The following is a 123,323-nucleotide window of genomic DNA, read 5'->3' as shown; positions in this document are numbered from 1 at the left end:
TATAAATCAGATTCATTAATCAATAAAACTTGCGGAATTACATAAGTGTAGAGTATCTAATAGTTGTAAAAAACAAAACAACAACAACAAAAAACAGTGCTGAAGCCTGAGTAACATGGAGGTATCTTGCATGATCTGCCTGCATGGCTAGAGTTCTGGAAGCAGCACCAGTGATTTACAGTGTTTTCTGGAAAAGGCAACCTATGGATTCCATGTGTGATCTGGGGACATTCCATCTCTGAGGCCTGAGCATCCCCATTTTCATTGGCCTTCATGCCATGTTTTGTGAACTGCTCAGCACTTTATAATTACCAGCATTAATACATCTTTAATGTGCAATAAAATGTTTTTCAAAATCAATAGCACGAATCTCTCATCTTTAGATGCAGTAAAATGTGCTATAGATTAATGTTTTAATAGCAAGAAAGATACCTAATATATATCAAAAAAATGCACAAAGATATAGTCTGCTTTATGTCATGTGCCTAAGTGTTTTACTATTGCAGATTATTGGATATTATCTTAAAGGAACAGGGTAATACAAGTGATAAAAATTCTTGAAAATCATAGTTAATTTCTGCTTCTGTTCTGTAAAACAAAACCCGTGAAATAAAGTAATCTTTTCAGGAAGTGATCAATCACATCCAGGAAAGAGAATCCGGGCATTTCTTTGTTTCCATTACAATAAGAAACTGATCTATAAATGAAGAAAAGTATAGCACTCAGAAAAGAAAAAGAATTGGAGAGAGCGTGTGTTGTTTTTTTCCCCAGTGCAATTAATGTTATTCTAAAATATATTAAAAGAAAATCAAATACAGGAAGATAGGAATCACCATGCCAAACCAGATCCAAGATTCTTTGTCTAAGACAAAAAAATGTGGCATTGAAAGCAAAATAATTCTGCACTAGGAGAGTAGGAAGCGATCTTTCCATTCCCTCCTGTCCTGATTCTTTTTTGTAAACCAGAACAGTTGGTTTGAATCTCATCATGTATGGAGGTCATCTGGGTTTTCTTTGCCAAAGGGCATTACTTTGCACATCTGTCCCAACTGACCTTCGCTTCTGTTCACAGTCCCCTGTTCCTCTTGATGCTTAAGACTCCATATTCATCAAGAAATTATAAGTGCTTTCTTAGCTGTAAGTACTCATTAATAGTCTTCTTGGAAATTTGCTACACCTGGGTTGCCAACACTATGAAATATGTCTCCAACAGCCTCTTAATTTAGGTGTGCTCTCAAGAAAAGCATGTTGCAACAGCTTTCACTCTCTACAGTTCCTGCCTGCCTGCCTTAATGATATGAATCAGTGCTCCTGTTAACACGTTTCCCCATTAGCCTTGCTTCTGTTAAAAATGTTTAACTTATATATTTATTTATATACTTATTTATTTTTGCATAGAGTTGCAACTATTAAGATTTAATGGATGCTCCTGAATATCAGGAGAGAAAAAGAACTCAGACAGCTAGAACAAGGTATGATTCTGTTTCATGATAAAGCGTATGCTAATAAAGACTGCTAATTGGAAAGTAAAAGGACCATCTTTGTATCAGAAATTAAATCTAGCTTCAGTGCTTCTGGAGACAGAAACGCTGAGGTTTTTCTAGTCTGACATTCTGTGCAACAAGCCACAGAACATCTAGTAACATCTCAAGCTTGTTTTTGCGCTCTAGACCGCGTTCAGCATTCAAAAACAACAAAGATGCAGAATTAAAAACAAATCCCAAGATAAGCTCTTCTGAAGTTTAACTAGTCTTGCTGAAGTTCTTCTGAATTATTTTCACTTATTTTCAAAATGGATTTGGACATAAGTGTGGGCATCAACTGCTACTTTCTGAGCTACCTAAATCTTCTATATACTGTGTGTTTCTCCAGAGATTCCTGGTTTTCAACATCAGTCCTGGATTTTGATTCCATTAACTGAAGTGAAATGGACATGCAAATTTAATAGATAGCTCTGAAAGTCCTAATTCCTATTCTGTGCTCATTCTGCCAAACTACTGCAGCATCTGAGGTAGGAGATGGGAAATGTATGAGATGGGAGAGGGAACTATTTTGCTTGATTTCAAAGGTGATTTAATTTCTTTCAAGAAATCAGACTCTTGTTTCTCTTGAAACTGTACCGAAAAAGGAAAGTACAGGAGCAAAAATATTTATTCTAGATATAGTATTGTGCATGCTTCTTTGAGACAACTGATCTAATGAACAGTGTGATCTGACACACACTTAAGTCAGCACGATTTTCTCAGCACTGACAGCACTTCCGTGTTGCTCCAAACTCACTCACTCGGGTACTAAGCACTATAGCTGCTCTGTCTTTGCAGTCTGCCCCGACAAATCTGTCCTGCCTCTCAGCCAGGCTAATTAATTCTGATGAGAGTGCTGGAATAACATTGCTAGGCTGCATCTGATTTGTGGCTCCGAGCTCACCGGCTCAGCATTGGTTGAGGAGCTCCAATGCTGTGCTCGTCTGTATGAAGCCTTCAGATAGCAGCACTGCAGTGAACATACATCATATATAGACTCTTGCTAACATTCAAGCTTTTGACAGGTTCGCCCTAGTTATACGGGGGATAAAAAGGAACTGCAAACTGATGTGGACTCATAATTTTCATTTTCCTCTTGAAGAGTTAATTTCAGGTATGTCTAGGAAGCTGTGAAAGGTTTGGCTCCCAGCACCGTGTTCTCCTCATCCAAGGCAACAAAGATTAAATAAGACTTCATTTATGCAGAAAAAAAAAAAAAAGAAAAAAAAAAAAAAAAAGTAGTAATAAAATCCTATTTGCTATATCAATAAGGTTGGGTTAGTTTTTGTTTGAGGTGTGAATATTGGTGACATTTGGTGCTCACAAAAGTGGGAGATTAATCCAGGTCAGAGCAAAATCTGGTGCAAAAGGACCCTGTGTAAACTCCCACACATCTCCATCAATGCATCTCAGTCAGGAGGGGCAGTGAAACGTGGCTGCTGTCCCAGCACCGGACCTCTTCCGAGGGGAGTGCCAAATCTGCTGAAAAGCCCCAACGGTTTGCTTGATTGCAAATGAGTTTCAAGCCCATCAGAACAGCACATTTAATTATACCTCTCTGTTGCTTAACGCTGAAATTCTAACAGGTACTTGTTTGTCCTCCAGCTATGCTCCTGTAATTGCCCCTATCCAAGAATAAACCAGGAGGTAGCAAAAATTGTATCTGTGATGACGGTTGGTTGGTTGGTTGGTTTTAACTAGATGTTGATTTTTAATATGCTCGACTGAAACTTGATGTAAAAGAAGCCACTTCTAAGGGCAAATTCATGTTGCCTCTTGCTTTGATCTTTTACACACAGACACACATACAAAAACCTTATGCAAAGGAAGAGAGGATTTGAAAAAGAAACAGGTGTTAGACTCTGAAAAACACTATAACCAGGTCAATAGGAATTTCCCACTTGCTGTTCAAATTCTGTGCCTGTTTGCCAAGGAATCAAGGCTAACCACATACAGTTTCCCAGCTATATACTGCTGGCAGGGATCTTATCACTGAGCCAAATTAGCAGGAAGGCATATTCTTAGATTGTTGTTGGCTAGGGGCCAATTCAACAGTGGGCTCCAGGTAAAACTTGAAACAGATTATTTGTGCCTTTTTTTTCTTAAAGAAGCAGAATGTGAAAGTTAAAACTACAAGTTTTACATACCCTGTGTTGTTCTTCACTTACAGGGCAACAGAATCCAAAAACTGAATTGTTTCAAGGCACAGTAGTGTGCCAAATGCACATTTTTATGTAGATAACCTCTGTTTTCCCTTGCTTTGGGGAGAGAAGAAAGAGCTTATTACAGGAGGGAAACTTTCTGCATAGAGGCAATATTTGTGAATGTCAGTATCTCCGGTACAGAAGGGCAAAAATATATATATTGAATGTAGCCTATTCATACTTGCTTCTCTTATTTAAACCCCAACATACAACACAGCAACATCACTGGGAAAAATCCCACTAATTTTCATTGATACAGGACAGAGTCCTGGCTTGGAAGAATGGTGTGATCATATTGACGTCACTGGACACTTTCAAGCAATGTTGCAAAATCAGTTCACCCATGGAATTGCTTCCCCCATGCTCATAATGTGCTTTGTGGAGCAAAAGCCCACACTGGGAAAAATGAGGGAAGGCTGTAACTCAGGGAATTGCTTACGCATTATCCTATTGGGTCAAATTTTTATTTATTTATTTTTTTCTAGAGAATGTGAGATGCATTGGGCTTAAAAAGCTCTCAGCTTATGTAAGAGACGCCAAAGGGCAGACTATTCATTAGCCAAGACATAAAAGTAAAAAGGCTGCTTCAGGGCCTTGAGGCAGCACAGTTTCTTGAGCTGTGCTTCATAACAGCTGCCCTCCACAGTCTGGTTAACGTCATCAGAAGTGCTCTTTAACAGAGGACTAAGACCGTGTCCTTACTGGCACAGAATCCCCACTCTGGGCAGTCCCTACATGAAAAAAAAATAAAATAAAAAATAAAAATTAAAAAATCCTCAGTTTCTAGATCTCTCTTTCTATCTGAACCCTGACACACTGGGGCTCTTCCTTTACCTCAAAGTAATCGCCATAGGAATTTTTGCTCTTTTCTTCTTTAATATTACTTTCCACTCTTCTTAGTCTTTGATAAACAATGGCTGCTCAGATATTTGTTACAACATGTACTGCTGGCCCTGCACATTAGTCCTCTCTGCGGAAACTGACTTGATCATTTGACATTTGATTTTTCGAGGTCCCTTCCAATTGCTAACATTTTGTGATTCCGTGACCATCACAGAGCAGCCTTACAGAGTGTGTGTGCTTTGGATTTACAGGAAAGCAGGGAACCAGTACCAGAAAGCAATGGGAGTGAACAAGTTCCTTCCTACCACGTGATTGTGTTACTTTTTGCTGTAGACATGATTAGTGTCTAGCAAGTGGTGTGATTAGCATTTTTTTCCCTTAAATGCTGCTATAAAATGATATAATTGGCTAAAAATTCTTTGCGCTAAATCTGGTACGCCTTTTTCCCATGTAGAAGTCCAGCAGAACAGCCGGACACCTGCATCTATTTCTTGCATACAGCCCACTTCCCTAATGTGGAGATATATCCTGTTCTAGCTTCTGGGCTGGGTTACTCTTGCTACCTTCTAGCAGCACTTTATATGTGAGCGCTGGCTGTGAATCACTTCAGAGGAGCCATCAGCACACAGTTGTAGCTGTTCAGAGCAGTTACCATCACAGGGTCACTCGTTTGTGTTTGTGATGTCTCTCAGCCAAGAGTGTCAGGTTGCAGGGGAATGTGTTGGCTGGGACGTCTACTGTAGCTCAAGCTCTTGCCAAGGAAACCTGAATAAACCTTATAAAAATATTCTCCCCCTTCCTATTTATCTTAGATTTTTGAAGTTATAACTATTTAATTTATCAGACTTGATTTATTGAAGTATTTACCTTGGATGCTGTTGTACTTGATGGTTTTGAGCAAAGAAATGACTAATTCATAATGACAGTTGGGATGAAAAAAATCGCAGCACCAGGAATTAAACTAAACAAACTCTTGATTTATTTATATTTTTAGCTACAAGCAAAAGCTTGAAGCTGAGTAATAGAGTGCTAGCTGCAATTTAAAAAAAAAAAAAAAAAAAAAAAAAAAAAAAAAAAAAAGCAATACAGAAAGGAACCAAAGCAAGAGAAAATTCCATAAATATAAGGAAAAACATACCCATCTGCTCTATCCAAAAGCTTTGGAGGAGAAAAGGGAGAAGAGATTGAAATGGCTATTGAATAACACTCATTTGATGACTCCTGAGTATTTCTTTACATAAAAAGCATGCAAGTGTGAGGCCATCTCAGTTCAAGCTTCCTTACTCCTTCTCCAACAGTGCCTCCTGCTAGAAGCCTCCTGCCATGCAGCAAGCACCGCTGCTGGCTGCGTGCCTGTACTGCTTTAACTTAGTGAAGCTTCTTGCTATGAAAAGAAGCCTACTGGAAGGCTATGGAGAGAGACCAGAAAAGGAGATGTGGGGATTGTTAATACATTTCTGTGTAGCAGTGTAAAACCCATGACTTCAAGGACTACTGAGCTGGAAAGTCAAAAATAGCACTCTTGAAACTGTGACTCTCACAAAACACCATCAGAAAACTATTCCTGCTAGATGGAAAAGTTGAGAACAAAATATCTAGTTTGCGGCTATTTCTTTCGTACCTGTTCTAAGATGAACTTCCACAATAAAATCTCAGCTGGTATTCACTTGGGATGCAGAGGTGCAGATGTAGCACACAGAGTAGAAATGGGTCTTGAATGAAAATATATGAACCTCCTATCTGTAAGTACACGAATTCAGCTAACTTGTTTTTCTCACATCTCTATATGCTTAACTTTAAATTCTACATAGATAGTCATAAACTTTATATCAATAAAGATTCAAGTTTTAGTGTAAATAGTCGTTCAGCACTTAGCCAGCATTATTGGTTTTACAGGGCTCAGTGGTTGTCCTAACAGCTAAAAATGAAAGATCTAAAATTTCGGCAATCTTCAGAAATGCTAAAGCAGAGCCCGTGGAATCCTGCACCATGATATGACAGCTGTGCTGACATCTCCTACCTTAGCAATTGCAGGTTGGTATCAGAGGCTGAGCCACAGACCCCAACAAATGGCATGCTACGACGAGTAATCAACCTCTGTAACATCTAGCCAAGTGGCATATGAACTTCATACAGTCAGTGATTCCAAAGCAGCATAAGACCTTTAGAAGAGATGTAACATAAACTTTTTTCTTGACACAAGCCAGGAAGCCTGTGGCATTAAGGTAAGGAGCGCTGCCTAGACTTGCTGTGCCTTAAGGGCTGCCTGTACCTGGCCACGCTCGTGGCTGATCCTGACTCACCCTCGTCTCCTTGGCCTCACAGCTGCTTCATTGCTTTGCACTTGCATGGCGAGCAGTGGTCCACTGTGTGATGCTGGTTGGTGTCACCAGCCCTGCCCTGCTCACTGTGCCCTCGATGCAATCCCTTCCCTGTCTGCTTTGCTTCACCCTTGATCCAGGCTCTGCTTCCCTAGCAGGGCAGCCAGCTCTTGATGCTCCCTGGCACCTTGCACTGATGACATCCATGCCAGAAAGGAGCAGGGAGGACAGAGATGTGGATGGAGATGGAAGTGGAGAGGCTGCGGCAGAAAACAGATGTCTCTTCAAGTCAATGAAATATTTGATATAACAAAGAATGAGAAAAACTATACATTTGATATTCAGGTATTCAGGTATGAAGAGGCCACCATTCAGTAACTCAAGCAAGAGCTACCAAAGGAAAAGGCAGAGACTGACTAATTGGACTGAGGAGGCAAGAATGGGGCTGTCTGCTGGAAAGGGGGCTGCAAACTTTGCCTGCCTGCCATGTCCACAGAAAAAGTATTTCCATTGTGGTTGGAGCAGGGGCAAGGCATGATTTGGTAGTGGAAATTGCTTGCTCTCTTGGGAAGCAGACAGAACTTATGGAATAATTTTTAATGCCATTTAAGAAATTGAATTTCTGTTCTGTGGGAATTTTATTTATGCTAAATCAATACATAAAGTCAGAATTTCATTTTACTGATGAATAGGAATTATATTGAAAATCGGCATAGACAAAGGAAACACTTTTAAAGATGCTGAACTGTTGTAGTCCTGAAGTGGTTTCAACGACAAAATGACATAACATTAAAATATGACATTTATATATTTCATAAAAGACAAATAATTCAGTACCAAAATTATAACAAGATACGGTTGTTCTCAAAATGACATTAACATAAGTAAAATAGGCTGAAAAATGATTCATTTCTTTCTTTTTTTTTAAACTTCAAAACTAACACTTGCCAAATTTCTGCATTTGGCAAGAACTTCATTTTTGAGTGAAAACTTACTATTGTCCTTTTTTTTTTTTTTAACATATTTCTCTGAAGTTGAAAAGTATGAGTGATGACTTCTATTTCAACAAGAGAGCTGACAAATGATTTCTTGGTAGACTGTGATGCTACCACTGATTTATTCTGTATGTATGCAGTCTGCTGTACCTCACATGTAGTTTATTTTTTGCAGTCATTTCTGAGAACCACTATTATAAAGTCTATCAGCCCCACAATCCAATATTGACTCCATGCTGTATTGCCTTACAAAAAAGTTAGCACAGGCACACTACTTTATTCCATTTTTTCTTTTCTTTGTCAGCCCAAGAAGCTTCTGAAAAAAAAACATCAGTTTAAAGTTGGGAATGTTATCTCACTGATACAGCAATGAATTATGTTCACAACCAAATTATCGAGGCTAAGCATGGAGGGTTCGGTTACAACATGCACTCCAAACCAGAGCTTTGTCTTACACAGACACAATCTATGCATTTGTATAAACAAATGCTATCTTCGTTACCTCAAATGGCTCCATGCTACTGCGATGGAGCAAGCTGAACGCAGCGCAGAGCTCTGAACAGAGGTGTTTGAAGAATTTCAGCACAGCCTGGCGGGTAAACTGAGAAAATGCAGCAGGGCCACTAAGGGACTGTAGGGAGCACTGCTGTGGGCACACTCTACGTGGCCAGGATCTCAGCTAACTGTCAGGCAAGGTCAAGCTAGCATGAGGTTTGCCCTCCAAAACCAAAACTGTGATACTGAGTTCTAAAATTGGTCCAAAGTAAATTTCCTGTTTCTGCTTTGCCTCTGTGTTGTACAGTCACACTTTTGGATTCAAAACACAACCTGGCTGTAAATAGTTATATGCCTGTTCCTTTGAAAAAGGTTTATTATTTTAATTTCACAAATTCAGTAATGTTATGTATTTCTGATGCTGACAATACTGAGTCTGAGGACTTAGCTATTTGATAACCACCCTTTTCATTAAGGTTGAACAAGACTTTAAGATTTATTTACAGTAACTTTCTGTATTACTGCAGAATTTCTTTCTGTCCCTAGCAAGGAGATATTTTAAATTAAATTTCTTTAATAATGTTGCAGTTGTCATCTTCCTTTCATTTGCATTGAAAAGAAAGATCAGCTAATAAAACTTTTGTATAAAACTTTTCATTTATACCTTGCTGTACGTTTATGATGTACTGGGTTCCATTCTTCCTCTGAAGCCTTACATTTTTCTGACCACCACAGCCTGGACCAGTCCCAGGCTCAGTGGGCTGGACATTTTTATGTCGTATAACATTCATCTCAAGAATCACGATATGGCTGATATTCATAACATACTCTCTCTGCAAAAGATATTAATATTACTACCTTGTTCATTACAGAGTGCAAGAAAGTTATGAAAATATAAACAAAAGAGAAAAAACACAAGGTTCATCCCCAGCTGTAGTTACCTGACCAAGAAAGACCTTGTGAAGGCTCTGAGACCCTTCCTCTCTCCACGTCTTCCTACACCTGGCTCCACTAACACATCATCATTCTTCCACTTTTCTACTGGTTTCTATCCAGTAAATTGTGGCAGAAATCCAATCCCTTTGATCACATTAAACCTTGATTAACTGAAGTGGTCTCCCAGATTACCTGTTGCTTAACTCACCCATTGCTTAGCTATTTCCATCCTGGATTTCAGATTATAAAATACCTGTGAACAACAGCTAACTCTTAGCTTGAGGCTGTGGTTACCTGTCATTTTTCAGTTTAACTCTACTTGAGAAAGTCAACAAAGTTTTGTATCTTACTTTGCATGTTAGTTTCTCAGTTTCTAGGCTATGCCAGGTATCCAGCCTGCTTACAATGTTGTTCTTGCCTTAACAAAACGGTTTCTTAGCAGATTATTAGCTTGGGCTTTGTGCGTCACCTGTGATGTGCTTCGCTGTGTTCCTGGGAGACATAAAAATACAACCACAGATCACCCACATGAATACAGAGCATCCCAGCATAATGGCACTCTTCTACAGATTCTGTCACCACCTTTTGGATTTTTGAAACTCAAATGGCAATAAAAAAGGAAAAAAATAAAAGGCACCCTGATGTATACATAGAAAGTTCCTAGAAGTAATCAGAAATTCTAAAACTTATTAAGGCAGACTCCATCAATTGTCACATTGGGATTGTATGAAGTGTTATTTTATATATATATATATATATATACGCACACACATATACACATGTGAATGTTTGCTGCCACTGCACCTTGATAAGACTACCAAGCTGCAGCACCTAACTGATAATTGTGCATTAATTATTTGATCTCAATTAGCTGCAAAATTAAATTAATGTTTTAACTGTGACCATGTATGTTTTTTACATAGCTCTCAAGTATTTTCAATTATTTTTATTTTTTTTGTAAGGAGAAATTAGGAGCATGCAGTGATAAGTGGAGGGGCACTAAGTCTGTTGAGTTTCTTTAATGACTTCAAGCAAGAGAAAAATGGTTTTGTTCACCTGTAACGAGAGAATCACAACACTTACCTGGATTCATACACAGTATTATAAGAATTTCCTACTGAAATTTGTATTTTTATCCATATATTGGATGGCACAAGATTTTGTGCATTTAGAAGAAATGACCAGTTTACAGACTGTTAGAACAATTTCCACCATGTTAACTATTAATTAATATTTTTATTTGTCTTAAAAACAGTAGGCTAAAATTCAGCAAGAAACAGTAGAAGTATCACAACTATAACATACAAAATCTCTTAAAAAAAAAAAAATGTTGTACTAGTTGAAATATACATGGTTTGGAGAAAAGCATCTACTCTGAAAACAGGTCATATGCATTCATGGAAGTAATCTCTTTAAATTACAGGATATAAGCATACAAAATAAATGTGCAAGCACACAATATTTCAAGCTCTAAGAGTAAACAGAACGTGTTTTCTGTCAGAACTGTAATCATTCAAATCTCCAAACTTTCTGCTTTGAATCTAATATTGAAATCTCAGATGAATTTATATGGAGCAACAAGGACATCTTGAGGCAAGTTAGAAAAATGCAAAACTTCTACTCCACGTTGATTTGGGAGGATTTACTAAAAATCTGACCCTTGGAATTAGCACACAATGTAAACAATAAGCTCTTGAAGTTGTTTGGCAAAGTCCCATAAATTCCACTTATTTAAACAGTGCTTGGTCAGCACTCCTGAAGTGATAGAACATATGCTTACCAATTAGAGTACTTGCTAATAGTTTTGAAGACAGGCCTGTTTTAGTAATACACTACTCTTGCTGTGTTGAGTTGTTTTCCTCCTTGTTACAGATGTTAAAAAAAACAAACAAAACAAAACAAACAAACAAAAAAAAACACTTCCCACTGCGCAATATAAGAACATTGTATTACACTGTACATATTTTTAAAATGAAAAGCACAAAAGCAGTGAAAAGTTTTTGAAGAATTAAATTCAAATCTACACAAAAAATGAACTTACACAGTTCTTTGTCACTCTCTATGAGTTTCAAGTATTCCGTTAAATTTGTAACTTTGAAAATCTGATATAAAAATAGATGTCTTCCAAAAAGGTATGAAGAGGGAAAAAAAATCATATACTTCCTATTTTGGTTAAGATTTTTTGCACATGAAAATGTACTGTTTATTTTTTTAGCAAAAAAAATTAAGTTAAAACTGGAGTTGTGGGGCCATTTGTTGAGCTTTCTGTTCCCTTAGTAGTATCTGCAGCCTTAGAATCCTCCCAGACTTCAGGAGCCTCATTTTCCTCTGGTATTGATGTGGTAAGATCAATAGTGATCAAATCAGTTTCCTGATCTTTTTTTTCTACTTCATTGCAAAACTCAACTTTATCTTCCTGCTGGCTGTTCTTCTTTATTTGTCCATTCTGTGCAGGGTAGATACTGGCAATGGTGTCATACAGAAATTGGTAATGTTCCTTAAATATAAAGAGAAGAGGTTAGTATGAATGAAACACACAGAGCCCACAAATAAGCCCATTCATTCTTTCTTTTCTTAAATTTTAGAAACATAGTACACAATTGAACATGCAGAACCACATGTGAAGCAGCTTGCACAGTTTTTGGCGTACAGGATAGTGGTTCTATGGTTTATTCTGATTTCATGTGTATATAATATCTCTGTAGCTGCTTCTATCAGATGCTCCAAGTTGAGTCACTCAGTACCCTCTTGGTTCACAAGGCAAAGTCCCCAGATATGTTTTTCAGAGTACCTAAATTGTAAACAACATTTATGTCTGGGAGAGTTATATCTTATCTTAAACTAAACCTGGTTTGTTTTTTCAGTAAATAAAAAGTGTATGCTACGGAGACGCAAATTCTCTGGAGTGACTTAAAAAAAAGTCGATGGCTCACAACCTGTGAAATGAATTTCGCCTCCTAACCCAGGGTGCTGTGCACACGTCTCTAAACCAACTATAGAAATACCAATTTATGCAATTTGTAATTGTATAATGTGCAGCCTTCCACTAGGTGTTATAGCATTACATCGCTGGATATCTCACAGACTTCTTTATTCTTAACAGCAATGCCAATTTCCAAGTAATGATTAGTGGTTGTGCATGTCTTGATTATAATTAGTATTCCCTATGCAGAAACGATGCATAACATGATAAGGATATTTGTAACTGTGATAAGCAATCTTGTGATTTGTCCTGTTAAGTCACAGGATTTACTTACAAAGGTGGAGACCACTCCCAGCCTGGTGCGACGAAGAGCTTTTACTACTTGGAAAACATCTATTACTTCTTCTGTTTCTGCACTTTCCAAGAGGGTCATTAAAGCACAAAATACACCAGTCTGCTGCGATCCATCACTAGAAGAAAACACGCCTTTTTAAAATGTATAATCAGCAAGACTTCTCACTAAACAATAGCTTAATTCAAAGTCTATATAATGAATTACATTTTTAAAACATTTTTTACTGGACAGAAATTATTACAATTAAGAATATCTGTAGGACACACACAAGACAGTTTATCTAGATTCCATCTGGAACTCATTTGAACACTTAACAGATAAGAGAGAAATTAGAAGTTTTAGTCTTAAAATCTCAGCAATCATTATCAGGATTATCTTCTCTTTAAAACAGTATGCGAGGAAATTCCTGGAAATGATCCTAACTTATGCACTGGGTTGAACTAACAGCTCTGCTGGGTCCTCATTAGTAGTACATTACAAGAACACTCTGAGCTAGCATTTCTTCTCAAAATACATGTACCAGGCAAAAGCACACAGCTCTACCCACCTACTCCACACCCATGCCGGCTGAAGAGAAGTGCACTCACCTTTCAGCACTATAATAAAAAAGCTCAGTTCTGAGCATTTTAAGGAATTTTATACAAAGAGCTGAGTGTCTCCCACAAGCCATATCAAGCAAGGCTTGTGGGAAAAGGTGGGTATCACAAAATTGTGGTTATTAAGTATATCCAGAACTTAGAGCCAGGTTACAGAGCGTGCTGCATTCATACCCACCGGCAGTGGACGACAAGTGGTACACTGCGGTTGTTCCTGTTGTCCTCAGAGGCTGGTCTGGTTGGGATTTTTTGTTTAAGGTTTAGAATCATGCTGACTAAATCTTTAGGATCTTCTGGAACATCCAAGCCATTCCACCTGTGATACTGATACTGATACACCTTCTGTGTTTCTTTCCTCTGCAAAACAGCAGTGGAAATAGCGTAGTTAATGTTAAGGCTAAAATTAAAGATACATGTAGAACACCCATTGCAACCATTTTACAAAAGAAATCTTTTATTCCTGGGGAACTATATTGTGATATGAGTTCTGCCTTTGTGCAAATATGAGCTAGGCAGAGGTCTAAGCACTGCTTAAAGTACAAAAGAGAGCTGACCTCCTGAGACTCCACTACTACCATCTCAGCAACTCACTAAGTGGTAAATTTTAGCCAATTTGTAACATTTATCATGATTAACTGCTGGTCTTGAAGAGAAATACTTCAGTTTCTTAGCGCAGGGGGTACGTGTGTTTGGAACTGTCCCTGCCCCCTTTCTTTGTGCTAGGCTTATAATTAGAAGAACTAGTGTAAAACTTCCTTTCATAATTTGCAAAGAAACTTTTACCTTCAGATGTGTAACATCAAATGCTCGTATAGTATAGCTAGGACAACAGTTGACATCCGTCATTTGAACTTCTATGCCATCATATGTTTGTTTGCCTTCTCCCCAGTACTGTGCACAGAGTTCCTAAAATAGATAAAAGTACAAGTCAGCACTTACCATTCAAACTTCCTTTTAGTTTATCTTCCACATGCACTTACAGAATGTGTTCACTTCAAAGTAGTAGGAGTTTCTCTGTATTTTAAAATATAGCATCAAACAACACTTTCCCTCAAAAAATTAATTAGAGGTCAAATTAAGGAGGTAAACAATAGAAAAAATTATATTGGAAATACAAATTCCTCATCCCATAAAACACACTTAAGTGGAGAAAGAGAATAAGAGAATGAAATTCAGTGTTTTCCTTGTATATAGAGGACCCTTAATACACCAGTGTGAAAATGATGCCCTCACCTGATCTCCTTCTTTTAGCTCTGTCAGCATAACAATGACTTTGACTTTTCTTTGGAATACCATCTGCCAGAAGTCAGAGATAGTTTCCTGAAGTGGTCCCTGTGTTGCAATCATGGCTTTTGGACCCCAGTAACCCTATAAAAGAGATTTTAAGTTTTTTTTCTTTCCTTAAATTCATTTGAAATGTGATTGTCATGCAGCAGAACTTGTTATATAATGTAAAGTGATTATCCATTTGTTCATAGGGAAAATATGCCTATCACAATAGGCAATGAATGATCTTACAGCAATTATAACAGCCAAATGACATTAAACTCCCAATATCACTTCCAAAGTATTACTTCCAGACTGACAACAAGATACACTCATGCTATGGTGAGACCTGCTATTATCTACAAAGCATATTTTTTCAGAACTAAAACAAATATTTAATTCTACACAGTTGTTTAATTACACCAATGAGAAGTTTAAACACTACACTAGACTTAGTGCACCAGTCAGCTGACACTGAGCTATCCAAAAGCAAAAAGAATCTAGATAAATCTAATTTACCTAATAATTCCATAGCATATGTTATCCAATTAGCAACTGATAACTGCTCTCCTTGGAGGTAAATATGACACCAAAAAATTGATGGCCCAAATTTTTACTAGTACAGTTTTGTGTATGTGAATAACTGTACTCACATTTCACTCCCAGAGAAAATATTAATACGGATTGTCTTGTAGTAGTGAAATGTAGAAAGTTTTGATTATTAAAATTCTAAATGGATTTGCCAATCAACGATCAGATCTTCCTCCTCTGTTCAGGTAAACTTATTCTATTTGTGAAGCCAATAAGAGAATGAGTTCAAGCTAGTATATAGTTATCATAGGCAAGCTTTATCTGAAAGCTTGTGAGATGCTTAAAATGGACCCTCTATATACATACAGTTATGAAGGAAGCATTGATGTATTTGCTTGATTCTTCACAGTCACTTTCTTCATCTGAAGAATCATCTGAATCTTGTTCACCCTCCTTAGTTTGCTCCTCTTCGTTCCTGATTGGCACTCGGTTGAAGTCATCTGCATGAGACAGTGTCACAGTTATGCCACTGCTGCTCATACACAGCATTAGAGGAGGGTTGTTTCCACATCACCATTCTGCTTCCTCCAGGGAATCCCAGCTACTGTTTTTTATTGCTGGATGAAGATGGCCACACACGTGGTGGCCTGGCTTCCCCTGTGGCTTGGTTGCTTTGCTCTGGGAGAAGAGCAAAGATGAGTTTTTCCAATGACCCTGAACTGTAGCAAGTTTCTGAACTTGGTGTTGTGCTACTAAATGTGTTTGTGCCTTCCTAAGCAGTAGAAGGGAGTCAGGGAACTGGTGGCTGATTTTGCAAAACCCTGGCAATACATGCTAAAACCAGTTCCCAGGCAGTTGCGTCTTTACTAGGGAAAGGCCAGAGGCATCAGGAAAAAAGGATTTGACAGAAGAGAGCCAAGGGCTCCTCCACCTTGGGTAATGTCAAAAGCCAATCCTCCTGGTTCCCACCCATCAGGCTTCTTCCTTCTCTCTCCTAATGCAATTTTTAAGTGAGCCACAGACATTTGGGGATGTGTTGCATCCAAGTACTGAGCAAAGTTTTACCCTATACATAAGACAGTGACCTGCTCTTTGAAACCTAGCCCCTGTGATCCTTCACTAGCTTGTCAGTCACCAAGTTCTAGTTCTTCATTTTCACCAAAGAAAAAGGCAGTTGGTTTCTGATGTTTTAATGGAGTCTGTAAGCAGAAAAGTCCAGTTGTTCAATAACAGACTGCAGAATAAAGGCCACTTTATTTGAAATAAACTTAAACACTCATGAGAATTCACAGTTTTTTAAAAAAATCTTCTTTAAAACACTAAGAGAAGTTTCTAATTTTACAACATTGAGAAAATTAATTAATCAAATACATCTCAGTAAGGTAATTTACTGTCCTCGTTTGTTCTAAATATATAGGTTTCCATAAAGAAGATACTAGATAAAATAACAAAATGTTCATAGAAAATACTTACATGGAATTGTATTGGCATTCCTATTTTTGCTTTTATTTTCTTCTCGATTTCCAGTGTTCTGTGTCCGCCAGCCTTTATAGGAAGGCAGTCTCTAAAGAAAGAAATGTGGCATTATGCTTGGAATAAAAACAGTTTCTAGGATCATTGTCCCCTCTGGACACCCATATCCTGTCTTCATCTCCCAGCGCATCACTTCTTACTATAATTCTATAAATTTTGGTCACATCTGGACTACATTGTACTACATGTACAATGGCATGGACAATATGCACATAGACACAAGTAATCATTTTACGCCCCTAATCTTTATTAAAAATAGCAAGAATAGAAATCAAAAGCAAGAATCAAATTTAATTCATTTTACAGGATGGTTTTCTTTCATGAAGGTAAAGAAATTGTTTCTGTGCCAGAGAAAGAAAATAGCACAGAAGTGATCTATTTTATATGGTACCTCTTTTTCATGGCTATATGTTAATGTTCTATGTTAATGTTAATGGGAGTGACAGGTTAGTGCACTTGAAGGCAATGCTTATTTACCTGAAATTCTGCCTCCAGCAGAGATGGATCACTTGGAGGATCTTTTCTTTTCAGATTGTTAAGATAGGAATGCAGTTCTGAGAGACTGATCTCTGTTTCTCCATATTGATTGTATTCCACTAGTGCTTGATGGATAAGGATGTACTGTGACTGGTATTTCCCATTTGAAGGATTTAAAAATGAAGTTATTGATGAGTAAAAAAATCATAGCACTTTTTAAAACAATTATGAAAAACAACTACTTATATGATGTTATTAGTGGTAATAACATTAAACATTAACTTTATATAGGCATTAAATTAAACTATTAAAAATCATAGGGACTTCCAAATTAAATATTTTGGAGCATAGCGTGTTGGATGAACAGTGTTCTGTAAATAAACATCATATCTTTCAAAAAGCATGCAATTGAGATTTGAAAAATTTGATCTTAAAAATGTCTAAATAAGTTAAAAACATACATTCCACCAGTCCATGACATATATTGTACTCTCAACTCAACTGAAAATCCCAGGAGACAGAGATTTTTGAATATGAACATTAAGTTTGATTATGTAAATTCACCTTTGTTCCTTTGTATTTATGAAGTGTATGCCAGAAGCTGGATTATCAAATCCAAAATGTTACTGTCTTTTTTCTCTAATATATAAACTTAAAAAGCTAAAGTTTCTAAAACTTAAAAATTGTAGTGGAAGTTTTTCTCTCTCTTAATATTTTTAAAGCTATATTTTCTATGAAAAACTTCACCTGAATTGTAGGAGTACCCAAGACTGAGCAGAGCACTTCTGAGAAAAACTGATGAAGAACTTAGAGAAGGAGAGTTCCAAGTGAAAGGAATGTTAGCAAGATACCTCTACTTGAACCATGAGGCACCGCTGCCGACGCAGCTTCACAACATAGCCATAAACATCCACTCTGCCTTCTGCATCCAGCCCCTCCAGCATTGCATCAATTCCAATATAGGTTCCAGTGCGCCCAACACCAGCACTGAAAAGCAAAAAGGGATTTGATTATCGAAGGGGAATGGCATCTTCCAGTCCCTCCCTGAGAGAGGAAAAGTCAGTGAGACAGAGAAAGTGAAAACACATGAGAAGTGGATAGAAAGGAAATGAAAACTGTTCTTGTAGTGAATTAATTGGCAACACTAGAAATTATAAGTTTGGATTTTAAGCATCTTTTAATGAAAATAAGGCCGATATTGTCAAACATGGTGTTTATAGCCAGAATAGCATGGCATTTACCTGGCTGCTTTTCAAAAGTCTATGTATTCTCAAGTTTAGTTGACTTGAATCAGGGCTTCAGACTTGACTTCAGGGACTTCAGAAAACAGGCTTTTCAGCGCCTCTCTAGCTATTTCACTCCCAAGTAATCAAATCACAAAATTTGGGATCAAAAAAAGTATCAAAACTACTGAGCTTTCCTAGCTCCCTTTTATGAACAGTTTCACTTCATGTTCATTTAACATATTTACATATATAAGATTTACCTGCAATGAACCACTATTGGGCCACTAAAAAAGTTGCTTAGAGCATTAACTCTGCGGCGGAGTTTAAGAAGGAGATGAGGATCCTCAGGAACTCCGTGGTCTGGCCAACTTGTGAACTGAATGTGAGTGACTTCTCTTCCAGCTGTCCTTTCTCTTCCCTAGACAAAAATAAGTATGTTTTTTTGTTTGGTTGGTTGTGTGTTTTTTTTAACATATCTATATATGCAAAGCTAAAATCAAGTGCAGATACACAAAGCAAAAGAAAAATAAGGACAACAGTCATCAAATGTTGAAACAGAAATTTCAAATAGTGTGCTGTCATGTGGTGCTCAATGGTCTCTCAGGTTACAACATCTTTCATATTCCATTTAAATTAAAAAAGTAGCAGTGAAGAGAGCTGTGAACCATGAATTCACAATAACTTATACAGTGAACAAGCAGGAGGTTCAAAATGTTGTTACAAGTACTTTGTTCTCAGGCTAGCTTATGATCCAGAGTATGTCTCCCCATTCTATTCATGAATAACTTGGCTAGTTTATAGTTCTGCTTGCTTCAAGGGATACCGGCTAGTAATTCTCATGTCTCCTAGAAGTACTTTGCTGAATGTACCACATATTAAAAATAAAATTAAATTAAACTAACTTAGAATAGAAAAACGTACAGGAGAACCTATGATTTTCAATGATACTAACTCTCTTTTTTAAGTCACTTGATTAAGGCTTAAACCATGTCTAGGGTTGCGTCTTATTTTCATATGTTGCTGCTAGATTCAAAGAGAAGACACACATTTTGATAATCATTATAAAACAAAATGACAAAGACTTCCTAAGGCTTTTTTACTGGCCAAGATTCATTGTGGCTACATGGGTATCTTTCCAGTAATTAATCCCCAAATTCTTGCTCAGATTTGAAGTATCCAGCTGTGACACAGCTGTTCATACAGTTATTCACCACTCTTTCAGGAATTATACATCACTATTGCGCCAGAAATGTAGAAGTCTCCAATTTCTTGCCAGGGACGACTTAAATTCCACAACCATATTCAGTTTTATCTATATTATTATGACGTCAGCCAAACAGAGAACAGACAGCTCTAAAAATATTAGTTGTCAGCCTGCAGCAATCTTTCCCTTCTACTATTAGATTGTTCTAGTCACAGAGCAGTGTCTTCAACAGTTAATCATCATATTCTCTCTGTCTTCACATAAAGTTGCAATTTTGGCATTACTGACATGCAATGAGACAGCAGAGTAGGAATTCCCAGCTGTAATCATGGATCAAGATGGGTGGAGTCTGTTGCTTGAGTATTTTGCTGAAGAGCTGTGATTTGTATTCCACTTCCCCATACTGGAATATATTTGCAGAGTGTGAGCGGAACATTTAGCCTTAGATGGCAAATTTTCTTCTCAATTACAAATACAGCAACTAATATGATTTCCGACGTATAAAAAAGACTGGTTAACCAGCCTTAGCGACTCTTCACATAGCCAAATGGTAATTTTAAAATGCTTATGTTTATAAATGTACTTGAGATTACCAGAATTTGTACACTGTACAACTGCACAACTATTATGAGTGTAGATAATGTTGGTCTGTGAGTCACATTAATTTTACTCATAAAAGACAATGCTGAGATACATAAAAACCATGTAAATTTCTGGATTAAAAACAAGCTAAATATCTAATGAAAACACATGATATTAGGTTTTCCATACTTAGTATATTAAATGTCCTCTTAAATGTAGATTCCAGAGTATTAGGGAAAATACAGTTTTAAGTAGGGAAATGCATGTCTAACTCATATTTTCTGTAATGAATGACACCTACATGTGGCAAGTTTTTATTTAAACCAGCTATTGCTTGGGGAAAAACAGCAGGCATCTTCCAATGACAGCTGACTCTTCTCATGCTTTAAAAGAATTTTTTAACAAAACCTACAGACTCCAAATACACATTCCAACTCCAGCCAGTCTTATACTCCTGAGTCAACTTACCTTTGTGATATGTAGTTTCTGAATTATATAGTCTGGACACATTTTACTTTCATTGATCTTCACAATAATGTCCCCGTATGTCGCAGAACCATTCTCCATTGATGGCCAGTACTGGGCACATTTGTTCTACAAAGATATGAAGTTAACTGGTGAGCAAGCATAACAGCAAACTGGCAGACAGTAGAGAGCTAAAAGTCTGATTTTAAATAGACAGCAACTTAGTATAGTTTTCCAGTTTCTAATAGGTCTTGTCCTCTCCTGAAAAGGTGGTCACTACTTAGGACATCACTGCCAAATAATTCCAAATATCCATGGAATTTAACTTGTAACATAAAGTGACAATACTGTACAATAGGTGCACAGCAACACGTTCTGTTTTCAGAAATAAAAGGATGGATGGATGGATGGACGGACGGATGGGCGGACGGGTATTTCTCACCCTGTTTCCTTCCTCACAGCGGGTAACCATGACAATAATTGTTGCCTTCTGCTCCCAGATCATTCTCCAGAAATCATCCGTGGTTTCATCCTTGGGGCCTGGCAGGAGATATATTAAGGGATTTTTTCAAAGAGTCCAGCTACTAAAAAGCGCCTTGTTGATATGTTTAGCCACACAGTCTGAAAAACTAACCAGAGATCACGCAAATAACAGCCATAGTTTTGCTTTCTTTATGACTGCAGCCATCAGGCTAAAATATTTTAAAAGTTGTATATATATGTCTGTGTATAAAGATGTATATATATGTCTGTGAAATCTGTATATATATCTGTGAATATCTGTACATATATATATCTGTGAAATATGAAAATCCCTTGCATAAAACTACACCTCATAACAAACCAGACTGTGAAGTACAATTTGTTCATCTTCACAAAATTCCCAAAGTCAAATCTCATTGGCAATTTTTTTCACATTTAATTTCAAAATGTGAGCTTTTCCATTTTTCTTTAAATTCACTAATACTTTGTGACTACTTCCTAAGTGGTTGAATGAAGAAAACAGATTCTTTTAAGTTTAGAAATTACCTTGTGCAGCAATATATTTTCTTGGTTCCTTGAAGCCCTGTAAAAACGTACAACGTTATTCAACTTTTAAAAAGAAAACAAGAACATTTTAAAAAGATTTGCAAATTTAGAAATCAATTAAATATGCAACACTCCAATAATATCAAATACATTAAAAAGACTGAAAAAAATCAAATGGAAATCCTCAGAGTGTCTGATACATGAAATGTGCAGACCACAGGGTTTCTTCAATAGCGTCTAAGAGGTTTTATAAATAGAAATCACTCACATCAATATGACTTGCATTGATATAGTCTGATCCTGGATCTCCTGGTATCTCAGAGAGCTCAACACGGTTATGGTCATCTGTTTAAAGTATTTAAACAAAATAATTATATTGTCTCAAAGCACTGAGAAAACAAATATTTATAGAAAATTTATGCAAAAACTGTAATACTCACATGGAAGGATATCAATGTAACGGTTTTTGTTCTGATTATGGCTTTTTTTGGCCTCCCTTATTGAAAATTTAGTGAAAATTCTAGGAATACTCTGTAAAATACAATGTTTATTTAATTAGTAATCATGTACTTAACTTACAATCAAATACATATGAAAGAAATTTGCTGCTAAGAATCTGGAAGATAACTTTCATACAATACTATTTCATGTATGTCTTCTATTTAAAATAAATGAAAAGTATTCTCCCTTAATTATATATCTTCACAATTCTATATTATTTATATCGCCATGTCTAATTAGTGAAAGAGACTGTAGAAAGTTAATCTCATAAAGTACTTTTGAACCCCTCCAGAAAGATAAATAAAAAATATATGTTTTCATCAGATCATTCCTTATGATTCCTTATGTACTTGGTAGCAAAATTAGCTGAAGCCATATTTGACCTCAGATGAGAATTCACTCAATTTTCTAGGTTCTTTGTTATTTATTTATAACTAGTGCATATACTTTAGACATGCTCCTCAACAGAATTTTTCCAACCACCTGGCTACAAATCTGTGGTATATTTTGAGCCAATGACAAACCTGAAATTCATCCAAGAAAAGTCTTCCTTCATCAGCAATCTTCCTCTTATACGTCTCCAACAATTTCTCAGAAGGTATTGGCTCTATGTTCAGAAGCTGTCTTTCATCATCCTTAACTGTGTAAATATGTTGAACATTTATTTTTACTGTCTTTTAAAATGTAAACTACATATCAGTAATGTAACGTGCTTCTCAAATTGTCAGTTAAATTAACAAAAAGATGAACCCAGTTATTTCAACTGAGTATATTTATTTTTCAAAAACTCGTTCCCCAGACAATCTACAAGCAAACAGATCCTGGGAATAACAGGTCTTGTTCAACTGTGGATGCATCGGAAGGAGGCCACAAGCAGGGACTTTGCATGAACAGCACTTTTGTACAAAGTGGCCGTTGTCATACTTGGGTCACAGCAACAGACAGCCCAAACACCCACAATAATGATGGGGGTGTACTTTAGTTCTAATCATTTCCTGGCAATGTTTAAATGGATTACTATACAAACAACCTGCTTAACATTTCTTTTGAAATATAACAATAAATGTTGCCTACTTTTCCTAATTTTCTCCAACTTATTCTGAGTTGTTATAATCTGTACTATCTTTTATAATAATGATTGAACAAGGCTTAACATCTCTAACTATTCATCTGTTGATTTTTCAGTTCCATTTAAAAGATTGTTTAAACAATTAAGTGTATCCGAGCAAGTGGATTTGGGTACCAATACAGTATTACTCCCAATTTAATGTAATTAATTTTTGTGGGCTTGAATGTAATAAAAGATGTTTTCCTGAAGCTTTCTGGTATTGACTTAATCAGTTTTTCTTCATAAGCTTTGAAATCCTGTACAAAAACCTACACGTTATGTTTAGTTTCAGTCTTTGAAATTCTAAAGCCTTCAAAATTTATAGCGATAAAGTACTGCTTTATGTTAAAATTCTTGATTTTAAGAAGGTATAGGGAAACGGGAAATCTGGGGTAACTTTTTTTTTAATGAAATAATACCAGTTTTTCAAACTGGTAAACTTTCAGTTCATTTAAGTATAAATACTTCTGGAATATATTTGAAGTTCAATATTTTAACACGTAGAGAAATACTGAATGTGTGTTTTGTTTGTTTGTTTGTTTTTCTCTAAAATAGGTTTTATTACGTCAGCATCTGTAATCTACATATAAAACCTAGAATGTAAACAATCCAAAAGTGGCAGTAAGACGTGACTAATTTTACTTCCACCTGCTAAATATATAAAGATACTCACCTCCTACGAGGCTGATGTCTTCAGAAGAATTGCTGTAGAAAAGCAAAAGCATCTGTAAAAGCTTTGTCTAGTAAGACATATCTGATGAGTTAAATAAATACAGTTTCATATATGAACACCCACCAAGACTGTTCAGTAAACAGACAGCATTACAAGCTCTTAGTGAAATAAAAGTGACACAGCTAGGACTTTCAGATCCTGTACAGAGATACTTCGGATCCCTGTCCTACAATGAGCGCTATCACAGGGGAGAAGCAAGGGAGCTGCATCAGAGTCTTGCATAATTTTCATGGAATCATATCATAGAATGGCTTGGGTCAGAAGGGACCTTAAAGACCACCTAGTTCCAAACCCTCTGCCATGGGCGGGGATGCCACCCACTAGTTCTGGTTGCCTCGTCCAACCTGGCTTTGAACACTTTGCTGTGGATGAGGCATCCACAACTTCTCTGGGAAGCCTGTTCCAGTGCCTCACTGGAGTGAGAATATCCTCCTAACATCTAATCTAAATCTTTTAGTTTAAAACCATTCCCCTTTGTCCCATCATTACCTGCCCAAGCAAAATTTGCTCTCCATCTTTTTTAGAAGTCTCCTTTAAGTATCGAAAAGCTGCAAAGAGTTCTCCCTAGAGCTTTCTCTTCAGGCTGAACAGCCCCAGCTCTCTCAGCCTTTCTTCATAGGAGAAGTGCTCCAGGCCTCTGATCATCTTTGTGGCCCTCATCTGGACCTGCTCTAACAGCCCCACGTCCTTCTTGTGCTGGGGGTCCCAGACCTGGATGCAGCACTGCAAATGGGACCTCACAAGGGTAGAGTGGAGGGAGACAATCACCTTCCTACACCTGCTGGCCACTTTGTTTTGCATGTATTATTTTTAATACTTTTGACTTACTTTATGAAGGAAAGGTTTTGCAGATACTTGCGAATATTTTTTCACAAAAGTAGTAACAAAGCATATTGTTCTGGCAGATTAATTCTTCTGTGGCCTGAAAAAAGGTACGCTAGAGAGATTTTAAATCTTGTTCGTTGTATTTGCATTGCCAGACAAACCACCAAGAGAGATTTTGAGTTTTGTTGTTTTTGTTTTTGTTTTTTTTTTTAAAGGATGAAAAGATGAAAGGATGTCTTTTCCATGTATTAGTGAAATATGAAACTTCTAACACTTTTGCACTACCTGTTGTGAAATATCTTTGAAAAATAAAAAATAACATTTTTATAAGGAAGGGAGAGAAATATGAAGCTTACCTAAGCTTTTTTTGGTGAAGGTCATAGATTTTATACAGAACCAATAGCAAAGCAATTGATGTCACAACGATCAAGAACACCAAGAATATGATCAGGGCCCTAGAGTTATCTAGGAACAGGAAAAGAAAAAAATATATTATTTTTCAAATAAATAATTAAGAGCATAAAAACTTTAATTTTTTTCTCTCTTTGTTTTTAAAAAATCTGTATACAGAACCAGCCTCTTTTTTTTTTTTTTTTTTTTTTTTTTTTTTTTTTAATGAAAAGAACTAAGTAATTATTTTTAAATATTGAACTTAGGTTTGTTATTTCAAAGTTTAAAAATGGCAAGCTCACTGACAAGGAGAGAACTTTTTCATTAAGAAAACTTTCACTTAAGGTCTTTATGCCCACCTGTCGAGATGCTACATCTCACTCACTGGCCTGGCATTGACATGGGCTGCGTGAGCTGTACATGTGAGCAGGGGAGCTGCCAGCTGCTCCTGGTTTTCAAGGCTGTTACACTGTTTGACAGAGGGAATGTGGTGCCTCATCCCCCAGCTGCAGGACTGAATTATCCTGTGATCAGTTACTCATTATGTGAAGGATCTGTTCCTAAATTAATTTCTTAATTTACCTCTTTTTAATCTTTTTTTTTTTTTTTCCTGTCAGCTCTTGCCAGTGCTACAAGGACATTTCAGTAACATATTCTTCAAATAAAAACGTCTTTTATCCAATTTATTTTCTGATTTTGAATTGAGTTCAAAACAGGCCTTCTCATTTGGGAGCATCAATGACAGGTTCCCTGTGACCCTTACTGTTGATTAGACTCCAACAGCAAATATGAAGGTAAAGTGCCCAAAAAGATTCAATGGAAAAAGCCTTCCAGGTGTATAAGTTACTTGAGATAAGTAATAAATAAAATTCTTATTTATTTATTTCTCTTGTCTATAATATTTCCCATGTCTACAATGCTTGGACTTTCTCATAATTTTTGGCATTGGACACATAAACTCCATGGGAGTGGGGAATCCACAACAACTCACACATGTTCAGCTCCTGAAACACAGTATCTGAACACAGGAAAATAATTCTAAAGTGAATAATATAAGTCAGAAGAATGAATTTCTAATCACATTGGAACGTTTCCTGAAGAAGCCACAGCTATGTAGTTATTCTGAGTCATGTTTGGTGACTTGTCAACGTCATTCATTACCTTAACGCTGAAGGAGGATATTCTTTTTTTTTTTTTTTGAATGCAGAATAATTATTAACTATAAAAATAGGCAGATTGATTTTTTATTTAGAAACAATTGTAATAGAATTCACAATTTACATTATTACTCTATACTATGCTAAAGACAAAAAGTAAAAATGCCATATTTATTTACTTACATCTGGTTTTTATACTTCCTTTTACTGGGTTGCTTTTCTTTTCGCCATTAAACACAAGGATCTGCATGCAGCAGGTGAGAATAATAACAATGTTAAGATATAGCAAGTAAAAATGCCTGCATAATTTGTTTCCAAAAGCAAAGAACTATGGGTCTTTGAAACGCATCCATCTATTTTCAAAGAATAAACCTCATTGACAGCATGATCTATTGTCAATCTTTATACAGCCCTTTACAGCCCATCTCAGATCTCCACTTATGTTACAGCAAGATCTAGATCCAGAAATGTGTGTATGACTGAATAAAAATGTTAGTGTAAGAGGAGAGACAGTTTACAAAGTCAAAATCAGATGCATCTCAACAGCAACAAAATCCAGTCTATCCCAAAGCAAATCTCTCAGCTCTGAAAAGTAACCAAGTGATATGTAATAGAACATCATTTTATTTGCCTCAACAGTAAATATCTAAATAGTTAACTGAATTGGATATTTTTAACCCAAGTTCCTGTACCGGAAATAATTCATTTAAGGTTAAATTATAAATGCCAAAGAATACTTTTAAATAAGCTGCTTTTTTGCAACATCATCTTTTGGGTACTTTAACTGATATTAAAATACTGGCTTTGTTTAGACGTGTTCATATTTTGTATGCTATTTTACATTTAGCCATTATTTTTCATTTTCTTAATAGAAAGTCTGATTAGATCTAATAGGCAGCTGGATCTTTGTGCATCAAAGATTTTACACTTGCTTGTGAAGAAAAATGAATCTTATGATTAAATGTAAAGATTTAGTACTGAACAGGGGAGAGTACTAGCAGGATTAAATAATTGTGATTTTAAAGCAGTCTCCTGAAGCAAATGAGTAGGAAGGGGAGGAGAAGGATTGGTGAATCCATTGAATTATTCGCTTCAGGCTGAGCTCTCTCTGAGCCTATCCCATCCCTGGAGAGAAATCTGGAAGGACCTTGCCTTCCACCTCTGTTCTACAAGGCTGATGTGTCCTGGGGGCTGGTGGTTGCTGAGTTCTGCGGCTGGGAAGAAAAACATTTTCTGAGCAGTGAGTAAGTGGCAGCACCCAGAGGAGTAGCTGGGGCAGCAGGGAAATCAAGCAAGAAGCTTCTCCAACTGCAAAAGCCAGAAACCCATTGCAGCAGTCAGTCAAAACCTCACTAAACCAAAAAGTGTTGTGGGTACCCTTCTGTTTATTCCCTGAATGATTCAGAAAGTAGGCAGAAGGAAATTGTGACATCTGCCAGCTTTCACAGGATATCTGTTTTTCTTGAGCCTCTTGACCCAGAATCTTTTCACTACTGTCTAAGGCCATAAGGCTTTCCCTGGTTTCTCCAGTAAGAATTGGGCAAAATATGTTCAAAGCACAAGCTAGTGTTTTGACACAACTGGAAGCCAACTTCTTGTCAGACAAGCTGCTCACTGCAAGTTGTGGAGAAGGGCCTACAGGAACGTAAGTATTTTTGCTCCTATTGGAGATCATCTTCATTTTCCAAATACATAGCTTTCTGATCATAATCTGTAGGAGAAATATTGACAAAGGCTCAGAACAAAGTCTAGACTACAAAAGCTCTCTGACAATGCATTCCTCAGGAAGACATGAAGGGGGGAAAAAGTTTTTTAAAAAGGGGGAAAATGAGTGAAACTGGTTCCTAAGAGTAATAAACTCTGTCATTCCTACTGGTTACTTCTAACCTAATGTTTCCTGAGAGAAGCTATCAGGACAAAAAGAAATACTCCAGCTGTCCACATTAAGGGATGGACACAAGGCCATTGGCTTCACAAACAAAAGCCAAAAGGATGAAATGCCTAAAAGATGACAACACAGTAGGAAGCCTCCAGGAAAGTGAAGCCTGTAAATAGGGAAATCAGAGGATGATATATTTTAGATGGATACATGGGCAGGTTTGTGAAAGGCTGATGTAAAAACACGTCACAAAAAGAATCCAAACTGCTTTATGATAACTAGTCCCTAAAGCATTAGGGACAGCTGAAGAACAGTGTACAATGAAAAATTTTGAACAATTAATTTCAGAGCAATTATCTCAAGACTTAAGTTTCATATTTATTCTCTTTGATAGAAATGACAACCAGATATTCATTAAATGTGTAATTATTGTAATTGTAATATCAGATACATTTAAGACACACAAATTTCTCTCTGTCCCATGCTATTCAGCTTGTACTTTTCATGCTGTCAGAACTTATATGGAATAGCACATAAGGAATGTGCTACAGATGGACCATATTTGCCTTTTTCTCAAAGATCAAATATAATACACCTAAACAATGAAAATATATTTTTTTAGATTTTTAGCTTCATATGCTTACTTACCTCAAAGTCATAATGTGTTAAGTATGAGAGATCTTGTATTTTAAAATTACAACGATCACGATATTCTTTTTGATCATTCCAGGATAATATAAACTGTGTTTCTTTCCCATACACTTGTTGATTTTTGCAGGTAATCTTGACAGCATTATCACCGTCCAGATCTAGATGCAAGTCAACCACCGGATCTGGTTCTATTTATAAAAGAAGTGTTACTCCTTCCATTCTCGTAACTTGAAACCAAATATTTTAATAACCACATGGGTTCATGTCTGTTATCTTCTCTCTTAATAATGTCATACATTTGCTTCCTTAAAAATTTCAGTCGCAGTTTAACAATACGAATAAAATCAATGCTGGGTTAATCATAGCCTTATCCGAGCTGAAAAAGCTGTAAAGGGGAGCTGAAGCAGCTGGGAGGACCAGAACTCTACCAACAGTCAGGCTGCCAAAGATAATAAGATGGCAACTTCACCTCTTGCTACTGACACCACTTTCTCATTTCAGGAACATAAGACAACAAACAAAACATGGGAACAAACAAATTTTTCAGTGTAAGTCAACGTCTAAGTTTCAAAGCTGCTGTAACTTGATTCTCCTATCAGAACTTACTGGTGTATTTTGCAAAAGTATTCTTTTGCTACAAGCATCACCTTGTCCTAAAATGCCAATTAAAAAAAAAAAAAAAAAAACAAACAAACAAAAAAAAAACAGAAACTTTTTACTTTTTAATGATTATAAATCTGTTAAGGTGAATTTGTTTCCTAGCTCTGATTTCGTATGTTGCAGCAAAAGGCTTTGAGACTGGGGATGTGGGATCTTTCCTTGAAAGTTTTTTAACCCTTTCAGAAAGTCAGGAAGTAAATAACCTTCAGCAAGCCAGTATATTTAAAAAAAAAAAATGCAGTTGTCTTTTTCTTCATATGAAGAGTTAAGATGTGTGTGGCCTTATGAGCAGATTTCATCTAGAAGCTAGTAGGACATATGACTTGGCTGGGCAGGTGGCAGTTGCTCACTTTTCTGTACAGGGCAAGTTTGTGAGTTTCCTACTCAGTATGCTGCTGAAAAAGCTGTGGCGAGGAGAAAGTGAGCATTTCTTGAGGGAATGTGTTTGTTGAGATCAGAAAAATATTTTACAAAATGTCATTTTTTCTAGTCCCAAGGAGTTAGGCTCTAATGATATATTCTTCTCTTCAAGAAATAAAACTCTTGCAGTATCAGATTGATCATGTTATCTGCTGCTGTATGTTTACATACATGGAGAATGTATAATACCATTAACTCATGAAGGCAAGCAAAATCTTACTTCCTCAAAAAATAAGAGAACCGTGTGTTTTTTTTGTTTTGTTTTGATTTTCTAGACCCTTAAACTTGTGTCATGGAACACAATCTCCACCCAAGGTATTAAAATATGAGTATATCCCCAGAAAGTGGGGTCTCCAAAATGCAAATATGCTCATTCTAGATAAATCATAAATCATAACCATAAAGAAATAATCATAAATCATAATCATAAAGAAAAAATAATCGTGCTCATATTAGGACTGTTTAAAAATTAAATACATTTTTCAGTTTTGGTTACAGTTAAGTCTCCGATCAAATATATTACATTATCAATCCATCCATTTACCAGTTGTTTGTTTCCCTATGGGGCTTCAGGTGATAATTTTGATCTCCATATTGTTCCAAATAGAATTTAAAACTTGTTAACCCAGTTATTCCCAGAGTAATAGGGATATTCCATTGTTTTTAAGGATATTTATATTTTATATTTAAAACTGGATGCAAAAGCTCTGTATATTCCAAAGAGAGATAGGACTCAAAATTCAAAATAATAGTCTGTCAGAACTATTTCCCAAAGACCTAGTGAAACAAATTTAATAACAACAGGAGTCAGATTCAGTGTTCTAATATATCCAACTCTACATGCTTTCCAGAAGTGCTAAAAGCAATGAAAGATTTTTATTTTTTCCTAGTATTCGGAAAACAACAATAACAATACACAAAAACAACAACAACAACAAAAACATACACACACACACACATAAAAAGCCTACCATCACTAGCACAAAAATAACACTTTATTTTTCACTAAAAAGTAATTTTTGATTATTTATTGCAATAAAGAAAATATTAATTTATTACCCTAGCAAGTATAAACCATCATAGTTTCCCTGTAGTGTAGCTTTATATTAGATGAGCCTGGAGCTGGGGGAACTAGAGCTAAAAAAAGTACTGGAAGAAATTAGACAAACATGATTTTTTTTTTTTTTTTTGCTCAAAGAAGGAATGAGAACTGTAAGAGCCCCTATATCCGACGATTAAAAGGAACGAAAACAACAAAACAAACAAACAAAAAAAAGCCACTAAAATAACTGTACCATCACCACCCTCAAACTAACAAACTAATTAAACAGCAACAATAAATTAGGAAGTAGTAATGTCTGCATCCGAAAATCTGGAAATATCTTTAAAATCTGTATTTTTTCAGCTCTTGTAGTTATATTGATAGAACATGTACGTGAAACAAAGAATCGTGGCCAAGGGGACAGGCTTTCCATAGAGGACAGACCTTTCTGACAACACAATGCTAGGTATGCTTTTTGGCTATAACCTAATGAGGAGTCTTAGAATTTGACTGCCAAACTAACTGAAACACAGTACAGATATTAGTATTGGTGTATCCTTGGCCATGCAGGTGTGCTTAGAGCAACCAGACAGCTACAGAATAGAAGGTACATTCTGCACATCTTTGTAGCTTTCATTCCACAAAGAAGTTTCTCTTAAGCACAGCATCGCTAGTCGGTTGAGGGAGGTGACTGTCCCACTCTACTCTGCACTGGTGCGGCCTCACCTCGAGTACTGTGTGCAGTTCTGGGCACCACAGTACAAGAAGGACACTAAACTGTTGGAGAGTGTCCAGAGGAGGGCAACGAAGATGGTGAAGGGCCTAGAGGGGAAGATGTATGAGGAGCTGCTGAGGGCACTGGGCCTGTTCAGCCTGGAGGAAAGGAGGCTGAGGGGGGACCTCATCGTGGTCTACAACTTCCTCGCAACGGGGAGTGCAGAGGCAGGTGACCTATTCTCTGTAAACACTGGTGATAGGACCTGCGGGAATGATGTTAAACTGAGGCAGGGGGAGTTTAGGCTAGACATCAGGAAGAGGTTCTTCACTGAGAGGGTGGTTGTACACTGGAACAGGCTCCCCAGGGAAGTAGTCACTGCACTAAGCCTGTCTGAATTTAAGAAGCAATTGGACTTTGCACTTAGTCACATGGTCTAAACTTTTGGGCAGACCTGTGCGGTGCCAGGAGTTGGACTTGATGATCCTTATGGGTCCCTTCCAACTCAGGATATTCTATGATTCTATGATTCTCTTTCTCTTTTTGCTTAATTTGAATGTTCTCTCTACATGGAGACATAAAGCTTTCTAAAGTCCCCTAAAAAATCCCAAATGAATGCAGAATTTTTTTGAAAAATCCAGTATAGATAAAAATAGTAAATGAATAAATTAAAAATAGATTAAAATTAAATGATTATAAATGAAACACTAATCATATAAACGTTAGTTTTAAAAAAAAAAAAAAAAAAATCTAATATTAATCAGTTTATTGAGTAGTAGTAACAACATATATAAAAATGTAAAGTACAATAAGAAAGTACATATTTCTCATGTTAGGGTCAACCTTGTCCATAACAGTTAGCAAACAAGACTTACTTCCTGGTTCTGTTGTAGAACTGGTGTTGCTCCAATTTCCCTGAATTATCCTATGTCTGCCACATATATATGCAGCTACAGACACATCGAATTTGGCATAAGGTTTGGTATAAGGTTTTAATTCATCACAAGTAAACTCAGTCGTGTCATTTGACCCTTTAAAAAAAAATAAAAATAGATACATATGTTAGGAGCACAGAAACTCTTTCACCTCATCAGAGCTACCTAAAACCACTGTTGTGTACTTCCTTTTTAATTACTTTGTCCTAAGGAAGTTTGGTTGGTTTGTCTTGCTCATTAATGCTAAGTGAATGCTCAGGAAGAAGAATATATATATTCCCCAAAATAAACAAGTAGGAAGTTGAGGGGTTTTTTTGTTTTTGTTTTTGTTTTTTTGTTTTGTTTTGTTTTACATCCTCAGTATGTCATTAAAACAAGCATAATTAGAAACTAACATAAGGTACATAGACAAAGAGAGGCTGGTACTTTCAGGTATCACAAAACTCTGTAAAAAAAAAAAAATAAGTGAAAACGCTGTTCAGCTTGGGAAGAGTTTACTAGATAAATGTCTGAAGTCACTCTGCACGCTGGACAAGCTTGTTCTGGTAATGATGCAGGAGATGCCATCTGCTTTCAGTGGTGGCAAGCAGGACACAAAGGTATTTGTCCGAGGAGCAGCATGAGCAAAGCTACTACCTACAGTGCAGCTGGGGCTTTGGTGGCCTGAGGCAATGGCTTTTTGATGTCTCCATGAAGCACAGCTGCTTCAGATGAGACCTCCTCACACCCGAGCATAGTACCTAGGTCTCCTACACTGGCCAAGCCAGACTAACCACAGAAACAGCACATATGAAAGGAGAGAATGCTTAGTAGAAGACAAGTACCTGGCTTTACCTCTGTAAGCATGAATATGCCACCCTCTGTAATTAGGACCCCCTGACTTTTACAACATTAATGTTACACAAAAGGTGGCTCCCTTTCTGCTCTTCCCACCATTTCAATAAGTGTACACATATCCATAGTCCTTCTTAGAAATTCAGTTCCTGTTATCATTCTTGGAGGAATAAATAGGTTCAGTGTTGCTTTATTAGAAACCACCAAGCTTACTATGTTAAGCTGAAACAGGAAAGAAAAATCCTAAGGGAAGGTAACTGCTAAAAGTTTTTGTATTAATTGTCCTTAAACTTTCTAAAAAATAAAAATAAAAGTTTTCACCTAGAAAATTATTTCACTTCCCCACAAACTTCTGATCTTCTGATTTGTGAAAAATTAAAACTTTTAGATGATAATATATTTTCTCTGAGAATAAATGAGCAAGCTATAGGTCATTTTCTGAGGCAGACAACACCTTTCTAAAAACTGATCAGGCAACTGATTATCTGGTCACATTTTAATACAAGATACTTGAGAAATGAAGGATGACAGTGATGTTCTGAAACAATAAACTGAATAACCACATAGTTGAATTGGAGCAACCTCAAAGTAAAGAAACTTTTAAAAAAGGTTTGTAGAACAATAATAATAATTTAGTGTTTTTACTGGGCATTTTTAAGAAATTCCAATATGTTTGGACACTGCCTCATGCTTGGTGCCCACTAAATATTAAAACATGTGAGGAATTATTTTGTACCAACAGAGGATATACTTACTGTCCTTAACAGTGCCATTGCAGTTTATATAATAGCCATGTATAAGAGTTTTCTTGCTGGGTGGTGTCCATTTAACTGTTACACTTTTGACAGAAATTTCTAATGTAAGATTTTCTGGTGCTTCTGGAGCTGTTTGTTTGTTTTGTTGTTTAAAAAAAAAAAATGGATAGGAGGGAAAAGTTAGAATGAAAATGCAAAATATTCCATTTTATTTCTATTTTAATTAAACTCAGTTTCATTGGATATTAAAGCAAGATAGCAATAATGTAAGATTTTGCATAGTCTATTTCATTCAGAGAAATTATACACAATTATAGAGTACATATAACAGCATCAAATTAGAGTAATTTCATAAATTTAATCAATTCAGGATATAGGTGAATACAGCAACATCACATCTTACTAAAATTCTTCAACAATTCCAATTATTATACATTGTTTTGATTTCCTTATAATTTTAACCAACTTTAAATTTCTATCCTGAAATTTTCTTTGAAGGTTACTTGATTTAAGGTGATTTTCTGTTTAATTTATAAAATAATGCTAAGCCATTTCCAAGGACAATACTGTATAATACTTTATCATTTTATCTGGAGACATTCTTTGCAATTATTCTATCTTCTTTCTTCACAAGCAAGAGTTTGATATTTGTTTTTCTATAGGGCTGCACTTTTTTCTGCACTTTTTTTTTATTCTTTTGTCTTCACTTTCACTGAAAATTGCTTACATTTTGCCACTTTCTCATCCTTAAAAATAAAAAGTCACAGTCTCTTAGGGAAGAAGAGGAAGGTTTGAGACTGCAGGTCTGAGCCTGGGGTTGGAGGGAGAAAGGACAACTGTGACTGTGGTCAAAGAACTACCATAAATACAGGAGATGTGGTGATAAGAGCAGGAGGAGAACCTGAGACTGGCTGAGCATGCTGCTCAAAATTTATCTTCATCATCCAGGAAGCACAGACAGTCAGATTTGCAATGAAATATGAGGAATGCAAAGCAAAATTAAGCATTATACTTGCCATCATATTCTGTTTCTGTATCAAAGGAATCAAGGACAAACTCTTTTCCAGAATACTCTACTGTATGTTTGCATTTGTAAGGATGGTTTGGTGTTAAATTGTTCATTAATACGCAAGATCCAATTGACTGCCAAGATGTTTCTGGAAAGGTAGACACAAAAATGGCTTACCCATAATTTTCACAACTCTAAAAGTATATCATATATCTAAAAGTATATCAAATCATATCTAAAATATATATTATACCATCTTAACTAGGATTTTCTCTACCATATTTATTCAACATAATTTTTAGTACACTACCAGAATATCCTAAACAGAAAAGTGTACGACTTAGTGAACCCAAGTGACTGAGTTCTAGGTTCTTTTACATCAATTCAGTTTGCATAGATCTTTACTTTCCATCACTAACACTCCTATTTTTATATCCCTTTTACATTGTGGACCCCAAAGCTGCACAGAGTACTCAAGGTGAGGCCTTACCAATGCTAGGCAGAGTGGGACAATCACTTCTTTCAAGTGATTAGCTATATATTGCTTAACACACCCCACAATGCGGTTGGCCTTTTTGGTAACCAGGCCATATTGTTGACCTGTTTTGAGCTTACAATCAACCAAAACCCCCAGATCCCTCTCTAGAAGGTTGCACTGCAGCAACTTGTTCCCCAGACTATATATACACCTAGGATTACACCATCCCAGGTGCAAAATCCAGCATTAAATTTCATACAGTTGATGATTGTCCAATGCTCTATTCTATCAAGATCTCTCTGCAAGACCTGTCTACCCTCAAGGCAAGTGACAGCTCCTCCAGTTTAGTATCATCTGCAAACGTACTTAGTATGCACTCAACTCCTGTGTCCAGGTCATTGATAAAAACATTGAAGAGAATATTCGTCGTGCATTTTTCTAGAACATGGGGATATGGAGCATGGGGATATCTTCTTTACCACACCATTTACCTTTAAGCCGATGTTTTCTCAGTCTGCAAGGCTGGCAAGCTCCAAGCACAGAGTGTCTGTACTCAGCTATTCACAAGCCTGCAGAGCCAGCTGCCCACTTTGTCTGCAAGGGAGCAGCTCACAAGAGACACTCAGATTTCCAAGCTCTCAGCTCCCCTTCAGGCCTTCAAACAGGAGCTCAACACCTCCAAAAGTCTGCAATTTGTGAAGCTGGTAAACTAAAGGAATGAGCTCTCTGGGCTTGAACTCTCCCCCAGATCTTCTGCAGTGTGTGGAATGGTAGTTCCTAACCTGCCCACTCCAGAAATTCTGAACATCTCTTCCCCTCATGCTGGCACAATTAATTAAACCTGCCAGTCTCATCCAAAGACACCATCTATATTGCTTAATAAATAAATAAATAAATAAATAAATAAGCATTTTAAATTATGTTAGAAGTGTCTTACCTTCACAGCTAACATTCACATTACTACAGGCACCTGAGCAATCTGTATCTGAGGTATTGTCTTTAAAACAGAACTGTACAGATGTGTTGTTAAGAATCTTCTTTTCTAAAGAACACTGGCTTTTATCTAGAAAGGATAAATATTAAATAGCAATGTGACATTAGTTGTATTGATTCTTTAAATATTGATTTGTTCTTTTATATTTGTTAATTTGTTCTGCAATATGAAGATATAATTGGCACAAAATGATGTGCAAAGAATTTAACAAGAAGATGAAATTTAAAAAGTATTCATTAGACAAAAACAATTGTTGTATTCAAATCATAAATGAAACTTTTAATTCAACAAAAGCAATAACTTTAGTGAACAAAACATCCAACATAGATAGTAGCTCTCAAGTGCTGGCCAGCCTTGTTATTGCTAGCCATGCTGCATATGACTGATGCAGATGAAGTTCACTTTTCCTTTACAGTGAAAAAATTGTATTTTTTACATGAAAACCTCTGTCTGATTCTCTGTAAAAACAATAATAGACTATGAAATCCATGAAAGCTGTATTACTGCATGTGGAAGGAAGGAAGGAAGGAAGGAAGGAAGGAACGAAGGAAGGGAGGGAGGGAGGGAGGGAGGGAGGGAGGGAGGGAGGAAATTACTAAGACCCTTCTATACCTACCAGGTGGAATAATTATACTTTTGCATGTGTGGTTGTTAGATGTAAGTGTATATATTCTGCATCTGTTAAGTTTTGCTGTGTTGGTGTTGACATTCACCCATGACTTCTCCTCATCTTTGAGCAAAATAACATATTCTGTGTTGTTTTTGAGATTCTTCAGTGTAACTTCAACCATGTTTTCCTCGTCTGTTCCATTTCCTGTGCTGTAGGATATATTATCATCTAAAAGAGAAGAATAAAAAAGCAAATAATCATTTCATGACAATTTTAAGGACTCTTAAATGTTTTGCGGTATCTGGTATCCCCAGCATCACAGGTGCTAAAGAATCAGAAAATACAGCAAAATTGCCTCGTTTATTTTTAGTGTTATTTGTTACCTTAAAAATATTTAAAAGAGAAAATTTCCTTAGGAAAATATTGTTTTAAGTCATTCTCTAGTAAAGGAAACCGAAGAATTAAAAAGATTAACATTCCAGAACTACATTTTTTTTTAATTTAAAATGTCAATTCAAAGCGAAATATTTTATTCTGACACATTGAAACCTTTGTTTGTCCAGAAACTTCAGATTTTCTCATTTAAAACATTTCATAACCATTAAATAATAAAAGCCACTTCTGAAAACTGGAGAGGGGACAGCTCTCTCATTTTGAAGAAAGAGAAACCAATATCCAAGCTTTGGATTTACTATAGTTATGAACTGCAGTTTGCAGCATGTGTTCATTGGCAGTATGGGGAAAAATTAGAGAGAGCCTAGTTGAATGAAAGCAGATCTCTTCTGCAGCCCTTACATTGACAGCCTAGTTCAAAGGCAATTCAACATAACTCTAAATGAAGATTAGAAGACCAGAACTGTTAATAACTTTAATGCAAATCTTTCAGAAGCATGAGACAGTTTATAAAGCAAATTGAAATGGTAGCTCATTTGTTTTAGTGATAAGTTTTCCCTGAGTTTACTGATATGTTCAAATATCAGGGCTGAGATAAATAAGGGGTTTGGTTCTTACCACAAGGTTCTTCAGTTGGCACTGAGGGACTTTCTATAAGAAAAGAAAACAAAATGAAGGTGTACTTCAGCAAGTATGATTTTTACAGAGCATTAGAGGAAGACAACTGGCACTGCCTAAACTGGTACTCTTCATTCAACACGTTACAAGTAATTATATTCAGCACCCTATTCATATTTGAAAAAGGGGAATATATCAGCCACATACATACCAATTCTTCTACAAGCTATTTTAGTCATGTGCATTTCATCATTCTCCAATGATACCAAACTGTTTTTTTCATAACATTTCAGCATACAAAGTTACACAAGAATATTCCAAAATCACGTTCTCGCAGTGGTATGATAAGCTACAGCAGTTTGCTGGGATACGAATGCTATGGAATGCCTAAGCGAGCACTTTCCAATGTCACCAAAGAAACACATTTTATCTACTTTATGCATAGTTACTCGTGTATCTGGAAACGGACTAATTCAAGAGTACAGATCGTTTTACAGTTATTGTTACACTGGAATATCCAGAAGAAATTAAGAGCTGGTATTTAGGAAATCTGTACGGAAGCTTGTGCAAAAAAAACGTCATCCTGCAACCAATTATTTAAAATATACTAAGGTGTGAGTACTATCAAAAGACAGATATCTAATTTTCTTCACAGAAGTGTCTTGGATTTGTCTATTCCCTCTGGCCTAGGAACCAGATGGCTGAGCAGTGCCCCTAATGAGAGGGTTAGCTAAGAGGGGCCAAGATGGCTCAGGGCAGGAGACCCACAGGTAGAAGCTAAGCTCAGTCTGTGAAAGAAGACAGCTAATGACAGCCTACAGCTACTTGAAGAGCAGTTATGAAGATGACAGGAGACAAACACCTGGATGTACTTTACTCAAACACACACACCCACCTCAATGACCTGAATAATTCCTTACAGCACAATTGCCACAACAATACATGTAAATGCTTCATATATTAGGTCCCAAGAAAATATTAATGCTGAGTGAAACAACAGGGAAGCCATTGGAAAACAGAAGTTCACAGGTCGCTGGATGTAATCTCATGTTTTTGCTGCTTTAGCAAACTTCTATGAGTAACAAGGAGAGTAATATTGACTGAGTAATTGGACAGATTCACTTTCCTACCATGCCACTCCATGGAAACAGTTTATGTTTTTCACTTCCTTAACAAGCAGTAAATTTGGTGCCTCTAATCCTACTCTTAAAATATTAATATTACTCCTTAAAAAAAAGAAAAAAAAAAAAACACCTTAAGTTTGATGCAGTTGTATGCCTACTTGCATACCTAATTTGTATAACTTAAAAATATATATCAAGATTATTTATTTCATTCTAACACATTTTCTGTGGTTGTAGTGTGATAATTGCGATAACTGTGTGCAAGTTTGTCACCTATTGTATGACTGGGGATGGTCCCCGTGCTTGCTGGCATGCTGACTGGTGAGGTGGTGCTGTGCAAGGATGTTGTTTTGTTATCATCTGTAAGGAAATAAACAATACGTCAGCATTAAAAAAAGCAAAATTCACTATTTCATATGGCTACATATCAGTAATGTCTTACGCTACACTCCCTCCTCCCCCTTTATTTCCTTCCAGGGTTTTTGTAAGTTAGAGATGAGTGCTGAAGGAAAGATCATGTTCATATATCCAGAAAATGAGAAAATACATTATATAAAGAGAAAGCAAACTTTTAGGAATATAGCATTTACTAATGATCTTTGAAATGTACACAGATTTTTTTTTCTTTCCTTTTTTTTTTTTTTTTTTTTTAGGCATAATCCGCATTGGAGTCAACAGCGTAGAACAGAGCAGAATAAGAACTACCTTAGTAATTGTGAACTAGGAACTAAAACATTCTGCTATGTTCTGACAGTACAGCACAATTATGAACAGTGCCTGTGCTCTTTCAGAAACAAGCAATCCAGTAATGCTTAAATGCCAAATAAGACACATTGCTCATTATATCACTTACTATATCTTAGTATTTATCTCCCTGCTTATAAGCCTCGGATGGGTTTCTCTATTCTCTTAGGTCCGTTCCTATTCTTGCTTTGGCAACAACCTTGTTGACAGTAGTACGAGTTTTGATACTACTGAGGTAACTACAAGATTGAGCATCAGACACCAGATCCTGAAAATAATCAATTTGGCTCTGGCTCCTATGCTGAATTGCAGGTACCTATTCCATTTGATGAACCACAAACTGGAAAAGGCTACCCTGAGGCTAAATTACTCAGTTTTCCCCTACAGCTCAGAGTGCAGCATGTGGCACCTAAAAGAAGTCGGCAAACCTGATGAAGCATGACTGAAGGCAGTGGGAGTGCGTGTGGTAAGGGCAGCAGGGCTGCTGTGTGGTGAGTTGCTGGGTCCCGTGGTTGGGTCGGAGCCTGTGTGCGTGGAGAGGTGTGTGCTGTTTGAGGGGATGCCACCTGTGGCAAGAGGAACAGCGGTTTCATTAGTGTTTCGGAGGTCACCCACTCACAGAACGAAGCAAAACTGCAAACAGCACAGGACAGCCCCACTGGGAGCTCTCCTGCGCTGAGGCACTGTGCGTTTGGAGCAATCAAAGGTACGCTGAATGCACAAGGGTCATGGTGTAAGGGAGAACAACAGGCGGCAACCGAACATCCAGTAAGTGTAACCCCTTATGGCACGGACTGCACATCTTCCATGACAAATGCTAGGTTTTAAAATACACTCAAGTACATGACTCAGAACCAAACTGGTTTGATATTCTTCCCTCTTAAAACAGTGTATTTCATTTCACCGGGCTGAATTATATGTATTGCACACATTACACAAGACAATTATACACAGGAAATGGAAAGAAGAAACAACCTGAAAAAAGTGTCAGTGAATTTCTTAATGTAAATAAAAAGTTTCTTACTAGTTGGTGTTGTCACGTTCTGAGCTCCTGAAAAAGACAAAGAGAAAATGTGTAAATTACATTTTCAAGGAATCACAGGCAACCATATTATATTATTTTTTTTTAAATAAAAAGAAACTTTCTTTCCTCCTATCAGCTGAGCTTTCCCCAGATAATTACTTATTCTAAAGTAAACTCTATTCTAAACTTTAAAACTTTATTCTAAAGCAACTACTAGACCCCCAAAACATCAAGTATATACATGTATGTAGGCTCTAATTTTCCATATTAGAAGTCCCAATTCCTTGAGCAGGGAGTCTGCTGTGCATCCTGAAGGATGGACATAGTTTCAGGAAGGCTGCAGCAGATGCTGGTTCAGCTGAAACAGAAGAGCAGCAGTGCCACGGTCCTGACTTCATGGTTACCTTTAGTGGTGCTTGGAGGTGGGAGTGACGTGGAGCATGGAGGTGACAGAGGGGAGGGGGAAGAGCTGGTAGGTGCCTGATTTTCATCTCCTGCTAAACAGTGAGGAAAAAATATCATTGAGTGAGCAATGTGTGATCATGAGAAGTTCATTTCAAGCAGAAAGACTACCACTTGTCTTCTGAATCAAATGCCTCCCTCCAGCACTGGCAAGAACAAGTTTGCATTGCTCTCCAGTTCCTGCACAGAGCATGTAACACACCTGCTTGGATTTATCCCAAGAGCGTAGCTTACAATGAGGTCTGCAAAACCATGAAATGCCAAATTCCTACCAATCTCTCTGGGATGCCTTTGTGGCAATGAGATTTGACAATCCTTTAGCAAGGTAAGGGGATGTACTGACTTCACGTGTTTGAGAACACCAGCTAAAGGACGTGAGTTAACACGCAGCTTGCAGAAAGCACGTGAATGGGGCTGTTTTGTTTCATGCTATCGATCTGGGAAGGACCTTCTTCCCACAGATCCTCAGGTACCGCTGTGGCACCTGAGGTAACTGCAGGTAAGTAGCACTGTGAGAGCTCAGGGTGAAATTCTCAGCTGGGAGCTCAAGGGCAAGGGGTGTCCATAAGGAAAACACGAACCCATAACAACAGCATGTTGCAGCTGGAATTGTAATTGCTTTCTTTAAAACGCATGCTTCAAATTTCCACATCTGATTTAATTAAAATAAATAAATAAATAAAACTACATATGTCTTCATCATATTAACAAATTTTGCTGCAGTATAATTGGCCTCGCACAACCTAAATCACCGGATTGCTTTAACAGTGACAGAGTTAGTGTTTGATAGAAGTAGATGTCACTTCAGCTGAAACCGAAGAGTAGCAGTGCCATGGTCCCAAATTTCAGTATTACCTTTAGTGGTGCCTGAAGGTGAGAGTGACGTGGAGCGTGCAGGTGTAAGAGACGTAGGGGAGGGGGGAGAGCTGGAAGATGCTGCAGTTTCATTTCCTGCTGTTTAGTGAGGAAAAAATACGACTGAGTGAGCAATGCATGAAGGTGAGAAGCTCATCTACATTAGAAAGAGGGCATTATTTTGTATGACTTTCTCTAAACCATGCTTCTTAGGTCAGGTGAGGCTGGAGGGTACTTAAATGGCACTTTCATATTTATTGATGCATTTTGCGACAGCAAAGCCAAAACCCTCAAAATCTTTCACTTCATCACACAGCAGCGTGTACAAGTAACATCAACAAATAAAGCATGATTTTGCATGAATGAAGAATGACTTTATTAGCAAGAAGAGACACCAACACTAATTCTCTTCTCAAGAAAAATCTTACCTGTCTGTAATCCTCATCATACAAAAGCCAGTAATCCAAGGCTCAGTATTCCCAAAAGACCTTTACTTTACCTAATATTCTTCTCTAAATCCCAGCACACTTCCTGGACCACCCTGCTGATATTAAGAATCCCTCTAGAGAACTCTGTCTCCAGGTTAACCTCTCATAAACTACTGCCTGATTTCAGCTGGGAGTTATGCCCTTTTCACAGCTATAAAAATAAGCCCCACTTTTACACTCAGTTTTGAAATCCTGACCCGAAACATTCTTAATTTGTGTAATGTGAAATTTCTCTCAGGATAAAGGGAGACAAAAATAAATGGCAATTGTCTGGAACCAGGAGAATAAGGACTACTCGTAGGAGTGTCCATCAAAACAGAAGTTTGTTCTCATCACTGTGTCTTTTACTCATTTAGAGGATTAGAATCTTCCACTTTGAAATACAAATTTTGAAAGCCATGCTCATTTCCTGGAGACATCTTTCTCTAACACTATTGCCAGGCTTTCAAAAGGAGAAAAATTCCACTTGTTCACATACTGTAATTGTCCACAAACTTTCATTCACTCATGTCTCTTCCTTTCTTGGCCTTTTTCTACTAGTTCTCCTCCCCTACGTTTCTGTTACAGATAAGAAACAAAAGTACAGATGATCTCCATATATCACTTCAGTGTCTGAAATCTCAGGTAAGGACTGGAAATTTGTTAACAGGAATTGTATAAACTAACTATATGTATTAAGGTGCCAGAACCATGTAAAGCTAATGTGTAATCATATTTGCCATGATCAATTCAATCTCAAAGTATCTTCTTATATTTTTAAAATTTGGTGTTTGAAAACCAGCAGTTGGTCACTTCCTGTTTCATATTATGATTTTGTTTTCTTCAACCTGCTTACCAGCTGAAAAATCAGTAATTCCCTCTCCTTCCCAGATCTTAGTTCAGCACATAAATCATACCTCAAGCCCCAAATTAGCTTTCTGTAAGCATCCAGTTTAAATACAGTGTGATGTTTATTGCTTGCTCGTGGTGACACTACATGCCACGCATGATCACAAAACTGTTGAGGTTGGAAGGGACCCGAAGAGATCGTCTGACCCAATCCTCCTGCTCACACCTGGGTCAGCTCTTAAAACAGTTTAAAACAGAAAATAACAATCCTAGATCACCCTTACCCTTTTTTTCCCCTAAATAACCACTGGCATTTTAACAGAACTTCATGGCAGTTTTGTGCCATTCTAAGCAGTTTATCATTATCCTGTTCTTCTGTGATTCAATGATATTATATCATGTTCATAGCAATGAAATAGGATGCAGTTAATAAGAATTCAGTAGGTGGCACCAGAACACTGAAAAAAACACAAAACTCTCAAACAGCAAAGGTATTGCAGTAACAGCAAGATACATTTCCCCATATAAACTTGTACAGGGATATTAGATAAAACAAAGGGAAAAAAAAAAAATAAAAGAAGGATCCCGACACACTGGACTATATTTCTCCAGTATTAATAGACATGTTGCTAAAATTAATTTAGTTTTCCCAAAATGTCCCACAGCTACAGATCTATGCCAGATCTAACCTCTGGGTAACAAAGTTAACTGCGAAGTCACAGCTGTCTGCTCATGCTTAAATTCTAAAACACATACCTGGAAATTTAAAGGTTCAAATCTGAGAATATCTTTAATAAGGATGTTCAGCCCCCAGAAAACATCATGTGCAGTATGAAAGCCTGATGATCACCAACTAAGCAAGTTGGTCTATTTCCTCACATCTTAAACTGCACCCAGCCATAAGCCATTTTAAGATAATATACATAGGATAGTCTCAGACATTCCAAGTGCAAGAATTAAAGTACATAAAAAGTTGCTAATACAAAAGGTGTATGCAAGCTTCTCTTCACCTTCTCTTGATTTGGCCACTGGCTGGTTCCTACTAACTTACCCAAAAGCTAAGACCTATCAGCAGTGTTGGAGCACTTCTGGCCACGGTCGAGTGCCCTGCAAAAAGATAACCCCGGCACAACCAGCAAATGGACAGCTTGGCTAATTGCTTTTCTGCTCTCCAATCTCTCTCTATTGGTGGGCAGACAAAGTGCAACTGCTGCCTTAAAAAAAGGTTTGACATGAGATGACAGGTTCTCCACGGAATGCTCCTAACTTGGACGAGCTAACCATCCTTTCTCCTGGAAGCTTGAAGGCATGCAGGCCCTGAGATTGAAATATGGGACTATTATATTTTGAAGAAGCCCTTCAGTGTTCAACGAGAAAAATAGATGGAAGAACTATGAAAGAAATCAGGCCAAACATCTTAATCTCCAAGCAGAACAAGCTGTAGGGCACATTTGGAGGTCCAGGAGCAGCTGTATCACTGACGCAGTCATGGCTCTGCACCTGCTGCCGTGAGCCATGGTTGCACCCTTATAAGAAGTTAATGTTTGCTGCTGTTCTCTAAGGAAAGACAGAATAAAGTGAAAACACTTTCCATTTGGAAGGACCAAGCAACCCAAGAGCAGACAATGCAGGCCTAGGATATGTTAAAAGATACTGTGTTTCAAGTAAGTCCAGGGTATGATCTTCTCAAGCAGAAGGAAGCACCAGCACATACTTCCTGTGCTTGTGTGTTATTAAAGGAAACTCCAACTGATAAGATAGCGAAACTGGAGAATCTGCATTAAAAGCCTAAAAACATTACCATGTTTTTATGGGCAAAATATTATCATGTTTTTATAGGCAAAAATGTCTTAACTGATGACAGGGAACGTGCCTTTTAACTACATTCTGCTTTGTATGCTGCACAGTGGGTAAAATGGCCCCAGTTTTCTATTTCCTGCTGCTCTAGGCAGGGGACTGAGCTTGCAGGCAGGTATGTCAGGCAGCTTCTCCTCCGTGCACAGGAGTGCTGCAGTACTGCGTCCCGGACTGCACACAACACAGAGGAATGAGGAGAAAGAGGGTCCCTTTCTGCTAATAGCATATTTAGTGTTTTATCTAGCATGGTACCATACCCATTGGCTCTTCACAACCAGCTGCACTCTGCGTGACTTCGCTAGACCCGGGGAGGGGCGGAGGAAGTCATTCTTCCTCTCAGCCTCACGTCTGCAGAACTGCTGGCTGCCCAGGGCTATTCTCTCCCAGGAAAAGTGCTTTGTGATTCTGCAGAGCTGCTGCCCTTTTCCCAGGACCTCCTCACCCTTTGGCATATTGGGCAGACCCCAGCATCCCCCACCAAGCAGGACTTCACACTAAGCAGCCTGTGTAGGTCCAGAATTGGTCTGCCCTCCTTTTACAGCTGAACAGTGCTGCTCTGCCTCAGCAGGGTCAGAGCTCTTCACATCTGCACTGAAAGCAACAGGATGTGGGCTCCTTGTTCAGGTGGAGTAAAGCTCTTTGAGGGGGTCTTCTAGCAAATAGCACAGACATTACTCAGCTCCACTGCAAGCCAATGCTAAATTGAAGAAAAAAAAAGAAAAAAAAGAACAGTTCCTGGTGGGAGGTAAAGGGTGAGTAAGGCAAGGAACTACACAAAGTGCTGCCAACCTCCATTCTTTGGTTTATTTTTAAATTTCAAGTGGGATAGGATATAATTCACACCTATTTTAAGGCTCCTTTCAGCTGCCAAAACCAGCTAAAGGGACCTTAAAGTAAATGAGCATCAGGGCCAGAGATGTTACTGCTGCTTTTGGCAGCAAACACAAAATGAAGGGATCCTCTGCTACTTTATAAATAAATCTGGGCAAACCTATGAACAGGCTTGAAAACACTTCAACATCTGAGTAACTCTATATCACAGAAGACCCCTCAGATTTTATAAGAAGGATCACGTGTGCTGAAGTGCTTTCATAAGCACAGAGTGCAGAACTAAACTTCAGCCTTTATCATTATCTGTATTTGGGGAAGAAAAGTGTTTCTGTTTTCTGGGCAAACTGCTGCTTTTTGAAAATTGGTTAAAAGAAAGCCACGTGAGGTTCACACACAAAAAATATGTGAAATTTTGCATGCCCTGAGTTAAAAATCAATAAATATTCATTTAGGATTAACATGTAGAAACTTTTCAGTTTCTAACTGGAACATTTCAGATAGTCCTAAAAAAAAAAAAAAAAAAAGTGCCTAATATTTTTTCATTGCAGATTTATCAACAAAAGCACTTCAAAATAATCTATAATCCTAACTGATAAAAAACTCAGTAGCTGTACAGCAGTCATAGGAATGATATAAATGTACAGCAGCTGAGAATTAAAACTAAACAAATATTATAAAATCTATTCCCATGGGACATATTCACAATATTTATTTTCACCAGAAATTTGGGATAAACAGTTGAAACTGTAAATTTTAATCTAACAGAAGTTCTGAAATGATTTGATTGAGAAAAGCCAATTGTCTCCATTTGGCACCAGGCTGTAAGTGCTCATTCTAATTCTCCAAAATTATAATTGAAATAAACAGATCCAGTGTGAGTTTGTCAAAACGTTTCCTGTCACACGAGTCCATTAATAATCGTCCCCAACGTGACTCCTTAACACACTGCAATCACAGTTTAAGAACCTGATCCCGCCACTCTTTCCTAGCACGAGTATCCCTTGGAGGAGCCCTGGGCTTTGTCCTTCCCAAGACCCAGGGAACCTATGCTCCCACCTGAATTGCATCACGAAAGGCGGAGTCTTTCTGCAAACCGTGTCTCAGGAATAAGCACAGGCCTACACTACAACTCAATATAACAGGACATAGTACTGTATTTTTAATGAAAATCAACCTTTAAAATTAATGCTTTTTCTTGCTTGCCAACACCTATGCACTTCTTGCTGTCCATCTGCCAGGATGGGAGTTTCGGAGCCAACTAGAAGAGCTAAGCAGCAGTTAGAGCATTAGGGAAGGCAATGAATTCAAACTGGCCAGAAAACCAGTATGAGGGCAGGAGATAGAATTAAGAAAAACTTATCGCTGGCAGATACAAGAACACAATGCTGCGTTCCGCAATGTTGCAGACTTAGGAAAGAGGGGGAAGGACAAACATCAAAGTTTGTCAACTCTGCTATTATACAGAGCCTTTCTTAAGGAAATGATAAGAAGAAAAGCTTACAAATGCTGAAATATTTTCTCAGCTAACCTGAAATTATATTTCAAAAATAATTTCAAAACCAGAATTTTCTGATTCCACTTATACAATGCAAGAGTTTAATTTTCCCACAGAAAAATAAAAATGCAGAGAAAAACAGAAATTTCCCTCAAGAAATATCACATTTATGGAAGCAACATTTGTTACAAACGATAACTGGAATTTCACAAAACCATAAACCTGGAGTAGAACATGAACCAAAGGCAGCAATTCAAATTCAGTTTGCCAAGTACACACATCTTGCAAACTTAAAATAAATACCTAGAAATATCAAGAATTTATCAAGCAGAATAAAGGCATTCCTATCAATTGCACTGCATTTTAAATGACATCCTCAGTCTTCATAGGAATACTTTAACTACAGTAACCCACTTGTTCAACTACAGCTAACAACGCCTTTGCTGCTCTGTGGTTTCTCTCATGCTGTTTACTTCTGTTTTTCTTCTACAGAACCCTACTCAAAAGGAAGAGGGTGCAGCATACTGTGGTTTAGAGCTTAAGCACTTCCAAATGGTGAAACTGTGTTACCATAGCACCCACATGCTCAAGCAATCAGACCTATCTCAGTGCTAAACCACAACTTCTCTAGTGCAGTCATGAAATTTCCCTATTAAACTCCTTTTCACCAAATTTGCATTTATAATTATTTTTAGTTGTACAAATTCATTAATATGATACAGTCAAGGCTGCTTTGCAGGGAGAATGTGCAATGATGTGAACTGTCTGCAAGAGGGGAGAATATCAAATCCTGATGGAACAATTAATTCAGCTGTGAAACGCTGGCTACCATCCACAGCCACTAAGAAACACCTATACATGAGGAATGTAAGATTGGCTGACATACTTGCTCGGTAATTTCGTGATATGTACAAAAGAAAAAATGTGCTAATGTTGCTTTGCCTTTTGTATATTTTCAGTGTTTGTGCATGTGCAGAGCCAAGAGCCAGAGAACATGTGCAAAACTTACCGTATGTCAAGCAGCAGTACCTAACCTCAGGTATAACTCTCCTAGCTCCAAATCTACCACAAGCAGAAAGAAACACTTGATCCAAACTATCAGCTTATGATACAGACAGGCTGGTTTTGGAATTGCTGAGTGCATATTGTTTGTGGCAAACAAAAGAAAGGAAGGACTTGCAACAATTACACTCTCTTCTCAATTTCTGTGCCCATGTTTTTGCAATTGCCTCCTCTGCTAGTTCTATGTATTCAGCAGAGTTGAAGGCAGATCAGTTCCCAAGATTTCTGACCACAAAAAGAAGCTGCAACTGAGAACTGGCTGAATACTGGAGAGAGTGCAAGCTAAGGGCAAACTTCTTTATCTTGGACTATCTCATTGGACCTTGGCTTATTTAAATATCTGACTTAGTTCTCTATCCACCTCTGAGCTGCTTCACGATAAAAGTGTATTGCTGTATTGCAGACATTTTCCTGACTACAAATTGCTTTTTACATAATTTTACCAGCAATAAAAAAAGAATGGGTCCTGGAAATGTTTCTCTAAACTCTTTCTAGTCAGCTCAAATGATAAACCATAAACAGTTTAAAAACATACTGTAAGAACTGCAGCATTTGAGCCACTGATAATCTAAAATCAATCAAAATCATAAATCTCCCCTTTGGTATAGGTCTGTTAGCAGGAAGTCCTTCAATCAACAGCTCTGTATCTACAAGGATTATTTCAGTGAGGTGAAATCAGTGAGTTTTAATCAGTGAATTTCAAAAAAAATGCAGCTAGAAATTTTTAAAAATAAATGAACATTTCTTTCAAGAAATGATACCCACCTATGAGCTTTTACTCTACGTAATAATATTTTTCTCTGATCAGTTGCTGAGTTAAAGACTCAAATAAATATAATGTGGCTAACTGTCCTAGGGGTTCTGAGGGAGGAGTGTAGCTTACAGAGATAAACAAATAATTTTCAGGTGCTCTGAACATTTATGTCTCCAACTGGCATCACCTGGATTGCAAACACTCAGCTCTCCTACAAAATAGGATCAAAGTACAATCAAAAATGGAAAGAAAGCTTGTAGGCTGTGAAAAGACACAATAACATTTCCTTTAATTTAATTTTATTTTTTAAAACTTTAGAAGCATATTGTATTCAGAGCCAATAAAGAATTTTAGCTGGGAGACTAACTTTCAAGGCAAGGTTGCTTCCTACTAATTTTATTTTATTTATAATGCAGGAATATCAATGTTCGCCAATCACAAATATAACTGCTTGGTGCTATGTTCTGGTTGTGTACAAGAAGTTATGCCTGCAAAGTTTTCATTTAGACATAATGGAAAAATGGAAAAGAATATTTATAATTTTACAAAGGAAACAAACAAACAAACAAACAAACAAACAGAAAACTTGTCCCAGGTGTTTATAAGATCCTTAACTAAAGAAGAGATGCATGAAACAGAATAAAGATGTTCCTACTGAAAAGCCACCACTAAAATTTCATTTTTTCCAGTGATCTGGCATTCGTCTTCCTGCTCCAAGCTTAACAGGACCCTCAGCAGTTCCTGTGCCCCATGAGCCAACGTCCCAGTGAGACGTCGCTAATCAGCAGTGCTCCAAACTATCCTGCTACTCTCAGTCACCTCCCATGACCCAAATTTCTTGCAGCATTAATAGAAGATCCTAACCAGAATTGGTTAATATACATCTAGCTTCTGTTTCTTAAAAGCACAGAGAGTACAGAGAGATCTGTTCATCTGGCTCAGTGGAGAATCATTCCCAGGCCAACTCTGCCTGCCGGGCATCCCCCTTGCCCACCCAGGGCTGCCAGCTGCAGCCCTCAAACTGTGTTTCAAGGGAGAGTGATTTTACTTGGTGAGTATCCTTACTTTTTCTTTCCTTTTTTTTTTTCCTACAGACATTCAGGCCAGAAATGACCAACAAGGTCAAATGAATACCATTCGTCAGAGACACTGCTGAATACCTTTGTTGTTGTCCATGAAGTATTATGACTAATAGCATTCACTGATCAACAGCTAAGTCAACCATACACTTGTTAGGTTACAATTTAAAGTACAGTAAAATAGTGACACATAATAGGAAGCATCATTTAAGGATCAGATTTTACCACCGTTATACAAAAATGATTTGAAAAGTAAATTATTCATTGAAGCATATCAATATATTTAAGAAAAACTGTCAGTTAAAAATTATGTATATATGTTCCCTATGTAAAATAATAGGGAATTGTTTTTATTTTTATTTTTTTAATGTAAAGCAGACATTTACCAGTATTTAAATTAGTCAGAACTTCCAATGTTTGATGGATAACCTGAAATCCATCTTGTACTCAGCTAGCATGAGGACAGTTGGGTCTGTGCCCTGCTCGGTGATTACATAGACACTGCTTCAGTGTTACTACTGTGTGAGCAGTCAGACATAGCCTCCATCTCTGTGCCTCTATAACATCATCTGCAAAGTGGAGACAATGGCACTATCCTACTAAACTGGCATATTGTGGTCAGAAAATCATTTTCATTAAAAATCATGAAGTTTGCAGTCAAACCTGACAGTGCTATAAAAAATAAATATGTTCAGACCAATCTGATGGCACAAACAGGGAGAGCCGTGAGACTGCAAAGAGCCAAATAGACTCTCAAAGAGAGACAACTCAGACTTGAACTCCCCAGAACACCATGCACGTACATACAAAATCTCACATTATCTCAAAATCTGGATTGCTCTGCCCCTTCAGGAAAGCTGAGCCAACACTCAGGAGAATGGACCTGTGATTCATGTCACAGCAGAAGCAACAGTGATGAACAGCTTACACAGCAGTGCTGAGCACCCACAACTCCACCTAGAATCAGTAAAAACTGAGTGAAAGGGGTTTCTCTATCCCCTTGACCTTTTTTTTCTTGCTATTTTAATTCAAGCAATCACGAGACGCTAGCCCCAGCTTTAACCTACCCATCTATCTGGGAATGATAAGTAGGGGGTGGGGGTGAGTGGGTGGAATAGTTCATCTGATTTTGCTTTCAGTTCTGCGCTGGCCATTCTTTTCTAAAAGACTGTGTTTGCTGAAGATATCAGGAGATGAAAATACAGGCTCAGAACGACTCCACTGGGCTCACAGGGATTGCAGTGCCCAGTATTCTAGCAAAGAACCTGTGAAATCTAAAGCTCACATTTCTCAGGATGTGAACAGGACTAATTTCAGTACTTCTTTAAACAACTTAAAGCAACAGAAGCACAGTCTGTTTCTTTCTTTTGTATGTAGCAAGTAATTTTTATTAGCATTTCATAAATCTTTACTTTTTTGTTTGTTTCTTTACCACAATTTTGTAACCTAAAAACGCTAAGTGAGTGGTCTGGGTAAGAAGATTAAAATCAAAGATACTAAGTAAAGAATGCTGGACAAAAAATTATTTAGGAAGAGTTTTATTGACTTTTCAAAGTATAGGGACCCAGAGAAAGCCCTCAGGCCAAAGCCAAGAGAACATCCAATTACATGCTCCAGATAATTTAAACTCTTGCTTTAGACACAGAAATGCACAAGCCAGGAAATTTAGCAGACCTGTAAACATTTCTGATGTGTAATAAAAAGAAAGATGTATGTAGTGGCAACTATAGATCTTACAACAGCAAGTACAACTCCCACTTGGAAGTGGGAGGTCAGAAAAGCTATGTGAGCAGGAAAATGAGTATCAGGTCGTATACAGACACACACGCAGACAGAGCACCGTGGACGTAGCATGTATAACGTCTCCTGTGAGGACAGATGGAAAAGCTGACACAAAAAGACACAGAATGTGCAAATGTGGGTAAGAAATCTATTCTTTGCAGGTCTATCATTTTCCAGCATTTGGGTGAAATAGTGATGAATTTATGACCACTTGACCTGGTAAAATTAACTGTTTTTTTCCTTTTTAACCAAGGGAATGTATCAGAATTTTTTTGGTGTGTAGATTAAGACACTTGCAGAGTTTATTGAGCATCCCTACAGCCGCAGAAATGTGATTATATGAACAAAGCAAAAAAAAGACAAAAGGTTCTGGTAAGTGTTCACTTCCACACCCAAATTCATCAATGCCTTCAGTAGGAATTAAGCCCATAGTTTAAATTAAGACGATGTTCTGAATGAGGAGTGCTACAAAGGCTGTGGTATAAGCACGGGACAGATCCCTAATATCACCCCAGCAACAAATATGAATGGGTATCAGGGACTGACAGGGCTGAATTCAGCATTCAGGTCTGCTGGCTGGGGAAGGCACGTGAGCCTTTCCTCTGCCTGCCTCTTGGTGCACGTAGACCAGCTCCAGCGTGGAAGTGCCTGGCTTTCTGTGGGCTGGTCAGCACCAGATGTGAATGCTTGGATCAACTGAACTACAATCAAAACCTGTCATGATCTACAGGACCCACTGCCAAACTTCAATAATTCGTCTATTTTTATAACACTTTGTGACGCAAACTGAAAATTTCAAGGTAATTTCATTCGAATTGAAATTATGACAGTTTGTAATGGTGCCCAGCATCAGCACAGCAGCTGAGACCATTACACCTGAAGCCTTGAGAAAGCTGCAGCTACTCAGTTTGGACTTTCAAGATTAGCTTCACACCCAGAAAGTCTGAAAAATCTATTAAAAAGTAAAACTCTATCTTTGGGTTCCCATTTTGTACAGGATGGGTTTGTAACAAATCCCATGGTAAAGAATGGATGACACACTGCCCCGTGTAACAGAGAAGGTATAGAAAAAAATTGAATTAAAGGCTGTCCTTTCATTTTGGCAGATGCCTGGGGTAGATAACTGCCCCAAGGGAATATGGTTCTCTAATGAATGAGAACAGAAATGGAACTATTATGAAAGCATCCTCCAAAGAATGCAAGAAACAACGGTAGGATCCCTAACGCCTCTTACACCAGCTGACATCCCCTCAGCCTCCTCATGGGTGATTGGAATCTGGCCGCAGCGAAGGAGCTGGCTGTGCAGAGGTGAGGTGCTGCTGGCTGAGTGGGATCCCGGTGGGATCCTCATGGGAACTTCTCAACTGAGACCAGTTGCAGTCTGTTTGACCACACTGTTCCCCCTGTGAGCATGGGTCTACATTACGTGAGGAATGTAGGCTTCTTGCCAGAGCATCTGCTCTCCAGACAGGAGTGCAGGTGCTTTTACTTGGCAAAGGTAGTACAATGGCTTAATAGCCAAGCATGTTTTGTCTCACAATTTTAAGGTACTGGCAATTGCCAATGAAAGCCATCTTTTACCACATCGATGTTACTGAGCTTTGGTACTACATTACCAAACGTAGTGTTAAAGATCCTGCTTACGCAGCTAGCTGTGTTCAGGGATGTGTCAGTCTTGCTTTGCTGTGCCCTGTAGTCGTGTCTATTTGGCTATGAGTCATTAGTCAGCTAAATGGTTAAACACCCGTTTCAGTATAAGTCAGCTTCAGTTCGGATTTGAGTGGCTAAACTATGGGAGGGTTCCTTTTGTCTTGTGTGTGAACTTTCTTCCTCTGTCCTTAGGGGACAAAACTGCGAGGTCAGTTTTGGTGGTTACCCATCAGTCAGCTTGGAGTTTTGCTTGGTCTTCATCTGTTAGTTTGGCAGAGATTTTGAGCTATCATAAAGTAAATAAAATGCATGGCAAATCACCACCTCTCTAGGAAGTGTAGGAAGTGGAAGAAAAATTATTTGAGCACTTTAACACTACAAAATTGTAGTTAAACGTGCTTAGTCTCTACTAGTAGCTTTGTCCAGCAATATGTTTTTTGTGGTCCTGTCCAGGTTATGTATAATGCTGACATTCACAACAGCTTATGATGACATGTTAATATACTAGTGGTCTAAAAGAGGGGTTTGGGGACAGCTGTAGGTCCAGCAAAGCTCTGTTGCTTTGCGCACATGCACCAGACAATGGTACCGTCAGCTGGGAAGCCTAAAATTGCACAGGAAGTGTTTGGTTACTTCTAGCTTTTTTTTTTTTTTTTTTTCTCTTGCCATACAGTTCCTAATTCTCTGCCTCTTCTGGAACAGTTTCAGTGTCCTGTCTCTAAACTGCAATGGTCCCTGGTGTTACAGGCAAGGCTCTGGCAGTTTGTTTTCTTGCCATCATGTACGGGCTTACATCAAACTCTAGGAAACTGGTCTCTGACTCCACAGCACAAATATTCCCATCTTAAAGATGCGTTCAGTCTCTGAAGCCTAAATGCTGGCTGTTTCATACACAAGTCTCACTATAACCTTGCAGTTGCTTCAGAATTTCAATGTAGATTGCATAATTTGGGGTGCCTTGAAAGTTTGCTCTGTCTTCCAGCTTGACCAAAAGTCCTGAGATTTAGAGATGATAAGATCAAAGAGATTGGCTTGGCCTTCTATAAAGTTATTTAAATCTTCTATAAATTCTTCTATAAAGTTATTTAAGTGATTTTTCAGCAAGCCTGTGACATGACTATGTCCCCCTGATTATCTTCCTAGTCTTAGCCAGATTGCACCAGGGGAATACTGTTTGACTTCAGGTAGACTAGCAAGCTCAATGAAAAATTGTTTCTTTTCAAAAGCTAACCTACTTAATTTCAAAGGGATTTCCAAATTCACCCATTTGACCCCATTTAATCATCTATTGTTAAAGACAGATAAAAATTTAAATTCCTAGCTTTGTTCCTGCCAACCACAGGAAGAAGAAGGAAATGCCCACTTCCACCTAGTCTGTGACTTCAGAAACGTGTACGTGTTCCAGAAAGAGAGCACAGTCCAAATCATTTAATGGTTTAAGGCTGGATATTTTGTTGTTTTTTGTTGTTGGTGGTGGTTTTTTGAACAGGGACAAGAACTGAGACATGAAATAACAGCAAATAATGGTTGTAGATGTACATGAGCAGTTGCATCAACTACAAATTACAGCAATGTACTTATTTTCATTTGCAGAGCTAAAATGGCTGGCAAGTGGCCAGAGCTGTATTTTGCTCTTCCTCTGACACCACCAGGAAGAGTCTGAGTTGCATCAGAAGATCTAGCTCACAAGGCATGCTTTCAACTGTATAAAGCAAATCAAGCATAATATAAGCACTGTGGGGTTTTAACTCTGTTTGGAACTAATGGACTTCTCTTCATTTCCTGGTAAATGGCAGCCTACAAGAACTATATGGTATCACAGGATGTGGGTGTCTTAATTTTATCTCCTTTTTGCAGTGTGCTGGTCTCTATTTAGCAAACCAGCTCTCAGCTAGCATTTTAAGCAAGCGCCTTCCCCTTCCCATGGCAAGGCTGCTTGTCAACCCACAAATGAGTAAACTTCCTCACTGAGGTAAGTAAGGTGAATAGCAGCAACATACAAAAATATTAACACTTCAGCCTACAGCGTTTGAAAACACAGAATCCTACAAAACTAAACTACCAGACAGTGCAATTGTCCTAATGACTCATCTCTCATTTTTAGCTACAAAGCAGTCCATAAGCAGCCTCTCCAATGACACAAGCCTCATGGTACATCACAGTACGAGACAGTCATCATCTAACAAATGAGATGGTTTGTGCTTTAACGTCTGTGAGCATTACTCTACAGAGAAAATCCCAAGACTGTCCTGGACTAGGACCATTTGAGTCACCCAGTACAAACACCTGATGTACTTTTTTTCTCTCATAGTTTTGCCATTGCTTCTCCAAGCTGGTACCTCAGCTAACACACCTAGACTTGACAGACCACCCTCACACCGCTGCCAACGGGGACAAAGAGCTGCACCCCCTTACAGAAGGCCACTGAAGTAATAAGTATGCCTGTGCAAACTAGATATGGGGAAATCACTTAAGAAAATGCATACAACCCACTAGCAAATATTAAAATGTATTTGATATGTGATTCTTTTCAACCATATACCACCCCTAAAAGTGACACTGAAATATTCACCTCAATCCACTTGCTTTTCCTAGCTGGCTACGAATGCAGTTAATCATTGCCAAGAGATGGTTCTCCCAGTCAAGGCCTTTCAGATGGGTTTCAGGATTGCTGTACAGTGCACGCTACTGCCTGAAATACCTATTCACATTTGTGGGTTTGTTCCCTCTCCAGAAACATTTTGTGAGACCTGATTTTGAGAAAATTCATTTCAGCCAAAAGTAAATATACAAGTTCCATAGTATTTCTGAAATAAACATATATTTTCCTTCATCTAATCAGCTTCCAGTCAACACAAATTACGACAGCACGGCTACATAGCCTGTTATCCAGTATCCATCCCAGGTGTCTGGTCATACAATCACTTTTCCCTATTGTATTGTTCCTTAAACCTTTATAAGAAACTTTTATCAATGGGACAGCTGTTTGAGAAAGAGATTGGCACTTCAATATTACACGATTGCTTTTTACTACCAGTATTTTATTTTCCAGCTCTGACTGGAAACAACCTCAATGAAATGAAATTAGCTAATTTTTTATTATTCACTCTTTCCACATCTTCCTTCGTGTACGTGTGCTGGGACTGGCTGGGACAGAATTCCCTTTCCCCACAGCAGCCCATACAGCGCTGCGCTTTGCTCTCGTGGCCAGAGCAGCGTTGATGGCACACCCATGTTCCGGCTGCTGCTGAGCAGGGCTGGCACAGCACCAAGGCTCCCTCCCCAATTCCACCCCCCAGGGGCCAGTAGTCTGGGGGTGGGCTGGAGGTGAGGAGTGGACACGGTCAGGAGAGCTGCCCTAAACTGACCAGAAGGATATTCGCTACTGTATGATGCCACACAGCAAGAAATCCAGGGGAGAAGGGGGGACACCTACTACCAAGGTGTTCCTGAGCAGCTGTGATGTGCACTGAGGTCCTTGCTTCCCAAGAAGCTGCAGTACATCTCTTGCTAATGGGAAGTAGAGATTTTTTTTTTCTCCTTTTGCTGCCATACAGACTTTGCTTTTTTTCCTTTCATTAAGCTGCTCCTCATCTCAAACCAGGAGCTTTACTTTTTTCATCATATTTTCTCCCCCTGTCCTTCTGAGGAGAGGGAGAGAGAGAGCAGCTTGGGGGTACTCAGCTGCCCATTGGTTGTTAAACCACCACAGTACAAGCTGGACTAAAGATTTTTAATAGAATCAATGTGTTTTGTTTTTCCTTTTTTTTTTTTTTTTTTTTTTCTTCTGTGCCATATTACATTTCAAGTATTCTTTAACTAACTACTGAAGGTTCATTGATCTGAAATGCAAAGAGCCACCCTCAAAAAGTTGATTTCTGGAGTACACTGACTACCCCACCGAGCTCCACTCTAACAACTAATGCTAATGATAAGGCAGTTGTTTTTTTGGTTTTATTTTAAGTTCATATTCACAAGCCTCTTCAAGAACTTTTGAGTGAACACCACATCGTTCAGCTCTGAAGCTAACTTTCTGAAGACAAGATGCACAAGCTTTATGCAGAGATCTTTCCTGAAAGAAAATCTAGCATCAAGCAAAAAGGCAATAGTCTAGCCCTATACCAACAAATCCAAAAAGGCTTCCAAGATTGCAGGTCCAGATCAAGCATACCAGAGAGCAAAGGGTCCATCTGCCATGCCTTGGCTGCTACATGAGGAAGCCTGAACCTGCAGGAGGGAAGGGAGCAGTGCCGTGTGCCTGGATGTCCCCCGACAGTCACAGGGCCAGGCCGCAATGGGAAGCTTTGAGCATTTTTTACCTGCAGAAGAGATCCACAGATGTTTACACCTAGGCATTTCACATCATATTTCTTATCTACCATACCATTTTTAAGAATTATTTTTTAATTTAATAGTTTGGATTATTACTGAGGTTTTGGAAAAGATTGGTAGCAATAAAAATACTTTAATTTTATAGAAGAACACAACTGTTTCTCTCTGCTTAACAGATTTATAAATATTAGAAAACAGAAAGAAAAAAAAAAAAAAGATTGATTTCAATGAATTTGCCTGATAGGCAAATCGTAAGTGCCATTGAAAAGAAGGATATATTTATATAAAGAAATACAGAAAGTTCAGTCTGATTAATTATTAGCCTGCTGACAGTACAGAGCTAATGCAACAGACCTGGATGTGTCCTTGTGAGCCAACAAGAAAGCAGCAGGAATTGAATTTTGCAGAATACGAACAACCCTTGTATCTCAAGAGAATCCTCAAAATTCCCCCAGATCTGTATGTTATGATGTTCAAATCTTTTTTTTTTTTCTTTTCTCCTGTACTCTGCAGAAAACTCCTGTCCTAGCTGAGAAATTCTAAGGAATATTTTTACTTCCTCTATTTTTCCATATAGCAAGGCTTCATATGCAAAGAAGGCATGGGCCTGGCTGGTGCTCACCACTTCAATTACATTAATAAATGTATCAAAAGCAATATCAAAAACATGCACTAGTAAGTCTGTAAACACTGGACATTTAAATCATATTAAATCTAGTGCTTTTTAGGCAAAGAATCATCAAAGAACTGAAATTCTGAAAGTGTTTTGGTTTTGATAACAGCAGGCATATGAAAAGCACCTTATTATAAAGACAATATGTGGAGAGCCCAAGCTAGGATTTATTTGCAGTCAAACTGATTTCTTCTTCAGCAACTGCATTGTGAAGCTTCTAAGTGGATTGTGCAGACAAGAAACCAACATCCAACACTTCAAATACTCAGCATCAGGCGCTGTCAGTCATTCCCAGTATTCTTCATTATGAGTGAAATCTCCTGTCTCAGTATGAGAAGAAGTCACACAGATTTGGTTTTGAGTTTGTTTTTGAGCAAAGGCTTTGAAGCACTTTTTGTTCTGAAACATATCATTACAATGAATTTTGTGACAGATCATTTCCCTAACGATCACGTTTCCTGTAGTGAGACTTCTCATCTGTCTCTAAACTGCACCAACACTGCAACCACGTGCACACGGTAACAACTCCCACCTCCAGTGAAAATGCCATTATGTGCACATGGACTGGCATGTGGACAGGATGCAGAGATGTGTCACTTTGACCTAAAGCACAGATGAGGAGTCTGCTGCACCAGCGTGGCTGAGCTGTTTTGATTTTGCATTTGTTTTACAAGGAGATTAGATAGTAACTTTAATAGAAACCCAGATTGTGAAGACCTATCAGTATAGTCCTGACCATGCTAATTCCTGTTTGCGTTCACCTCCTGCAGTAGCACAGTAATTCCAGAACATGAAATTAAGTGCAGCTGCTGAATGGACTGGTGCTGCAAAATGGCCAGCACTGTTTGCATTACTGCTGTTTCCCTGCTCTTAATTTACTCATTTCTCTCTAACTTGCTTATGCTCCAGAACACATACAAGGTACCACTCTTTGATCTTACCCAACTGTCCTAGCAGCACTTTACTTTGTACTTCAATTTAACGCCCCTGCCTGAAAGTAGGCAGAAATTTTCCATCGAAGCTGACAGCAGTGCTCTCTCAGGAAGAGGGATTTACCCTTACATCATTCCCCACTAGCCCTTGCTGATTTTCAGGCGACATTATTGTGTCCATCCTTGACTAGAGTAACAAGTACTTTATGCAGAAGATTACTGAGGATTTCTGCAAGCGTCTCAGGTGATATACACCCCTCCTCCCACTTGGCTGACTGACTGCAAGGATTCATTAAATGAATAGATAATTTTGCACAACAATCAGTGTTGGACTCTACTTTCCTTTTTGTATTTTTCAATATGATTTTTGCTTGTTTGCTACAAAATAGACAACTTAAAAGTTTGAATTTTTAAAAATGCTCTTGTGCCCTCATTTGCCCTCCTCTTTTTGCTTTTTCTTGCTCTGCAAAAGTTACAGAGTATTTCTTTTTGTCCAGCAACTTCCCAGGTGACACTGTGGACATCAGCTCTCTGTGTCCATTTCCATTTAACCTGGGAATAATGACTTTGATTAACTAATATGTTTTGAGCTCTGTGTAACTGCAAGATATTTATGAAGGTTCACTGAAGTCCATTTCTGAAGCAGAAATATTTTATATCAACTCCACAAAGTGACAATTTGTGAGGATGAACAGGTGTCCCAAGGCTCTTTGTTTTGCATTTCCTCTAATAATTACTGTTTAGCCCAACTTAGTACAATAAACACACAGTCTGCTTGCTGCAAATACATACAACACCTTCTAACGACACAAGCATCTCACAAGCTAATAATGTAATGAAAAATGTTCCGTGATTGTCACTGCTGTGTGAATATACAGAAGGGATCAAACCTTGTGCATTTAGCCTGACACTGAAGTATTTTACCTTCACTGTAAAGAACTCCACTGAAATTGCCTCTTAAATTTAAGATAGTGAATAACCCTTTGCTTTCTCAGAGGCACAGAACTTAAATAAGTGAAATTGCCAAAGTCTTAGTAACATTTCTCTTAATGACAAGCTATTTTTTCCTCAGTTAACCTCTCATACATATCATCTGAAAACTTCTCCAGGTAAGAATTGCAGAAGGGAGACTATAATCATTACAACAATTATTAATATGAAATAAATGCCTTCCTGACTGGAAAAGGGATGTATTTTTCTTAACTAGATATTTCTTCTTCCCCTTTGCATTCATTCTGCACAATATGCTTACTCCGTAGAGAGACATTCTCAGCAACTTCTTCGAGCAGGAATTCCTCCCCCTCCCCTGTAAGAATTGTCTTTAATCTTTAAGTGGAAGAATGGTAGTATTCTGCCTACACTTCCTGGAAACTAAGCATAGGTCTGTGTGTCTGCGTTTATCAAATATCCATCAAAGGTCAGGTAATTTTCCATACTCATAGAGAGACAAAGATGCTACCTATCTTGATGAATCAGTTCAAGAGCGTTCGTGTTTGTCCCTCAAAATGAATCTGATTTAATCACTGAGAAAATGAAGGACATTCTTTCCATAACTTTAACTGTGCTCAGAATTACAATCTTTGCATGTCCTTCCTCTGTGGGCCCAGATCTTCCCTAGCTCTCAGGATGGTGACAGGAGACAAGTGACCAAGCAGCAAATCAGCCAGTAAGTGGGTAACTAGTTAGAAAAGCTAAGAGCTGGATTTTGGAAAGTATGAGGTCACTAGGGAGCAACAGGTTCCAAGTGCTACCTTGGAGAAAGAAAAATAAATAAATAAATAAATAAAAATGCTTTCTTTGTCCTAGCACTAAAATGTTGGAGCTTAGTCATTACACTTTTATTCTCTTAATTCTAATATACAAAATAGTGATTGTGCCCTCAAAACTTGTTTACTCCCTGTATATGCAAGAATTCCACTTATTTCTTAGGGAAAACAAAACAAAACAAAACAAAACAACAACAATAACAAAAAAAAAAAAAAAAAAAATCCAGTGTTTGTTTTGACACCAGGATTGCAATTATTAGTACAAGGTATTAGTATGTCAGTACATTCATAGTAAGACATTTCAAAGGCTTGTAGTTCCAAAACAGGTAGGGGAATTAGGAGCCTAAGTGATCCTCAGGAATTCCAGTATATCCATCAGGAAAGCTTCTGTCAGCAGAATAACAATATAAAGAAACTTGGCAGAAATCACTTTATGCTGCAAGTATGTTAACCTGATCCAGAGAGGCCAACATATTTTCTAATATTTATTTCTTATTTTGGCATTCCAGCAGTAACACAAAATTTGCTAGATGTCTTAACTTTGAAAGAATTGAAATAGTCAAAAAAAAAAAAAAAACACGTAAGTTTTTGTTTTTTATCCTCAAACCTCTCTCTTACACCTGAGCAAAGATAACAACTATTTCTGCACAATATTTTGCACCTGTATTCTCTATCTTTCAACATTGCAAGTATTGGTGCTGATTAAATATATAAAAACAAAGGCTAAAACACCAAACATACCAGAGACTGATTTGATTTTAAACTGTGGTGGTTCTTCTGAAGCATCTTCCTGCTACTTCCATGTCAGTTCTACACCCCACTGAATGGGAATCTACTTTGCAATGTTTCAGTCCTTTTTGCAGGAAGCAGGAATACCTCCAAATATTTCAAGTCATTTGTCGAATATGTAACAACAACAAATGCCATTTCCATTTTGATAAACAATAATAGAAAGCAGTACAAAAACAATGAAAACATTAACAATACACAAGTCAGTTTCATTGGTCATAAATACCATAGAGATAATCACACTCCTCAGAAATAAGTAGAAGACAGCCACCAGCATGTTGTGCTGGGTCAAGAGGTGCAGGATTGACATCACACTGCTGCCAAGAACTGGATGTGTTACCAGACCTCGCTAGATGTCTTAGCAAAAAACAAAACAAAACAAAACAAAACAAACAAAAAAAAAAAAAAACAACAAAAAACAAACACCAAATGATCGTCAAGGAGTAGCTATGAGAAAATCTCAGTTTGCTTCTTTTACAACATTACCAGAAGGATTTCAACACAGAAATACACTCGATAAAGTTTCAGAGAGATGTGACTTTCACAGACACAGCGACTATTTTATACAACAGTCCTACGCACACAAGCTGTTTCAGAAGACATTGTTTGGGAAGCAGTAGCAACTGTTCAAGAACTGGCAAATGTCCACTGGTATTGTCTTAGCCTTAGCTTGTAAAGCCTCGGCTCTTTCCCTTTCCCAAAGCCTATGGACATCGCTGAGACCTTTTAGCCGGTGATCACAGGCTGCTCTTTTTGTCCAGCACAGCCCAGAAACACCGCAGAGCATGCCGTGAAGATACCTTCTTCCTGCAGAGCTAATGCTATGCAGGAGCCATGGGACCACAAAAAGAAAAGAGGTCTCATAGCTAAGTAGTAAAATTCTGCTTTAGGTAAGAGGATTATATAGCAGCTCACCACAGGATTCTTATATGATGCTACAAAACCTACTTATGCTAAATGTTCCATGCAGCAGCCATGAACTGTTCTGCATTTAACAGGTTCTTATTTTCATTACACCACCCTACTTTACAGAAACGGTGAGCCTTCAAACCAGCAAGTTAACAGAAAGGATGCTTTAAAGAGTATACTCCCTGGTAGATTTCAGATTGAGCTTTCTCTTTGGATCACTTAATCATCCCGAATTTGGAAATCCATTTTTGTACAGCACTGAGACACAGATGAGGAACACCATTTCCATTGAAAGGGTGGGGAACACCCTTTCTCAAGGGGAAACTAACATTTCTAGCTGCAGAAAAGGTTTTGAATAGTGAGTCAATAAATATGGCCCAAACTATGCATTGAACAACACAGACAAATACGTTGTCTGAATATATTTTCATTCTCTACACAGAAAAGCAAATCCTTTAGGGGAAAAACTGTGTGACAGTAAAAACTACCACAAGACATACAGAGAAGGCTGAGTCCTGAAAACTGTGAGTGCTTGGCTTTACAACTTTAACATCACTCTGTGTGTGTGAATTTTTATTTTTAAAAACATCCTCCACCCTCCAAAAACAAAACAGAACACACGCTCAAAAAAAAAATAATAATAAAAAAATAAAAAAATAAAAACGCGTTATGAGAGGGCACAATAGTACTCTTCCTAGGCTTTATCAGCAAGATTGAGACTTGTATACATCTCCTTGCTCAGGTCTGCCTCTGGAGTTAGGGGAGTACTGATAGCATTAGCATGTTTTCATCTTCTGTGCAGGACGGTGCTAGAAGACTTTCATCAGTGAGGTATTTGCTGACAGCAAAAGAGTGGTGAAACTCAGACTTTCGCTGAGTACAACATAGAGACAAACAATTTTTCTTACTTCCTTACTTCTTGTCCTGTATATCTTTACTGGCCTGTCTTTGCTCAAGGCGTGTTTTCTATCAAAACTGAGCTATCTCATCTAGTTAGACCCAATTCCTTAGGCTTCTGATTCCTACCACAGACCTGTCTTTTCCCACACCCTGTCTAGGCTTGGCTAGCAGTTTTTCAGGTCTTTCCTTTGCTCCTTCCAGCTGCTCTGTTCTCCACTGCAATCTCAGTCTCAGCATCCAACCTCTTCTCTTAAACCAGTTTCATCACTTAGCTTCATATGTCCTTAGAACTGCTTTCTGAACATTATATGCTTATAACTACAGGGGAAAAAAAAAAGTCTAAAAGAAGATAATTACATCCACTAACACTGTGAAGATCTGATATCAACGATAACTTAAAAGACTTATCACTCTATCAATCACTGCAGAGCTTTTCAAAGGCTGCCATGAAGATTTTAAGTGATTTTTAAACAGGATGCAGGGCTGTACCTGTTTCCTGCTACCTATGTTGTACATCGTCACAAGGATAACCTGACATAACAGATAGAGCTCAGATTTTACAGAAAGACAGTATTATTAAGTATATCTTACATCAATTTCATTTGGAAGTCTAGTGATAGCCATATCTTATGATCAGCTATTTTAACAGCAGCCCCAGCCATTCCAAGCCCTCAGCATTTCACAACAAAATCTTTTTACTCAAACTTGCAGCAATCTAGAACCTCAAAGTCCTTATACCCTGAGGAATTCCAGCTCACCACCAATCTCACACTCACACAAACCACCTCTGTGGAGCTCAATAAGTATTTCAAAACTATTCTATAACGCACTACGGCCAAACTTGAATTAACTAGAGGCAATTCCAGAGCTGATGTCTACAAAGTTCACAACGTGATATCCAAGAAATATGATGTCATTCTCTGTGCTCCTGAAAGCAACCTCTATATTTCTTCTTCCTCTATTTTTTCACGAGGAAAAATTTTCTTTTTTTTTTTTCTAATTTAAATAAATATTTAGGGACAATGACAAGTCAGAATTCATTTAGCTATTGTTCTTACTGTTTATGAGCACTCAGATATAAGAATGCTGAACAGAATGTAAAGAATTTTGAAACTGAGCAGAACATGAAATGTGGTCCCTCTTTTTCACATGCAGATGCTATTCACATTAGATACTATATCTACAGAGGATGAGCTGTTACAAGAATTGAGTATCAGAGGGGTGAAATCATATGCTCTCCCAAACAAAAGCGTGAGTGTGTTTGTAACACATCATCCACACATTCTGTTGTTTGTTTTCTGTATTTCACTCACTGGTTAGAGAATACAATTTGTTAATGAAAGGATTAAACAGCTGGAGAAAATAATCATTACAAACAAATCTAGTGCTTTCATATGTGAACTGATTCTGTTATTTCTATCTAGCAAGAAAAGAGCTCCAGAGAAGCAGAAGTTTTTACCTTGGGCTATTTTATCATTAAGAATAATCTGCCATGAAAAAGCTGCATCAGTTGTTGTCACGTAAAGAAGTTGTAAGAGCAAAGTGTGAGAATTGCAATACATGGATTTATGCAGGAGAGTTTGTTCTGGATCCAGGGAATAATTTATTCAGTTCTGTGTTCCTCTGAATAAGGTGTTGTACGTTCCTTTTGCAGAAAAAGAAATAACATGGGATTGGGCAAGGTGTTTGGCTGGGCACATGTGCTACTATTGCTTTTTTCCCTCATCTGTCTTTCCTCTGTACCATTCCTTTTCAAGAAACGTCCATGCTGTCCAGAATCAGATCAAACTCTTTGTGGACAAGGCCGTCCTTCATCCTCTGTTAGTACAGCACCTGGCCCAAGAGGAACGCTTGATCATGCCTGAGGTCATTAGTCCTACTATACACAGAGGTCAGACTGTCACAAGCACACACACGAGCAGCTCCCCCCTGATTTTCCAAGTGCTCAGTATTCACAGCTGCAGCAAAACTTTCAGAAAAGACTAACTTGCAGCTGCACTCTCAAATTTTTCACGTTATCTGAGTGACCAACATGTAGCGGTCTTCTGAAAATCTGAAGATTTTCTACTATGAAAAAATGCCCTCAAGTGTTTTGGAACTGACAGTGAAAACCAGGGGTGTCTCCTTCGGGCAGCCTTCTCAGGGAAGCAAACAGGAAAGCAGCTCTTAAAGTTTAAGGACTTCAGGTAGGTTATATATATGTGTGTGTATAATTTTTTTCCTTATTTTAATATAAAGCCAAAGAAAATTAAAAAAAAAAACACAGTATAAACCACAAAGATAAAATAAACCCTATAACACTTTTAAAAGTTTCAAAGGCTTGCCTTTGCAGACTTTCCACTGACGTCACCACTGAGGCAAAACTTAGGTAACCAGCAGTTCTGTTGCGAAGAGAAACCAAGAGCAGCGACTGCAGAGAGAGCAGCTGAAAATGGCGTATCTGACATGCGCTCTACTTTTAAAATGTCCTCATTGCTCAGTGGAGAGTGTTTTTTAGAAGCTGTGGTTTGCAGGCAATCTTTCCCTTGCCATTTAAGGCACACTCCTGCAATGATAATACACTTGTTGACGTCTCGAGCAGAATTACTCACACATAAACAGCTCTCTTCCCAATATTAAAACACAAACTAAACACAGGTACTTGTGGATCTCACATTCATCTGCTTGAACTGCATCCCTCATATTCAGCACAATTCCACTGCAAAGCTTCTGAACTCAGAGCTATTTTGTCATTCTGCTACATGTATATCAGCTCAAGCGGATACTAGGTTAAGCACTTATTAATTCCTAATGTTTTCTCAGAGTGAAAATGAGTGCATTGGCTCCTAGAAACGTTTATTTCTGTGTCCTTTGATTAGCAGGCTAGAGCTGCAAAACCAGCAATGCTACTGTCACACTATGCCACCGATTCGCACTAATGTGTAATTCTTACTGCTATTTCACATCTTTCCCCAAACCTCAACCACATTTCATACTCCAGACTAGAACACCAGACTGCAGGTGTGGAGGATGTAGAAAAGTCTTTCAGTTCTGTTGAGCCAGCACAGTTGAGCACAGAAGCATTAATGAAACTGCAAACAAGGCCAAACCGTTTCATGTACATACTGGGCAGACTCAAGTATCCTAAATGTGGTCTCTCTGCTCGCATACCCAGATACATTGTGCAGGCATACAAATTCACACACATGGGAAATATTATTGGGATCGGGGAGCTTGTGTACTGCTTACAAGAGACCTAGGGCAATATTCTATCACCGCCATCAAGAACCTAGTAAGAAATTTGCCTACCATTTAAAATATAAATGATTTATTATCATTTGAATGCTTCCAAGAGTATGAATAGAGAAATCCTCCAGATACTCTAACAAAAACTCATTAAAACAAAAGATTTATCTAACGCATGCATGTGATTCTGTATGTGTTTTAAGGTATCTGAGGTGTATCTCAAGAAGATAAGTTGAATTGCAGCAATATTGGCCATCTTTCCTTCTGTTTTGTGAGCCTATGATTTTAAATGGATTCAGCTTGGCCAGCACTTCTCTAGGAGAGTTGACTTATATTTATAAATGTTACAACTACAACTTCTAAAACACCTAGATTGCTAGAAAGACTCAGTATAGTATTCACCCCTAAGTGGGGAGGATGCTTTGTAAGGTGAAGCCTTTTGCAACTCTGGTCCATGTGGCACGTGTTGATCTCACCTCACCTGCAGACAATGGAAGTAAAAAGCTGGCAGATCTGTTTCTGTCTCTCAAGGGCTCACTGGCTTCAGTTCTTTCACCCAGCAATGGTTAAAATGGAGACTACATTGGATGTGATTGCATTTTAGAGAATTTCAGATTGGCTGACATTAAGCACAGTATGGGTTGCTCTTATTTAGCACAAAAGTATCAACTCCCTGTTGACAACACCTGTGCTTTAGAATGGAGAACAGATCAGAGCTTTATGCAGAAGTCATTTGTTTCATGCTTTTCATTTTCATTGCTCAGATACACTACTCAAAATATTCTAATGCACTCTAAAGTTTATTCAGATTAATTTGGGGTAACTTACAGGCTGCAAAGGACAAGAATCCCTCTGAATATTTAAGGAATTATGACTTTGTATGTTGCAATATGATAGCCATTAGTACCCTCAACTTTATAGATGATGTCACAGATCTGGAAAAATGAAGACAACACTTCACACCATGAGTTTCTGAGATAGCCAATGATTTCTGTCTCTTACACCTTATTCTAAAAGCTTGAATATGTTCTGCCATTTATCTTACTCTTTTCTCCACCTACATATATTTTAACTCACTAACACCCAGAAACAGTTCAGGAGATAACAACACATTAAATATTCCACTCAGCATTGCCTCAGCAATGCATATGATGAGCTGGAAAGGCTTTACTCACCGTACGCTTTTGTACCATCTCAGCTAAGATTCTGTATTGTACTACATTTCCCTGAGTTAAAATTTGTCAGGTTGTGTAAGAAGTAAAAGCTTCGTATAACAAAAAGCTATTTGCTTATATGCTGTACAGAAAGCATCTTTGTATGGCTTCATTTTTCTATTAGACACAGACTGATTTTTTTTTTTTTTTTTTTTTTTGTCAGGGAAAAAAATACATTTGCAAAGGCAATTAAAAGTATTGCTCCATGGTGTCCACATTTTTGCAACAACAACAGAAATTATTCATGCACAACAAAATATACCTCTAGAGCTCTGTGCAGGGCAGTGGGATTATGAATGAATAACAGACAGGTTGTAACAGAAGTCTTTGAAAGTAGAGAATTGAAAACTAAGCAAGCAGGCTACCTGAGGAGGCACTGACACTGAGGGAATAAGTGGAAGAACTTTTTGTGGAAGTACTGCAAAGCAGCAGCATAAAAGAACAGAAAAGGAGCGGATTCCGTTAGCTATCTGCAGAGCTATGGATAATATGTGCTGGCACTGCTCACAGCTAGGTTCTAAAATCCTGGCACTGAGGGCCCCAAGCTGCTTTACTTGAAACAGAAGGAAGCCTGGAAATAGATAAAATGCTGTAAATGTTACTGAAACCCCGTTGAACATGATCTGTTTACAAGTGTATGGATAGCCTGGAAATGTATCAGGACACACAGTGCAGCAGTCTGAGAACAGTTAAGTTGCAGGAGGAAAAATAAAAATTAAAAAAAGGAAAAAAAAAAAAAAAAAAGCTTTCACTACTGTTTAGATTACTTTAATCTTGATATTTACAGGGGGAAGTCAGTTTTGGCAATTTGAGACTTTTTACCAGTGATTGCAAAGAAGGAATTCAGGGCCTAATCTTTGCCTTGAAGAGAGTAGACAATTACCTCCCAAAACGTTTTGATGTTCTGTACTTCATAAGTTTGCCTAAAAGAAATAGTTGTTTGATTCCTAGTTATATACAATTAAAGATGAATAAATGCAAACAACTGACAACTCGCGTGACAGGAAAACTGCAGATCTCAGGGACAACCACTGCTTCCCAGGCAGGGCTGCCAGTCCCAACCTCAGCAGCCAGCTCAAGGACACAGTAGTCCTGAGAAGCCCACAGGCATCCTGTCCAACCCTAGCGAATCTGTTAACGTGTTAATGTTCCCTTAACACACAGCGGTTCTTGCGAGGGTTTGAAAGGCACTCACACGCTAGCAAGCCTTGCCCAGCACATGACACCTTCCCACATTGCCTCTTTGCACAGCTGTCTTGGGTATCATTGCTGCAGCCACCCCGGTGCGCTGCGGTCTTCACCCCCAGGGCCAGCAGCAGGGGAGGAGCAGACACCACAGCTAGGGGGAGAGGCAGCAGCAAGCCTCAGGGTGTGTGTGTTCTGCAAAATGCAGGGTAATACGGAGACACCTGAGCTAATGCTGAACAAGGCAGTTAAATGAGTATGAAGAAAAGTCACACCAAGACAGCTCAGTGTTGGTTAATTTGCTCTGCCTGCCTGGTTGGCCAGATCTATGCCTGTTAATAGTAACTCTTTGAAGTAGACCAAGAATATAAACAGAGGACAGAATAGTTTCACGGCCTGCTGTTCTCCTTTGCTTGCTTCCAGAAGGGTACAGAGCATGCCACAATGCATCTGCACAGAAAAAGAGAACAGGATAATTTTCATGCGCCACACAGAACATGTTCACAGTTTCAGTGTGGAGGTTGCCTACTTGTTTAACGCGCACACACACTCTCAGGGAGGCAGTCAGCTTTGCAGATAGGTCACTGTAGTCAGACAAACATAGCTTGATTCCTAATACAAGAAATATTTTGAAAAGTCACTTCATCCTGCTTCCTCCTTCATGCCTCGTTATATACATGATTTTTCTAACCCATTCACTATTGATACGTTATTCAGAATCAAAACATATAAACTTATGTTCACCAAAGAAAAACTAAAGCTAGACGAAATGGTTCCAATACACCCTGCCACTGAGAGCAGGATTAACATGAGCATCCTGTTAATGATGAACTTCACCATAATGAGTGGAGTTCATTGTGAGTAGAGTTCATCATAACTCATAATGAGAACTCCACCATAATCAGAGTGGCTTCCAGTTTAGAGCTGGCTTGCGTCTCAGACAGCCCAGGAAGTGAGCGGGACTGCCTGCAGCTCCCTGCAGACAACAACTCTTGATCTTGAAGCAAGTATTTGAAGCATGCAGGATGTGAAAAGCAGGTAATTTGTTTCAGGTTATTAACAGGTCCCTGTCCACAGGACTCTGAGATACGTATTTCAGAAAGCCTCAAGTTCACCACTGAAATAAAGAATACGATACTGTCCTAGAGGGAACGTGCAGTGGGGTGCCTCTAAGAGGAAAACCTCAGAGGGGGTGTTGTGGAGACACCGGACTTCACTTTCTTTTACCCTAATGCCTATCCTCCTGCCTGTGCAATTCCCCTTATCCTTTACTGGACACAGAAAATGAGCCAATATTACAAAGTTCTGCCACTTAAAAAGTAGATCTGCCAGACACTTTCCAAAGGAATAGACCTTTTCACAGAAAGTCAGAACCATAGCATGATCCATACCGAAGCTGACGGCTGTGCAAAGAAAACATAACGCTTCTAGGTGGGAACCTCCACAGCTGAGAACAGAGACTCCTCAGATTTCTGCATGCCTGCTGAAGCTCGATACTTTTTACTTGGAGAATAAAAAAGTCACATCGAAAACTACCAAGCAATTTTTTAACTTCCTGAAATAAAGGAAGTGGCACAGCAGTGGGCGAAGCTTTCTGAAAGCTGCCAAATTGCTAATACTTTTGTGGGGGAGATACCTAAATTAAGAAGCTAATGGGAAAAAAAGTGCTAGTCCTGCAAGCATTTATTTTGCTTTCCTTATTATTATTATTATTTAATGGGAGTAAAGGATTTTTTAATTGTTGTTTTGATTGTTTTGTTCTGCTGTCGTTGTTGCAAAGACAACACTGTTGTTGCATTGCATCAGTTACGTTCGCATGACTTTTTTGAAAAGCAAGTCAGCCTAGATATTTGAAAGTATTATATTATCAATTTCACACTGAAGATTTCAAAGAAGCATGCAGCTGTCTGCTGAAGATTTTCAGAGAGCTAGCTATGCCAAGCAGGTGAAGATGAAAGACAAATGAACAGTGCACAAAGCACTGATGAGTTTAGTGAAACACTTCAGCAATGCAAACACTTACAATGCTCTCTGAGTAAATACTAACACAAAAACGAGTCCCAAAGCACACCCAACCCTTACTAGTAAGTGACTGAAAATTGTTCTTGCCATAAAACCAAAGCCTACGCCAACATATCATAACATTTATCCTCCAATAACAAATTCCTGTGGAGAAGACTGCTCAACAGTCCTTAGCCACCAGGCAGAGTAATCTATGCAGCAAAGCTGAGATAATGGTTCTGGCTCCCTGATGGAGGAATCAACCTCTCTGAGACACCTGCTCCGACCCTTCCCACTCTGACCATTATTTATATAAAGGGGTCCCACATCAAAATTCAATGAAATTAGGAAGGTACGCAGATGGGTCATAAATGTAAAGTGTAATACCAGACAGAAGGAGAGGAGCTCTGTGTTCTCACAAGTGCATGTGCCAAACTGCGCGGTGCAAACAAGGTCTGTGAGGTTGAGTACTTGACATTGTAGCATCAAACTGTTAATTGCTTTAAGTGTTCTAATGAAGAGTTAAAACATCATTTCTTTGATGCTCTTCATTAAAAAAAAAAAAAAGAGAGGAACTTGCTCAAGCTAGGCTGCTGTGTGCAGACCAAGAAAATAATTACTATTTGAAATAAAATACCGCTAACCCTCTTTAAGTCTTCCAGCCCTCTCTGTTAGTTAACACATCAACTGACTGTGGAGGTAGCTGTGAGAGAGCAGACACTAACCTGCCCTTCCTGAAGAAAAGGGACCAGTGGGAAGTCTTAGAAAAAGACTTAAAAAATAGAAAGTAGGACAGAAGATTCAGAAAGAAAAAAGAAAAAGAAAAAGAAAAGGAAAAAGAAAAAGAAAAAGAAAAGGAAAAAGAAAAAGAAAAAGAAAAAGAAAAAGAAAAAGAAAAAGAAAAAGAAAAAGAAAAAGAAAAAGAAAAAGAAAAAGAAAAAGAAAAAGAAAAACTTCACGCTTTTCCTTTACTGTATGGCATTCACTTTTCTTATAATGTAATCTACTAACCAGATTTATTCAGCGCTGGTTCTCTTCAGGGACTCTGAAGGATAAGAAGACTAATGCTTGGACTTTAAAGGCTCTTCTTTGCTAGTTATCAACTAAAGGCAGATAATTTTCCCGCTCGCATCACTATAAACGTGGAGTTTTTACAGTGACATGATAATAAGAACCATACATACGCATGTGAGAAGAGGTTTCAGTGCTGCATATAATCTACTACCATTTCAGAATACATGTTATTAGCCACTTTTAGGGCAAACATTACTTAAGGGAAAAAAAGCCCTTTGTGTCTACTATAATCCCTAGTTTCATTAACTAACTAAACTGATGGCAGGTACATGAATATAAAATGCTATACATTCTTTTTACAAAAATGTCTTCTTAAACATAGGTGCATGAAGTTATTATCTTTATATAGAGTACTACCTCAAAATTAACTGCTTTTCTTGCTACTTACAGTATCTGTGACAAATTCACCTGCAGTGGCCTAATATCTATATCTACAATTCTGAAAGTTTTTTAAGAAGCAATTTTTAAAAACTAATTAATTATAAAAGTAATTTCCCAGATATAGAAATTAACTTACAATGGTTGAGATTTTTTTCTTAACCCCACTGCAATACAAATCAAAATTTGAGGAACCACAAGTAGACTCTAAGATCAGGGAATAGCTTAAATGGATGGGAACATTTTTTTATTTTTATTTTTTTTAAGATTTTAAACACAGAAGACAAAGTACTGCATTGTGAGATGAAAACAAACATAAAGGTTATATTGAACACATTCACCTAAGAGATCTGAATGTATTCTCTTTTAAATGCAACTACAAATCTTTTTTTAAGTTGTTCTTAAAAAAATCACGAATGAAATGACCACACAGAAGACATTTTAGCCGTGTACGCTATGCATCGATCTTCTTGATCCAGGTTCTGACACCACTGCAAATAATTGCATTCTAGCTGCTGAATAAAGAACTTATTTCTCCACTTTGCAAAGTTTTGAATCTGTTTTAGTTCTACAGAGGACATTATGGGATCAAAATTCGAGAATGAAGTATCAGTTGCTACCTACCTTTGACAAAAGCATCCTGACACAGGAGGGCAACGCCAAACGCCAAGAGCTTAAGCCACAAAAACATGGTTATTTCTGGAAATCAGGCGTATCCTTATGAAGCAGCATGTGTCTCTCACTGGAAAGCAAAATAAGAGTTATCTGTCTGCAAAATAATTTCTCAGCAAAACTTGAACCAAAAAGGAGAATAACCAGGCACATACATTATACTGCCTGCTTATCTGTGAAGGAGTCGCTTCCTCTGTTACCCCCAAACTAACCACTCACAAACTTGCTATGCAGTTTAGTGATGTCAGAGACAACTACTTCTTCAAAAAAAAAAAATCTTTCAGTTTCCAGGAAGTCAACAGGGTTTTTCTTAAGTTGCTGCAGTAATGCTCAGCTTCCTTAATTCGAGTGAAACAGGTTGTTTTCAGCCATTTCTACTGAGGGAATAAAAAGACTTAACTTTTCAAAGGACTGGACCCAACAAACAATCAGTCATTCTTTTTCTTTGTATTCACTTTTCTACTGTATGCGTTTCACTGAGACCTCTCATTTGTGGACTCTTGAGATTTCTGTTGAAAGAAAGAGAAACCCAAAGAATCGGTGAATAAAATCTTTTCTCTGGCAACAGGCCTTCATAAAAATATATATTTCTGAATCTTTCTGCAAGAATGCAGTTCTAGGCATGACAGTAATACCCAACAAATGGATAGAGGTCATCTAATTCTGCTTTCTGAGATGGTCAGTTCTTCACTTGGTATTCTTCGTGCAATTCTCTACCATGACAGTGATGGAGGATTGTGGTCCCTTTCCTGGAGTAGATGCAAGGTAGACCAAAGGCATTTACCCACTATATTCACTGAGCTAAGATTCAATAACTGGATAACAAATGCCCATTACATGGTAGCTTACAAAGGGAATAAATGTTGGAATTGTTTTTTTTTTTTTTTTATTAGAGGCTGCAAAGTTTTTAAAAGATCCACCAGAATGCTGTCATGAAATTAAAAGAGAAAGGAAGAGTATATATGTAGAATCACAGAATCATTAAGGTTGGAAAAGACCTCCAAGATCTGGTCCAATCGTCCCACAACTTTTGTGTTTATTGTTCAGGTCATTGTATTTATTGCTCATGCCATAAATACTTCAGACTTCTTAAAGCATCATACTTGAAAATGTTGCACATATTCACACAATAATTTAGATCATATAAGTGAATCCAACTCCTCATAAGATTAAATCCAACTTCTACACATCCAATATTGAGTGAAGTCCTATAACACAGGCCAAAATCTTAGCTTCCATTAAAGAGTACAGTAATGACATTGTAAATGTGTTTAGAACGAAACTCATGTAAGTCTGACGCTTCAGAGACACCAATTTTGATACATAACTCCATCATCCTAGAGGTGTAAGTTGAACTTGGAATATAGCCATAGCATGACATCTTAGTCCCTGTTACTATGGATGAAACCTTACTACTGAGGCGTCCCAGCTGATGAATATAGTGCACTGCAGCCAATGGAGAATTTTGTGCAAAGGCTCTCAACAACAACCAGGCTCCATTTCTACCTGACATGCCCCAGCAGTTGTACACAACCTCTGCTTGACTTCTCCAGCTGTCTCCTCAAGAAAAAGTCCTTCATAGTGGACCTTTCCTGGCTGTGTGATATTTAAAAAGCCTTCACATCATTTAAAAATTGCAACATATCACATTATTACTTAATGATAACATCACACACTCTAGCCATCATACCATTATTGCATATTATTATTACTCTCGCTTGATAGCTGAGAAACTATAAACCATTATCAGCCATTAAATTACTGATTAAGGTTACAAATGAAACTCATAGATGATTCACTGATTCAAACCATATACCAAGTCTTAGTGAAGTGCAAAGAAAAATCTCTTTCCCGGAGCAGACCCTTCATTAGCAAAACTATTTCAGTGGGCATTGTTTCACAAGGAGTTTAACAGTTGCCCTGTATTTGAGGGAGAACAAACACCTTTCACAAAAAATACATAGTGCCTTTGATTTTAGGTTAGTCTCAGATGTTTTAATATTCAATCTGCTTGCGATGCATTTAAAATACAAATCTCAGTAGTCTGCCTATTTGACATTTGTCTATTTGGACATCTGAAGGAGAAATAAAGGCTATCATGGTACTAAAACACTGCATTTCAAAGACTCTAATTAATAAGCTGATATTTTACTGAAGCTCGCCATGTGCATTTTACTCACCAAGTCCTTAGAACAGCTGTGTACCTGGTCTAAGAAGGAGGAAGGAAGTGTGTGACAAGAAGCAAACTCTCTCAAGTTTTCTCCCCTCATAATGAGCCTTTGAAAGCAGTCATTATCAAATACATACACAAAGCTAGAAGTTACACAAAAGAAAGTTTGCATCTAAGCAGAAATATAGAACCAGTCTGCAACCTTCTGTAGATCAATATATTATGGCTACACAGATATATTGTACTGCACCTCTTAATTCATGGCTCAGACAGAACAAATCACAAATACGTTTAAGACTACTAGAACTTAAAAAATCTTCTCTTACACACACTGCAGGCTTTTTTCCAAGGATAAATCCAGAATTTGGGGGGAGGTAGAGGATTTGTTTACTCACAGATTAAGCAATGGTCTTGTAAAATAAACCCCTTCTCAGGACAGTGCCTTAACTTTTAATCAGCCAAATGATTATGTCAGTATAACTACAGAGGTACACTTCCCCTGAGCCAGAAAGAAACAATTTTATTATTAAGGATTTCTAAAATTACATTAAAATAGCACAGAAGTGTAAGTCTCCTTCTTCTGTAAGTTATGAAGTGGTAAAAACAAACAAAAATCCTGTAAGAAGTTCTACGAGGAGAGGCTGAGGATATTTGAATTGCCCAGTCTGGAGAAAAGGAGTCCGAGAGGCAACATCACTGCTCTCTGCTACCTCCTGAGGTGAGGAAGCAGAGAGGGAGGCGGCAGCCTCTGCTCCCTGGGCAGATAACAGGACACAGGAATGGCACCAAGCAGCACTAGGGGAGGTTCAGACTGGACATCAGGAAAAATGTCTTTACCATGAGGGGAGGCAGACACTGCAACAGGCTTCCTAGCCAGGAGGTTGATGCCCCAGACCTGCCCAGAGGCTTTTGGATAATGCCCTCAATGACGTGCTTTAACTTTTGGCTGGTCCTGAAGTGCTCGGGCAGTGGGACTGGATGAAGGGCCCTTCCAACTGAACTATCCTAGTCCAAGTAAGTCTTCCATTGTCTGCTTTACCTATCTCACTATACAGTACAGGTATTAAATTAGCATAAGAAAAAATCTGTACAGTTATACACCAGTTCAAAGGGCAATTGTGTCACAACTGGAAAAAAATCTAAAAAAAATAAAAATATAAAAAGAATAGGATTAAGTGCTAATAATTTTCCCTTCAGATTATACCTAAAACCTTCGGAAAAGATCACAAATGCATTGCAGAAAAGGTACACTGAAGTCATTTATATTTTCTTGCAGTTTTAAATAAAGTTTTCTGCTATAAATTGTGGGTGGTGACAGAGGAATAGACAAATATGAACCTCCTACAGCTCACAGCAGCAATTACTAATACACATCTACAGACATCAAGATATTGTTTGTCACTGCAGCCTCCTGTTTTATGCCAAAAATTAGTAAAGAACCAAGTCCTTGACATACAGAGGAAATAAGGGGAATTCAAAGGAGAAGGAATTAAAACATTATGTCCTTGTTGCAAATGCCTCCACAACTTCTCATAAAGCATCAGGAAAAAGCACTGTGGTTACTCAGACACTGATCCTAGATGGTGCAAAAGCCCTGACCAGGTCCCAAACAATCTCAGAGGTTGCAGAATGAGACCAAGCTCTCTCATAGCCTCCCAAGTTGTTGACAACACCCTTTCTACTAAGAGGTGTTTCTGAAGGTCTGGTTTTTAAGCTGTGCTGTGGCAAGCACGAAAGCATCAGATTAGAGTGCACCAGGCATGGTGTGAGCCTCGACACTGCTACACAAGGCATTTCACCTCTGTGACTTCTGAAGGCATCGGCACGGAGCAGTTGTCCTGCTCGGCCAGCTCTTATCACACTGTGTAGGCAAAAGCAAGGAAGGGAAAATTCAGCTGGCTGTGCCTGCTGGCATGGTTAAGCAGATTGCCTTTCCCTGTGCATTTCACCCACTTTCAGACAAAACCAAATGGGAAGTTTGGGCTGTACCTGCTTACGAAGAAGTCACAAGGAATGAAGTCAGTGAGGAAGGCACTGAATTAGGCTGGAGTGGGCAACATGCAAAAAGAGACCACGGTTTTCAAACACATCTAAGACAGGACAAGCACGAGCAATAACGGGGGAGTACAAGTACCCATGTAGGCCACATAAACTGCTCCATAGCTTCCTGCTTTACAATAGCTTTACTAGGAGGTGGTTCAGGGCATGTGTGGCATCTTGCTCTTGTCAGTACAGAATTCTGCTTTATTTCCTCCCTCCTAAATAACATGGGGGAGGGCGAGGGAAAGAGAGAAAGAGAAAGACTCTGTGCATCATGTCACATCCTGCCCCAAATAGCTCCATCACATGTTTATGCAGCTTCAAAATCCCCTGCTATTCGTTGGGGAGGAGCTGGTTCCTGCTCCCACGAAGGGCAGAGGAAAGCAGAGTCTCGCCATAAAAACCACCACTATTTACCTGAGAGGCAGAGAGAGCACAAACACTTCATCCATGCATGGGACTTTGAAACTTCACACTTCAACCCCCACAGGGTGTTCCCAGAGCTGCTCCCTATCTTTACCTGGTACAACAGGTAGAGATAGGGAAGACCAGAAAGAGAGAGTGAAGGCCAGGAGTGGTAGTAACCTGGGTATGAGCAGGGTTTTCATACAACCGCAGACAAAATACATTTCTTTCTCAGGTTGGATTGTCACGGGATGCCCCGAAAAGACTGTGGCACGCTGTATGTGCCATCAAGTATAAAATAATAGCCAGACTCAACAGCTGTCACTTCAGCATTCATTGGAAAGAATTTTAACTAGGGCGTGTTTATGTTAATTTAGGAGGTGGTGTTCTCCATAGTTACATAACCTGATGCTACTTTATGCTAATGTGCTTACAGGATGTTGTATAAATTAGTTTTCTCAAGGAACTCTACTTCTGAGAACCCACCTTTGTTTTCTTTTTTGGTCCAGAGGCCTCAAAGTGTTAAGCACAGAGCACACAATTCAATAAAAATGGAACTCTCTAGATCTCCACTCGTCACTTGGATTTAAATGACAAGTTAAGCACACTTTCTTTGTTTTGCATAATTTTCCTTGCATGGAAGTCATTTCAAATGACTCAATTCAGTTATGCTCACATTCACCATGGCTGCACATCAGAATTAAGCAGTTCCACAAAATCTGAAGTCGCACACCTTTGCAAACACTACGAGGCACAGGACAAATTCATCCCAAGGGCAGCTCTGTTTAAATCAAGGGAGCCACCTCCATACTGCATTTCATCCTGTGAAATTAATTTGCTGAGATAACTGTGAAAACATTGTCCATGCTAAAGAATATATGTTATACTGCTTTTAAATTTGTGTTGAGTATTTGCTAAAGAATCTATTTTGCACATACTTTTTCAAGCTTGTTTGCAATTGCCAAGGAACATTTCTTGAAGAAAGAAGACATTTTTACGTAATATGTCATATTGGATCAAATTATTTTAAGCTCAAGAGTAAACAATGCATCTCTTTGTGCAGGCATCCTGCTCTGCTACTACCAACCCTCAGGCAATGATGATTTGACATCTTCATTTCATATGTTGTCTGCATGATCTGTATTATACCTGTTCAGGACAGAGATCAGATTTTGGTATCCCCGAGGCACTATTCACAATCTGGCCCCAAACGAGCAACACATCTATGATAAACGCTCAGAATTGCCAGGCACTTGCTTCTTTCTTACACCTAAAATCATTCTGGGACAACACTAGGCGTAGCTATTCTGAACTGGGTGTTCTTCAATAGCTCTCTTTAACACACCCCTTTAGAATTTGCTCCCTTAGACAGTGGCAGCGTACCCAGAAGCATTGCATCAGATTTTTGCTGAACATCTGCTCCTCCTCCTGGTTTTGGAGAAGGGCTAGATCTGAGAACAGGTCAGAATTTAGCTTTGTAGCTTTCAGACACTGCACTATGAATGAGTTCATTACAAGTTATGCAGGCAACATGAAATAAACATTTTTATGCACAGCGTAAAGGATTTCATCTTATCCTTCCATCATCCAGTTTGAAAGGGAAAATAAATAGAAGGGACAGAACAATTATTTAAGTATTTGCTACCCACAAGCTCCTTGTTTAACTCTGTGCTGTTAGTTAATTTCCCCAAATTATATTATACATAAATACATAAACTGATGTATATAAAAATGAATTTATATATAAAATAATATACAGGCATATAAATATATATATTATATATAATCCATGACACTCTGCAGGAAATGCTGTCTTACCTGCCACATACGGAAAGTCATAGTTGTGCCATGTTTACTGAAAGCCTGACAGAACGTGAGTCAAAGCAATAGTAACACCAGCCCACACACACACACTGAAAAGAAAGAAAAAGCCTATAGAAACAATCTTTCCCAAACTATTTCCATTTTGGTTTCAAAAAAGCAGTCACATACTTTATCACGGTTCACTGGACGTTCCCTTATCTCTTGGACATTGTTTCCTGTGTGCTCCGTAGCATACTTCAAGAGATGCCTGTTTATTCTGAAACAGAGTGGGGATTTTTTCTCTTCTTTTTTCAGTGTGGTTCTGGCTGGAGAAAGCCAGGACCAGTGTCAGGGTGGGTTACTGAACCTGTGTTTTAGGCTGCCTTTCTTCAAAACGATACCTCTAAGAAACTGCTGGTTAGCCTTTATCTTGAAGAAGTAGGTTAGCTTTCCTTCTGTGAGTTCTCTGTTCATTTTTTTCAGCTTTTTCCAAGTAGTCTAGCACTATGTTCTTGTTCCACACAGACTGCTTCCCACCTAGGATGCCAGATTCGTTGTCATATACTATTAGCTAGGGCTGGCAAATCCTCCCAATGTTTTTGCAATGTCAGCTGACAGTGCTTATATCCAAGAGTATTTGTGTTCATCTTTTCAATAAGATACCAGATGACTTTATACCAAATGCCTTTGTAACATCCAAACTGTGATTATTTTGTGGATAAAAATGTGTTCCCACAGCTGATTGCAGTCATTATGGTATAGAAACAGAAAAAAGCCTCTCAGCAAGGTAGTTACAAGCATAAACCACAAATATTTACCTAGAAGGCTGGTCTGCTTGCAGTAATGCTGCTGGCCATCTTCTGACAGCCCATCTCTTATCATTCTCCAAGTTCTGACATGATTTTTCTCTCTGGGGCTGTCCAAATGGTTTAGATACATGTCTCCAAAGATAAGCATGTGGCAGGCATTACTTCTTCCTCAGTGACTTGTCAGGAAGCTACCGTTGTAAAGCCAGAAGAGTCCAGAAGATTTCTATAATCTTAACTCCTAATATGCATCTTTGGATTTGAAATAGTTAGAAAGCCAGACTGATCCCACAGACTTACTTTGCACATCAGGGTCCGTGCCACAGCTCCCTGCCTCGGTTTCCCAGCCTGTAAGCTCTTCATTTTAGTTACGTTGATGCACACGTGCACGTGCACACACACACACTAAGCCAACACAAAACGTAGCAAGTTCCTACTGAGGATACTCAAAAACAAGACTACCTAAAGATACACTGGTTGTCTTTGTTTATCCTCACATCACAAGAACAACACAGTAATTAATGCATGCACTAAACTGAAATTTTCTTTAAACAAAAATAATTATAAATCTTGAAATATTTTTAAAAAGCAAACTATAGGCAGAGATTAACTTTTCTGAGAGCTTTCTGTAGCATATGAAGATTTCTGTAACACTGAAAATCTCATGAAGCTGCATCCAGAAACATGTTTGTTAAAAATATATTTAGATGTTGTCCCAGCAACATTTTCAAGTCAGTCTTGTGAAAGTACATGCCTTGATTATTTGCTCCTTTAGTAGAAGTGCTAAAAATCTGATCTTACCACATGTCTTACCCTGACTGACCCAGAATGAGTCAATGATGTTTAAATAAACAAATAAAACCACAGTTTCATGACAAAGGTAAGAAATGGGGATGAGGTGGGGACAGAGGTATTAAACATGTGGGATGGAGTGCTGTAGTTTGGGGGAAAAAAAAGAAAAAAGAAAAAAAAAAGGTTATTTGCCACGTTATACATGCTTCTTGGTCAAAATATTTTAAGCTGGTAAAGACTCTGCAATAACATTTACTTTAAATCAAACTTACCAAATTATCAGCCTTTTCTCTGTTACATCCATACTGACTTTGTACTTTCTTTTAATCAAGAATAGTACTGTCTTGGGACACTAAAGGAACTTACTGCAAATAAAAATGAGAGTGGAAGAGATAAAAATGAAGATAATATTAGATTATTTAGATGAAACCATGATCTACAGTTAGGACCTACTAATTTGAGATGGTCTGGTTGATTTTTTTTTAGCTCACATATTCATTTGGCATTCTCCAAACTTCATAAATTTCTTTGAAAATCCTCACAATTGGGTAGACTGGTTCTAGGCTGAATGAGAACTGCAGAAGATAAATCTGAGCAAAAGTGGGAGAGGCTCAATCAAGCATTTCAACTTCATTAAATGGATTAAAATGAGTATTCTTTAAGGTCATTTATGCAATTTCAAATGCTTCTTTATCGTTTCTTGTTAATGGGTGTAATTAAAGTCAGCTGACAGAGGTGCAGAAATAATTGAAAAACATACTTGTAAAGCAAAAGCAAGGTAAACAGCGGGCTCTTGTGCAAGAGAAATTGTGGCTGAGAGCCAAGGAAATGCCGAATGATTTAAAGACAGGTAAGAGGAAAGACAGCACTGGGAAATTAAACACTCTGAAATAAAAAGACTTGTTTCATTAATATTTTTGTTTCATACCCTATTTCTATTTCAGTGTAGGACGTTCTGTAATAACCACTCAAAAATATTTAGCACAAATTGGCTATTTTAACCACGTCAGAAAACTTCAAGAAACATATTGCTGGACCCTTATAAAGGCATATGGTGTGTTTATTGCACACAGTGTAACAGAATGGCCAAAAAAGGCCAAAAGAGGATGATGAAGGAAGAGCAGGAAAAGCTCGTAATCCATCACACTGAAACAGTTCATGCCACGATACTCCCAAAACACCAGGAATTCTCAGTATATAAACTACTGCATCACAATGGGAATAAAATAGTAGCAGTTTCTATGAGTCATAGGGAAGAAAAAAAAACCTTCCATGTCTCACAAAGAGACATAGGAATATTAAAATCTAATGACAGCTAATTTTATAATTTATGCTCACATATAAACCACCAAAATTCTAGTTTGTCAAGAAACAAACAAACATTGGCCTACTATCACTTTTTTTTTTCCTTTTTCTTTTACTTGATGTAGGTTTAGCAATATAAATACTGGCATGGCAAGAATATCTAATTTTTCCCATACCAAGCTCAGGCTGGCAGACCAACTGAGGTAATGTGCTCTCCCTCCAAAGACAAGCATAAAAGATTTTCACATCCTCTTTCTGCCTTACAGCAAGTGTTATTTCCTATATTTAGTAAGTTAGGAAATATTGCAAATGAAACTGTGCAACAATTATTTGGAAAGAGGCTCTGTCATCTTCTGATAAGATCCGCTTTAGAGTTCATGAAATTCTGAATCAAAATGCAGAGACGTTATTTAAAACTCTCCTTATGTAAAACTTGTTAGTTAAATATAGATAGTTCCTGGAGTTAGTCAGTCTATCAGGCCTGTAAACTGGTAAACAAAGAGTTCAGTTTTTTCTTCAGATAATTTTAGAGCAAGAAATGTATCAGCTTCGTTTTCAGTTTGCTGGTTTTCAGTGAGTTGCTCCAGACTGATCCATAGAAACTGATTCTAAAGAGGAGAAGTTTCTGACAGATTTTACCCTCTCAGTCAGCACACCGACATTTTAGGGAGAGGAGACCAACACCTATGCAAAAAATACAGATTCACAAAGGAGTTTTTATAAGAAAAACAACTAATTTGGTATTCATTTTCCTTTTCTTCTCCTGCTGTAAACAGGAATACAATTTAAAGACAGACAAAGACAGTGAAGAAAATAAGACCAGCCTGTTCTCCATGGTCTCTGACCCATAAAGTCTTACCATGCTTATTTTCTCACTATTGAGAGAGTGTTTGCCTTCTTAAATCTTAATCCTTTAAGGTCAGACTTATACTTCTAGCTGTAAATAAAGTTTTTGCATGCTACTACAATATTTGGACAGTGAAAGCACCCAGTACCAGTCCCGAGGAAACCAAGCTCCAGTCAAACCCTTGAGTTAGGGGCACGGCAGAGAGGAGGGGGGGGGGTTAAGTCTTCTTTCCATTTTGTTCACATGAGGAACACAAGCAGGGTGAGAAAAGAGAAGTTCCAAAATAAGATGGGAAGGGCCTTTTTCTGATGCTTCCACAGTGGTCTTTGCTCTGCTCCAAAGGGCAATGGCAAGTAGAAAAAGTGTTTTGAGAAAATTTAGTTTTGACGTATGTCCTAGGACAGTATTGGAAAGATGAACAGGCTGAAAATGCAAGTATTCTTTGTACAGCCATCCAAACATTTGCATCTGAAGGTGACGCATCTTCACTTATTTCTTTAAAAGAATTTCATGCTTTCATTAATATTCAAATTATTAAAGGAATAAACTACTTTGGTTTGCATGATCTACAATAACCAGACTGTGTAAATCTGATTTTTATAGATCATTTACACCAAGCTTCAAAACCCCTTAAAAGTGCTCAGTTAGCAAGTGAAAGCCCAAAAGGAAAAGCAAACACTGAAAGCCCTGTTAAACAGAACTTCTATCTTGCATCCAACAAATATCCCTTAAACTACTTCACTGCTGATACTGCTTTTCATGCTGTGTTTGTCAATAGCTTGTGTACTGGAAGCAAGCTTGGTTTAACTGCACCTTGAGATGCACTTCGTGTCTTTGCTGTCAATTTCTCCACAAAAGACTGGCAGCAGCATTATTATCAAGACCATTTGATTACAACTATTTGGCTCAAATATGCTATAGCTGAAGTCAACGTAACTGAACAATGAAAATTCTGCTTTCTGATTCTGTTTCAGCTTGGCTGCAAAGCTAGGCTGCTGTCAGCCTTCCAAGGCAGTTTCACTTTCTGGTTCCTGTATGATAATGAGTAAGGCCTAGCACTGGGGCAGAGCTGCAAAGTCTGTAACAGAGGTCTAATGAAATTCAGAACTTTTCTGGCTAAGTGAAATCCAAGCTACATCTGTGAAGGCACAATTGCTCTCACGATGTCTGTAGTCAACCTCGCTGCAGATGGACCTTGGAGAACAGCTAAGGCATTTTGATGCAGCTCACTGCTGGTTCCTGCTACGAAATACTGTGGGAGCAAACTATAGCAGTCTGACATCCAGCCCCCCTACTCCCCAGCCTTCATTTAACATATTGAAATGCTTTATGTCAGCATCTGCCTTCTTATCTTTGGACCGTTTGGATGAAAACACCCTTCCTTTCATGAAGATCTAATTAATATCTCAGATTTCATTTTGTACATCAGAGGTACATAACTCATTTTCACCAGTCTGGCTTTGTATCTGAAGTGCCACAAGAGCCAGCACTTTCTCAATGGAAGTGGGAAAGAACAGTGACAGTGAATTGCTACCCAAATTCAGCAAAATTTTTTCATCAGTTGCTTCATGTTCTTCTACGTTGATAATCTGGTTTCTTATCTCTTGTCAAGATACCTCAAAACTATTTCAAGTTTACACTGAACTAAAGCATACAAGACGCTGACTCCCAGGTCCTGCAGGACCACTGTACCGTACCCAGCTCTGGGGTGGTGGTGGAGTTACAAAAGTGTGCAGAAAACTTGAAGATCAGCCCAGTCCAAGTGCTGGGGGATGGCTGTTGCTCTGCTTGGCCTCTGGCTGCTCTTTCAGCTAGTTGACATCTTCCAGTCAACAAGAGAGGAGTTGAACATGCTGTACAGAACGAAATATCCTAATACCACTTTTTAGCAGTGCAGTCAATGAGAAGTCACAGAATCATAGAGTGGTTTGGACTGGAAGGGACCTTAAAGATCATCTAATTCCAACCCCCTGCCATGGACAAGGACACCTCCCACCAGACCAGGTTGCTCACAGCCCCATCCAACCTGGCCTTGAACATTTCCAGGGATGGGGCATCCATAGCTTCTTTGGGCAACCTGTTCCAGTGTCTCACCACCCCCATAGAAAATAATTTATTCTTAATATCTAAACCTACACTGTTTTTGTTTTAAATCATTACTCCTAGTCCTACCACTACAATCCCTAACAAAGAGTCCCTCCATAGCTTTCCTGTAGGATCCTTTTTAGGTCCTGGAAGTCTGCTCTAAGGTCTCCCTGGAGCCCTCTTCTCCAGGCTGAACAGCCCCAACTTCCTCAGCCTGTCTCCATAGAAGAAACTGTTATATCTCAGCATGTTTTGGCTTGTAGTTTAACCATACGCCTGATCTACCTACTGTATACACAACTAGTACCTCCCTCCTTCCCTCATCAGCTAAGGGGTGTGAGGTTTTCTGTATTTAGAAAGCTGGAACTGTTGCTTTATGGTTATATCTGCAGCATCCTTTGGTATAATTTAAACATTTTCATCTTTAGAAGATATATTACTAGTAGCAAGACCAATGTTGTCCTTCTCCTAAACAGGGATCAAGCACTGACAGCATCTTTCATTTTTCAGCTGGTGTCCTGTAATCATACAACCTTTCAGAGAAACGCACACTTTGATTAATCCAGCTCCATGCAGCACTCATGTTCTGGCTTAACAGTGCAAATGTGCATGGAAGGGAAGGGGGAGGAGAAGAGCAGAGAAGAATAGGTCACAAAGTAAGTGGTGTGATCACTCAGAGCACTGCAACTGAAAGTAAAATGCTTGTAATAATCTCAGCAGAGGAAGCACAAGTGCTGGTATGACATGCTTCATTATGTTCACCTCCTGCTAGGTGTCAGATGGTTGTACTTTACACTCACTGCACTACATGCATTTGGCAAGTTCCAAGCAGTGATACAAAGGGATACTGATATACAGGATCATGAATACGTGGATAGGTATACACAGGAATGTATACACGAGCACGAATACATGTATGAAATTGCAAAAATAGTTGTCATTTTCAGATGGAAGGGTTATCAGGATAAGAGGACTTTTTTTTTTATGTTCCATTTGTCTGTTATGTAGAAGTCCTTCATCAGATATTTGTTTTAAGCAACTCACACTGACCAGCCCAGCAAGGGTAACGTTCATATTTCCTGCTGAAATTACCACAGCTAGAATTTGAAGGGTTATGTCTTCAAGGTTCTCAGGTCTAATAACCAGGAAAAAAAAATATCTAGCAAGTAACTTGGTAACTTAGATTTGTAGCTAGACCTTGAATGATGGGAAAAAAATCTTACAATGTTACAGATTTACAATTCTCCTTTCTGGAGACCCTGACTGGAAAATTGAGGTTTGACTTCAAGAAAGTTCACTTCTGTTTTTCTTAGAAATGAGATGTGTCTTTGAGCTGTAGCAACCTGGAATCTTGTAACAATTAAATACAAACCAGAAAAAGCTTTCAAGTAATCTACATATTCCCTTGATAATCTACATATTCCCTATATTCTCTTAACTGTTTTATATAGAAGTGCATTAAATCCAAGCTGGTGTTTGTATTTCCTTGTATCTCTAGCTGCATAGAGATACTGTGTGAAAATTCTAGTTTTTATTCTGAAGCTTTCTTGAGATTATGATACTCTTTCTCTTCAGATCCAAATCTTAAAAATACCTTCTCTCTTTCCAGGGTTGCAGCCTGCAAACAAACCTTTGCATTTTAGCATATCAGAATTTTCAAAACCATATCGAACAGCAACCGTTAGGGATAGTTCATAGCTAAATACTTTCAAGCCTTAGGGCCTCACTCATGTGTGATGTCCCATATCCACACAGAATCTACTGCAATTAATATAATCTGCCAGAACAGTAATTTTTTTCAGAATAGAAACCTTCAATACAAGTGTTACTCACTTTACAGATTAAGTTGATAAAGACAGAGATGCTTATAATGAATTATTTCCTCTATTTAGGAGTCAGGATATAAACCTACAATATGATATTGCCTGTTTTCTGTCACAGAGTTTTGTACCTCTCATTTACTACATTTATATACTTTATTTTACTACATTTATACTTTATACATTTTATACATTTATACTTTATTTTACTACATTTATATACTCTACTCTGCTCTATCTGCACCGCTGTGGCCTCACCTCAGGCACTGTGTTCAGTTTTCTGTGCCACAATATAACACAAAAAAACTATTTGCGAGTGCCCAAAGCAGGGCAACAAAGATGTTGAAGGGCCTAGAAGGGAAGGTGTGTGAGGAGCGGCTGAGGTGACGTGGTCTGTTCAGCCCCGAGCAGAGCAGGCTGAGGGGAGGCCTCATGGCGGCCTGCAGCTCCCTCACAAGGGGAGCAGAGGGGCAGGCGCTGAGCTCTGCTCTCTGGGGACAGCGACAAGACCCGAGGGGACGGCATGGAGCTGGGACAGGGGAGGGTCAGGCTGGGGGGTAGGGAAAGCATCTTCACTAAGAGGGTGGTCGGGCACTGGGACAGGCTCTGCAGGATGCATGGCCTGAGTTTTGGGTGGTCCTGTGTGGAGCCAGGTGTTGGACTCCATGATCCTTGTAGGACCCTTCCAACTTAAGATATTCTACAATTATAAAAGTATAGAAACCTGAGCACATGTTTAGGAAACAGAAAATAAGAAAGCTAAGTTTGTCATTCTGGATTTAAAAAAAAAAAAAAAAAGCTAAAAGGAGATCTTACTGCTGTCTCGGCTGCCTGGTTGGTGGTTACAGAGAAGACAGAGTCTGACTCTTCTCAAAGGTGTGCAATGAAAGAACAAGGAGCAACAAGCACCATTTGCATTGTGGAAAATTATGACTGCACATTAAGAACAACAACAACAAAAAAATCACAAGGATGATCATTCAGCAGAAGGAGCTGCCCACTCTGGCAGTGGGGCGTACACCCTCAGAGAGAGTGAAAACTCTATTAGGAAAGGCCACGATCAACTAACACGGAGACAGGCTCTGCTCTGAGCAAGGGATACAACCAGATGATGTTATGAGATCCCTGCCAGCCTATGTTATTCCATAACTCTACAACACCAATGCATAAATCTGAAGCAGGAAAGTTTCAAGCATTTGGTTGGGAGGGGGAAGGAAGAGGGGGTAGAGTTACTTCCTAAAGGTTGGGGATTTTGTTGCTTGTTTTTTAATGGCTTCAAAAATATGAAGTTTACTTTTACCTTCCTCTCCTTAGTTTCCAGAAGTAACTATAAATGCATTTCAGTTATTTCTTTATTTATTTTCTGCAAAGGAAAAAAAAAATTAAAAAAAAAATGTAGGAGTAGATTTCAAACTATCAGAGGTTTTCTTTCTTATTAGGGTCCACTGGCTGGCCATAAAAATGTATCGTGGCATTAGATGTATTTGTTTGAAATACCTTATACTGAAATTCAAACAGTTCTTCAAGCAGAATTCCTAGCAAGAAGGATTTGTGACAGGGAAACTACAAGATTTACTTTGAAGAAAAAAAAAAAAAAATGGGTGTTTAAGAGACCCACAAACCTTCAAAAGAACACCTCCTTCAAAAGGCCCCACCTCACAGCTATAAGGGATTTTTTCAGAAGTTAATGTATTTACATAAAGTGGAAAGACTTGCAAACAGTACAAGGCAATTACTGCAAATACTGCAGCAGTATTGAACAAAATGTTCCTGATTTTCGTTGTTTTTTCAAAGAAATCAATTATTTCTTTCATCCACACTAAAACTATAGGCCAAATCCTGTACTTCTTACTAAAAGAGTTATTCTAGAGACCTCCTGCTGGTCTTCTATACAAAGAAAATGAATACACCAATGAGGTGAAGAGAAAGAAAAGGAGATTGAAAATACAGTCCATATGGAAAGAAAAATTGCATTTAAAATGCACCCAATAAACACAAAAGTTCTACTACATTGTATTTGAGTAGCTTTGAATTTTGCACACTATTGTTGACATTTATTGACATTTATATATTTATCTGTATGTATGTATATAAAGACACTTATATGCACATAAATACACACATGCTTCACTCTACATATAACCATGCAGATTAAAAAGCCTGCCCCTTCTTGTTTTTAGTATTAACACACTGGATTCTACATATTCTCCGGTATCATTAGCTAATAGCTCCCTGAATGTTCTCTGTGGTTTCTTATTCCCGCATATTTTAGATCAGCTTTGTGAACATACTAAAACTGTATTTCATGAAGAACAGTTTAGAAAAAATAAAAGATGCAGATAAGCAGAAGTGTCTAGTTAGGCAATTCAAAGTAATCATTGCATCTTATCTTTGGTTTACTTTTTTAAAAAAAATGTACTTCTGGTTTATACATAAATACTTCTGCATCCCACATTTCATGTTTCTTATTATTTCTGGGCTTATCCCTAGAATGCTTCGGGAAGAGGCGGGGAGGGACCTTAAAATTATTATTGCAGCAAGGAGAAGGACTGCTTTCATCAACCGGCGTACACACCAACAATCACACTTCCACTGAGGTTTCTTTCCTAATCTGTAACTGCCAGTAAGAACTGGAGGAAAAAAAAAAAATTAAAATCACACTGCCAACTATGGTACAGCAAGTGTCCAATCTTTCTGTATAGCAGCTCTGTAGATTTCATCAAGGGATTCTCTTCTCACTGCTGTAAGCACAGCAGTATCCTTCATCCTATGCACAATAACATATTTTGTATTTTAGTCCAGCAACATTTTCCAACGTGACAAGAACACTAAAAAGTAAGACAGTTACCCAACATCTGCATTCATTCCCACCTATCTCCTTTAGCAACCACAAAAGAAAAATTTTAATCAGAAGTTAGATTCGTTTTGAAAACTACCCTAAATAATTTAAGAATATTAATAATCATCAATTCCCAATAAATTAATTACATTACCTGAATGCTTCACATCATTTAAAACCATGCTGCCTACTTGAAGGTTGAAAATATAAAAAATACAATTTTTTTTTCTATACATCATACCCAACATATGCATTCTATGAAAAATCAAGGTTCTGTAATTGTGAATATCAACACAGTTGACAAAATAAATAAATAAAATAAAATTTCCTTATCATTCTCTGCATAATTAACAAGTTAGCTCTGAAATACTAGCAAGCTGAAGTGTTATTATTTCTTGTGGGCACTTGGATGGTGAATTCTGAAGATAGTTATGAATCAGTAACTGAAGTACAGATAGTTAATACCTACAGCTTATAGATTTGCATACAGAGCTATAACTGAAGGCAGTCCATCAAGCATTTGCAAAATCGTGCATGAAGTTTGTTTGGGGTAACCCTAATGTTTGTTGTTTTGGTTTGTTTTTTTTTCTTGCTTAGAACCTGGTCTCCCATAATTAGTACCACTCTTTTCATTTCTTCCCTTAAACTTCAAGTTGCTCTGTTGATTTTTTTAATAGAAAAACATAGATATTTCCTATCTGAAATGATGATTTCAAGATAAAAATATTTTCATTTACTTTTTAATTTCCATAAGTATATATTTCTGATACCATTATTTCATCAATAATGATACCACAAATAATATACAGACAGCAGAGGAAGGTCAAGATACCACAGACTGTGAGGTAGAAGAAAAAAAAAAAGGCTTCCAAAGCTCATCTTTTAATCCTGGCATATGATTTAAGATGACAGACCAATCTAACAACCAAGTTGTACAAAGAGAAAAAGATAAGGTAACATTGATGGAGACTTGAAAGATCATCAACATTCAATGAGTACAGAGACCTCGGCACACCATGTTCAAACTTAGAAATTCTTTCAATTTTTATGGCATTTTGCTAAAAATCAGAAATAATTAAATGCGTAGCCACCTCTGGAATGAGCAGTCTATGAAGACAATTTTTACTTTGGGATTTCAAAAGTGAATCAAAGGTTTTTGTTTATGATTCTCCAGAGTGACCCTGACTGCCTTGTTTTCACCAAAATCATTCCATTCTTATGGGAATTTCAAATATTTCTGCTTTTAAACATTCTTTTTAAATGTGAGGGCTTCCCCAAGTGCAAAGCCTACTGCCACTCACCTTCTACAAAAACCCTGTGCACTAAGAACTCGTGCAGTAATTGCAGTAAACACAAATCTTCCAGCCATTTCCCAATAGTCAGGTATTTCTTTGTTCACATGTCAAGGCCTGCCACTTAAAGGTTTCTGTGACGGAGACTGTGATTTAGTAATATTATTGAAAACTACAGGCCTGAAAACATTTCACTGAACTCTGATTTCACGGGAGGAAATACAGCCTCTCAGGCCCTTTCACTTTCCCATATGGATACTAGTGCAAACCACAGAACGCTACCTCTAGAAAGGATTTAAAAACTAAATGTATGAAGCAGTTTTCCAACTTTATGTCCTTTGAACAAACACCAGAAATGATTCATTACAGCCATGTGGATACACTGCTTGTTCCCTACTGCTGCCTGCAGCTGTTACACAATGTGAAAGACATAAAAAGAACTGCGCCATCTCTGCATCCTCTCTAGACTAGGATACAGACAGCCTATCCATAGACCATATGGATGAGGTCCTGTCATGCCATAGTGCCCATGGTTTTAGTTTCCAAGGATTAAGGATGCCTTTTTACTGCACCACTATTCTGCTCCTTCAGAGCTCAACCAAAGTTCAGACAGACAATGAACTAAAATATCTTTCACCCTCAAATGCTGGTAGGGTTCAGGATTTTCAAGTCATGTTCCTGCACAGAACTGTGAAGGTTTCCCTTGCAAAATTATTTTTCAAGTCTTTATTAAAAAAAAAAAAAAAAAATCTCCCTATCAAAGAATCTGTGTTAAGATGTTATTAAGATTTTTGAGACCAATACCAGCACAAAATACCTCTGGCCATAGGTTTGAGTTTATTTTCACACAAGCCTTTGGTTTCTTGGTACTAGGCTATCAGATACTGTCTGGGGAGGGGAAATGTTTCCACAACTAAGTCATCCCTTTATTTTTTTAATCTGCAAGCTTCAAAACAGCTAAAATTTGTCGAGAGGAAGTCAAAGTTACTGTAAAGCATCAGGTTTCTGAACGTCTTACCGTCAGCTCTCCTCCCACCCTGTAATTCACACACCTATTGACACAACTTTCTACACTGCAGAGCCTTGTTATTTCTTCAGTATCATCAATGCTGAAAGAGCAAGTGTTCCACAAGCTACAGAACTGCAAAAACAGAAATGTGAGACGGTCAGAAGAAAACACCAATATCAAAGATATTACAATGACAGTAGTAATTTGTAGTGCACCATTACAGGGAAATGAGTGCTCTACCTGTAATGCTTCAAAGCATAATAATGCCTGTTCCTTGTTTTTTTTCCTGAAGTATGTAGGACATAATGTGCACATTATGAAAAGTATGTCAAATCTGTTGCTACTAGAGTCAGCTTGCACAGCATCCAAAGAGACTGAAAATGTAACATAACAGTTATTTGATGCACAGGTGAGTGCTTTCCTTTCCCCCCCCAATTGCTGCAGTTCACAAGAAAAAAGTCCTGCCTTTTCATCACCATGCTCTCTCTCTCTCTCTGTCTTTTCCTGGTGGGATTCATGAAAACACGGCTGCACGTGCCAGTGAAAGAGCAGGCGGTGCTGCATGCATGTGCGTGCAGAAGGCTGTCCAAAGGAGGTTCTGAGCACACAGCTCTGGACAGCCAGCTCTGAGCAGAGAACAGCTGATACCTACAACATGCAGGTGCTGCTCTCTCTATTATCACAAGTTCCAGTCATCTTTGTTCTGTAGGCAAGAAGGAGTAGAGTGGCCAGAAGGAGGTAAAAAAATAATTTCAGAGAGTACCAATACATTGGCATAAGGTGTTCATCCCTACCTGGAAAAAGAGGAGAAGTAACAAGGACAGCTGAACTGCTCTAATATTTTGAATTGTAGGACACATATCTACAGTCACCTCTGCTATTAAGAGGAGGAGCTCAGGTGGCTTGGAAGGAAAAGATCCAGTGGGGCACGTTGACAGAATAAAAGCTATTACATTTTAGGCCTTTACTGAAGAATTTCAATGGATTTAATTTAATTTCAAGAGGGTTTTGAAAACCAATATTGTGTAGCCTTTCATCCATAGTTATAAGCATGAAGCTTCCTTTTTTTTTTAATGCATCTTTTGAGGTTTTTCAAAGCAATGGATTTTCTTTTGAAACCTCTCCTATTATAGCCTGTGCGATGCTCTATGAGAAAGGGTTTAATCCACACTGCTTCTGCTGTTCCCCCATAGTGTCAAAAAAGAGCAACGCAAATATTCACAGTATTATCAGACAGATACAGAGAATAGTTTTCTGCTTTCGTAATAGTCTAATTATATTTTTTGTCCAGTAGAGAAAAATTCATCCACTTTTCCCTCATGACTTTGAGCCAGCACACATCTCTGGTCAGAACATTCCCCTTTGAAACACCGCGTGTTACCAGAAATCCCGTGGTTCTCTGCAGTGCCTGAAAATGCTTGCTATGAGTCAACAAGGAACTCCCAAAATGTTCCTCCTGCAGAATGCTTTGCTCCTCCTTGTTCTTTGCACCTTCCAGGTGAAGTTTGACCCACAAAACCTGTCTGCAAAACTACAGAAATACAGAGCCAGCTTCTCCACACAGGAGCTCCGACAGACATGTATGAGGAGCTCTTCCATGGCAGACCCTGCTATTAAAAGCAGAACTCCTACCTGAAATGAACCTTTCCAGCACAACAATGCACATCATCTTTGACTGGTCTCTGGATCATGACCATCTCATGTGAAGGATGGGTCTCAAGAAACGCTGGGCCAAAAGCTGAATTTAGAGGCCAGTCTTGCCCTTCCTCTGTAAAGGCGTTAGGAGGGCCCCAGCTTCTCTGAAGCTGTCTCCTGCCAGCTGCAGCCTCCTTTCCCAATCCCACAGCCTCAGAACAGGCCCCTAACCCCCATCTCGCTCCCTCAGCTCAGGTTTTGCTCCCCGGGCTTTACAGTTCCTGTACCAACAAACAAGCAGCTCTAGGAACCTGGTGCTCTCTGCCAGGGCCCTGGCCTTTCTGAGGGACCTGTTGTCTCCTGCATTGCAGTGAGAGCAAATAATCTACACGTTGGCCTTTGGATCCACTGACGATGGCTTCCTTCTATGCACAAGGCCTCACAATCCACACACAAAGCTGCTTTTCTGTAAGCTTGAAACATTACCTAATTCTAATTTTCTGATTGCAGCTCCCGTGTTTTTTTCTTCACAAGTTCTGCATTTGCGTTTCCATCTTAAAAGATACTACGTATAAAGCAATACTTCAAAAAATGATGCTACTGGATTAGAAACAGACTGCTTGATGATGCATTGTGCAGGAGCCTAAAATATTCACCAGAACTGGATTGCAGAAAATAATCTCATGTGATTTTTACAGTGCCAGTCCTGAAAATATAAATGAAAAACACAAAACAAACAACCACCAAAAAAAAAAACCACCAACCCCCCCACAAAAAAAAAAAAACACACCTTGTATCAGTAGTCTTAGATGCATGCCCTTACCAGTTAAAGCAGCAAAATTCCTCACTGCATTTTCCAGCAAGGAAAACAAAGTGTGTGGCACACAGACCTTTTGCGTTGCTCACATTTTTAACTTTCTGCACTCACCAGCATAAATCATCCAACTTTTAAAGAAGTCTGACACTTGGAGCCAGGACTTGTTCAACATGCTGTAACTGCTTAGTTTAGCTGAGCTCTGAAATTACTTGCAAGTGAAGTGTTTGGAAAAAAAGCAAAACTAATGGTGATTTTTGACCTTTTCTCCAAGTCTGTAAAGGGGAAAAATGAAATACATAAAACATACAAAGATCCTCACTAGCAGAATTACTTTCTGTGAAGCAAAACTCAAACCCCTGTACGTTACCACAGAACTGAAGAAAAAAATCAAGTTTACTGCATCATGCCTTGACGAGAATAGTCCTTCCCCAAAGATGAAGAACTGACTGACATGCAAGACTTGCTATTCTCAAAGTCACATGAGAAATAAGAGACATGCAGAATAAAAATACCAGAGACATGATGTAAAGTGGTGAATAGGCTAAAATTAGTTCACATTCTTTTTTTTTTTTTTTATGAAGAGAGTGTAAGGTTTTGTTATTATTATTATACTGAAAACCTTGGAAAGCGTGGAAAGGTGAAAAATGGAGATTTTAAATCTAAATGTACAATCTAAATGTAGAATGTAGAATCTAAATCTAAATGTACAAGCACATGCATGTGAACCTATACTTGTACCAGAATAACAGCACGCATCCATTTCTCCTTCCAGGAACACTAATTCAAAGGCAGTTGTTATAAAAATAAGGAGAAAAATACCACATCTCCCTCATAAAAAAAAAAAATCAGGAAATACATCAGGAAATTTTATAATGTGTATTCTGGTCTCAAAGACAGATTGCCAGTATTCAGCATTTTTCCACCCCAGGTTTTGTGCCTTACCTTTCCAAATGTTCACTTGCTTTATGAGGACTAAAAATAAAGGCTTCTTTCTTCTTATTGTAGTATTAATATTTTCACTTGAAGAATGGGAATTCTTCTTATTCCTTTTATTCATTTTCAGTTTAAGCTGGTATTACTCAAAGCTGGAATGAAATACAATGAGATGACTGAGTATAAAATTAAAGTTTTATAGTCAAAGGTCAGCAAATTGGTTAAATGTCCTTTGAGTTATAGAAGCAGCAGCAGCATATAAGTACAGGACAGCAGATTACAAGTTCAGCTTCTCTAGGCTGCAAGCAAAGCTGAATTATTTACTTTGTGATGTCTCTGTTGAGCTCAGTAAATCTAATTCTAGACAGCATTGAAATTTTTTGATACACTACAGTCACTTTCTTCAAGTAAATGTAGAGCTGTGACATGGATGCAAGTTGTTGGTTAGCTTACACAGTTAAAAATATATTTTCATGACCCCCCACTTCCCCTCTACTCCAAGCCTGCCTGCACAAGTGCACTGATGAGGCTGCAAACCTCTTTGGAAAAGCAGCACTGCTATAAAGTCATCAAGAGGATGTGGTAAGAGAAGAGGCATGCTCTGTGTGCCAAAGGGTGCGTAAGAAAATAGTGGAGAACAGCACTAGGAAAGGGGGTGGGGGGAAAGGAGGAACACATTATTTGAAGCTGGGTCTGACTGGGACTTATTTTTTTCCTAGCAGCCTGCACGTTGCTGTGTTTTGGATTTGTGGCCAAATCAGTGTTGATAACACACCTAGTGCTTGCAGGGTGTCAAGGCTTCCTCTGCTGCTCACTCTGCCCCCACAAGGAGCAAGCTGAAGGGGCCAGGAGGCTGGGAGGGGACCCAGCTGGGACAGCAGGCCCCAAATGACCCAAGGGTACTTTATGCCACGTAACACAAGGCTCAGCAATGAAACCGGGGCACTGCTCTGTCCACAGTAGCCATTGCTCTGAGGCTAGATAGCAATCGCCTTGTGGGAGGTGGTAACTGATTTGTCTTCCCATCACCTGGGTTTTGTTCTTTGCTGTTTTTTTGTTTGTTTGTTTGTTTGTTTTTCTTTCTTCCTCTCCTCGTGCCTCACTTTTTCAACTGTCTTTACTTTGACCCACAAGTTTTCTCACTTTTGCTCGTTCAGTTCGCTCCTCGTCCTGCTCTGGGGGAGGGCTTAGCTGCTGGCTAGGGTGAGCACACCATACACTGAGAATAGGAAGTAATCGCAATCATACTGATAGTCAAGTTATAAATTAACCTGGACATTTTGAAGACTATATTTGCTTTTTCCTTTTTTTTTTTTTTTTTTTTTTAAAGTTCACTGTACCTCAATAATCACATGACTAACAGAAAATGCAGCCATTTCTCTTCAATGTCCTCCTTGCAGTTGGAGACATTTTTAGAAAAACTAATTAACTAGTTAACACTGTTGTTCTCTGAATGCTGAACCAACTACAGAAGCAAGCATAACTGCTCATATCTAGACTGCACAGGCCAAATTTAGGAAAAACTGTGCACTGGTTTACAGGTGGACACTCAACACAGGGCATGCAGGCTGCCATGGCAGCTGAAGCAGGGTCTGTGTCAATAGACTTGGCCAGCAGTCAAAGAGCTTGCCCAGACACTATGGCAGCAACCTGCTTCTGGCAGTTCATTAATAGTTATTCCTCTTTGCTTACCTGTTTGTTCCCCTGCTGTTCAGGCCTCTGGGAGAAACTCAGGCTGCTGAGGTCAACTGCACTAACAACAGAGCAAGAACATCACCAGTAGGAACTGCTGTAGCGAGAATCCCAGGTTACAGCTATAATCACCCCTTCCACACCAAGTTCAAAATTATTTTTCTTCAGATATAGTTGTCTGATTGTGACAGAAAAGGGCATGATTTTGAGAGGCATGTGATGGTCGTCAATGCATACAGTTTAAGTTACGTGCAAAGCCTTTTAAAGTCTATTTGACGCGGATGCTGACAGAAGCAGCAGACCTGCGTGCCGTGGCAGAGCTCAGTCCATTTGAAGGTGCTCCATTTGTAGAGGAGCAGCCCCCACTGCGGTGTAGGAAGCTACGTAGGTGTGCACTGTGCCTTTCCATCCTGAGGCCTTTCTAGAGCAGCGCAACGCAAGGCACGCGTGCTGACACACAAAAGCTTCTGCGGCAGCTGTCCTGCCTGGCACGCCGCTGATTTAACGCTTTCTCCTTGAACCAGCGCCGCTGCTTTGAAGCCGCAGCCCGAGCAAAGCGCACTGCTTGGTAGTCACAGCAGCTCTATCTGGAAACAACGTTTTTTATAATTTAAAAAACGATTACAAAATGTGTGTGCTTAGGGAAATGCAGACACAGAGATGATGCATGGGAGACGTTCAGCTGAAACATGTTTCAGCGCAAGCTGCCTGCCGCCACCCTACATAGAGGATGGCCTCTGCACACAAACCACAATAAAAGGAGGCCACCGGCCTCCACTGCTTCGACTGCTCGGTGGTAGATGCACTGAGACGTTGTTACTTTCATGCTAAGTGAACTCAATCTGAACAACAGCAAGTGGCCCTTTTCCAAATAAAATAATAGGAACTGCCTGGGGTGAATTACCCCACTGGCCCTGACCGACCCAGCGCAGGCAGCAGACAGCAGCTGCGCGGCTCAGCCTGCACCAGAACCACCTGGCTTAAAGTGCCTCTGCTGGCTGAACTGAGGATGAGCAGCGGGATCCCTGCAGGGGCTCTCGTCTTCTGCAAGACTCTTCAATTTCCAGCCCCGCAGTTTCGCTCTGGGGAGTGCGAACAGCAGAGCTGCGCCTGTCCTCCCGTCCTGGTGGTGGCAAGAACCAGGGCAGGCTCTGAACACTCTGGGCATGAGACAGCTGGAGGAGATGCTGAGAAGGAAAGGGAGGCATCTTAGAGAGAAACCTCTCTGCTAACACCTCTCCTCCCATCACCAGTCATCCCATCAGCTTCTCTTCTCTAATTAAATGAGTTTGGAGCTGACTTGGAAAGAAAGCCAGTGACTGCAGCACAGAAACGTTACTCATTTGCTTGGTGATGAAGTAGGAGCCTGTTTGGTCAGTCAGTGGCTTAACTTACTTTATTTTAATGAATTATCCTAGAAGTGGGATACTGAGAGGTGCCATGTCAAAACAGCCTGACATCATCACCAGACAAGCTTCAAAATGAGTTCCAAGCGGCAGCATTTGTGTGGAGCCTCACACACCGTGTAGCAGCACCAGCCAAAGTAAACCACCCTTCTCCCCCTGCGAGGAGCCGTCCCAGTACCCCACGTCAGGAGCGATGCCAGGGCGGCGTGCCACCGTGCGCTGCCCCGGCCCGCTCGCACGGAGCCAAGACCTGAAAACTGACTACAAGGCAAGTTATAAACTGAGAGCCTTTGATTCAGAAAAAAAAAAGAAAAAAAAGAAAAAGGCATGGAAATACATGAATGTGACATCTGCAGCTCATACGATCTGCTTGAGAAATATATGAATTTTTGAACTGTGGAGTAACTTAGTAATCAGTTCAAGGGTGTGCCATTTTTCCATAAAAATTCATCACATAGAACTATTTTCTGTGAAATATTAAAATTAGCAGGTTGTAAATAACAAAATCTAGATCATTACTGAGGTCCAGGTAACATAATTACAGCACTGAGACCTGCTCTGAGGAATCGACGTGCCTCACCCCTGACACGTCCAGAGGCTCCGAAGCAGCCCCGTTTGCCAGCAGGTTTGGTACAGGGCTTGGAGCGCAGAGATTTGCCTGACAAGACCCTTTGCCTTGAATATGCTCCTGGTGGCTGTGACAGGCCTGACGACATCTCTGCTCTGCTTCCTATTAAATTTTTAAGTAACTTGCTTTCAAGTTCTGAGCCCAAGTTTCCTGCCCCAAGTAAACCAAATATCTTTGCTTTTTTTTCTCTTTTTACTTTCGTTTTCTACTTCTGCTTTTCTCTGCCGGTCAGCAGGCTTGGAGCTCAGCCCCAGCAGCACACCAGGCTTCCCAACCCTGCAGCTTGCCCTTTTTCTGTGCAACTCATCAGCACTTCCTTTTCTATTTCTAAATAAAATAAACTTGAAAGCTATGCCTTAAAACCCGCTAAAAATAGTGCCATATCTGCTCTCTTGCAGCTAGAGCTGATCCCTGATGTCAGTGCTAGGCAGGGGGAGGCATCTCGCGGTTTCTGGATGAAGGAAGAAGCCTGGCAAGTAACACGCTGTAAGAAGGGAGCATCTTGCCGAGACTGAGCCTGGCTGGAATTTGACTCCACAGTATCACAGATCAGAAAACAAACGAACTTCTCAAAGCCTTAGCACTTACTCTTATTCTGCATGCAGCTGAAGGCAGCATTAGGGCAAGAGGTTTCTGCCCCCATTCTCCCTCAAGCCTGCAGCCACTAGGAGAAGAAAAGCCTTCATACCAGCAACACGCGTTTCCTCACAAGGGGCAGGTAAGAGCCCTGCAGCAAGCAAACAGGACATCACAGCCTGCTTGATCTATTCTCATCCCAATTTTTGACATGTTCCCCTCCCGTGTAATGCCCAAAGTACCTTTGTCAGTGAGATTTATTTTATTTTTCAGGATTCAAGCTATGATCGTGCTGCTCCTTCGCAGTAGCACGCAAGACACGTGCCCACCCTAGGGAACAGGATGTGCACCTACAGCCACGCACACGCTTGTGTGACCTCTGCACACATTAGCAGGGCTTGAGAGGAAGCCCTAGACCAAGAGCTGCACCATCCTGGAGCCTCGGTCTTAGAGCTGACTCCCACGGCTACCACTCACCACACTCAGCTGCCTCGTGGGAGATTACAGCTTGGAGCACACCTCTTCCACCACATACTTGTTTCAACTGTAGTCCCTGATAAAAAAATAAAAAAAAAAATACCTTCAAGTAACACCAAACAAAAGCCTACAACCAGTTCGGTGTGTTCAATCAAAACAATTCATGGACTGCCCGAGTCTGATTCCTCATGCTACGGGAAGTTTTATTAAAAGCAAGTTTCAAGAAACAAAATGATTTGTTTCCCCAGTGCCTCTCACAAGGTTAACCACTTTCTGCTTCAGCATTAGAAGATTTTTAAAAATCCCAGTAAAACTACAAGCCACTTGGAGCGTTATTCTCCTCTTCCCCAATGTGTTCATGGGACGCTTCGGTGACCCTGGGGAGGAGGGAGCGTCCCTGTGAGCCCAGCCACTGCATTTCTCTGGTTCCACCAGCAGCCCTTTGTGCCCAGCAGCAATCCGGACAGAGCAGGCTGGTTTGGTGCAATCTGGAAGGCTGTTGTAATAACCGACAGACCGAAAACACAGGGAAGGGTTTGGCAGCTGTATAAAGCTCCCTCCGAGCTCCAGTCCCCGCAGAAGGGCACCAGCCCCAGCAACCAGCATGACCAGCCAGTCTCAGGGAATCCAGCAGCTTCTGCAGGCAGAAAAACGTGCCAAGGACAAGCTGGAGGAAGCCAAAAAAAGTAAGCATCTGGCCTGTTTTTACTGTCTTTTTCTACTGTAAGCTCTTCAGAAATACAGTGGCTCATGGAAAACCGGCATTATTTCATCTGTCCGCAGCACAGATGGGCTGCTCCTATTCTTTTTCTGTGCCACTTTCCTCCCACTCGCATCAGTGCAGTGCCTTGACGGCAGTCAGGCATTTATCCCAGCCTTTGGTGCACGGCTTGCTCCAAATCGTGTGCACACGTGTGCTTGTGTGTGCGTGCATGCACGTGCCTCTTCACACTGAACAAGGTTTTCTTTGTTATGTTCGTCCTGTCAGCTAGATTTATTACTGCTTTTTCTCAATGCCAATAATGTCATTACATCCTTCTTCAGGCATTTAAACGAGAAACCTGCACACCTCTGGCTGCCAGCTCTGGAGAACCAGACTCCAAACTCTGTATTTCTCTTTACATAATATTTTCAGTGTTCCTCTTTACTTATGAAAACCAGTAACTTGCCTTTTAATCTCAGCTGGGCTTCAAAAAGAAATACATGGAAACAAATGGAGACTTCAGAGTAATAATAATAGTAAAAGCCACAGTACAATCCTAAGAAATGTCAGTACCGTGGTCATTGCTGTAAGTCTTATTACAAGCAACAAGCAATCACTGAGTGATCAAATGGTGATTTTAAAACAAACATCTTTTTTGCTGAATGCCTAATGCCCAGTGTAAAGTATGTGTAGATACCCAAGAACAACAAATTCAACCTTTTTTATTCTAGTCAAATCTAAGCAAATAGTAGTAACAACAAATAAGGAAAGGAAATTAACATCCCAATAAAATGGGAAAAAATGTAGCTGAATCTGCTAATGATCTAAATAAAAGAAACAATTCATCTGGCAGTCTTCCTGTTATATATTTCCTTCATTTTCTGCATTTCTCTCTCATTGACTTAATACAAAATAGTCACCATAATGTCTCCTGAGTGTAGATACCGACCACACAAGTCACTGGCCTGCATTAGCCATGAAATGTTAACACTGTTTCATGGAGAGATCTTGATTTAGAAACCAGCAGCAGGAAACAACATCATCCTCCAAACTCAACTAAAACGCATGAAGATATCACGTGCTGCAGGAGACTTTGATGAAGGATTTTGTTTTCAAGGCAGAAATAGAAGCTAGAGAAAAACTATTTGTCTAGTTTGTGTATCTCTTCTAGTACAAATCAGCGTTGCTGTGTGCTCACTAATTGCGTAACATGTTAATTTGTACAGCAGCACACAGAAAATAAGCAGAAAAGCAACACCTCTTTCCTAAGCATCCAGCCACTGCCTGCACCTTGTAGCCATGCAAAAGCAGAGGAAGAACATTTTTCCATCTTCATAACACAAAAGACTCACAAATAGAGGGCGTTTGGGGGCGCTGCTCCTAGCTTGAGAGCAAGGAATTATTAGGGAGGGATTCAGCCTTTATGCAGCCAGCTGAGGTGCTCTCAATGTTGCCTCTCTTCTTATGTAGGGCAGAGGAAATGAATGGTTCCCCAGAGCGAGAAGCAAGAAAGCCCATGATCTGGGAAGGCACAGCCTCACAGAGGGAATGGGCGTTAGGTCTGAACAGGAACTGCGGAATCAGGCCTTTAGCTATGACAGCTTGATGCTGCTTACCTTATTTGATTTTTCAAATCCAAAAAACATCACTTCAGCTTTTTCTGAAACAGACGGTTTAAAAGAGGTTTAAAAGTTTAATAAATTAAGAAACCAAATGCAAACTATCGTAATAACATAAATGATGACTGCTAATGAGAGCATCTTGCTGCATCTGGGCACGAGCTCCAGCTGCACTTACTCTGCTCTGCTGGCGAGCACACTCCTGTCCCCACCTCGGCCGCAGGCACAGCACATGTGATAGGCGCAGGGCTCCCTGCAGGTGACCCATCTCCCAGCCCCTGAGCCAGCAGCCTGAATTGAGCCACTGCCTGCGCCTACCAGCGTTGCAGTGCTGAGGTAGAACTTACTCAGTAGCTCCAGAAAACCAACTATTAAAAAGTCTGTCATCAGTAGAAAACAGTAAAACTATTTCATCGGTATGATTTTCTTCTCTATTCCTTGCCTCTGCTCTCACACATCAGACTGTTCCAGTGTACCAGCAGTTTTCCTTTTCCTTCATTTCATTGTTTCACAGCTTCATGCCACCTGACAGACCTAACTAAACCAGCATGGCTTAAATAACTTGGGACAGGGACTGAAGGGGTTCTTAGGGCCAAAGTCTGTTGTGGCCAGCATAATTTCAGCAGCTTCTTCCCCAGAGTGATTCTGCAGTTGAGTCAACGTAAGGTATTGCCTCGTTCATTTCAGACAGAGTACAGAATCTAAAACAAAAGGCAATGCACGGCTATCCACTGTCACAGGTGAACCAGCACACACAGTGTGGAGGAACGAGGCGAGGCGATGCTGCTTCGCTCAGCAAACAGCAGCCCAGACCCACCCCGTACCAGTTCAGATCAGCAGCCCCTGCTCAGGGCTGGGCACACACGGCTCAGGGCTGCAGGTGAAAGCGCTGAACCTGCCCCGCCGAGCTGTAAGCATGACCTCTGCTGTCACTGCAAACAGCCCTCGAGCAGCGGCACCGTCCCAGTGCGTCAGGTTTTTCTATTTACCTTGTAACGTGAGAAGGAAGAACAGCAGGTCGTTCGTGGGACACAACCAGGAAAAGGCATTTTCAAGGAAATGTGATTACCAAAACTATCCTTATGCAAGACCGTCAGTGTTTACAGCTGATATGCACATCACCAGATCAAAAGATAGCACGGACACGCCTAATGCTGTATATAAACACATCATGGGCCTCCTTACTGACACACGCAGCTGCTGCAATGCAAAACCCACTTTGCACAACTGGAAAATCGACACCAGAATTCTGTTTATCTTCATAAAGTGAAGCGGAAGCGTGGTGCTACAGCTCTTCTGTGCATGCCTTTTCACACCTCTTGCTCAATGCCCTTTATCTGGCCTTGCAATATTCTTTATCGTATCACGGGCTGATGTCATTTACACCTGACCATTTATTAATAGCTTGTTGGTAAATGCACTTACGCAGGGCTGAAGCTACCAAATTGATCAAACATGAAAAGAGCCTGCAGTTCTCTGTCCTTTTGTACGCTGCACTGCTTTGTCTGTCATTTTTTCTTTAAGCATAATTTGGATCCCAGAAATAGCTTCACATTATCAGAGCCAAGATGTCGATTCCTGAAAATCCTTCTGGGTAAAACAAGGGAAACAAATGTAACGTGAACACTGGGTTTAGCAAAACTTGGTTTCCTATAGATTTTTTTTTTTTTATATTTTGGCTTGAATTTCTAGTTTCTAATAAAAGTGAAAGCTCAGATGAAAACTTTCAGGAAGTCAGGGTAAAAAACAACTATTAAGCAAAATAAGATATTAAAAAAATAAAATAAAATTGCATCAATTACATCCATCACACTCACTTGGATAACATCCAAGACATACTTTGCCTAGCCAAAAAAGCTATACATCCACTGATCAGCTGTTTCTATTGTATTTTCATTAATATTGCAAACGTCTGCCCAAAATGAGCATTCCTAAATCCCATTTAGCAACGTAGCACTCTTAAAAACAACAGAAATGGTCCTATTTAAAGAAAATGTCATTAAATTTTGGCAACTTATGCATATGACATTATTTCTGTGCAGAAATTTAGCTAGAAACCTAGATGTTCTGTTTGAAAACAGCAAGCCAATTTTAGCAACTCTGTTCTAGGAATGTAAGATAACTTCGTGTTTAAGCAAATTAGAATGCAAAATTTTCAGAAATATTCTCTTGCGAGACCTTAAAAAAATAGTAACAAAACTGATCATTTTGAACTTAACCTGAGCTAGTTGATTAACATCAGAGCAATACCTACAAAGAATATTACCTTTCTCCAGGCTAGTAATGCTTTCCCACAGGTTAGATAAGACAATATCTAGTACAGGGCTGACTTGCTCCAGAGAGTAAAATGATTAAGATTAGGCCAATTTGATGTGATTCTAGAAGCTCCTGACTGTCCCCTTCCCTCCTGCTCAGCTACCAGACCCCTGGACAGGAAACCTGGGCAGCTCAGCTGCTTTGCTGCTCCTAATATTCAAGCACAGGAAGAAAAGACAAGCAGGCAATAGTAAACCTGGCCCCTGGGGCAAAAGTCTCCTCAAACTTGGAGTTTTCCGCACCTCTTCTTTTTAGTCCTGGAGTAAATCTCTCAGGGTCACATTGTTTTGCCCACCCTCCTGTATTTCTAGCCCTCTTTTTGTATGATCTTGGCTGAATTTCAGTGCTCTGCTACCTGTAAGGACATAAGCTTTAATTTCAGCTCAGCTCTTTGATACAGAGAATCCTGTCCAGGAGATCAGTGAGACTTTGAAAAGGCAATCCCTTATTGCACAACTAAGGTAGCAGACAAGTGGTTAATAACAGACTGATTAATTAATTTTGGTTTGCCTCTAGTGAAACAGCAGGTTAAGCTCTAGTTTCTGCTTAACTTAATCAGGTGCAGCATATGCACGATCGCATATGTTGGCAGTTGCTGATTCTGTCCACAACGTTGTTGAACTAGCAGTAATTTACTCACAGCTTTTCCACTTAATTAAATAGGAAGCAGCAGGTTCCTGCTGTGCCAATCCTAAAGGCACCGTGGAAAAAAAGAAATGGCTGCCACCCTACAGTGACACCCTATGTATTGTGCTTACTCCAGTGCACTGTCAAGATGTGCCACGTATGTGTATACATACTTTTTGTTCACTAGCTGCTTTGTGAGAGGCAGATGAACTCTTGTTTTACAGCTAATCCCTTTCTATTGTGTGCATTTAAAATGGATTTATTTATCTATCCTGTGGCCAAATATGCAACATATTTACTACAGATGGACCCCCAGATGGAATTTGAAATTAAAATCCCACTGATTTTGAAATAATGTAATTTGCTATAGAGACCCAGTTCTTCAGCTGGTGAAGTTGGCAGAGCTTCTTTGTAGTCACTCCCTCCAATTACAGCTCCAGAGAATCTCCTCCCGGCTCCTTCTCTCAAGGAAAACTCTATAAAAGGCCGGTCAGCTCTAAATTTGGAGATGAGAACAAGAACAAAACATGAACCTAAACCTAGTTTTGAACTTCAGTGTCCAGACTGATGTCAGGCTATTACATGTATCAGTCAGTTCACGCATACTGGTTCCAAGACTTCATACAGCAAGAGACAGAAGCTGAGGGAATCAGCTTTCATCAAACAAATACAAACTTTGGGAAGGTGTGTGCTAGGTTTCAACCTGCATCACTGCCCCCTGTACAAATTAGATTGCCTTGGTGGCAGGAGCACTCTGAGACAAGCAATAAACTACACAAAAGAACACTCCCCACTGGTGAACTGTCAGTAAATCTGTTGAGCTCCCCACCGTACTCCTCCTTGCTGTAAAATGCCGTCACACGACCACCTCTCACCTCTCCTCAGGTCTCACAGTCAGTACACCCACAAAAGCCAATGGTCCAGGAACCAACACTTCAAATGGAAATCCCTGTTTCAGGCATCCCTCAGCTGATCTGCAAATAATAGCTTTAGAAGGGGCCACCAGCTGCACGTGTAATTTACTACAGGATCAGGAATTTTACCTGGGATTTTGTTGAATCACAGAGGTATCACCAGCAAGCGTCTTCCTCGCAGATTGGGCTTTGCTGTTGTGCCCTGCCCAGGGGAAGGGGAATACCCCACGTCACACCTGAAAAGGCTTCAGAAGCCCAGTACAGCTGTAGCCCATCTGATACAGCAGCATGGAAAACCAAATCAGAAGTAGTAATGCTCCTCTCCCTAGCTTAGTTGGAGAATACTGTTTAGGATTTCAGAAAAGGTACAACTTTCTGAAAGTATTCATGTTGCTCAGTGACATCAAGTAAGTGGTTCCAATAAATAAATAAACAGATAAATATCAAGGTGCTTCATGCACCAAATTGAGGTGCCTTTTTCAGTTGTGCAGTCTTTGTGCTCTCATTCTGGTGATGTCCTAATTTCCACAACTAAGCAATAGCTTTTTTAGCCCCTGGAGCCCTTTCCCCTGGTGAGGGAGCAGGCACATCCTCTCTTGCTCCCAAAGTTCAGGTTGTACAGAGGAAAGAGACCAACAACACAAATCAGCATCAGCCCAGCAGCCTCAAATACAACATCCATATCAACATCCAAGGCAAGGGTTTTACAGCTAGTGACTTTTTCCTCACAAAAAAAGCATAGCCCTGGGAAGATCCACGTCCCTTACTGAGTTTCTGTAAAGCAGGCAGACAGGTGCATCTCCGTGGGGTGGTCACGGCATGTTCAGTGCTTGCTTCATGTAAGAACTTCAGTATAGCATGCCCATCAATCCTGCTTTTATCCTTTGCATAACATCCCTGTGAGATCCAGGATGTACCTGGGCCTGGCTCTGCAATGATTTACATGGGTTTAATTTTACATACCCTTAGGATTTTACCTAAGACGAAGTAACTATTATCAGTGCACAAAATGAAGTTGGCAAATACAACCCTTTCCAGAAAGAAGAGTTTAGTTTCCACTACAGCCTAAAATGCCACTTCTATAAGGATGCAAGATCACGATCCTTTTTAAAAATAAAATATATATATATATAAAATCACTTTCATACTTTCTACACATTAGTAGAAATAATACCATCAGCTTCCTTTTTCTCTTAATCATTCACCTCTGCGTTTAGCAGATGTTAGGGAAAAAGGGTGGGGGAGACGAGGACAGAGCCTGAAGGTTGCAACTCAGTTTGGTAGTGGTTAAGATGTACCTCGCAGCATGCTGGAAATCTGCCAGCTCTAAACAGCATCCAGTTGGTGCGGGATGAAGGGATCCTGGCAGCCAATCAATACAGAAAAACTTACAGAATAACGTCTTTTCCAATCACTGACAACTAAAATCTGTTATCTGGCTGCTACTATTGCTGATGAAGGAAAGATAGATATTTATTTAAACACAAAGCTGTGATAAAAAAAAAAAAAAATCATTTCTGTTATGAGAAAATGCATAGTTGCAAAAAGACTTGTGTTGTTAGCAAACCAACACGCTTTTCATGTTGATGCCCAGGGAGCTGGGCTCAGAAGATGTGTGCTGGTGAGATGGGCTCTCAGGCACAAAGTGCCCTACAAGCTCACTTCACCCCTCTGACAATCCCAGGCAGATAGCAGCACTGTTCACTTTGCTCACAGCTTCATCCAGGAAACTTCTGCACCAGGTAGAAATACCTCTGATGTTGAGCAATTCACCTCTTGAGATGAAGTGACACCTGCGAAGTAAATCCTTGTTTTTCCTCTCCATTAGGAAAGGGAAAGAGGCTGAAGCAGGCCAAAGAAGAAGCCATTGCTGAGATAGACCACTACCGGCTGCAGAGGGAGAAGGAGTTTAGGAATAAGCAAACAAATGTAAGTAAGAAACGTGCATGGGCTTTTTTTGTCAGTATGCTCACCAGTAGAACAAATTGCTTCAAACAGCATTACCTGGACACTTTCCACAACCTAACCTGACCACACTGATTGAACCCAGCTGTCACACAGGCATCTCCTGTGACGTGCAGATGCTTCATTTGGACTTCTTCACTGGCGTGGAATGCATTTGTACCTGGTACTGTAGATTTTAACACTAAAATTGTCTAGATTCTATATTTGGTTCACACTTGCCCTTTTGAAGACGTTAACTCCCTCAAGTAAAATGCCTTCAAGGTTTTCCTTCAATTCCAGACAGATCTTGATTCTGCCCTCAAACTGGAGGTTGAAATAAGGTGGATGTTTTGGTAATAGTGACGATTTAAAATCCTTCTTTCTATTTCTGTTCCACTTTAGCTTTTTGTCTGCATACAACACTGCACCTCTGGTGAACTGAAATCATCCAAGCCTTGGGGTTTTTCCTATCTTCATAGTAAAAGTGGTCTGGATAATATTTTCCTATCTGAATTGCAGTTCATTTTATACATTTATGCCATCTTGCTGTCTTCCCTAGTATTTTCATAAAGATTCAAAAACCGTTCTCTTTTACTTGGTGACCTCCCTCTTACATTTTTGTTCTTGTGTTGTTTTGTTTTTACTGCCAAAAAAAAAAAAAAAAAAGCCAAGGAGGCCAAATGAAAACTGCTTTATAAACCTGCTATTTCAGTCACACTTCACATAAGACATTCTCCAGCAGAGATCATAAGCCTTAAGGATATACGTACGCAGTCTCCAACAAACACAGCCACCAGACACACCATCACACTGCCAGGCCAGGTGGTGTTGTCTCAAACATACAATATCAGATTTTTACTGATACTAAAATAAAGTAAAAATACGCCTACAATTTATTCGCCTTTTCAGTCAAAATGAACTTCATGTTCCCTGACCCCATTACATCGCACATTTATCTACCCCAGACAAATGTCATCATTATTTACCTGTGCCTGGAAGGCAGGCAGGTGTTCCAGCTATGCCAGTGAGGTCTGATACCCACTTCACTTTGCTGGTTCAGGTGTCCAGGCACAAACACATGTTCCTTCTCATCCTTCTGTGTCGCCATATCCTTGCTTGGGTAACTTCTCTCATACCACAAGAAGTTCCACTTCAGTCCAGAACAAACAATGGCAACAAAAACAATGATTAATTTGAGGTTAGAGACAACTAGAAAGATTTTTTTTTTAACATATAAAATTTAAGCCCGGAGCTCAAGCTGATTTTGATAGTGCTCATAGTGTTTGTATTTGGGGTCTGAGGTCACTGAACTCTGGAGATGTGAACCCTGGCTCTGGATTTGTGTTTTGTGTAATGTGTAATGTTTTGCCAACTTTGGAATGACACTAACATCAGACCAGTATAGGCAAGATAAGGGACAGGCCTTCAAGGTCAGCAGAAATCACAGACTAAGCAGAACGTTGCCTGCATGCTGACAAGAAAAAGATCTTCAAAATCAGAAGCAGAAAAAAAGGAGAAAGGAAGGAAGGAAGGAAGGAAGGAAGGAAGGAAGGAAGGAAAGAGAGTAAGAATTGATCTCAGATTACGATATTAGCACGGTCCAGGAGAGCAAGTTCCCAGTCTACAGAGGCTCTTCTTCAGATTAGAATGGTCTCCCTGAGGTTTTGCGAAAGTATTTAGTAGCTGGATAACACGCAACCATCTGGGATCTTTAGAAAGTTATTTTGCCCTGTGGAAAAAAAATCAACTTCATAAATCCAGTTTAAGCTGTACAATCCTTCCCACATGAGGCCCTTACAACTTGTCTAAAAGCTAAAATAAAATGCCAGCTAAAAATAGTTACTACAGAAAACAATCTTCTTTTCCCAGTGTTTACTATTGTGTCTACATCCTGTATATCTTCCAAATCATAAAATGTTTTACATCTGGAGTGCAGACAAACTTCATACTACGTTGCCAGGTACAGATAATTGCAAAGGTGATTTGTGCAAAAGGAGATCTTCGTTCAGCTGCTTTTCCTTCTCTCAAGGACTAAGTTGGGCTGAAATCACATGGAAAATAAAGCTAACGACCCCTCCCTTTGTTTGTGGTCAGCCTCTAGGTACCCCCACATGTTAGTTCAGCTGCTAGTCCATGCCAGAAAACTGTGGCAGGAATAAGAAGGATACGTTATTTATTCCTTTCTTACTTTGTGTGCAGAAACGTCTTCTGCTCTCCTCCTTGGAATTCTCTAGCTGAAAACAAATTTCTCTCTTGCTATCTGAAGGACTTTTCCACAAGGGAAGAATGCAAGGGATGTTGGAGCAGTGGGGGAGGAAGGAACAAAGCCACGGATTTGGAACGTGTGCATCTGTTTACAACATAACCTTGCTAAAATGTTCAGCAAGTCTAGAGTCAATTAAATTCTAAGCGAATGTCCTGATACTAACTGTGCCAGAAGCTGTCTGGTATTTTGCCAGATAAGAAAATGTAACATTAAAAGACCTTGTCTGAGGCCTGTTGAGGGTTATACATCAGTAGCTGCTGAAGACTCTTCAAATACTCTGAAACTCTAATTATGCATTTTCAGGAAGGCTTTCCCATGTTTTGCTCCTTAGCGGTGCTCACATTTATTCTCAGTGAGGCCAAATGAAGCACACTAGTGCTAAAACTTAGTTGACTAGTCATTAAAATAGAAAACAAATTAAAATGAATGGTATAAAAGACAAAACATGTACAACGTTGTTCCCACAGTGAGCTAGGAAACTTGCATTTCATGGGGAGATACCCATTGCTAATGAGCATATGAAAGAGTTCCCTCGAATCCTGTTTCTATGTGTACGGTTCAACCTAGATCACACCCTTACTGTTAGAAAACACTGTGACATGTTTGCATTGTGTTTATGCTAGATGATAAAGAGAAGTACAATAAACACGGTCATATACAATGCCTTTTTTTGCTTAGAGGGCTTCTGCTTTTCAGGTAATGGGCTCCCAAGGTGACCTCTCTGCTAAAATAGAAGAGCAAACAAAGGAAACCATCCAAAAACTCACCAGCAGCTACCACAAGAACAAGGAGACCATGATGAAAAAGCTTTTGAACATGATATACGACATCAACCCTGAAGTCCACCCAAACTTCCGACAAGCAGCTTAAGATCAGCTATGTGCTGGGGAAAGACGTTTGTAAGAAGTTGGCTTCTTTCTTGATAACCATAGATATTTCCTCCTTTATTGTTTCTGTATTTGTGAGAGAAAGAACACTAAAGCCAAAAGTGCACAGTTCCAGAAAGGTTTTTGATGCGACAAGAATTATACAGAGTTTCACAAGCATTTGTTGGAATATTGTTTTTTCCTGGTGGTAGTTAAGCCCCTGTCATTTGAACAGGGGCAAGTCAATAACTGCAGAATAAATGATTATTTGACACCAGCAGCTTTTCAGTGGGAGTCTTCCTTTCTTTTTCTCATATAATATGTTCTGTACTAGATGTGTTGTTGCATAAAGTCTGTTTATCCCAATCTTTAGTGTACTTCAAGTCATATGAAATAGAACTCCACAAAAATAAAAAAATAAAGCATTTCTGTTCTCCTTGTGACACACGGAGCAGCCAGATTATGGAATATATAGGAACTGTCACTTTTGGTCAGAAAGAAGAAGTCAAAACACTCTCAGCTGTTTAATCCTAATTTAAAGCAATATATAACTGACTTGTACACAATCATGTTCAAAAGCCATACTTCAAGTATCGTCCTATTGTTTAAATACATCACGTAGCTTTTTTAAGGCTGAAAAGTGAGAGCAGGAGTAATCATTATGTGTAACATTGCCTTGGTTCAAGGTGCACTGTAGCATGCCCATCATTATCTATTCAGTTACTCCAGAAGCACAGGAACCCAGTGGCTCAAACTTCACCACTGCTACACTAAATAGTACCTTAATCCAGCAGAAGTTGATGGAAATCAGGTCACTCAGGGCTCACTTCTGTTACCCAAAGTGACCTCGAGTAATAATTCCCTCCACAATGGCACAGATTTCCCTTGAAATAAATATTTCTGAGGTTAGGAAAATATAATACGATCTGGTTGGTTCCAAGGGGAAGCCTGTTAAATCTGATGGAAGGCACTGATGAGGTGTGTGTGTGTGGGGGGGAGGGTTCATGAACCTATGCCATGAACCTCATTAATGCCTCGTCTTCACTACAGAATTATACTGAATTAGAAAACAAGCTTGAGAAACTGCAATGACTAGCAAACAATAGCCATGATTTTCAGACCACGTAGACTCAGATAAATCATTTCAATTTCACAGCAGCTAGTCATAGGCAATCTCCTGTTCCAGAGAGATTTACACAGCTGACATGCTGTCATGTGTAAAATGACCATAAAGCTGTAGTCAACTTAATGTCAGCAAACATGACTCCTCAAGGCTGTGCCTGATGCTACGCAGTCTCAAAGCCCTGATTGTTACTGTCTCCTGTGCTTGATTATATTCTCTGGAGACACAAGGATGCGGAGGAATGGGAAAGAGACTAGAAATCCTATTGACATCAGCTGAAAGGCTTATTTCTTTAGGAGTGCTTCAAATCACGTTGTGATAGGGTTTGATTTACTGCGGGGATGAAGGAACCCCAGTCTCAGTGCCAGCACCCTTCTGCATCGTGTGGCGCAGCTGGGGCTGCCCAGGCACACACGCCTCTGACTTGGGTCGTGGCTGCAGACCCAGTGTAGTGCTCAACTGTGAAGCACATATTTTCTGTGAACTTAAATGAACACTATAAAAAGTGAATATTTTAAAAGGAATAAGCTGAAACACAGCCTCAACTCCATACCAGGGGAGTATTCTCCACACAAAGGGAATACTCAGTATAAGAAAAATGACTTCTCGGCGGTTACTGACAAATACTCAGATTTTGCAGAACTGAAAGAAGTTACTGACTGTGAAACTGATTCAAATTTTGGCTATGCCAAAGCAGGGACTGAAGAAGGAGAGAGAATTTCTTTAAAAAGTTGAACTTTGAGGTGTGGAATCAATGACTAGTTATCAAGATGTGTTATATTTAACATAATCAGATAGCAGTACTTTCTGCTTTTCTTTATGGTGGAAATCTGATATGAAAACTACTCCAGTGGCTAGAAAGTAGGCCCAAGGCCCTACAGTGGTTTTCAGAGGGGACATCACTAGATAGCAAAGAAATGACATTCCTTTGTACAGCAGGGAGAGGGGAAGGTATCACAGTTGTACCAGCATTTTGGAAACAGGAAGAGTTATTTCTTAAACAAATTCTCAGTCATTTGTTCTTCTCTTCCCAGACACTTAGCAGTCAGTCCATCAAGGACCTCTGCTAGCACCCTTCAAGGTTGGCAGCGACCTCTCTGGAGCACTCCTTGCTGTGAACAGGACTGCTCCACTTGCCCTCAGCGCTACCTCAGTGCCCCTTCTGCCAGTTATCGCTTATTTGTGACACCCCTCCCTCTCTCTCAATCTTGCCAAAACCTGTCCTTTGTCACCAATAGCTTCTTGTGTGAAGCTTCTGTCCTCCTTTCAGGGCTGCTTTTTACCCTTCAGGTCCGAGAGGCCACACACATTTCTTATTTACGTCTCCAAAGCACGCGGTCCCTCACAGGCACAACTAGGCCGCGAGTGCCAGCCTAGCCACTTCAGCGCCAGCTCTCACCCAGCCACACTGCGAGCGTGGCAGTGACCCACCTGCAGCTCTGTGCCCTCCGTGGACCCGAGATAAAATTGTTTGATGTTGAGAGATAAATCCAAGAGCTTTGAGCACTCTGTGCATTTGCTCTTCCTACATTCATTCCTACATTCATTCATTCTGGGTGGGGATTAGGGTGGTTGTAGCGCCACTCTGAGCTGTGCAGAGGTAAGAGGCCAAGTTAGACTTCGTGTAAATTGGAAAGATACCTTTTTTTTTTTTTTTTTTTTTTTTTTTGATGAAGGGTGTAAAGTACCAGCTGCATCAATAGAATACTGAGGTGCCAAGAAAATGTCTGCTGAATTTACAAGTGCACAAAATATCTTGTATGCAACATTCAAGCATTCAGGGTAATGGCAAACAATCGTTCCACTCCAAAGAAAAAGAAAATATGGAAGCAAAGAGGTTTAATTTAAAAATGCTCTTAAATGCATTAAAAATAAGCAAACATGCCTACCATCAATACTTTCTCTGTCAGGATTCCAGGAATGCATTTTTCCTGGTACTACTTGTTCATCAGTGAAGACGAAAAATCTCAACATGATCAGAAGTGGGATGAGCTTAACTAAACAGCCACAAGCCCAAGCATTTGCTGGAAACTTCTCCCTGTCTTTCAGTTTAGTTGAAAATGCTGTCAGACCATTGTCACTGGGGCTCTGCCAGCTTCCAGAGCTGTAAGGAAAGTCTCCCAGCAGTAGGGCTTTTGGCAGCCTGCAGGAACACGTCTCTGGGCAGGTCCCTGGGGTTCATTTTGCTCTGTCCACCGAACAGGGCAACCATCGCTATATGAGCAAGTGGTGGGGTACAAGAACAATGCATGACCCTCACTGCAACATGCTCTGCAACTAGAATAAGCTCTTCAACATGCTCCTTCTTGGTGCATAAAGAGCCCTACCTGTCTCACCTGTGCTTCAGACCTAGGACAAATAGTCATAATTTTTTGGGTAGCAATGGATCACTAGCTAAGCACACAGGCTTCTTCATTGAGGAGAGGTGGGAATTGATTATCTTAAGCTTTACATGAGATAAGCACTGTGCTTGCATCTGTATTTAGTCCTGGCCTTCAGCACAGCACTATCTTGTCATGTCACCAAAGCACTGAGGCAGCAGGCAGCTATAATCTGAAAGATTTTGGGGGTGCCAGCAGCAATTGCAGCCCAATTCTGTTCCAGGAACCTACCACAGGCATGTGTTGATTAAGTAGGAAGCATGAATGCTATGTAATATTATGTTCTTCTTTATGTATACAATGCATATACTTCAAAATGATTTTCTCCAGCTCGTCGCAAGAAAAGAGGAAATGCCTGCTGCAGAATACACAAGTGTCATATATTCCTGCCAAGTTCACAGCCGCCTGTCCCTCACAGATTTGATTATTCCTCATTTTATGGTAGAATAAGGCACTTCAAACTCTGAGTCTTCCCTGAGGAATGTTAACGCTTGTTAGAAGTACATGACCCAACCAGTATTACTACAAAACACTTGGAAAATGTTACATCGGAGGACTATTAATGCACTCCATTGCGCTTACAGGACATGACTGCATGTGGAAAATCTGATGACTTGCAAGCCTATTAACTTACTGAGATTCCTCACTGCTTTTATGAAAGATACACCACAAGCGAATTACCTGACCCAGGGTGATTCCTGAAAGTCCCCTTTTGCCCAAAATATTTGTTTTATTTACCAGCACATCATATTCCAAACTGCTACCAAATTTCCCTACCACTTTTGGAAACACAGAAATTTTGAGTAGAGCTGTGCTCCAAAGAAAATTAGTTTGGTTAAAACTCAAATATCATGCCAGAAAACTGATCTCAATAGCTAGCATTAAATAAATTTTGATTAAAAAAAAATAAAAAATGAAATACAGTATTTATAATTCAATTAATTTTTAACAAACTAAATAACTCTAGTATAAAACAGATCAGCAAGGTTGTCTCATTTGTATAGCCTGCTCTTTACAGTCTACGTAAAAATTTATTTTACAGTCCTATGGCACTGATTGTAGGAAACAGAATGATAAATAAAAAACAGCAGCAGATATATAAGATAAGCATAGTTGAACTATGCAGGTGTCACTTTGGTAAATAGATTCAGCATTTTGTGGCAGTCTTCTTTTCATCCACACTTACCTGAGAGAAACTAAAAGGTACCTGTGCATCCCAGGGATGGTAGCAGGATAATTCATAGTCACACTTAAAATTAAGCCAAGATGATGTGGTGGCAGCACAGTGACGAGAGCAGAAGCAAGACCTTCCAGCAAGGAGAGGCTGCCAGGGCACCACCAGGCTGGAAGTTGCTCCTACGATGAGCCCTGTCCCATGGCCCCTTCCTCTGCTCCTGGTCCTGGCCATGGCACCACGGCTCTCCCATCCCAGGATCATGCACCGTGACCCTGCAGTCACTGCAGGAGCTGCCTTACACCTGCTTCATACCCCTGCATGAGGGGGATGGATTTTAGCTCCTCCTCATGGTTTCCCAGCAGTTAGCAGCAGTAAAGAATGTTTAATAAATGAAATAGTTGCCTTGCATCAGATTAACACTTCTTAAACAATGTATCTTCTAATTTTAGTTTCAAGGGGAAAAAATAGCATTGTTTCCTATTAACACTTAACTGCTCTGTCTGCATGGGCAATGGAAAATGTTTCTTGCAGCACAGGCTGCCAAACCTAGTCAGCTTATTTCCCTGAATGGGTTTTCCATTCAGCTCTACAGTAAGTAAATTATCATTCAGCACTTTTCTCTGTTTAAATAATTTTTCTTCCACATCTTTTCTTAAACATCCCTTGGAGTTGCCCACAAACATGACATTAATACAACATTTTACTCCAAGATAAATAGTTTGCAGAGCCTTCACGTTTTGTGAAGTACTCCAATCCATACTGCCAAACACAATGTTTACTTACAGATACAAACGTATCTACACACAAATACGTCCCATAGGTATCCATTGTATTTTTAAAAGTTATTTTACATTTTAAAAAGCAATTTTCATTTTCCAGTTCCAGTATTTGATCCTAATTATTTATCTGCCCTGAAAACCCAAACAAACAAAACCTACTTTCCTGCCTGTGTCTAATTCAAGCTTGAATAATTCACCAGTTTCGATTTAAACAGTGCTAGTAATAGCTCACATTCACCACCTCGCTTTGTGGATCTGACCTCAGAGAACGCTCTCCAAAGCAATTGCAGGTTTCCTGGCAATACTCCTTCCACACTTTTGGATACATAGAACTGTTGTGAGAAAATCAGCTTAGACTTGATTGCCAACTGCTGTGAATCAGCGCAAGGCAGATGATGCCAAGGGAGCAGCAATCGACCCAATTTTGTGATAATTTCTGAGCTCTGCATCAGCATATACCTCAGGCACTTCCTAGTTTCTGTTGTTCCATAACGTCCCTGAGCTTCTACTGCTCCTTTGACACTATTTCTCATCTCAGAACCAACTCAGCAAGAAAAACACCTTATGATGGAGAGAGTTGCTGGACTAACAAGGCATGAGAATCAAGACAACGTCCATAGTCACCATTTTCATCGGCCTTGCATGCAGTCATTTTGACTCCTGAAACAGCACACTGTCAACAAAACTGGCTACAGAGTACAACAGAGAATTAAACAGAATTTCCAAGCCAGAGTGTGTCTCAATAAAACTGGCATTTGCCGAGAAAACTTTCCTTTTTTTTTTTTTTTTTTTTTCCCAATCAGCTCTAGCTTTGAATTATGATGCTCTATTACATTCAAATGAGAACAACTTTAAGAAGCAGAAGCTATTCTAAAACACTCCCCAGGATACTGGCTGTTTCAACATAACAAATTGATATGACCATGGTCAATGTGACATGAAACCTTGTAGCAGAAATTCGATAATTCCATGGTATAACATGGTGCTTAAAAAACGTGATTCGCTTCTTTGAGATGCGACTTGCTCAAGCACTAAGACCAATATTTATACCCTTTGGTGGCTAAGAAAGATGTCATTCTGGAGAAAATATGTTCTACACAGAAACGTGTGGACTTGGCAGCAAACACTGAATGCAGTCATATATACTAATATGTTATTAATTACTTTGCAGATAGTAAAATTGAGTCCCTGATACACTTCAAAGTGAAAATATCTTTCCTTTCCTTGAAACGGTGAGCAACACTCGTATCCTCCACACAAGCACACACTACAGCTTTCCCCAAAATCTCATGCAGCTTTTAAATTAAACTTGAGACTCATTCTCTAATATCAGCTGGAAAAGGATGAGATTAGACGTGCCCTAGCCAAGGCAGCATATAATTAAAATTCAAAGCATTAACAAAAACTGTACTATGCTGTTTATAGTTGAGATGCAGGCATAAAGTTTAATGAGCCTCTTTGTTTTCTCACCCCCCTGCGACTTGTTCCAGCTCTTAACTATTCCTTTGCCTTGTAAAGTTCAGGTCCATGAGAGGTGAGGATCAGTTTGAAGGTGCATGTAACATAACAAGCGTGTCTGAGTTTATGTTACAACGCCTGGCTTCCGCTTTGCTGCTCTTGTGAGGCTGGAGTCTTGCAGAGTACTAACAGCAACAAAGTTCAGAAGTCAACCAATAAATTGGCACTGAAGCAGTTACAAATGTTTGCACAGCAAAAACGTTAGTAGTACATACACAAGCATTTGCTGACCTTACAGGCTACTGCTGGAGTTCTGACTTCAGCATGTCTGTGAAAGAGCTGGGAATTGAAAAAGCATCTTATCAGAGACCTAGCAACTGAAGGAAGTGCATTCCAATGGCATGGGCTGGTAACAAGTCCAGTTCTTGACTTAAAACCTCCGGATAATGCGCCAGATAAATTGCTAGAGGCGCGATACCCAGATCCTCTGTGCTGCAGTGGCTTTCACCAACCACTGCAGTGCTCTATATTTTTTGTGGATTTTTTTCTGGTACATTCATGAGGCAGAGAAGGCCTGTTATCCAACAATCACACAGAGGTGCTGCCATGCCTGAAGGGCTTGAAATCATCTCTCCATAATCCTTGATACTGGGTTCATCTGCCTTCCACGGGATCACTGCTGAATGTACATGTACCTACCACACCAGGGAAATAGAGATGCCAAAGCAATATCACCGATAAACTTAAAATCATCTTATTCTATTTGACTTTATCCTGAAAGGCTGAAAATATTAACTGACATCCCATTGATCTGGAAAAGATATATAATTGATATATGGTTTCATTAATTTTGGTTTTATATTTATGTTTCCCTACACAAATTTGTCCAGTAACAGAATATAACATGATCATTGTATTAATTATTTGACAATATCTACAAAACTATTTCACTGTTCAGGCAGAAATCTGATCTGTGGTGTTCCTGTCTGGTACATATTAATGTTATCCTTTATTAATTTAAGTTTCAAATTATTTTTCCAAAGGAGGAGAGGGATTAGAAAATTACTTTCCTCTTCATCTCATTTTTTCTTCACTATTCCTTTTTCCTCCCTGGCACAGACACAGATCCTTCTAAGCTATTTTCCTTTTATCCCCTCATCTTCCCTTTTGTTTTTTTTTGCTCTTAGCCACTCATCCCTTTTTCCATTTCCATCTCCTCCTGTTGCGCACTCCGGTTCTCTTCCTGATGAAGGAAACATTTCTAGTTTCAGCCATCTTACAAACACACGACTTCTCAAATATTGCTCTGCCTGCCTCCAGTTAACCACTTCATCCCTCTTTTATCACTGCAGAGGATCTCCGTAAGCTTATTCACTGCTTTCCATTCATTTCCTTCAATGCATCCTGGAAACCCTTCAACCTATACTCATCACTCTTTGCCTTCCACTCCCGTCATTCTAATCCCCACTAGCATCCTCAACCTCCAACCTCATCAGTGTCAGCACGGTCACTATATGTTATTATTATTATTACTGTTTCCCTGGGTCTCTCTGCTTCTCTACCTGTTCCTACCTCGTTCTTCCAGTAATCCCCAAGCCTCTTGCAGTGTTCAGTACAGACAGATCCCAGGGCCCCCACTCCTGATTTCCTCTCCTCCTGTATATTATCCCAGAGTACTGTACATGGGAAAGGAAAACAGGTTCTCAGTGATCTCGGATTTGTACTGCACCTCAGCATTACCTCTCTGCATCAGCTTAGATCCCCCCTGCCCAAACAAAACCTCACTCCATGCCTCAAACTCATCCTTGCTCCTGCTCACACTCAGCGTAGATAAAACAAAGCTGTCCTCTGCATCCCTTCCCAACTCCACGCTTGGCCACCCCTTGCTGACAGCCATGTGGCTTCTCTTTCCTCCCTGCTTCTTGCACTCATTTGGCCTGGGCATGTCTGCAAGTCCCGATGCTCAAGCAGTCTTTAAACCAGGTGCTTCCTCTGCATAATTAGAAGAATTGTCCTGTGTAGCTCCTCAATTACAGCAGTGATCTGTTTTTTTTTTTTGTTTGTTTGTTTGTTTTGTATCCCCTAATGCCATTGTGAAGAACAAAAAAAAAAAAAAAAAAAAAAAAAAAAGAAAATGTAAAATCCCCCAAACTTTCCTGGTCCTTTACGTCCATCCAGCCAACATTTTCTCTCACATCAATCTGCTTTTCTTCGCTTCTAAGGTGCATCCTAATTTATTCCCACCATAGCCTCCATAATTTATGAATACAGCTTCCATTACCCTCTAATTAGTTTTCTGAACCAGCATGTTCATGCTTTCTCCTAGACTTTCTCCTTTCTCTTACTGGAGTTCTTTACACCACATTGCTTTGTTTTCCTCTGAAAAAAAGCGTTATTTTAGCACAAATCCTAACAAAAGAACATGTCACCCATAAAACAAATTGTCTTATGAGACTACTGACTATCATATTACCCAATAACATCACAATAATTTGTTTTTTTTTGTCTCATATCCCCATTTATCTGCTGCCACGCTGTGCTACAGCTGGCAAAGTCCTGCTGATGGGAGCCGTCCTCTCCCCCAGCCTCAGCCCCGAGTGCCACCCTCAGAGACATCCTGGCCCAGACCCTGGTGCCCAGGAGTTACCAGGCACAAAGCATTACCATTAAACAGCTCCTGGTGCTGTTGTGCCAAGCTCTAGACAAACTGAAGAACAGTTTTGAGCTGCTTTGAGCTGTTTTTCAAGTGTGGATTATGTTTGGGTGCCAAGAAATAAATTTAAAGAATTAGTTACTATTACAAGCGTGAAGCTGACTTTCCTGAAGTATCATGCAGCCATTGTTTACAACCTGTTTTGGGGACACAGCTGTAACACGTTGCTTGCAGCTTGAACAAAGCCCTTGCTAAACCCAAGTGAGGCTGCAAAGGCTGAACCAGTGCATTACCCTTTCCACATCTGGAAGCAGCAAGTAGTTCTGCCCTGTCTCTATTAGGTTTGATTGAAAGAATCTTCCTTGTGTTTATCCTTGCAGTAGGATTAAAAAGGCATACTGAAAGTGGAAAAAATGCATTGTGTTTACTGAAAGACTTTAATTTAACAGATCTGACCTAGATTAAAAATTACAACTCTCCGATTTGCAAGCCTTCCTCATGCAAATGCTGGCTGTCCATTTACAGCATCACCTGAGCCAGCTCTGGACTTGGAGCCAGCTCCCCACCACCTGCCACTAACAGGTTGTGCAAAGCTGAATCTAATTGCTCAAGGAGTGGTTGAATCCATCTAAATTATTTCTTAACTACCCTATCATGCCTAATTATAGCATGGCCATCTCTAAGCATGCTGGTGGACAGACTATAATCTACAACATACATAAAGAAGGGAAGGGACTGCTTTGCCACTACTGCTGGCTAATCTTAATAAAATAACAATGTCTATAAATAATTAGATGTTGGAAATAATGGGTACTGCTCTAGTT

At 39.1% G+C, this 123,323-nt stretch overlaps 2 protein-coding genes across 2 annotated transcripts; one reads left to right on the top strand and one right to left on the bottom strand.

The window, feature by feature from the left end:
• Positions 1-10,845: 10,845 nt before the first annotated feature.
• Positions 10,846-42,474, bottom strand: PTPRC (protein tyrosine phosphatase receptor type C). The gene is made up of 29 exons (XM_032192300.1): positions 42,421-42,474; positions 41,508-41,597; positions 41,104-41,130; positions 38,212-38,244; positions 37,207-37,428; positions 36,534-36,659; positions 35,126-35,266; positions 34,110-34,238; positions 32,461-32,616; positions 28,746-28,936; positions 26,402-26,462; positions 25,028-25,136; positions 23,787-23,818; positions 22,530-22,645; positions 21,945-22,035; positions 21,773-21,849; positions 21,505-21,541; positions 20,918-21,015; positions 20,479-20,604; positions 18,485-18,642; positions 17,850-17,985; positions 16,999-17,148; positions 16,462-16,552; positions 15,355-15,488; positions 14,425-14,559; positions 13,975-14,097; positions 13,370-13,548; positions 12,575-12,710; positions 10,846-11,814 (listed from the first exon to the last, which is right to left on the bottom strand). Exons 5-29 carry the CDS (start codon positions 37,379-37,381, stop codon positions 11,542-11,544), a joined length of 3,180 nt encoding a protein of 1,059 aa, XP_032048191.1. The 5' UTR covers positions 37,382-37,428; positions 38,212-38,244; positions 41,104-41,130; positions 41,508-41,597; positions 42,421-42,474; the 3' UTR covers positions 10,846-11,541.
• Positions 42,475-102,277: 59,803 nt separating this feature from the next.
• Positions 102,278-112,932, top strand: ATP6V1G3 (ATPase H+ transporting V1 subunit G3). The gene is made up of 3 exons (XM_032192768.1): positions 102,278-102,359; positions 109,681-109,781; positions 112,759-112,932. The coding sequence occupies exons 1-3, from the start codon at positions 102,278-102,280 to the stop codon at positions 112,930-112,932; spliced, it is 357 nt and encodes a 118-aa protein (XP_032048659.1).
• Positions 112,933-123,323: the final 10,391 nt, after the last annotated feature.

The sequence above is a fragment of the Aythya fuligula genome, chromosome 8 (genome assembly GCF_009819795.1).
Source record: "Aythya fuligula isolate bAytFul2 chromosome 8, bAytFul2.pri, whole genome shotgun sequence".
Taxonomy (NCBI): Eukaryota; Metazoa; Chordata; class Aves; order Anseriformes; family Anatidae; genus Aythya; species Aythya fuligula.
The sequence above is the reverse complement of the archived record's forward strand: the minus strand, read 5'-3'. Positions and strand labels throughout refer to the sequence as shown.

Bases quoted from the DNA above. Each gene is read 5' to 3' on its own strand.
- PTPRC (XM_032192300.1), bottom strand. From the start codon at position 37,381: ATGGTTGAAGTTACACTGAAGAATCTCAAAAACAACACAGAATATGTT. The intron at 18,643-20,478 runs GTAAGTTGACTC...ATTTTTGTCTAG, and splicing joins AGAAACTACATATCACAAAG to GGAAGAGAAAGGACAGCTGG. The intron at 13,549-13,974 runs GTAAAAGTTTCT...GCTGTTTTGCAG, and splicing joins TTGATGTTACACATCTGAAG to AGGAAAGAAACACAGAAGGT.
- ATP6V1G3 (XM_032192768.1), top strand. From the start codon at position 102,278: ATGACCAGCCAGTCTCAGGGAATCCAGCAGCTTCTGCAGGCAGAAAAA. The intron at 102,360-109,680 runs GTAAGCATCTGG...CCTCTCCATTAG, and splicing joins GCTGGAGGAAGCCAAAAAAA to GAAAGGGAAAGAGGCTGAAG. The intron at 109,782-112,758 runs GTAAGTAAGAAA...TCTGCTTTTCAG, and splicing joins TTAGGAATAAGCAAACAAAT to GTAATGGGCTCCCAAGGTGA.